Source organism: Rhinolophus sinicus, chromosome 12 (assembly GCF_057876585.1).
Source record: "Rhinolophus sinicus isolate RSI-liver-muscle chromosome 12, RSI-T2T, whole genome shotgun sequence".
Taxonomy (NCBI): domain Eukaryota; kingdom Metazoa; phylum Chordata; class Mammalia; order Chiroptera; family Rhinolophidae; genus Rhinolophus; species Rhinolophus sinicus.
In genome coordinates, this window is record NC_142512.1 from 18,887,003 (window position 1) to 19,006,049 (window position 119,047).

The 119,047-nt window shown below is 49.0% G+C and overlaps 4 protein-coding genes across 10 annotated transcripts; all 4 read left to right on the forward strand.

Moving 5' to 3' along the window:
* The first annotated feature begins 4,702 nt into the window (after positions 1–4,702).
* On the forward strand, positions 4,703–41,226 carry PITPNA (phosphatidylinositol transfer protein alpha). The gene is made up of 12 exons (XM_019755502.3): positions 4,703–4,945; positions 8,667–8,697; positions 13,268–13,413; positions 16,721–16,812; positions 21,165–21,172; positions 22,261–22,335; positions 23,466–23,549; positions 25,540–25,617; positions 25,770–25,880; positions 26,682–26,804; positions 37,146–37,214; positions 38,640–41,226. The coding sequence occupies exons 1-11, from the start codon at positions 4,926–4,928 to the stop codon at positions 37,188–37,190; spliced, it is 813 nt and encodes a 270-aa protein (XP_019611061.1). The 5' UTR covers positions 4,703–4,925; the 3' UTR covers positions 37,191–37,214; positions 38,640–41,226.
* A 967-nt stretch (positions 41,227–42,193) lies between these two features.
* INPP5K (inositol polyphosphate-5-phosphatase K) lies at positions 42,194–60,610 on the forward strand. 3 transcript variants are annotated; one of them, XM_019755512.3, is made up of 12 exons: positions 42,194–42,572; positions 44,424–44,531; positions 44,879–44,987; positions 48,017–48,133; positions 48,483–48,658; positions 49,207–49,318; positions 50,012–50,121; positions 57,270–57,456; positions 58,369–58,503; positions 58,763–58,846; positions 59,015–59,119; positions 59,300–60,610. In XM_019755512.3, the coding sequence occupies exons 1-12, from the start codon at positions 42,541–42,543 to the stop codon at positions 59,357–59,359; spliced, it is 1,335 nt and encodes a 444-aa protein (XP_019611071.3). In that variant the 5' UTR covers positions 42,194–42,540; the 3' UTR covers positions 59,360–60,610. The 3 variants fall into 3 exon arrangements, with proteins under 3 accessions (XP_019611071.3, XP_074176397.2, XP_019611072.3); XM_019755513.3 differs by having other exon boundaries at positions 42,556–42,572; positions 44,886–44,987; XM_074320296.2 differs by lacking the exon at positions 44,879–44,987 and having other exon boundaries at positions 42,425–42,572.
* A 2,230-nt stretch (positions 60,611–62,840) lies between these two features.
* Positions 62,841–84,839, forward strand: MYO1C (myosin IC). 5 transcript variants are annotated; one of them, XM_074320958.2, is made up of 33 exons: positions 68,478–68,589; positions 69,688–69,814; positions 69,948–70,103; positions 70,221–70,336; positions 70,904–71,102; positions 71,180–71,260; positions 72,583–72,762; positions 72,844–72,942; positions 73,150–73,263; positions 73,347–73,418; positions 73,836–73,955; positions 74,088–74,170; positions 74,395–74,500; positions 74,612–74,692; positions 74,983–75,074; positions 76,619–76,713; positions 76,793–76,839; positions 76,953–77,033; positions 79,062–79,167; positions 79,274–79,391; positions 79,997–80,110; positions 80,186–80,262; positions 80,630–80,698; positions 80,787–80,871; positions 80,970–81,129; positions 81,415–81,498; positions 82,189–82,282; positions 82,372–82,427; positions 82,576–82,711; positions 82,790–82,860; positions 82,950–83,047; positions 83,122–83,221; positions 83,611–84,839. In XM_074320958.2, exons 2-33 carry the CDS (start codon positions 69,812–69,814, stop codon positions 83,635–83,637), a joined length of 3,120 nt encoding a protein of 1,039 aa, XP_074177059.1. In that variant the 5' UTR covers positions 68,478–68,589; positions 69,688–69,811; the 3' UTR covers positions 83,638–84,839. The 5 variants fall into 5 exon arrangements, with proteins under 5 accessions (XP_074177057.1, XP_074177060.1, XP_074177056.1 ...); XM_074320956.2 differs by lacking the exons at positions 68,478–68,589; positions 69,688–69,814 and adding an exon at positions 62,841–63,102; XM_074320959.2 differs by lacking the exons at positions 68,478–68,589; positions 69,688–69,814 and adding an exon at positions 63,890–64,042.
* A 5,314-nt stretch (positions 84,840–90,153) lies between these two features.
* Positions 90,154–111,974, forward strand: CRK (CRK proto-oncogene, adaptor protein). The gene is made up of 3 exons (XM_019755494.3): positions 90,154–90,547; positions 99,045–99,577; positions 109,348–111,974. The coding sequence occupies exons 1-3, from the start codon at positions 90,307–90,309 to the stop codon at positions 109,483–109,485; spliced, it is 912 nt and encodes a 303-aa protein (XP_019611053.1). The 5' UTR covers positions 90,154–90,306; the 3' UTR covers positions 109,486–111,974.
* Positions 111,975–119,047: the final 7,073 nt, after the last annotated feature.

The window sequence follows — 119,047 nt, forward strand, 5'->3', positions numbered from 1 at the left end:
TATTTTAAAAATATAATAGCTGCTCAAAGAGCTTTTAACCCTATGTAGGCCAAACATTGTCAAAATTAGGGAGAGAAAAGAGGAGATAAAGTGCCTCCTCACCTCTTTGAGCACCCAAAGCAGACACTGGCTATTTCTTTGGCTCCAGCAGATGTTACATTTTCCTTGCATTAGACTGTGGCTCTACATGGGCTGGAACTTTTTTCTTTTCACCTGTGTCTCCCCCAGCCTGGTGCATAATAAATGTGATTGAGTCTGGCTTCTAGAGTGGTCCACAGTTCCTATTTAGGGACAAGGAATTGTCAGGCAAAGCTCAGGGCAGAGCCAGCTTGCCCTCGTGGGCCAGAGTCCCTGTGCATGGCTTGGCCTGGCCAACACGCTCCTCTGCCCAGTGGGACGAGCCAGGTAGCCAGGGACACATGTTTGTGTGTTCTTTTGTCTGGTATCTGTCTGCCCACTAGAATGAATGCTCCTTGAGAGCTGGCACGTGCGCCACCTTAGTCACTGTGATACCTCTAGTGCCTCAAATGGTTACTGGGATGGAACTGCTGCTCAACAAATATTTGGAGGATGACATTTTTAAAGAGAAAGACAGAAATAAAAAAAAGAGGCTGAAACAGACTGATACAGAAGCTGGGAGAAGAGCATGCTGTCACCAGCCAGGAAGGGACAGAGCAGAAGATGGAAACAGTGAAACACAGTCTCCCTGAGATACCCAGAGATGGGTTACAGGTGTGGCTGTGTGACCAAGGCAGTAACAAGGGCCAGCCAGCCAGGAGAAACAATGCGGGGGCCAGAACTGTGAGATGCACAGACACCAAGATGAAGGAGGGAGGGAGAGAGAGAGGACCGAGAGCAGACAGATAGGGGAAAAGGAGACAGCTTCAAAGAGAAGATGAAAGAAACACAGGCAGAAGGTGCATTACCCAGAGTATGGTGACAGACTGACAACTGGGATGGAGAGAGAGAGGGCCAAAGAAGAGAGACAGAAAAAGGGGGAAAGAGAGGGGGAAATGCAGAGGGACAGAGAGGAGAGATAACAAGAAAGAGATTAAAGACAGTGCGATACAGAGAAAATGAAAGAGAGAGACAGAGAGGCGAGATAAAGAGATAGAAGGGAGAGACAGAAAAACAGAGAGAGAGAGAGAGAGAGAGAGAGAGAGAGCCAGAGAGGGAGCTAGAGAGATGGAGAGAAGATAGGAACCAACAGAGATGGAGAGGGAGAGAGACAAAGGGAGACATGAGCGACAGAAAGATCACTGGAGATTCACTTCTTTCTCTCTTTTAAGCTTGGAGCATGCAGAAGTAGTTTTGAGGGGCGGTAGTGTCCATCCCTCCTTCCTCACAAAGTCCCTGTCCCCCAACAATAATAATATGGAAACGTGCCATATACTACACAAAATTTTTTTACGTACATTTCCTTGAAGCCAGCCCTATCACTGCTTCCCAGCCATCCCACTGGGCAGGCACTATCATTGCCCCATTTTACAAATGAAGATGCTGAGGCACAGAGAGGTTAAGTAACTTGTACAAGGTCACACAGGTAGCAAGTGGTAGGGCTGGGACTACAGGGCATCAGGCACCAGGGGGTCTGTTCCCACAGTGGGGCTCAGTGGGGCACAGTTGGAGAGTGCTGTGGCCTCTGCATGTAAGGGCTCATTCCTATGCACACCTGAAGCAAAGCTTGCTCGAGTAAGATGTAAGAAACAGAACTAAAAATAAAATGTGAAAAAATAAATGCAACCTTGCTCAGATACTAAACTTACCTAAAAGAAACTACAAAATAATATTTTAGATGATTAGGGAAATCTGAATATGAACAGGGCATGAGATAATATCAAGAAATTATGAATTTTGTTAAGAATGATATTAGCATTGTGGATTCGTAAGAAAACATCCATAGTTCTAGAATGCACACTGAAACATGGAGGAGTGAGATGACATATGTCTGAGTATGTATGGTGTCATATGGGTACATTCGACTTACGGGGGGAATCACTTCGTAAGTTATATGACTGTCTAACCACTATGCTGTACACCTGAAACTAATATAATATTGAACGTCAACTGTAATTGAAAAATAAAAATAAATGTTTCAGAAAAGAGATGAAGCAAGAGTAGCAACATCTCAGTAATACTTGAATCTGGGTGATGAGGAATAGGGGTTCCTTAAGGCCCTCAAGGGGCTGCCCCCCGCCCACGGAACAGAGGTACAGTTCTCTAGCTTGGCAATCAGGGCCCCACCCTCGTCCCTCCTGTGTATGTGCACATGCCAGAACCAGAGGCTCTACTCCGGCCTCTCCACGCCCCCAAATTCCATCCCCTAGAATCCTGCCTCTGCACCTTTGCATATGCTAGTTTCCCTCTGAAGATGCTGTTCCCTCTTTCTAGCCAAATCTGGCTCAAATCAACCTTGTCCTGTATGCTCCCTACACCTCTCCAGCTTAGAGGCCTTTCCGCGGATTTTCCCCCAGCGTCGTTCTTTGTGTTACACACGTTCACTTTTAATGCAAGTTATGACGAGTCACTAGAGTTTTCTGCAAGTGCAAGGTCTACTCTCCATGAGTGCTTCCAGAGCAGAGGCTGGTTCTCAGGTATTTTGATTGTGTTTTGCTTTATATTTCCCCAGGACCCAACACCGTTCTCCAAACTCCCTGTCTCAACTCGTGAACTAAGAGCCAGCTTAGCAATTCCTCTGGTCATTCAGGCCTGTGTCTAAACATCACCACCTCTAAAACTCTTCCCTGGCCACGCAGCTAATGCCATCCGCCACTGCCCAAAGTCGCCCTGTTCAGTCTCTTCGTAACAGTTACCATGACTTGAAGTTAATTCTGTATTTGTTTATATTTTGCTTCCCCTCACTGAGGAAGGGAAGGATGTCATTTTTCTTGGTCATCCCTGTATCCTGAGTGCCTAGAAAACGGCACTCAGGACAGGGCCAGGAGCTCAATCAATATTTATTCAGTGAAAGAGGAAGTGTAGTTTTCCCAACTAGACTGCAAGCTCCCAGACGGCAGGATTTGGTTACTTCCTGGAGAAATCCAGCACATGGTCATTGTTAAATAACTATTCATTGATATTATGTGGGAGGGGAAAAAAACCCTACACTGGGTGTTGGGGGGGGAGGGGTCAGGGGACCAGGGTCCAGGCCACTCACCTAATCTTGGACTTTGGGTCATAATATCTCTTCTCTTAACATTCTCTCACAGGGCCTAGGCTTGGATTTCCGGGGCAATCCCTGTTCCCACTCTAGGATTTAATGAATGAGAGGCCAACACATGTAATACTTGGGGCTGTCTGGGAGCACTAGTCATGGCTTGATAGCAATACAGCCACCTGCTCCACCCCCCTTCCCAAGTCCCTATCTTGGGCAGTCCCCTAACCATCACCTGGGTGCTCAAGTCCAACCCTGGCATCGTTATCTTCCGCTGTGCAAATATGCCTTTCTGTGTTCTCCTCAAGGCAGTACTGTCCACCCAGGCTCCTAGGCTAGAAGCCTGGGTGGTTTTCTCCCCTCCTCCTCTTACCCTCTCAGCCAATTAGTTAACAAGTCTTGCTGATTCTACCTCCTGAGTTGCTGCTGAATCCATCCTTTCCCCCGCCCTCCCTTCTCAACACTGTACTAGTCCATCTTCGCCTGGATTTCTGCAAAGGCCTCCTAACTGGCCTCCCTTCCTCTGCTCCGACCTCTTCTGTCCCCTCTCCACCCAGATGTCAGAGTGAGCCTTCAAACACCAACCCTACTTAAAACCCTTAAATGCCCACATGTGCCCTTAGGATGGACTCCAAACATCTTATCACCCACCAGGAATTGCATTATTTGGTCCCAACCCACTCCTTCTACAGCTCCTTAGCTCCCAAATTTCATGCCCCAGTCACTTCTTTCAGTTCCCCAAATGCACCTTTGCATTCACTGTGCCTGGTAAAGCCTTCCCCTCCCAGCCTCCTGCAGATCTCAGCTTAGAACCTCTTCTTCCAGGATGCCTTGGCTGTCTACATCTCCTGGTGTAATCTCAACACACTTGTGTTTCACCTCTCACAGCCCTTTTCATTCTGTCTGGCTCTATCTCTCCCCCCCCCCCCCCACTTGACCCTGAGTTCCTTAAGAGCTAGATGGTCTCTGCCTTGCTTACTTTCTCAACAAAAGCACGGGTTTTGGTATACAGCAGGCACTTAGCAAATACTAATTGGATGAATGACGTTACACTAAAACTGCCTGGTGAAAATAGCGGCTCCATTACATGCTAGCTTTGGACTTGAACAAGTCTCCTAACCTCTGCCTCCTTCTCCTCACCTGTAAACGAGGACAGTAATAGTACCTTTCTGGTAGTGTTGTCCTGAGGAGTCAAGCACTTAGAAGACCACTTGCACGTCAATTTGGCTATTCTTAACATTTTTTGACACAAGCTTTCCCTAGCTCTCACCCCATCCCACCGGGGAGGCCCGAGCATACAGGTGCATTTGCTCCACCTGCAGAACAGTCACACCTAGGACCCTGCCCAACACCTCATCGCCTGCTCCGCCTACTGCCCGGGTCTTGTGCACGCCCAGGGCCCCTTTCGGACGCGGACGCCAACGTTGCTGCCCATTGAGCGACAGGAGGGGACGGGCCCGAGAAGGCTCCGCCTCCGCGCTTAGGTCAGCGCGTACCGCTGCGTGTGACGCTCTGGTTGCCGCAGAGACGCCCCGCCCCCGCGCGGCGCTGCGGAACCGGAGCTCCGGGCGGCGTCGGCAGAGGCGCGGGAGGCAGTGAGGCCGGGACGCAGGAGCCGGCGCGGCGACCGCAGCGAGAGCGGCGGGGACGGAGCAGACCACGACGAAGGCGCACAGGCAGCCGGGCCGGGCCAGGCCACGGGGAGAGCGGCCGCCGGAAAGCGGGCGGGAAGCCGGGCGGGCAGCGGGCAGCCGCCGAGCCGCCAAGCGACATGGTGCTGCTCAAGGAGTAGTGAGTGTCTGGCCGGCCGTGCGGAAGCGACGAGGAAGGCAGGGTCGGGGATGACGACCAGGGAGGCTGATGGCCTGGTGGAGGGGATGCAGCGGCCGGCCGGGGCCCGAGGGGATGGAGAGCGCTGGATGGGCTGAAAGGCGGCCCATCAGGGGCTGAGGGGGCCGTGAGGGCCGGACAGGGCCTGGGGTGGAACCAGTGGGAATAGAGAGGGACAGGCAGCATCTGAGATGGGCCCCAAGGGGCAGTGAGGGCCGAATAGGCCGGAGGAGAGGCCGAGGGGACAATGAGAGCCCGACGGGGCCTGAGAAGGGGTCAAGGGGACAGTGAGAGCCGGACCAGGCGTGAGGAGGGCTTGAAGGGATCCAGAACACGGGATGAGATGTGGGTTGGTTCTTTAGTGGGGGCTGAGGGACGTAGGGACCAGCCAGGACTGCAGGCGTGGCTGAGAGGACCTGCGGAAGAGGGGCTGAAGAACTGTTAGACAAGGGCAGGCGGGGTGGGTGAGTTCGCCCGCGGTGGGGAGGGCGTGGGGGCCGCACCGCACTCAGGCTCAGAAGGTCGGATACGACCGCTTCAGGGATGGAGCTGAGATGATGGGGAGGAGTGCTGAGGGCAACCTGGGGAATAAGTGGCTGCCTTAGGCTTCAGGGGAAGGACTGTAATAAGTGGACACAGGGAAAGGACTAGGGAGTCAAGGCCAGGCTGGGATGACGGGAAGGAGCTAAGGAGATGGCAGAGGGGACTGGTGGCATGACATGGTGCCCAAGTGGCAGGTACAGAAGAGAAGGTGTTGCAAAAAACTGCTGATTTAAGGTGATTGCTTGCAACTCGGAGACACTTGGGTGAGGAGTCCAGAAAATACTGGGGAGCCGGGAAGTGATATGGGGGAGTGATGGTGATGGAAAAAGGCTAGATTGTTAACAGGGTAGAAGACAGTTTGAAAAGAGAATGTTTGTGAATAAAGGTAAGACTTACTGGAGTGGCTGCGAGGAAGGGACCGCCTAGGGAATTCTCAGTCTTGGTGCAAAGAGATGGGGAATTGCTTTGAGGAATTGCGGAGGTTGCCTTATATAAAGCCATTAATTGAGAAAAGACAGTGAAGGATGAGGGAGTTCTTGAGTAGTGACTGGGGAGTGGGCAACTAGTGACAGCCGGTGCAGGGAGATGGGCTTGCTCCTGAGCGCCAGGGGATTGGAGGGATGACAGGGGAGGAAGTTTGGATTGTTAAATCTTTCAAATGTGAGATGACCCATCCCTGTAGCTCATGGTTCCAAAGAAACATCTCGGGACTTTTTATTTTTCTTTCCAAAGAGGAGAGATTGGATTTATGTGTGCAGAATTTATAGTAAAATTGTACTTCCCTGGAGGGGAAGGCAGGTGGGCAGCATTCCAGAAACCCAGGAATTCTGAAAGTGGGAGATGTCCAAGTAGAGAGCAACTGGTGGAACTCACTTGGTCGCCAGGCAGGTGTGTGGAGGGGCAGTTTGCATTTTGTCAGTGAAGGCACTTCGCCCCATCCCATCTGACTTGCTCCTTGGAGGTGTTTCGGACGTTTAGGAGGTAGTGTGGAGTTTAGATAACAAAGGGAGCAGAAACTCGGGTGTCCTCCCAGCTCGGCACCGCGTTTGAAGAGCATTCTTTTGAAGCCCTTCTACCTTTATTTCTTGACATCCAGTCTGAAATCGATTCCGCCAGGCTTGGAGCTTGATGTAGTGAGGAGGGAAAATCTTGGGATGTCAACAGGAGGAGAGCGTGGTGCACTTTGGGTTCTAATCTTGACTGTTCTGATGACAGGCTTTTCCCATTCTCCTGAGCCTTTTGTCTATTCCCAGATAAAGCCTAGAATCTGTAGAAACCTGTAGTTTTGTAACGAAGATCAGGCAGGGAAGGGAAGGGACCTTCAGAAGAGATCTGAGTGAGTTTTGAAGAGAGGTCCTCCCTTCCCATTCTTTGTTCTCCTCCCCTTGAAGCCCGCCAGGGAAAGGCCCAAGGTGCCGGGGATGCAGAGCCTGCCTGTCATCTGCGGTTCCTTCCTGTCTGACTTGTGCTCTGTGTGTGCTCGGGCATGTGTGTGCATCCCTAGGCAGGGGACAGGGAGGGGGGCATCCGAGACATTGGGCTGTGGCTGCAGCGTTGCAGCTCTGGGAAGGGTGCGAGTGAAGGTCACACTGAAGTGAGCAGAGCCCCAGCCAGCCCAGCACTGCCTCTGTGGCCCTATCCTTTGGAATTGCACCCTATTGCTGCTGGAGTGGGTCTGCTTCCAAGGAGCCCGGGAGAAACGTCCTGGTGTGCAGCTGTAATGGAAGCAGCCTCCGAGCATCCTGTCAGGAATTGGCTGACGCTGGTCATCCTTTTGGGGAGGAGAGTTGGTGCCCACCCAGGGTTTAGAGGTTGTCCCTGTTGATTTTTCTGACACTTCCTCTAACAGGATTCTCCTTGATTGGATTTCTGCAAAATCTTGGATGTGATTTTGACTGCTGTTCTTGAAGATAAAAGGCTGATTGTTTTCTAGGAAGTTTCTACTGAGGGTGCTGAAATTGTGGACTCCAAGTTGGAGTGTTTTTCTGCATTGCCGGTTTTCTCTAATGCATTAGTGACAGCATCCCATAACCTGCAGGATTTACGTTATTTGAGTCATTCTGGAAGACGGGTGTTAGGAGGCAGTGAAGACTTTGAGCTCGTTTTGTTTTTCCTGCTACTTTTCTGCCCAGTGCTTTGCCTGTAGTGTGATGTTTTCCTCAGACCCCTCTGTGTCCTCCTTTCTACCTGGGAACCTTTGTGGAACTAGAAAATAGTGAGTGGACTATTTACCAGCCAGGGGCAAGGATCCTGATTGGCGGAACCACTGCACAGGACAGAGAGCATAGCAGCTCATGCTTCACCAAGCACACAAGATACAGGAGGCTCCGGGGGGTTCCAGCTCGGATGTGGAAACTGACCATCCCCACTTGATTTGTATGAATCCAACCCAGCGTTTTTGTCTCAGCCCTCTGACTTCAAAGCTTTGAACTGGGGGTTGGCTGTTGGTTTGCGTTACAAATGCAAGCCACCTGGAGTGTCACTAGTCCTTGCACCTTTGTGGATTTCTGACCAGTATGGTGACTGATCAGTTGTGGGGCCTGTGGACAGCTTCTGGTTAGGACTCAAGTTGGGTGTCCTCTCTTGGTGGCTTTGTGGTAGTAGCTTATATTGTAATATCCTCTCTCAGAGCAGAGATGGTTGGTGCATGTTCTTAGAGTAATTAAGTCTCCAAGGAGCTTGGCCCCTTCCTAGCCTTTCACCTTGAGGGCTATTGTTGGGAGGTTAGGTCCACAGAGATGTAAATCCCCAGGGCCTGATTCTTTGGGTATGACTCCTCCCTCATCTTGGCTTCAGAGTTTGCAGGGGTGGGTCCTCCTGTGTTCACCTCTCTGTTTTACTAGACTCCTTGGTAAGTTTTGTTGAGGAAGATATTAGTGGAAGAGAGGGAGGAGACAGTCCCAAGTGTGAGTCAGAGGCCTGAGGCGTAGCTGGTTAGGGGATAGGTTTGCACCGAATCACAGGGCTCTAAATGGGATGTCAGAAGGTCACAGAGCATCCTAGCCATTCTCTCCGGGTTTCTGACAATGCCTATAGTGTCAGATGCAACAAAATGTTTAATACTATTCTAAGATGCTGCTTAAAGAGCCTTGGGCAGGTTTCAGAGGCTGACGTTGATACTGTTTTCCCTCTCTTACAGTCGCGTCATCCTGCCTGTGTCTGTAGATGAGGTAAGTCCTTCTTCGTTTTTATCCATAGTTGTATATACTTGCTCATGACCATTAGCTAAGTTGGGCTCCAAGTAGCCCACACTCTTTGTATGGTTTTCACGTTTGTTCTAACGTTGAGATAATCAGTACTCGATGTCAATTTTCCTGGTATCACTTTCAGTTGAAGGAAAGCACTTATTTTGTATGTCTGGGCAACCGTGTGCAACAGCTAGTAAGCTGTTGGCATACTAGGTGACTAAATAGAAACTAAACCAGCCCCCTTTACCTGCTGGGACTGTGCCTGTTTGGGGACATGTTATTGAGGGGACTGAGTGTGTGCATTTCTGGGACCTCCGTGACTCGACTGCGAAGTGTGCATGGCTCTGTCCAGTTGTGCAATAAACCAGCAGGGCAGGAAACCTCTGGGGCCCTCCCTAGCTACACTCTAGGTGACTGCTGGGAAGACCAAGGCCCAGAACCCTCCTTTTACGGAGGGCATGCAATACCAAATGGGCTTGGCTTGCCCTCTGTCCTTTTATGGTTCTTGGGCCTGCCGTCCCTGAATGGGGATCTGGCAGGATTTGCCACAGGAGGGTTCAGAGGCCATGCTGACTCAGAGCTGGTCTCTTGGACAGCAGAGAACTTGCACAGAGCCTCCCTTGTCCCACCCTTTCTCTGCACTTCTTCCACTCTCCTCTCCTGGCACAGCTTTCTTCTTTGCTTCCTTCTGAATCCACAGGGCACCCCCCACAGCTTCCACGGAAGCTCAAGTGTGGGTGAAGTTTGTCAGCCGATCTAGTGCCCTCAGTCATTCTCTTTCCTGCAGTGTCAGCATGAAGCTCCGGTCTGCATGATAACTTCCAGTCTGTTCCAAATATGAAATGGACCTTGGAAAAATGAAATCCGGCCAACAGAGCCCGCAGTGTATTTTAGATGAGACAAATATCCAATCTTCTTGACCCCCCAAAAGGGGTGGGCAGGCCTTGGCCCCTTAGAGGGTTATCTCCAGTGGTAGGCTACTCCTCTGATAAGAGCTGTGGACTCCTGGGGGAAGGAGCCAGAGGTGGGCCTCGAACTTGGTCTGGGAATTCTGGGAAAGAAAGCTAAGAGAAGTGAGACTGGGGAAACAAGGACAGGGGGCTGGTGGAAGATTCTGCGATCCCTGGAGGCCCCCGAGATGGACGTGGGGCCCAAATGCTTGGGCTGACAGATGTTGGCTTGGGGGACCGTTAACCCACCTCCTTTGGGGGCCTTGCTATGTTTGTGAAAAATAGTCAGTGATGATTTTCTAAACCAGGAGGCCAAGCAGGAAGGCACAGTGTGTCCCTTGCCCTGAAATTCAGCTCTTGGGGGTCCAGTGACACCCTCTCTGCCGTAAAGCATGATCCCACCCACCCCCAGTCAGGAAGATGTCCCCAGGAACTCTGGAGTACCTCAGTTTGGTGTTTAGGGGTGAAGCCGATCTTTTCACAACGAGTTTTTTGATGGCACGAAGGGTGGGACTGTCTCTGGGAAGTGCGGCAGACCCAGGAGGGCCAGCGCTGTCTAGAGCGCGTCCTGGCTGCTCTGCAGTAAGGCTGGAGGGGCCGGAACACTGATTGCTTATGGCCGAGAATGGAGGGAAAGGGGAACTCACCTTCAGAGTGTCTGTGATGAACGGTTTTTTAGCTTGTGGTGGTTTTTGGTTTTTTTTGCAGCATTGAGGAAGTGGTGGGGTGGGGGGAGCAGAGCCGAAAGTCTAAGCAGGAGCTGGGGAAGTGCTGGTTAGGATTTATCCTGCTGCCTGGTGATGGTCGACCTGTTCTCAGCTGGAAACCGCAGATGAGAAAGCAGTGCATGGCCTAGGGTTGAAGCAGGAGTTGCTCGTTGGATGGCTTGAACCTTAATTCCAGAAGATCAGAAAATCTGGAATGGGAGGCTGACGAAGAAACAAGTAATGACCAACCGTCTCAGAGTTTTTATCATTAACCCCATCCTGACTCATGGTTCCCATGGGAACAACCCATTGTCAGGTGACTGTTGGGTTCACTTCCTACTTAGAGGCCATGATTTGAGGCCCTCAGAGCTTTCTCCGTTAGGGGGAAAAGAGAAGAAAGAGAAGAGTGGGAAGCATGTCTTTATAACGATCCTGATGGCCCAAATCAATATTTTGGAGCCGAATTAGCTTCTGGCTGGCCAGAGCCTTTGGCCACGTTATTCAGGGTTTCTGTGCATTCTGCAGCAGAGCAGGAAAGCCCTGGCTATGCCATGGGTGTGTCCCCTACAGGTTCCTGGTTCAGGTAGGCCCACCCTCTGCTGTGGGCAGGGCTGTTTTACTTCTCATTTCCAGAGATATATGGCCCCATCCCCCTATGGCGACTGGTCTGACAGGCCTATGTGGGTGGGACCAACAGCCCTGCTGGTTTTCTTGACATGTTGTACGTCAGTGTTTCCGGCCCGCCCACTGCATCTTCCTGGACTCCCACTCCCAGATTGCCAAAGTGGTGGAGTCTCTGTTTTCCTTAGCTGAGTATATTATTAGTTCTTTGGGACAAGGGAACAAACCTCAAGGGCAGGGAGCAATGTCCTAGGTCTGAGGTGGCTGGAATCCCAGTCTCCAACTAGGGGCTCTTTGTCTGATGTAATGGTCTCACCCCCACTTCTAGCCCGTCTGAGTCTGGCTGCTTTCTGCTTTCCCAGGGTGTGGAGCCACTACACCAAAGGGAAGCATCCCTCACTTGTAGCTTGTGGAGGCCAGTCTTACTTGCTTACCCCTTTGGATTAACAAAACTGCCTTCACTTGTCCCGTTGGGATTAAAGGATCAGACTATCAAGAGAGATTAAAGGGGGAAGATGCCAGCCCCACAGACTGATCCCCTTAAGCCTGCCCTCTGATTCCTGCAGTGAAGAGGAGCCAGTGAAGTAGATAAGTCTCTGCCTGGAGCCCCTCCCCAAGCAGCGCCACCAGCAGGCAATGCAGCCCAGCCACCAGGCTCTTTCCCCATCCTGCCCTTTAGGATTGCTGAGTCAGTGGTTAGATGTTCTCATGACTTCTTTGAAACAGAATTACTGCTCCTTCTTAGGCTCAGCCAAACCCTGACCCACTTGGTAGGGGTTTTCATGTGTGCCTAAAGGCACAGGGACAGCTTGGGGGTTCCGTGGGGGCCTTGAGGCAACACCGATGTTGCTCTGGATTAGCAAGGTCAAGATACTGGGCTGTCACCCAGATGTCCCTCTTTATGGGATTAGCTGAGCCTTGGTTGCTTGCCTGGGCCTTTCCTGGGCATTTTGTGCTGGGATTTTGCTTTGGATGTTAGGGCTCTTTCAGCTTCGTGCTGAACAGTGAGTTGTCCTGGTCTGCTGCTTCGCCTTCTGGAATTTGCCCAGAAATTTCCCTATGGTGCTTAGGAAGCTGCCTGGTCGAGTAGGCGTCCAAGTCTGAGGTGAAACAGTCCTGGAAGCTGCTTCTGCTCCTTGATCTTGCAGGCAGTGGTTTAAGTGGCAACTGCCCAGAGACTCAGCCTCTCTGTTTTAATCTCAAAGGGAAACAAAATGCTCTCATCTTTCACTCCTGGGAGTACCAGGAGCTTAGAGAGGGGGCGTAGAGGGCAAGGAAAACCTTTATCTTTCCCCACAACATGTTGGGTAATCAAGTACCTTTCTCTCATACTTTGTAAATTGTTGTGCCTGGTTGGCACTGGCAGAGACAGGGAAAATGCATCCTTTGGTGTAGATATAATGTGCTGCATTAACTGTTCCTATTCATTCCCTTTTCACCTTACTTTTCCCTCCGCACAGCTTCCCTCAGAGAGACGGGAGCAGAAGGGACAGGCCAGAGCACTGCCCAGGTTATTGGCCCTAACACTGAGTTGTCCTGAGGGGGTCAGAGGAGGCCAGTGATCTTGACTGGTGACTTGATAGGGTGGCATGTGACCCAAATAAAGGAAAACTAGGCTTTGCCATCTAGTGGGTGCCAACACGGAGGGTGTACCCAGCCAGCACAGACCGTGGGGTAGGAATCTGTGCTATCTAATATGGGAAGCAGGGCATTTGCTTCAGCCCTGCCAGGAATCTGGAAAGCATCAGGAGGCCTGGTGGCCTGCAAGCCTTTTCTGAGCTGCTGGCAGGGTGAGGAGGGGCCCAACATTGGAGAAAAAGCAAGTAGATGAGCCAGTTTCATAGCAGAGGTGGATTTCACAGAGCACTGGGTAACTTTCTTTGACAAGAAGTCGTGTCTTAGGATCTGTTTAAATGACTAGGATAAATAGACTTCAGGCAGTTAACCCAGATCTTGTTTGGGGGTCTTAATAGCAGAAGCAGGTCCAAGGACAAAAGCTACCTTGGACTCTGTACTCTGTTTTCTGGGTGGATGGTGGTATGAAAATGGGAAGGATGAAATGAAACACCTCTGATGGCTAAAGAGCGGCCATGGAGCAGCGTTCTCAGTTGCTTTGGGCAGATTTGGGTAAGGCCCCATTTGAAACTTCAGAATGAGTTCTCAGATGAGGGGACCCAGAGTGATCTAATTGGACAGTTACCGGCAACTGGACTATGTGTAACTCTCAAGAAGATTGCACATTGACAATTAACTCCCATCTCTCTGTTACTGTAGTATCAAGTAGGACAGCTGTACTCTGTGGCTGAAGCCAGCAAAAATGAAACGGGTGGTGGTGAAGGCGTGGAGGTCCTGGTGAACGAACCCTATGAGAAGGACGGTGAGAAAGGCCAGTACACACACAAGATCTACCATTTACAGAGGTACGTGCTGTGGCCCCGAGCCGGAAGGTGTCCTGGTTTTGAAGTGGAGATAATGGATAATGGGGGAGTGTTTCCAGGCTATTAGCTGGTTGCTCAGGTTGCTTCACCTGTGAGAGTGGGTGTAGGTGGTAGTACTTCTTTGTTCATTTAAAGGGTTTTTGTTTTGCTTTTTATTTTTTAAAAGTAACACTTGCCCCACCACGTTCCCAGTCCCCACAGGTGATACACGTGTTTAGTTTCTTGTGGGCCCTTCTCACAGTAATACTCATTGTCATTGTGAGGAGAGATGGAGAGAGAGAAAGAGAGAGAGAGTGTGTGTAAAGGTGTGTTCATTTCTTTTATTGCTATCTCACATAAATGAGATCACACTAATATATACTGTTCTGGACTTTGCCCTTTTTACTCATCATATCATATCTTTCTTTCACTGTCAGCATATTTGGTCTCAACCTTTTGAAGTACACATAGTATTATTTTGTACAGCTGTGCTGTAAGTTGTTTTACCAGTCTTCTCTTACGTATGTTTATAGTCATTTCCAGATGTTTACATACAGTACTCCAGTAAAACTCCTTCTGCGCAAATCTTGTGATGTACTTGTATATGTAGATCTATAGTAAATGTTCCTAAAAGTGGAATTGCTGGGTCAGGTAGTATTTTAAAGTCTGATATTGAAAAATCAGCTACTAGAGAAATTTTGGTACCTCTCTCTGGTTCAAAGACATAAATATTTAAATATTTGAACTGATTTGTGTACCAAAATCCATAGCAAACCACACAGATTTGCTGAATTCCTAACCAAAGCAATAATATTTCAGCAAACTCTGAACGGACCTAAAGGCCATTGAAAGCAATGGTAAACATATACCAGCTAGAATGGAGGTTAAATCACGCTAGTTTTAGAAACTATTCAGAATTGGAGAAAAAAAAAAACCTGAATATTTTTTTAAATTGTGGTAAAATATACATAACATAAAATTCACCATGTTTAAGGGTATAACAGTGGCATTAAGTACATCTCACATTATTGTGCAACTTAAAACCTGAATCTTGTTTTCTTTTTAAACTTTTATTTTTTAAGTGTGTTTTTCCAGAACCCATCAGCTCCAAGTCAAGTAGTTGTTTCAATCGAATTGTAGACAGTGCAGCTCACAGTGGCCCATGCAGGGATCAAACCTGCAACCCTGGTGTTAAGAGCATCGTGCTCTAACCACCTGAGCTAACCGGCCGCCCCAAAACCTGAATCTTAATTTCTAGTCACCAAACTGAACTAAAACCAATTGCATCTTCATTGGGTAAAATCCCTCATTTAATGTAGTCTGCTGCTCTGGGGATGTAAGATGCTAGCCCAGAGCGGGCCAGGATTCTGTGAGTGCTGGAGCGGGGAAGAAGGCATCGCTGTGAAGTGGGGGTTGGGGTGGGGGGCCTCTCACCCTGATTCCATGTCCTAGCCAGTACGCTTTGTCCTTCATGTCTCCTCTTCATCCTCCTCTATTCCTGCCGTGAGTTAACTGCCAACCAATCCTTACCGAGCCACTCACAGTTGATTAAAATAAGGCTCGAGATGTATGCCAACTGAAAAATAAATTTTAAAACATTTAAAAAAATAATAATAAGGCTCGAGATACGCCTTCCCTATAATTGCATTTGTGTTTTTTAAAGAGGATTTTGAAAAGGGATAGTAGAAGGGCCCAGTTGTTTCCTCAGGACTCAGTTGGTCCAACCAGTGTTTCAGAGAAGAGGTCTGAACCTATGGAGGTCTGTAGGACCTGTCTTACCCTCTTCCTTACAAGAGGGTGTAAACTTTGAGCTCCTACCACTACTCTTTCTTTAACTCCAAACACCCAACTGCAAAAAAAAAAAAGGAAAATGTGCTGAATGCAACACCCACCTTCTGCAGGAGGACCAAAGCCTTCCTGTCAGCCATCTAGTTACCCCATTCAGAAACACGGGTTCACCACCACCCTCTTCCTCGTCCCTTATATCAAATCAAGTTCTGTTGACTCCATCTTCTTAGGACCTCCAATCTTCCCATTTCCTTTCATCAGTTACTATGGTAGCTCTTAACTCGTCTTGCTTTCCATCTCTGCACAGCTTTGAGCGTTCCGTCCAGAAGGCAGAGCTGTTGTTCCCCAGCTTACAAGCTATAGATGGCTTCCCTTTGCCCTCCAGATAAGGTCCACACCCTTTGAGGTCACTCACCATATCTTTTATGACCCAGCCTCTGCAGATTCTCTTGTATACCCCACCTCACCCACACCTTACACTAGCTTCTCTGAACTTCTCTCTCTTCTCCCATCTTTTCTCTCCCCACTCCTATCCTTTTGCCAGCTTAGTCCACTTCACTCTCTACTGTGTGTGTTCATTTATTTCTTAACTCTCCTGAGGAGCGTCCCTATGCACCGTGTTCTCGGCTCTGCCTCCCGAGCCCTGTGCTTGTCCATTATGGCACGCGCTTAAGTGTTGTCCTCTGCCTAGCTGGTTATTCTCCCCACTAGAATGTAAGCTCCTTGAAGGCATGAGGCACGTCTGTGGAGTGCTGTTTGTATTGCGGTGCCTGGCACATGGCAATACTGGCCTGAGTGGGTGTGGCAGTGAGTGAGTAAATCTCAGAGGGTGTTAGCTCTGCACTGGGTTAGCGCTTTCTTCTTAAGCCTCAGGCGCTGAAGCGGATGAGCTTGCTGGAGCCTGCTAACGACGACTTAGATTACCAGTGAAAAACTAAGGAAGAGGAATATATGTACCTTTAAAAAGTAACAAGAACAGCTCTTACTGAACATGCTGTTCTGTAACCTGAGATGAGAAGGCTTGAATAGAAGAAAATATTTTGTCCTGGGAGGCAGATGGCCCCCAGGCCCTCCCTGCCATCCCAGAACTGACAGTAGCAGATCAGATCATCGCGAGTCACTCTGGCCCATAAACCTGGACTGGTACATCCTTGGAGGTGTCTCATCATTGCAGTGTAGAATATAATGCCCTGGGCCCGGGAGCTCTGGAGAAAAGTGTAGTGATAATATAATGGCTGATAAGCCATGGCAGGTTAGCTGGGGTGTCACCTGCGGTCCTGTTTCTGGTGGGTGGTGGGGCAGGATGTGGGTGGATGTTAGTAGCTAGCCAAGCTCAGGGGGTCAGGGGGTCAGGCTCTGACAGGTGGCTTCTAACACACCAGAGTAACCTACTGATGGAAGTTGACTTGTCAATGCCCCATTGAAGAAGCTGGAGCTGTGGCCTGAAAAATGTGATGTAAAATCCCATATTCTTCTAATTCTCTCCTCCATTTCTCTTCATAACCCCTTTTTCTCACTATAGCAAAGTACCGACGTTTGTTCGAATGCTGGCCCCAGAGGGAGCCCTGAATATACATGAAAAAGCATGGAATGCCTACCCTTATTGCAGAACTGGTGAGTGCAGACCTGGCTAGAAGCTGGAGTGCGGGCCCCAAGATGGACAGAGGGTGTGGTCAAGCAGACCCAGTGTTGGGGGTGATTTGGGGTTTTGGGTCCCACGCTCATTCTGCAGATTAAGCTAGTGGAAGAATGAGTTTAGGGACTCCTTTCAGGCTGAGGCTGGCGGTGAGTGCCAGTGTCATCTAGTACAATTTGGCAGCCAGCTGCATGGGAACCACCAGATAGTCATGGGCTGAGATGGCACAGAACCATCCCCTCTTATTTGGGGGTGGTATGATAATTTTGATTGTTTTCAGGGATTACAAAAGTGATATTCTCAGTTTAAATTTTGGAAAGTACATATAATTAGAAGAAAATAATGACCCATGCTTCTCCCATCCCTAGGCAGTGACTGTTAACATTGTAGTGTCCTTTTTTCTAGTTCTCCTTTTTAATGCTTACATACACATACATATGTAAAGTCTCCAGACACATTTTCTAGACAAAGTTTGGATCATATCATATTAATTATTAAATCGCTCATTTTACTCAGTAAATGGAGAACCTTAAAGCTGTCATTACGTAGTCTCCTACTTTTTAAAATTTGTAATGGCTGCATAGTATTCCATTGCATGAATGTACTGTGATCTTGTTAAACTACTCCCTTATTGTTAGATATGAAATTTTCCGTTTTAATGTGATATATTTGTGTTTGGCATTGAGGTCAGGGACTCTCGAGAGAGGCAGCAGTCAGAGGAAAGAGCCTGGACACCAAGAAAACATAGCAAAGGGAACTGATGTTACTGGGGAAAAGTACAAATAAGGCCAGTTTTTGATGACAAAGGGTTTAGAAACAGCTATCCCTCAAATACGTTAGGTAATAATACATGCTGTGTGCATGCAGATTTGGATGGGGGTTGGGGGCAAGAAGGAGGAAAGGTACTGTTGAGAGCCCTGAATCAATGGCTTACGCTAAACCAACATGTTCTATAGTTAAAGGTGGGAGTGGAATTATTTTCTTAATCTTGGCCAGTCTCCTATCTGGAGTTTCTGGAAAAGAAAGATTGGAACCTCCACAGAGAACTTTCTATTCCTGACCTGGGATTCCGTTTGAGTAGTGCAGACTCCTAGCTTTCCAAGATTCCTAGGTCTTAAAAGCCACCTCAGAGTAGATCTCTTGGAGGGCTCAAGCTGGTACTGGTCCATCTCCTATGGTGGTCCTTAGAGGTCCCCTAGAACTTGTCTGTGAGGTGTGTGGCCTTTTCCCAGCCAGCCTACATTTGTTTGCACACAGTCTGGCTCTGGGTCCTCCCGCCAGCCTCTGCTTACATGGACCACTCCCGCTGCCTTACTTGCTGGGATCTGGCACTCCCTAGATTGTGTCTGATGAGGATACTCCACCCATGTGGTTGTTATCCTGTGAACTTGGGAATGACTGACGTCTAGGGCACAGGGTCATTGCTCCCTCCAGTCCTCAGGGGCCCTATACAGGTTCAAGAACCTCGTGTCAGGAGATCAACAGTCATTGATGGGCCCTGGGATGTGTGGCACTTCAGAATTTTATTGCTATAACTGAAAATGTGAATGTCACTATTCCCTAAGCATTGGGCAGGAAACTGTTAATATTCCTAGAAAACAGGCTTGCACCTGGGCAGCCGGATGGCTCAGTTGGTGAGAGCGCAGCCTCTCAACAAGGTTGCCGGTTCACTTCCTGCATGGGATGTGGGCTGCGCCCCCTCCAACTAAAGATTGAAAACGGCGACTGGACTTGGAGCTGAGCTGCGCCCTCTACAACTAGATTGAAGGACAGTGACTTGGAGCTAATGGGCCCTGGAGAAACACACTGTTCCCCAATCAAAAAAAAAAAAAATAATGAGGCATGCACCCACTTTCTTAAAAGACCATGTGCACTGTGCCTGGGTATGTCTGGTCTAGGGCCAAAGGGGAATTTTCTTGATGTCTAACAGAGTAGCAAGCATTGAGCATGCATCATAAGAACCTTAGCCAACTTGGCATAAAGGAGGCAAACGGATAGCGTGGACTCCTCCATGCCTGGGGCAGGGTTCTGGGTACACAGCTTGTGCCAACTGAGAGATGCCACTGTCCTCTGAGTAATTCTGGGGAGTGTGCTGCAGCTGACATGGGCATTTTTCTAGACACCAAATGTTCGTTCACATATTATCCTGATCCTTGGCCAAAAGATAAAAAAGAGATAAAGGTAATTTCTAAATACTACATAAAGAGGAGGGGCAGAGAGAGGGGGGAGAGAAGGTTGGTTTCTTCAGCAGGTGCTGACCTATCATGAAATGAATATCTTGAATCTTAGATCTGTTCAATTAGATGCTTACTCTTTTAAAATAAGAGAGATAAACAAGGATGGTTACTTTCCAGTTTCCTCTGGGGGTTGATAGGAAAAAGATGATTAGCTCAAACATCTAAGCTTGGCCTGAGGATGTCAGTTTGAGGTGAGATGAATAAAGAAGCATGGATTAAAGCCCTCGTGCCTTTTAGAAGGCTCTAGCCTTATTCTGAGGGGAATGAAAATGGATTTGGAATACTCATTATCAGCTCTTTCTATCTTATTTCTCCCTGTCTCTTTCCCTTGTTGATAGGTTGGGGCGTGAGTTCGGGGTAAGGTGGGTTTGGCCTGTGAATGAAAGCAGGAAGAGGGAAATACATGTTTCTCTTTTCTACCTCTCCCTCTAGCCTTAACCCTCGGCTGAATACAGTCTCACTGAGCCATGGTTTTAAAGTACCTTATTAGTCTTATTTGGAAATCCCAATTTTATAACTGTATAGTGTTTCCTGGGAGTTTTCCAGTGTGCCCAGGGTTGCAGTTTGAGGAAAAGAGAATGCTATGAATGCAGAGGGGCAGGGAGGGCTAGAGAAGATTAGGGGTGATTGTTTGGTCACCCAAATTGGCAGTAAAAGCCATGGAGGGTCACCACCTTCAGATTAGTTTCAGAAACCCAATTTGTCAGAACCGAGTGAATCTGTTTCTCAGGGTCTCAAAAAGACTAATGTATAAAACCCCCATATGCCAATATATTAAGTTATATTGAAATACAAAATGACTAATGAAACCAGATCTTCCTGTTTCCTGATGAGGGCATTCTTTCCTTGTGGATTCTTCTACATGAGAAACCAAAGTATAATCAGAATGCCAACAGGTAGTGAAAATGGTCACTTGCTTACACGATCAGACATTTGAGTCTGTTGATTGAAAACTAGAGGAGAAGGTTACTTGGAGAACATGGATTCAGAATCAGGTGGTTAGTGGAACCTTAGTGGCCAGTGCCACCAGGCCAGCCCACCACTGCTGTCCTTACTCCCGGGATGGGACTGCTACAAGTGCCACATTCTCAGCCCAGGGCTCCTGTTCCCAGGACAGCGCTGGAAAATTTTTGCCAAATTGGCCTCTTTGGACTTCCCTTCACTGGATATTATCCATATCGTTTCATTTTTGTTAACACGGTTTTCTCCAAGCTGATAACAGGGCAGTTACTTCAGTAGGCCTTTCAATTATAATCTTAATCTGGTGCTTTCTGCCAAGTTTCTTTCACTGGAATCGGGGAAATTACTATAGTCTCTTGGGTTATTTCTATACAAGGTGTATCTTAGCCCTTATATTTCCCCTTGTCCTCATCTCAATCTCACAGGTAACCTTAGTTGCAGTTTTGGACTTACGGGGTCTGACGATTAGCCCCCCAAATGGTCCAAACACGGCAGTGTGGCATCCATCAGAAATTGAGATAACTCCTAAATTCAGAGGGTACAGAATGATCTGGGCTGCTGTCTAGAGGAGAGCTAGTCCATTCCCCAGTGACATTAGAGCTGCAGTCATTTTCTCTGATAAATAATTGAACTGTGCTTTCCGAGGGGGTCTCGTTACAATGAGCAGGAGTGTAGAGGGTGAGAGGTTTGGTTACAGTGAGAGGAGAGGGATGCAGAAGGCAGATAGACCGCGCCTGGCCTAAAGTGCCCTGCTCTGTGCCCTGGGAAGTGGGTGGGGGTGAGAGGACACCAGGTGACGCCCTGCAGCAGAATGTGGGGGTCTCAGTGCTTCAGCTCCTCAGCCCGTCCCCTTTCCTCGCCCAGCCAGAACGAACCTCAGCGAGCTGATAGTGGCATCTCTTTAATTAAATTCCACATCTGGTCTTTTGGGGTTTTTGAATGATTGAAACGTGAGCGTTGGTGCATGTGAGGGACCAAATGCACTCACTGGGGCTGGGAGAGTGATTGCGGAATAAGCCCCAGGGAGCGGAGAACTCTCTGGCTACTGTGGCCTGTGAGGCAGAGGGGCATCCTCATTATTCATCCTCATTAATCGTTTTCTCTCTTCTTTCCATGTCCTTGCCTTGGAGCAGTTATTACAGTAAGTATTTTCAGGGGGGGTTGGAATTGTAGATGATTTAGAAGAAAAGAAATAATTGGAACTGCACCAGAGGGTCCCGGGTAGCCCTCTTTCTCTTGGGTGACTTTTAGAGCTGTTGAAGCTTAACCCTTTCTGTCCTAAGGGGGAACCTGTTCACTGGCACAGTGGCCTCTTGCTTTAAGCTACATTGGCCTGACGCTTTGTAAGGTGCAGCAGTCAGTACCGTGGTGTCCCAGCTCTCCCTTACTGTCCCCAGGTCGTGCCTTTTCAGGGTTGTACAGAAACGTCTGTTCAGCTGACCTGAGTGGGGCTCTTCCTTTGGGCATCTGTTGACCCCAGTGAGCACTGGCCCTTGGCAACATTATGAAGGCAGGAAGGTTTCTCGTCCATGACCGTCCCCTGTGTCGTTGCCCCTTCTCTCCACCCTGTAGCATCCTCATCCAGTGCCTTGTCCCTGCCCGTTAACTTAGGCAGTTGTTGGAAACCTCATTCCTGCTAAGGAGTTAATGGGCTAATGTGTTTCTCCTTTGTGTAGCTCCAATTTTTAAAAAGCCCTAAGGGAGGAAGACAGTAATTAGCACGAAGGGTTAATTTGCTGAAAAGAGAACTTCCAGCCTCAGCAAAAGGCTGGCTGGGGGAATAGGGTGGTGGTGAACATTTCTGGTTGGTTAGGAAGCCTTCTGTGTTCTTCCCACACTGCTAATCAACCGTTAGCACCCTGTGCATAGGTGGTGTGGCAGAGAGGTGACATCCATGGATTTTGAAGTCAGACAAAGCTGACTTTTGAGGCCCAGCTCTGTCATTCTCCCTGCGGCCTTAGACAAGTCACCTCACCCCTTTGAGCTTCACTTTCTTCGTCTGTAAAATAAGGGTGATATTACTGCAGCCCTCACAGGCTGGGATGAGGATTAAATGAGATAATGCGTGGCTAGCATGTTGTGGGCTCCCAGTCAAGTTAGCTGTTATTATAGGGCAGAGGCTAGAGTGTCTCGACTGCCTATGATCCAGTCATGGGAGATGGTTGGTTGCTCTCCAACTTTGAGTCTGGTGACCGTAAGGTTGTGGTTTTTTTTTTCTCTCCCTTCCAGAATGAGTACATGAAAGAAGACTTTTTGATTAAAATAGAAACCTGGCACAAACCAGATCTTGGCACCCAGGAGAATGTGAGTAGCACTTCCCAAGAGCCCCAAGGACTTCAGGCCTTGGAGCAGGGTCCTGAGGCTCTGCCCTGTAGCTTCACCATCCCTATCTTGGGGGCCTCTGTGTGCCCACCTTTTTCCTGGCCAGGAAGGCAACAGCCTCTGCCTAGACCTGTCCTGCTAGCATGGGATTGTTGTGTCACTAATTTGTAAAATACGCTCTCTAAGACAACTTAAGAGGCCTGGTCATAGTACTGGGATTGGTCTAAAGTACAACTCTTTACACAAAAGAGCTATATTTTTAAAACACCAGAATTACAGCCTCTGTAGAGCACAATTTGCCAATAATTCCTCACATTTAAAATACACCTTGACTAGCAATTCCACATAACGGTTATGTGTGCACGTGTGTGAAATAACATACAAGGAGATTCGTTGCAGCATTCTTTGTGTAGCCAAAGATTAAAAACAATACGCGAGCCCATCCGTAGGGCACTGTTAAATAAATTGTGGTGCAGCCATATAGAAGTATATTATGCAGCCATTTAAAAGAACCAATAAGGAACAGTCTTCAATATATATTGTCCAATGAAGAAAGGAAGATGCAATACAGTGTGTATGTGTGCTACCATTTATATTTAAAGAAAAATCTTTGCACGTGGATGTTTGTATGTGCATAGAATCTGGTAGCAGTGGTGTTATTCAGGGTTGGAGTGGGAGAAGAGAATTACTCTTTATCATATCCTTTGGTACATTTTGAATTTGTATCATAATTTCGTATCTTGTACATATGCAACCTGTTTAAATTAATTTTTAAAAGCATCAAAATAAGCAGTATATGGCTAAGCAGGCAACATCTCCCCGAGTGTAAATAGTCTTTACAAAGAGGGAACATATGGAAATAATGTAGGTACGATAGGTAGCCTGGGAGGGTTTTGACCTACTGAAGTGGTAATTAGCCTGAAAAGTCAGAGCATTAGTGCTGAAATGTACGTCCACTTAAAATCCATCTGCCTGTCCCTTTGTATAATTTTGTAGGTGATTCTTTACCAGTAGAAATCTCACCTCTCTGGCTATGGGAATAGTGTTCCTTCTGGGTAAAGAGTGCTTTGTATCTGACAAAAACTACACAGTGGTCCTCCTCGTTCCTGCAGGTGCATAAACTGGAGCCTGAGACCTGGAAACATGTGGAAGCCATATATATAGACATTGCAGATCGAAGCCAAGTACTTAGCAAGGTAGGTGCTCCTGAGAGATGTGGCTGGCCTTTGAGATGCAGAAATGACATCTAAGTGTCAGAGAAACAGGGAACCAGACCCAACTTGGATCAAAGGGAGGTTCTCTCTTGGGTATGGTTTTATTTTTTAAATTAGTATTAAGTTCCCTTGGGATACAGCAGGGAAATAGTGGCCTCGATGTATGTATCCTGTTCAGTCTCTGGAAAATATCACTGGACAGCGCAGGTGCTCTCGGCAGCCCTGAGGGTGACTTACCTGGCTGAAGTGACACTTAGCCTGAAACTAGTTCTCAAAGTTATTGTTCCAACTCAGAAACTAAGAAACATTTTTTGCCTGCCTGTTGTGTTCAGAGTCCTCTGTTCTGGTGGGTTCCAGGTAAGGGATACAGATATATGAAAAGACAAGTCCCCTGCCCTCAAGAAGTTGATAGTGTTTTCTCAGAGTGACAAACATGGCAGCAAGCACCTGGGAAAGGACAGTCCACTGCTGGACCATAAAACTGGAGAGAGTGGGGATCGGGTCTTTCCTGCTCATTACTATGCTCCCAGGAAGTATGTTTGGGGAAGGAGAGGGTAGTTCCCCGTCATTCAATACTCTTCCTATCTGACAGCGGCCTGTTGGGATCCGGGCACAGGAATTTGGCTCTCTGCCCATGAGCAGGAATAAGTGTTTGCTCTCCGTATCCCAGGGCTGTGATGCCTCCTTCCAAGAATCACTCTGTGTGCTTAAGATATTTTGATGTGTGCATTTCCAAAAAGATGAAAACCATCTTGTGCTTCATCTTGTGCTTGTGGGATATCCCCACTCCCACCCTCAAAAGGTTAACGGATTTTTCAAAAGACTTTTTATTGAAGTATAACATATATAGCAAAGTGAATTTTTCGTAAGTGTACATAGCCTGATGGTTTTTCTCAAACTGAACATACCCCAATATTTCTGAAACAGAAATACTAGCAAAGAGTGTGACTCTTCGAGTAGTTTGTCAACTCTAGTTATCTCGTGTTGAATGGAGAGAAGCAGAGGTGGGGAAGATTTACTTTTTTAAAGCATATATAAATGATCTTAGCTTTGGGAAATACTTTATGACTCTGTGTGTGTGTGTGTGTGTGTGTGTGTGTGTGTGTGTGTGTGTGTGAGAGAGAGAGAGAGAGAGAGAGAGAGAGAGAGAGAGAGAAATATTTGTTATCTTTGTTATTTTTGTTAAGTAGATGCTATAATGAGTTTGCTTTTCCTGGGCGCGTATGAGTCAATGCAGAGAAATAGCCAAAGATTAAACTTTTGTTATGGTTAATTAACATACAGCATTGACTGCATTATAAATCAGTGAAGTGCTACTGACAATAATACACAAGATGAAACTATACATTGAACAGTCTATGTTCTATACATTGAACATTTCCAATTATGATTTTATTAAAACAAGCCAGTTTGAAACAAAAAACAAGCCAGAGGGAGATCAGATTAGAATATTTCAGCAGTGACAGCCAATTGTTCTCAGCTCTGGCTGTGTTTTAGACTCACCTTCAGAGGTTAAAAAAAAAAAAAAATCCATGCTGCCCTTACCTGCAGTTATTCAGTTATTCTTATTTATTGGGTTATAGGTGGAGTGGCTCAGAAATCTGTATTTTGAAGAAACCGTCCCTGGTAATTTGAATGCTCACCCCAGGTTAAAAATCCCTGCGTTAATGGAAATACATGCCTGCTCAGACAGTCTGGTGACACTTTCATATGATAAAATTGAAAACAAACCCTGGCAGAGAAAATCACATAGAATGCTCCTCTGAGGCAAATGTAAACAGTTCTATATCTTGTTTGTAATATTTTCCTATATTTTCTGTGTGCCAGCAGCATTAAAACTGGTATAAAGTATAATCTGATGGAAAATCTGATTCTCTCCCTTTCTCTCCCTCCCTGTCCTCCCCTATCTCCCTCTCTCCTATGTCCTCCCTCCCTCCCGCTCTCCTCCATCTCCAATTCTACAACTTCTCAGGATTACAAGGCAGAGGAAGACCCAGCAAAATTTAAATCTATCAAAACAGGCCGAGGACCCTTGGGCCCGAATTGGAAGGTGCAGTTTACACCCTCACCACCAGGGGGCTGGGCACAGTGTGGGTGGGCCTCTCACAGAGGAGGAAGGGAATTGCTGGGACTGGGCTAAGGGAGAGTCAGAGGTCTGCCCTCTTAGTTATCTGCCTGCCTGTGGGTGTGTTTCTAATACAGCAAGAACTTGTAAATCAGAAAGACTGCCCATACATGTGTGCATACAAACTGGTTACTGTCAAGTTCAAGTGGTGGGGCCTGCAGAACAAAGTGGAAAACTTTATACATAAGGTAAGTTACCGGGGTAAGGCCTTCCTAGTGTGTGTATGTTGGTGGGGCTGTTCTGCCCAACAAGAGAAGATCATACAACCCATGTGACTTGTATCCTAAGGTGGCTGACATTCACATATTTCAGTTTGATCGCCTAGACACCCCTCCACTACCCCTTGTACTTAACTGTCTTACGGTTAATGCTCTGTATCCAAGGGCACCATGAGTGATGGAAGGAAACTGAGGCAAGAAAAGGAAACAGGATGGGGCTTGCTATGATTGAAATACAAATAAAACTCAGTCTCTCTTTTCTTGAAACCAAAAAGCAAGAGGTACTGTTAACCAAACTCTCTGGTGCCCTGAATTACTGAACTAGGCAAACATAAGGAGTTTTTATAACCTTTTTTCTGATGTGTTAGAGCCTCACTCTTGGGCCACGTTTCATAGCTGCTGGCCAGTGTTAACCTGCCTTTAGGCTCCAGAGACAAGGAGGAAACTTGGCACAGTTGTTCTGGGGCTTTGGCTTAGCTGCGAGCTCATTGGCTGCTTGTCTTAGTAGCAGTTTGGTGTAGGGCCTAGCTGTGAGGTAGCTACCCATTCTTTCCTGGGGGGCTCGCTCCTACTTGAAGCCCTACCTGTTAGACACGTGAAGGTAAAAGTCACTGACCTATGGGACTGGAGGGCTCATCCAGACAAGTCAGGCATCACTCCAACCCCACCACCCCATTGAAGTATGGGTATTGGCTCAGAGATCATGGGGAGAAGGGCTGCAGCAATAGCCTTCCCCTTCTGGGTCCTAACTGGGTTCCTTTCTTTTTATAGCAAGAGAGGCGTCTGTTTACAAACTTCCACCGGCAGCTGTTCTGTTGGCTCGATAAGTGGGTTGACCTGACAATGGATGACATTCGAAGGATGGAAGAAGAGACAAAGAAACAGCTGGATGAGGTAAGAGATGCCCAGAGGAGACTCAGGGGCCCTCAACTAGGTGAACATGTGAAGGAGACTCTCACGCTGGGACAGTTCACTGAGGGCACAGTTCTGTGGTTATGGGAACGTGTCAGTGTCTCCTTCAGGTACAGTCTCATGCCAGGCAGTCTGCGAACTCGAAGGAAGAAAACAGCCTGTGCCCTTGAATTTGCTATCTAGTTGAGGTCTTGGCATATCCAGAGAGACAAATATGGCAGTGTATGCTGCATGCCAAGTGAGTAATACAGTTGCTGCAGTGGTTCTCCTGCTGGGCTGCAGAGGTGGAGCTGACCCTGGGAGGTGGCAGGTGGGGCTGATCGTGAATATCACACAGAAGACACAACAACACACATAACGAACTACTTCCTGAGGTGTTTTTTGAGCTATTTTTAGAGTTTGGAACCTTTGCTTTGGGGGTGGGGTTGGGGGGGAGCTTGGCATGGCTCCCAGAAGGAGGGCTCTCTGCTCCATGGGAGCCTGAAGACCTAACGCTCCCCCTGCTTTGTTTGGAGACGCTCCCTGCGAGGCTCACTCTGAGGAGATGGTCATAAATAACATTCAGGTACTCACTGTGGGGGAGACTGTTGTGAGGCTTTTACATGCACCGTCTCCTGTGAATGTCACAACACCTGTGAGAGGGCCCCACTGTGATCCCCACACTCAGATGAGGAGGTAGAGGCTCTGAGAGATCAATGCCGTGCCTGGGGTCACTGCCTGCAGGTGATAGGTCAGGGTCAGCGCCATAGCTTTTAAGCACTCGGACTCTGCTCCCTCTAAATGCCATTTGGGGCCCTCCTCCCTGCCTGGGGCTAAAAATAAGGCAGGAAGTTCCGTTCCATAAGAACTGCCATCCATTTCTCCCTCCTTGCCTTGGGTGGGTTGGCACGGAGCCTGGGTGTCTGGCAGACATTGCTTTGCATGGCCTTGCCCAGCTCTCCAGAAGGGCCTCAAGTGAGATTGAGGCCTGGGTGCTGTGGTGCCCCCCCTATACTGCCCAGGAGCCCTTCCTCTGAAGCCCCCCAGCCCACCCTGGGGAGTTGTTTTTACCTCCAGGATAACACTCCCTGAGGTGACTCACTCAAGTTGTGTGCTGAGGTACTTCCTGATGAAGGCAGATGTTTCGGTTTTTCATTCAGTTACATTTGGCAGGGAAGTGGCAGGATTTTGGATACAATTTCTGCTGCTTCTGCTAAGAATCTTAAGGAAGTGGTAGATTTTAACATCCAGGACTCTGGTCATTCTGACTGTATAAGAGAGAGGCCTGAGTCTTTTGGCCACCCTAGTCCTGAGGAAAAGAGAAAAGAACAAAGTTACAAAACAGAGGAACACAGAGATTGGGGGGGGGGGGGGCAGCCTGGAGCTTCAGCCACCTGTTGCCTGACAAAGGCCGGCATAAAGCACACAGGGTCACCGAAGCATTTGCAGACAGCCTTTTGCTCTGGGTAGAATTCGAATTCTTAGAGCTGGGAGAGCTCTCCAGAGGAGCTACTGAACCTGCCTATTCAGATCCAAACTATAAGAGAGGCCTTAGCCTTACTTAGGGAGCTCTTTTTCACTCCCCACCCCATGTCTTCACGTGTTTCTCCATTCTCTGGAGAATTGGGCCATAAGCTTAGGTGACCACTGTCCTCCAGGATGACTGCAAATGTGGGAAATCCTGTTTGGAATTGGAATTTTAAAAGTAGTTTGCAGTGGAAGAGAAAGCAAAACCCAGTCCGTGTTATTGTGTGACATATCTTGACCTCATTAGCGACTGTACAGTATTTTTGGATGCTAAATGTGCCTCTGGCTTACTTGTTTTTTTCCCTGTCTTTTTTTACCCTCTTTTTATCAAAGTTTTATTTTTGTAGTTTTCTTTCTTCTTTTTTTTTTATTAAAAATCCCTACTGCACTGAGGTATGACTGACATACAGAAAGCTGCATATATTTAATGTATATATCTCTGTGAGTTTGCAGATGAGTATACGCCCGTGAAACCATCACCACCACAATGAATGATGGATAAACATATCCATCACCTCCAAAAGTACTTTTCTAATTTAAAGACTCAGTATCCCAGGCTTGTGAAGAAAAAACTGTCCTCTGCCCAGGCCCTGAGGTCCCACCCCCCAGAACAGCTCCTTTCATTCTTATAGTTGCTTCTTTTGTTAATTACCTCCCTATTGCCAAATAATGTACTTGTGCTCTTAATTCTTAGTTTCTCAACTTTTGGTATTAAGCATCAACTTCCTCTGGAAGATTTCGCTCTTTTTCTCCACTCACAACTCACACTCTTCCCCTCTCCATCCTTCAATATGGGGCTCATTGGTTTTTCAGTGTTTATATTATTACAGCTCATTCTTTTTTCCTAACGGAGCCTTTTCGTCTACTCTGGTTTTCATTCCTTTCTTGTACAATTTTTTTGTTTTTTTAAGAACTTACTAATTGCCTCCCTTCTTTCTGCTGCTTAGTTGATGTGTCTGTTTCATTAAGTTTTGTTTTCCAGTCTCTGTGGATGATTGGGTTTTGTTGGAGTGTGACATTCATTGCATAGTAATGTAGTTGGTGCTGATCCATTCTCATTCATTTTGCTCCCACTTGGTTGGTGATACCTTGATCCGAAGATCTCTTCAGTTATGGAAAATGTTTTTGTATTATCTGTTTCACAATTGTCTCCTCTCTCTTTGTTCTCTTTCTGCAGTTTTTATTAGTTGGGCGTTGGACCTCGAATTGACCTTCTCGTTTTCTTATGTTTTTCTCTCCTCTTTTTGTCTGCTTTCTGGGAGCTATTTTCCAATGTTAACTTTTCTCTCTTCTATTGAATTTAAAACATTTTTAAGTTCATTTTTAATTTCTTGTTCTGTGTTCTTTTTTTAAAGTACTTTTTTGTTTTTTCGTACATGCGTTAATCTTTTCTGAAGCTAGAGCTTTTTGGGTTTGTGTTCTGTTTTTGAGGTGTCTCTGCCCTACTGAATATTTTTTGTTTTCCTCTGAGCTCCTTTTTCTTGTAGGACTGTTTGTCTTAGGGGCTTTCCTCAAACAACTGGTGGTCCTTGGCCGGCCATTCACATTTAAAACTGAAAGTCAAGAGCTGATTGTAATTTCTTTGAATCAGTGGGTGGGCTTCATTGCAGGGTAGTCAAGTGGTTACATTGGGGTCCCCTGCTTCAGGATCCTGAGTGTTTTTATTGGGCTGGTCATTTCGTCTAGAGAAGACTCTCTGGTCTCCTGCTTGGGGGGATGGTCAGGCAGCCAGCATTCTGGGAACTGAGCTGGAGAAGGGTCCTGGGGGGCTCACCTTAATCCCCTCTTGTTTTGTATTGTGTCCACTTGGCCCCTAGCAAGCCCCCCCCCCCCCGCCCCCCAGAGAACCCCCTGGCCTTCCTATGGCAGGAAGTGGGGGTGGTTGCTTGACTGTGAGAACTGGGGGAGGGAATGCCAAAGCCAAACTGTTCTTTATTCGGATTTTCAAACAAGTCACCTGTTTTCAACTCCATCTCCACTTCCACCTTCAGAGGTGCCTGGTGCTCCCAGTTCCTGAGTCTTTGGAGAACTTACAGCACAAATTGGTCTGCTCCTTACTGGCTCCCTTCGTTACTGGCACTTAGGTGTCAGCTCAGGCCACTCAGTTGCTGCTCACCCATCCTTTTTTCACCTTCCAGAAAGTTGTTACCATCTCTAAGCTGCTGTTGTCTCTCTCCTCTGTGTTGTGGCTGCTCACTCGCAGGTTGTGAAAGGATTCATGAGGCAGGTAGAAATACAGAAGGAAGATTTATTAAAATAAGAGAAGGGTCGGCTGGGTAGAGTCTGCTGGAGACTACTGCATCGAGTCTTTGTTTCGTCTCAAGTTTTGTATTTTCTAGCCAGGATGTAAATTGCTTCGGCCTGTAATGGAATTTTCTTTTGGGTTCGGCTTTGTCCGTTGGGGTGGGGGAAGGTGCAGTTAAAACTGGTTGTTATTGCTACCTTTGCATATGATGTAGATTTAAGTTGGAGCCAGAAGTGGATCCCATACAGATACAAAACCTCTCCACAGAGTAACAGGACCTGTACTGGGCGGAAGTAAATAGAAACATTGAAACTGGTCTGCATAGTAAATGTATAGCAAGCAGTCATTAAGCTTTGGTGGAAAGGAGGCAAAGAAAAGAAAGCTTTCAAAAAGGTCCTGAGATAAATTACACTTATTAATTCTAATTATACCAGAGATCCCAATCTCAAAATAGAAGATTTAGTGTCACCTTTATAATCCTCCCGTCTCATCACTCTTGTTGTCTTCGTGGCTTTATATCTTTTTTTATATCTTTACTGTCATCATAGTAGGGTTTGGGGGAGAAATAGCAATAAATGCATGCATTCAATCGGCCATGATTCACTTGCAGTAGGAATTGTGACTGTAATTCTTTAAGCCAGTGCATAGTAGTCTATAAAGTGGGTGGGTTATTTTTGTGAGTTATGATGGGTCACTAGAAGGCCAGTCGCCACTGCTATAACTCTCGTCCCTGGGGGGGTTGGGGGAGGACTCACCATTCTTGGACAAGGCTCAAGGATTTGAGAAACAAGGGATCAAGAGATTAGTCCTTTGCCCTAAAAAGAAAAATGTCAGGAGATGTGTGCCTGTAGGAAAGCAGTTTCCCTCTCTCACTCTCTTTTTCCCCTCTCTCTTTCTCCCTTTCCCTCTCACCTTTTCTCCCTCTCCCTTCCCCCCTCCCTCATCCTCCCTCTCACTTGCTGTCTTAAGAGACTCATAATGTCAAAAGTAGAAGAAGGCACCGTAAAGGTCATTTAGTCCCATTATATGTCCAGTGCTTGAGTCCTCTCTGTAGCTTCTCCACCAGCCTGTGCTTGATTGCCTCCTGTAATGAGGAACTCACTATCTGATGAACATGGTGGTGATAAAATTATTTTTATTATTACTAGAAGCTAACATTTATTGAGGTCTTACTGTGTGCCTGTCGTATGTGGTAAGCTTGTGTGGCAACCTGTGCCTTAAATATTATTTTAATTTTGTAGATAGAGAAACTGAGACTCAGAAGTGAAGGATACCTTCTAGTTCACTGAACCAAGTGCCTCCTGGGCCTTTGGCCATTAATTTTGTAGATAATGAGCCTGGGAGAAGAGAACTCATTTAAAAAATTTTAAGAAAACTTATTTCCCTATTTACTGGACCCACTAGAGCACTTGTTAGAAAACAGCAAAGATGCTGTGTGTTAGAGCATGATTAAGATTCTGCAGCATTTTCTTTCCCAGCCTTCCCTGCAGGGTCCTACGTCCCTGTTGGCTCTGTGATTCCTCTGATCCCTCCATAATCCTTCCCTTCTGGACTTGGTGCTCCGTGATGGAGCCGAGAGGCTACATGACACTCTTGCACAGCTGGCCCGCCTGGGGGCTGTCTCTGAGCCCCCTTGTAGCCACTCTTCCCGTCCACATTCTTGCTTGTGAACACACCTGTCCCTTTCTCATTACCTGCATCTTGGTGCAGAGGGCCCTTGTTTATCCTATGGCTTTTTGACTAATATATCACTATCGGTTTTAGATTTTAAGCTTTAAACTTTGGACTGGTTACCCAGAGACTCTGTAAGGGTCCCTGTGTAGTGAAGTGCCTGCCAGGACACTACCTCAAAGTTTCCAGTTTGGGACTGTGATAGATATAAAATCTGAGGGTTAGGCTGATAAAGAGAAAATACTTGGTGCCTAGCTCACCTGCGAGGCCATGGGAGGTTAGAATCTGAGATTCTCATAGCGTCTGCAGAGGGCAGAGCTAGGTCTCCTGAGGCTGAGGGATCCCTGTACATCAGGGGTGTCCAAACTGCGGCCCACGGGCCAACTGTGGCCCGCAATCCATTTTTAATTGGCCTGCAGCAAATTCCAAAAATATGTTTAGTTTACTTAAATAAACCAGGTGAGGCAATATGTACTTCACCTCGAGTGAGTGGCCTGCTGTTTGTGTATTTTACCGCATATGGCCCTTGGTAAAAAAACGTTGAAAAAAGTTTGGGCACCCCTGCTGTACATGGAGGATGACGCTATCCCGTGGGTCAAAATTCCCTCTGACCTGTCCGGCAATGATTGACCCCAGGGCAAACCGCCCAGAACATTGGACAACATCTTAAAACATGGGAGTAGCTTTATTTTATTTTTAAATATAATTTCATTTTTCAATATTAAGGTAATATATAAGCATTAAACATCTTTTGGAAAAGAGTGAAAAAGTAGAAAGAAAAAAATCAACTTGTACTCTTACCATTTAAAGACAACCACTAAAAACATTTTCCTGCATTTTTAAGTCTTTCTACACACTTCTACTTAGTTATGATTGTATTGCATGTGCCAGGTGGTTGATTATCTTACCTTTTTCTCTGAACATTTTAAGGAAGCATTTTCCTACTAAAAAAATGTCTTCGTGTTTCTGACTGCAACATATATGTTGTTCTGTGTGTACTCTGTCATTACCCAATGTTAAATTTTCCTTTCATGTTGTTTCTAAGTTATCACTGTCATAATGCTGTGGTGAAAATTTTTGTGCCCTCGGTGTTTTTTTTTTGGGGGGGGGCGGTTAATAAGGATTATTTTCTTAGAATAAATTCCTACAAATCGAATTAGAGAATTTAAGACTGTTGTTATTTGTTGCCAAATTCCTTTCCCAAATGGCTGAACCTATTTATAGGGTGGCTTTGGTTTCTAAAGAGGTTCTAAAAACAATTCCACAGGTGCCTCATAGCTGTGTTCCTTCAAGAATGCTATTTGGTTTGTGGTAACTTTTCAGTGTCTTAAACTGATATTTTTACTAGCTTTATTTTTTTATTCACCTTTTTATGTTGAGATGATTGTAATAGTCACGTGCAGTTTTAAGAAATAATAAGAGATCTGTTTCTCCCAATGGCCGTACCTTGCAAAACTATAGTACAGTCACAGTGAGGATATTGACATTGATGCTTTCACTAGGTTTTTAAGCCAGAGGAGTGTTTCATATTTAATGGTGAAAGCAATTTGCAAAAGATATAGAATATATTAAAAAATAGAAGTCCATATAAATAAATAAAATAAATAAAAGCCCCTTTCCTCCAACCCCTGGGGTTATTCCTAGAGGAAACCACTGTTTAAAAAAAACAAACTAGAATAGAAGTTTCTATTTTCATGTTCCTTATGTTCCTTAACTCTGTGTGTGTGTGTGTGTGTGTGTGTGTGTGTGTGTGTGTGTGTGTGTGTGTGTCCTGCAATAGCTTGATCCAAGGAACACTGCAAACGTCAGATAAAAATCTCTCATGTCATTTAGGCCCCAGGAAACAGGAAATAAGCATTCTTAGAGCATTCATTACAAGAATGAAATAATGCATTTTTATTTCAGTAGCACCCTGGGGGGGGTCTGAGAGTAGGGGAAGCTGTTGAGCGCCCTGATGGGAAGTTGCATCTCATCTCAAGCAGTAGGAAAACAGGACTTGGCTTTGGATTCGCAGTGAACTCGCAGAGTATACCATGATCTGGTTGAGCCTCAAAGAGTTTTGCTCCCATGACATTAAATTGTCTCTGATTATTGAAAATTTATGTGAATGGTCACTAGTGAGCAGACATTTAATGAGCATGTTTTTGTCTTTTAAGAAAATTGTAAAGAATGTCAAACTTACAGAAAATGGCAAGAATACAATACCCTGTTTACCCAGCGACTCCATTCCTTTAAAGCAAAAGAAACAACCCAGGATCACACACTGCAGCCTTCTAGTCTCTTTCAATCTGGTGATATTCCTGTTTTCCCTGGACTTCATGACCTTGACATTTTTGAGGGTTATAGCTGGTTATTTTGTAGAATGTTTCTCAATTTGGGTTTGTCCAATGATTCTGCATGATTAGATCCAGTTTATGCATTTTAGGCCAGAATGTCACAGATTTGGTGTTCTTTTCATTGTATCTTGTCAGTCTTTCTGTCCAGTTACTGGTGAGGTGCCCCTTGTTCACCTGAAGCACAGCAGTGTCCCAGGCTTGTCTTGTTCCTTCCGTGACTCAGTCCTAGAATCAGCTGTATCTTCAAGGAGCCCTGGTTCCTGTTAGGGTAGGGTGGTGTTGGGGTGCTAGGTGTGTTCATTACTGTTGATGTGTTGCTGCTCCCAGGCTTTCTCATAGGGCAGAGCTAGGGAACTTTCACATTAAATTTATTTCTATTAGGTTGGAGCAAAAGTAATTGCTGTTTTACAGTGTTTAACCTTTTAAATCTCAATTACTTTGGCACCAACCTAATATATCTGCCTTACATATTATGTTCAAATAAAATAGCCCCAATTCCAGTCTTGACACCACAGGATTAAATTTTTACTTTTTTTAAAAGGTGGCAGTACCCTTCGCCTTAACAGATTTGTCATGTTGGAAACTTTCATTTGTTGAACCCTTATGAAGTAACATATTAACAGATATTAATGAATATGGACAACTGAAGTTATAAGAGCAGTAATAATTCAGAGATCATCATTCAGGAAACTGAGTTTTGAGTAAACTCTACCGGAGACAGGTTTTCCAGGTGGAGCTAAGTGCTTGCTCAAAGGTTGGGGACTAGCTTGGTGTCTGCAAACGGACTTTCCTGTTTGGAGCAGAGGATGTTTGCTGCAGACAATGAAAAGTGAGGCTTGTAAGACTGACTGAGTGAGGCTTGTAAGACTGACTTATGGTCCATCTCCTGTAGGTTCTTAGTCAGGTCTGGGGCCCAAGAATCTACAAGTGCCCCAGGCAATTATTTTGATCAAGTTGGAGGAAACTCGGGCCTACACTGGGGAGGACCAGGAGAATTTTTTTTTTATTGTGCCCATGTTCCATGTGGGCTTACTGATTATAATAGTGCGGCGGGGGGTGTGGGTGTGTGTGTGTGGGTGTGTGTGTGGGTGTGTGTAAACAAGAAACGTGGGTTTGCAAGGTGGCAGGAAGTATGTTTTAAGAATGTTTCCCAGTGAAGAACTACTATTACTGAGATAGAATCTCTCTGCAAAGTTGTGCCAGTATTAAATTTTCATGAATAGAACATAACTCTGAGGGCTGTAGTTTAGAAGTCCAGGTTCTTCAGAACTTGTGAAACACACATCCCTTTTGCTATAGGATGGTGTTTGGAACAAAGAAATAACAACATAGATAACATGTACTGAGTGTATGCTCAGTGCCAAGCCCTCTGCTATGCTAAGTAGTCTACATAAATATCTTGATTTAATCTTTACCACTCAACCCCATGACGCATGTGCCATTATCATCTCCACCTTATAATTACAGAAATTGAGGCATAGAGAGCAATGAAGTAACTTGCTTAAGGTTACTCAATTAATAATGATGGAGCCAGAATACAATCCAGGCAGTTTGATTCCAGAGGTCATGCTCTTACGTGCTCAAAATTTGTTGAATGCATAAAGAATGCAAATTGAGGAGAAAACTCCTGGGTAGTGAAGGCAATATCAATGGGAAGTTAAAATACACATATGTTATAGACATGCTACAAATAGAATTTTCAAGTCAGAACGGATTTGAGAGCAATCACCTCCACAGTCTCCCCAACAAGACTTCTGTCTACTTCTGCTTGGAAGGTGCCCGTGACATGGGCCACTCAGGGCTTCCAGAGATGACCCCGTCCTGTTTTCCAGCAGCCTCACGCTTCTTTTAAGCTGAGGTTTGCCCCTAGTACTTTCTACCCGTGTTCTTGTGCTGAACCCTGGTGCCACACTGTGTGCCCTATTGACTAGGCGAAGCTCTAAGCAGAGCTCACGAGAGGGACTTGCCATTCCCTCTGCCTAAACACTGTCCTGTCCCCGTCTGTCCTCCTGCTTCCAGGGAGCCACAGGCTTTTCCTCCCCACTTCCTTCAGGTCTTTACTCAAACATCACTTATCAAAGAGGCCTTCCGTAGCCAGCTTATAAAGTAGCACTTCCCCAGTTGTGCTCCATCCCAGCAGCCCTCAGTCCCGTGTGACACACAGTAGTGGCTTATTCTCCCCCATCTTGCCCTAGGATGTAAGTTCCTTGAGGAGAGACTTGATCTGTTTTGGCTCACTACTGAGGACTCAGGCCTGGAGAATGCCTAGCACAAAAGAGATGTTGCATAAATATCTGTTGAATAATTGAAAGAGAGACAGGAACTTAAGAACTAAACCCCAACCCTGGGACATAGGGGAGAGAAACAGCAATCATGGATGGTGGGACCAGTGACACAGCTGTAAATGGTATGGCTTTGGCTGTATTTATGCAGAATTCCATTCTGATTTGCTTTGTACACACATGCTCCTCCCTATCTATTGGCAGGATTGAGAGGTGGGATGTATTTGTGGTGGAGTCTCATTAGCAGCAAGACCCTTCAACTTTTCTGCTTTTTCTGTTTCAGATGAGACAAAAGGACCCAGTGAAAGGAATGACAGCGGATGACTAAAGCCACCTCTCCCCCTTCTGCACTGTATGTATGTTTCTCACTGTGAATGTCATAGACACTAAAACCAGTCCGGGTCCTCAAGGCTCAGCCGCTCACAGTCGTCAGAAAACCTGCTTTATTCCTCATCCTGCCCTCTAGGAATCATGCTGACTGCCATGCTAAACAGGCTTGTCATGGTCTCAGGCTTCCATTGAGAGCAATTATGACTATTAGGACATTTGAGGGACTTTACAAAGAACTACCCAGACAGACATGGACAGAGTTATGAGACGGGGTGGGATGGGGGCGGTAGATCAGACTTGAAGCTTATCTGCAACTAATTGCTCTTCCTCCTCTAACTTGAGCCATATCAAGTTGAAACTGGCATTCTGGGGCACGCCCTACAGTACCTATGCCAGAGCCAGTTCCTAGCTCCCAGCTGCTGGTGTTCCCTGTGCCTCCCTTGGAAAATCTGCTGGCCGGACAGCTTCCCTAGCATTCATTGCTGTGTCTGGTGCTTCATTTCCCTCCTCTTTGTACCCCCGATCCCATACTAAGTAGCTGTCCTCATCAGAGGCAGCATCTTTCAGATGCTTGGAGAATATTTCTGCCCAGTCATAGGGAGGACCAGGGTGGGATGTTTCTTGTCACACTGTCAATCTTCCCCAGGTCCCTTCCTTTTAATTGCTCCCAGTGCCCTGAATACTTCCAGACGTTGCTGTTATTCTAGCAGCTCAGAGTGGGCTTGGTCATGGAATAAAACACTTGGCCCTGCTCCCCATCAGGCTGAGAGATTCTTTTATCAAATAAAGATTGGTTATCCTTGGGCGGCCAGATGGCTCAGTTAGTTGGAGCACGAGCTCTGAACAACAGGGTTGCCGGTTTGATTCCCACATGGGCCAGTGAGCTGCGCCCTCCACAACTAGATTGAAGAAAACGAGCTGCCGCTGAGCTGCCAGAGGGGTGGCCGGATGGCTCAGTTGGTTAGAGCACAAGCTCTCAACAAGGTTGCTGGTTCAATTCCCACATGGGATGGTGGGCTGTGCCCCCTGCAATTAAGATTGAAAACGATGACTGAACTTGGAGCTGAGCTGCACCCTCCACCAACGACTTGGAGTTGATGGACCCTGGAAAACACACTGCTCCCCAATAATCCCCAATAAATCTTTTAAAAAGAAAAAACTAAAACAAACTGGCTGTGCTGTAGCACTAAGGAGCTAAGGAGGTGTGGCTGGTCCCACCACTAGTGATGCAAACCTGTGCTTTAGGAGAACTGGGAGATAAAAGGATGGGATTAAATGGATTGTTGCAGTGCCAGCTTCTAGTCACTGCTTGGACCTTATTTTCCTCTCTCCCCAGCCCCAACCACACCAGCTGGCATCCTTCCTCCTTTGGAAATTCCCCCATCGATGATTTATAGTACTTCCATTTTCCTCTGTTGCTTCCTTAATAATTGTATTTCTCTTCTAGTTTTGCAAGACAGTGGTCAACAGGAAGGCCCAGCAGCTCCACTCTCCCGAGTGACAGGCCATCTTCGGACGCAGCCTTTCTGTGCACCTTCTTCAGGCAACTTTCGATCCCTTACTGTAGCTAATTCTAGATGCCCTTTAATATTGTGAACAAATAGACTGTCTGGTATTATGAAGCCGTGTGTGCAGGAGCCCGCTGCTCATCTGAGATGTGGCGTGTAGGTTGCTGTATTTACAGCTCCTCCCTTTCCAACCATTGTATTCTCAACCCATTTCTGTGTGCCCTCCCCCTCCCCTTTATTTCCAAGTGACATTTTTAGTCTCTCGAAATAGCTGCCTTTTGTGATGTGGTGATTTAAATGATTTAAGTTTGTTTGTTTTCAACCTTGGGATAAACTGAGGTATTTTGTTTCCTGGCAGATTTTTGCAATTTTGAGTGCTCACCTGGGGAGAGGGGATGAGTTAGAAATACAGTTTTTTCACCCCAGTTCCACAGAACAGCAATGTGGCTTCATAACTCTGACCTCTGCTTCCAATAACCCATTGTTAAGAGTGCTCTAAGCACCAAGGAAATACCCAAGGCCCAGCCAGTCTCTGTCTTGAACATTCAGCAAATACAAATAACCCCTGCCCATGCATTGCATCTTTGGTCACTAGTCTCAGAAACACCTATGGCTTCTCGGCCCTCCTGTTGCCCACTCTGTCTACATCTCTGCAGAACCCGTAACATGCCCAGGTCAGCCCGACACCTGGAGGGACCTAGCCAGTATGGCCCTTAGAATCGAGTCTGCCCCACATACACTAATTAGTCTGCCCCCCAAGGAGCTCTGTATGTCCACGCTCTTCTTCCTGTTTGGGCTGGTGCTGTCACTCAGCAATAATCCTCTTTTCTCTGTGCTTTCTTAGATTCCTGTCCCGTCTTTGAGGCTGGTCAGGACACAAAGTCCTGACCTCTTCATGCTGCATAAAACAAGCATGCAAAAAGCTCCTTCCCAGCAGAATACGTTCTCTCTCGTCTCCAATTGCTAAAAAGGATCTGGGGATCAAGAACTCAGCTCGTCATGCCCCCAAGCTGAGTTCTGTCCTGGACAATCAAAGCAAGTAGTGACTGTAGTACAAAACTCTACCAAAGTAGGCCAGTGAGTGTCCAGGCTCCAGGGGAACAGAAGCTGCGGAGTGCTTCAGTGTTTCCTGTAACCTGGCAGAACCCAAGTATGCCTTCCCAGTGAGAGTCAAAGAGCTGTGGTGTCACCTGACATTTCCCAAACTCTGCGAAGTATGTTGGCTGAGTGTGCAGTGATCCAAGCCCATGCTAGCCTGGGTGCAGCTGCTAATGAGACCAAATCTGTTGAGGGAGCGAGAAGTAGGATGAGATAATGTAGCCTCATGTTTTTGTCAGTTTGTTTCGCCTTACTTCGTTCTAAGTGCAATAAGGGAGTGTCTCACAGGATTGCACCTATGACATCCTGAAGGATGCTTCCCTGTGGCCCTCCTGGGGCCGGGGTGGACAGACTCACACCCCTTGGCATGGTTAGCTCCCACCCTTGAGGCCCCTTTAGGACCAGGATACGTCCTGTTACACCTTCCTTTTAGTCTCACCTTGTGGGGTCTATAGTAGCAATGGATCTGGCGCGGTTCAGTTGGTTATTCACATCCCAACTGCTGGTAGCATTTATTTGACTGGGAAAGTTGAAGCAGCATTCCTACTGGAGAAAAATGTAAATGTTTTCCTGCAAGCTTTGTATTAGCTGTAATTATATTTGTGCTTCAAGCTCTCCTTTCTTCATCAACTAAGTGAAGTCCAGATGTGAGTTATCCTGGGAGAAACAACTGGTGGTATTCTAAACAAGACGGTTGTTTAGGTGGTGCAAGGGGCAGGTGTTAGTCTCCTTCCTTCAGCTCTTCTCTGAGATCCACACATATCACTCCAGCTCCAGTGGGGGCTCACTCTATCTGCCTTTTCTCTGCCTCCCCCCCACCTCCACCTGTTGCCCCAGTTTGAAAGCATCCACATGAGCTGAGCGACAATTCCTGAAGCCAGTTGGATCTGGGGCTCCAACCCACATGAACATAAGGCGGGATGTCCCCGGTCTATTCCATCCCCAAGGATAGTGTTGCTGCTGGGCAACGGTGTTGGCTTCTTTTAAGTATCCCCCTTCTTCCTTCACCTCCCCCAAACCGACTAGCACTCAGAAGGGCTTACATGAAAGGCTCAGCTCCAGGGTAGTACCTGAGGATGTGCCATGCCCCTTCAGACCAGCTGCTTCTATTAGATTTCCAGGGTCTCAGCCCCAGCTGGAAGCAGCAGTGCCTCTGTAGGAGGGGTGCTGGGCTCTGGCCTTCTTACCCAGAGAGGTCAGGGACAGGGTCAGTATTGTGGCACGTGTATATCTTCCCAGTTCTCTTACAGTCCCTGCTGGGACTCCCTGACTTATTTTGATTGGTTCTTAGTGCTACTTCTTTTACAAAATACACTTTGTAGAATTGACTAGATCACCTTATTTAATGTGAGTTTGTGCCTTTTTGTCTCAATCTTCCAATACAGGTATATTGGGGGAAAAAGCAGTCTAATAAAATTCTAGACAGAGTTTTCTGGAGTCGAGCTTATTGGTCATGTCCTTACATCCATTTTCCAATTCAGATACCCTCAGACTCTTGCTGATATCTTCCATTTTAAAACTTTTATAGGAGGATTTCTGTAAATTAAAACATCCCCGTGTCATTTTACTTATGCAAACATCATACATGGGAAAGTAATTTGGCCATTTCCTACTGGCAGTATTTCCTTTTTGCTTTCATCTCCCCTCCTCTTCACATCTCCCTTTTTCGCATCCTACCAAGCAAAACATTTATTTAAAGTAGGAGTTCTTAACCTTGCTTTCAGGTCTATGAACCTTATGAAGATTGTTTGTAAAATTGTGTTTTTCTGGGGAAGGTCACTGCTCTCATCAGATCCTCAAAGGAATCCCATGCACCCTCCTTCCCCTCCGCGCCCCCCCCCCCCCCCCGCCATATATTAAGAACCAGTGATTTGACGGAAATCATAGTTAATCTTTGGCAAAGTAAATAATAATTTCATGTTTGGTCCCAACATAGAGGCACTGACTTATTTTTCATTCGTTGACGGCCCATTTTCTAAGAGTCCAAGAACCCCCCAAAAGTCCAAAGTGTAAAAAGTAACCTAAGTGAAGACCACAGAGAACTAAGTAGAGCCCAATGACCAACATGAGACCGCCTGGAGTTAGGTGGGGGAAAGAGACTGGATTAGAGGCAGGACGATGGCCGGACTGCCCTCTCCCCACGCCGCCCTTTGGGCCTCCGGGGGTTGGAAAGCTGGAAGGAGACAGCGCAGAGGTCAGAAACCTCCGATTCCATATTACAAAAGCCAGCTACAGCTGACGATGGTCGCGCTGGTGTGGCGACGACTTCCGCCGGGAGACGACCCCTCCCAGTCGGCCCCGCGCGGGGCACCCTGGGAACCGCGGGTCTATTGGGCAGTCGCACGCCGGGCGGAGCGAGCAGTGTGACGTCTCCTCCCTGTCGGCCTCGCGCGGGGCTCCCTGGGAGCCGCGAGCCTACTGGGCAGTCGCACGTGGGGCGTGGCAGTGTTTTGTCTGGTTCTGAAGACAGGAGGATACGCCTCTCTCACGTCCACCCGAAGCTCCTTTCCTCAGCCTTTCACCTTTTCGCGCTTGTTGAGAGTCCCGCCTCTACCGCGGGCCGCACCACCCAGAGCACTCCGTGCGCTCAAGCCCCGCCTCTTACGGAAGCCGAGACGGAGGTCCAGAATCCGGAAGAAAAACAACCCTCGGGAGAGGGACCTGCTGCCGGAGGGGTGCTGATCCGGCCAGGATCTCCCGGGGCTGGGAGACGCGAGTCGGCCGGGCCACCGCGTGGGGACAATGGCAGCTGAACCGAGAGGCAGGAAGCTCAGGTGAGAGAGTCACTGGGGGCAGGCTGGCCCGCTCCAGGTGGGATCACTGCCAACCACCCGATTGGGGCTGCGGATCTGGGGCAGAATCAGACTGGGAGAGAAGGGATCGGGCCTACGAGACGGTTTCTAGTTCAGAGGCCCTCACAAATTACCCAAGGCCACTGTCGAGCATTTAGTATTGGGTCCGAGCACCACGCCCCCTCCAAACTCAAGCCGCCAAGCTAATTCCCATTTGGACGCCCCAAGCAGGTGCCCAGTTGGCTTTTGGAGAAGGCAGCAGTGTTGGGCTGTTTGTAGTTAAAGACATAAAGCACGCTCTCCTCGGCTCTAGAGTAGAAATCTGTTCTTACTTTTGATCAGCATTTACATCTTGGGGTGTGCTTGATCCCGTTGTGACCTCTTGAAATTCGAAATCAGATTTAGGTAAGAGCCTTTCGTAAAGTGGTGTCGCCTGGTCCCCTGCTTGTTCTTTAACGAGGAACAACGCTAATCACCAGCTCAGTGCAGGTCACAACGCGAGGATTTGCTGCTAATCGTTGGACGTGAGAATTTGGGCGAGAAATCCCGACTTCTGCTCCCCATTCACTTAGAGCCAGCCCCTGGGAAAACAAGGAGCCTTGGAGAAACATGGCTGTCTTTCTTAATCCACTGTTGGACAGCAGGGGGAGATAGTAAACAAACGAAGCACGGACTCTCTGGCTGAGTGCCTGGGAAGGTGGTTTTTGTGTTGTTTTGTTGATGTTCACAAGGAGGGGCAGGAAATTGCTTGAAGCCAGCCAAGAATTTCTTCCAATTTGTGTGCTGTTTAGAACATGGACCTCTAAGAGCAGGGTCTGGTGGAGAAGGGATGTTTTGGGACATCCTGCCCGTTTCTCCCACGCCCTGTGCCCTCTCCCGTTTTAGATCTTAGGCCGTTGCAGCTCCTCCTCTCCGTGATGTACCTAAGGTTCACCTGAGGCTTGGTGGCTGTTCTTGGGCTCCGCAGGGTTTGTAGCCCCTGTCTGCTCGGTACTCAGCAGTCGGGCTTCCTTCGAGTGTTGCTGTGACTATTCACTTGAGCTCTGGAAATCTCTCCTTCCCTTGAACTTCGGATGGGATCCAGTGTTAATGAGAGCTGCTGTTCTGGTTCTATTGCTTCCCCAAGACTCATTTGAAGACAGGATGGAGGATGTTATCCAACTGATGGCTTTTCCAAAAGAGGGTAGACTCTTGAGAGATGTTGAGAAAACCTATTATTTATTTAGAAGCTTCTTAAGCTCTTTGAAATGTTTGGCAGAATTGGTTGTGTTCTAGGGATCTGCTAGGAAGGAGTGAGGAAGAAATGTGGTCCTATCTCTGTTGTTTTTGAAATTCCCCTAACAATGCTGAAGCCTCTCACAAGATGAAAACTGAACCTCCAGAATCTTTCTGGTGATCCTAGGATCCCTTGGGTTGAGAAGTGGGGAGTGGGAAGTTGCTGACGGAGCCTTGGATGATTGCTAGTGTCAATGGCTGGTGAAATTAATAAATTCCTGACTATCTGCCTCTTCCCTTTCCTGGCCCTGAAACCTTTGGGCCCACTTTGGCAGCTCTCCTAGTGTCAGCAGCACCAGTGCTGCCAGATGTGGGCAGCTGTAGGCTTGCATGGAAGAGCCAATTAAGGGTGGGAATTTCCTGCTTCGGGGGTCAAAGGTGAAGACGAAGGGCTTGTAGTTCAGTGCCACCATCCCCACCACCAGGTGCAGAAATTCATGTTTCTCATTATGATCACAGGGGTGTGGAGGAGCCATTAGCAAGCCTAGACCCCGTCCATTATCTGCAAAAGGTTTTATCCTCCTTCCTCCATGACTTCACTTTGCATTCCTTCCACAGCATACATGTCGTCACATGGAATGTGGCCTCTGCCGCGCCACCTCTAGACCTCGATGATCTGCTTCAGCTGAACAACCAGAACCTGAACCTGGACGTGTATGTCATTGGGTAGGTGTCTGCAGGGCCCCTTCACCCTCCCCTATAGCTGAACTCAGGTAAGCCTGACCCGTCCCAAGTTGTCCCCGTGGGGAACTGCTGTAACCTGCCCTCCCTCACTCTGGAGTCTGAAGGCTGGGAGCTTTCAGCCTGCATCAGGGCCAGAGACACTGCATCAGTGTCTCTTGTCCTGGGTCAACAATGGCAAGGGTTTGGCGATCAACAGCCAGGGGAGGGAGAGCTCATTCATGGTCTTGAGAACCCGAGGCTTACAAGTTCTCTGAGGGCAGCACTAAATGTCTGTGGCAGAGGCAGTGCCCTCTAGGCCAGGGGGAGAGCCTCTGACCTGGGATGGGCAGTTTGCAGGAGATGAACTGTGGGATCATGAGCCTCCTTTCTGACACTGCCTTTGAAGACCCATGGAGCAGTTTCTTCATGGATGTGCTTTCCCCTCTCAGCTTCGTCAAGGTAACTTTCAAGTTCATGGGCAATTGGGAAATGTGTCTTACCTCTTGTCACTAATCCCCAGTCCTTTGGTCTCCCACTCAGGCTTTCATGCTGTTTCCCATTTGGTTAAAGGCCTAAACCTCAGGTACACCTGGCTCCCTGAGGCTCCTGCCTGCCTTGTGCCTTTCCAAGGTAGCTGGAGCTGAGCTGGGATCCCAGGGGTTAGTTTACACCTTGATATTTTCAGGTTGGGAGAATTCCTCGGGGAGGTTCAATGGGTCTTATTAATAGCTCAGTGCCTACCCTGTCCCCAGCCAATCTCTCCTCACATGCCCTGCCTGAAATCTGTGAGTGTAATAATAATTGCTATATTTATCAAATTCATACTTGGTGTTAAACGTTATAAATAAGCTTTTTATATACATAATTTTAAAATCTTAAATCTCTTGAAATACGGATATTTTACGGATAAAACCAAGATTCAGAGGTCATACAGGCTCCCTGGGATTTGAATCCAGATCTTTCAAAGTTCATAATCCATGTTCTTAACTACTATACCTTATTGTTATACTGGTGAGCTCTAAGGCTGACAGGCATCCCATGGCTAACTGCTAGTATCAGAGGGTGTTCTCTGATTGTAGGGACATACACCTCACACTCTCAGGATCCCAGAGCTTAGGGGAGGGGAGATCGGTGTGGAGGAACAGGGTTGTCAGTCTGAAAAGCCAGTATTCTTTGGGGAGTCTTTAGAGCATAGGAGAATCCACAGGAAGGCTCTAGATTGCTGATCTTCGCCTTTCTGCCTTGCATAGCTAAGGGATGAAACACACTCCCATTCAAAGCACCTAGAGCAGTATTTCTTGAAAATACCAGAATCCCCCTATTCCTTTCACTGGGTGACTGCCTTTCTTTTGAATTAATTCTGTTATCCTGGTTTGCCTAAGGATGTTGAGGCAAGAGCTGTGAGTCCTCCTGAGGAGGGCAGAGCCAGGACGAGATACATGATTTGGTCTTGCTGCTGAGGCTAGAAAATTCCAGCCCTGAGCCTTTGCCTCCCTCTAGATCAGACTTAGGCCTCCTGCAGACATGGCTGGAGCTAGATCCTCTGAGAGGGCAAAACCACTTCTCTCTCACCACCCACTCCCTTCCTGAGACTGGAGGCCTCTCTGCACCCTGGCTAACTGGCAAGGAATTGGTACAGTCAAATTGAGCCAAGGAAATTAGCTTAGCTTCTGGCAGGGATGCACCACATTGTACCCGTGCCGCCTCCCAAGGTTGGGAGGCCCGCAGATGACCCTCCTTCTCCCGGCCAAGAATTGAGGTGAAGGGGTGAGCCCTGCTTGCAGCCTGTTTCTGGGGCAGGAGATTACCAGCCATAGGTTGAGAAGCCTGGGACTAACCCCCTTTGCTGGTTCCAGGGCTCCCAGCCACCTCCTTTCTAGGCCCTTCCTTAGCCCCTCCTACTTCATTTCCTCTAACTAGAACTTCCCCTGCAAATCTCCTGCCTTTCCCCACAGCCCCACCCTTTCTCCCTTTCCTGCCTCACTCCCCCATCCCCTCCCCTTCTCTGCTCCTTCACAAAGTAAACTGGTGCCTTTGTGGTGGAGCCCAGTGGCCCAAACCTGCTCTGTGGGTTAGAATTCAACTTGCAACTCTCCTGAATCTTTCTTTATCCCTGAGAGTCAGCCTTTCATAGTCCAGCTCTTCACCCCACTTTCATTATCATTTGTGCACATGAAGGTGAGCGGCCCAGACCGGGGGGTGGGGGGGAGGGGTTGCAGACACAGTTGTCACAGTTGTAGCAGCTACTGCCCAATCCGAGGTGCTCACACCTCCCTCACTCAGTCCTGGGTTCGGGGTTCCCCCTGCTTTGACTCTTCCACTGTGTCAGAGCTCCTGGCTGCGGGATCAAGTTACATAATTCCTGGAAGGCCCCAGTACACGCTCCCCACCCGGGGATTTCCTCCTTGGCCTCTGCACCTCATGCTCCGGAAACAGCTCAAGTGGTGGGTGTAGACGGCCTAACGCTGAGCTAGAGGGCCACTGGCCAGGCCCATTCCCGTGCACAGACGGCAGGGGTTTGGACCATCCCGGTCTTTGGATGTTGTCATCCAGGTCGCCCTCCTGATCCCTTAGCTTCTTTCAGCCTCAGTCCTTCATCTGCTAAACAGGGGCAGTGGTTCCTTATAGGGTTGGTGTAAAGATGAAATGTGATATAAAGCACTTGAGTAGACATCTGCTATGCTCCCCAGCCTGCGAACACACGGCCTCTTGGTGCGCTCATCTCCTCTGCATTGCCTTCGTGGGCATCCAACTGCCTGCCAGCCATAGTTATTTTGGAGGAGCATTTTCTTAAATTTTTCCACTGAGCTACAACATATGCAGAAATTAAGCATACAGTTCGATGGATTTTTATACATACATATATCCACGTTACACCAGGCTAGTCAAGAGTCAGAATATTTCCAGCACCCCAGAAGGCTCTCTCATGTTCTTCCCCTACGTTTGCTTTTAAGAATCTTTAAACTAAAAAATAATGGCTACCAGTTAATCCTTCCAGCATCTGTGAGATAGATTCCTGCTCTATCAATGAGAAAATAGTCTGAGAAACTTGCTAGTATCAAAAACTAAGAACCAGAGCCAGGATTTTAACCCACATCTGGCTAACTTCCATGTCAGTGCCCTTAGCCACTATCATGTATAGCAGCATTCCTGTTTGAGGCCCTTGGCCCCCCGGGATGGGGGGGTGGCCCAAGAGTACCCAGAGGACCTCAAGAAGGCATCATTGAGAGTAGCATCTGGGCATGCGTGGGGCTGGGACTGGAGTCGAAGCCCTCCTGATGCCACGGTACCCTGGCAGCCTGTCTTCTCTGTCCCCCAGGCCCAGGCACCCAAACTTGCATCACTCGCCTAAAGGGAGTGAAACTCTGAGACTTGAACTGAGATTCCAGAGATCCTCGGGCAGGGCACTCGTGTGGCACAGGGCCCAGCAGGGACACACTCAGCCTGTGCAGAGAAATGAATGACCATTGCCCTCCCCTGTCCTGCAGGTCTCCTCTGTCCGCATGCAGGGGCTCCTGTTACTGGTCTTTGCCAAGTACCAGCACTTGCCCTTTATCCAGATCCTCTCTACTAAATCCACCCCCACTGGCCTCTTCGGGTACTGGGTAAGGACTGAGTATTGTTTGAGTCATGAGTTGGGAAGCATTGTGTTACTGAGCTGGGAAGGGCTGGGGGCTTTCTAGTGGGGCAAATGGAAAAAAGGGTGAAACGAATCTTGACATTCTGGCCAGGCCTCTGCCCTGCATACCCACTGTCCTGCCTTAGGGGGCACTAGCTTCCTGAGATGGGGGAGCTGGGCTCCATGGATGCGGAGGTCACTCTGGAAAGCTGAGTGTCTGGCCCTGGGAGATCCTGTGGGAGGTGAGACCATCTCTGCTCAGGCCTACATTGGGAAAAGAGAGGTGTGTCCCACCCAGAGCAGCTTCCTACCCTTCTGCCCGCCTGTCCTACCAGGGGAACAAAGGGGGCGTCAACATCTGCCTGAAGCTTTACGGCTATTATGTCAGCATCATCAACTGCCACCTGCCCCCCCACATGGCCAACAATGTCCAGCGGCTGGAGCATTTTGACCGGATCCTGGAGATGCAGAATATTGAGGGACATAGTATCCCCAACATCCTGGACCACGAGTGAGCGTGCAGTTGCAAACTGCCGCCCCTGCCCTCTCTCGCACACCAGCCCAGGCTGGCATCCTCTGCCTGTCACGGCTACCCAGCCAGAGGCAGTTTGTGCTCCTCTCTCAGCCTCGTCCCTGGTGCCCCATCTGCTCTCCTACCCAGCTTTGCCTGCCTGGGTTCTGGGACCCCTTCCCCTTCCCCGGCCCATCTGTCCTGCTTAGAAACCTGGGCTACTGCTAAACATCCCAGGTTAAGACCGTTGTGGTTCCTGGGTCCCCTAAAGGGCTGGTTCTCAGCCTTGCCTGGTAGCCAATTGAGGGAGAAGGAGGGAGGGCTGGCTCCTGCCTTGTATTTGCCACTTGCCCCTCAGGGCTGGTCTGTTCGCTTACATAGTGGGAGCCATGAGAACAGTCCCGTTAGGTCCATGCCCCGGTCTTCACCTGGTCCTCTCCCAGCATCTGGCTTCTCACCTGCGGCCCCGGGAGTGAACAGAACTCAGCCACCTGTTGCTCCTCCCTCCTCTGGCTTCCTCACAGACCTGCCTTCCTTTCTTCCTGAAGCCTCATTCTCTGGTTTGGAGACATGAACTTTCGGATCGAGGACTTGGGGTTGCACTGCGTTCGAGAAGCCATAAAAAATCGGTGCTACTGTGACCTGTGGCAGAAGGATCAGGTATCGGGAAAGGGGTGGGGTGTCTCGAGGGGTGATCTTAGCCCATGGTGAAGGTCCAACATGAATGGTGTGGAGCGTTGCTCAGGTTCCATAGAGCCTGTTCACCTTTCCTGGTCCATCGTAGCCCCTGCTCCTGGGCAGGGGGGAGTCGAGGGCTTTGCTCCTGGGGTGGGGCAGCCAATCCTGTCAGGGCCTGGGCTTTTCTGGAGGAAGCAGGGTACAGCTGCTGGGTGTTAACACAGGGTGTGAGAAGGGCTTTGGCCTGCTGTGCACCACCCTTCTTGTATCCCTGTCGTCTTTCCCAGGCGTGCTTGCCTCCTAGAGGATGAGATACCTCCCATTTTGGGGGCCCTGGCTACCCCAGCCTCCCCTCTGACACAGGTCTGCTAGTGGCTCCCAGACAGATGGAATTGAACATCTGGTCCCTGTAGTCCAAGGACTAGGCAGTGGCAGGCAGCTGCCTTCTCTAGGACTGGGGTAATGTTTGCAAAAGGATTCTGCTGCTCTCCTGGGGCTGGGGTGGGTTGGGGTGGGGATGGGGTGCTGAGGCTGCCACTGGTGCTGTGAGGAAGTGAAGTGGTATCGGTGACTCTTGTCCCACCTTGGTAGCATGTGCTGATCCCTTAATTGGAGCGGGGTGCTGGGCCATAGGGTTGGGACCATTGGGAGATGGGACTGTGTCTTTCTCTATAGCTCAGCATTGCCAAGAGACGCGACCCACTGCTCCGGGAATTCCAGGAAGGCCCCCTGCTATTCCCACCGACCTACAAGTTTGATAAGAACTCCGACAACTATGACACCAGGTGAGGGGCTCCACCAGTAAGATCAGCCTGCCATGGAGCTGGAATTAGCCTGTGAGGAGGAAATGGGGGGCCAGGAGGCCTGGGAAGTCATACCATGCTGGCCCTAGTGGGAGCTGCCTCAGAGTAGAAAAGTTAGGGAAGCAGGAATAGATCTCGCCAGCACCTCTCAGGAATGACACCCCCAATCCCACCCCACTCATGAGGCGCTGGCTTTGGGGGTTGTCACAGATTGTCCTCAGAGCAGGAGGTAGAGCCGGTGCTGGCAAGGATAGGGGGGTGGGGGCTGTGGGGCAGGTAAAGCCAGAAGAAAGGAGGAGGCAGCTGATTCCTGATGTAGGAGGGGCTGTATTTCAGCATTCTGGGGACCCTGCCCCGACTCCCTATGGATTTCTGATCGTCCTCAGATGAGGGCTTGACTCAGCCAGTTACCGGTATTAAGCACCCCCGCCACAGCTGTGAGTGGGTCATGTACTATTTAGGAAGGTGAAATAGGAGTCATCAGTGGAGGACTTTCTGGGGAACAACATAGAGACTGTGCCTCCAGTCGTTAGAAGTGCAGCTCTGCATCAGCGCCATGGCCTTGGACAAGGTATTTAAGCCTCGATTTTGTCATCCATAAAATGGGGATGATAACAGTACCCACCTCGTGGGTTAAGAATTGAATGAGACCTTGCATGTGTATAACCCAATGCCTGACACCCAGTAAGCACTGTGATAACTGCCATTATTATTTTTAGATTCATACCTTTGGGTAGTAGTTTTACTGGAAACCTTTCTAAGAAGCTGACAAGGGGCCAGGTAATTACCAAAACCTTAGGCTTAGGGAGAGGGGCAAAAGCAGCTCTGGCAAGAGGTTCCTGGCCCAACTTAGTGCAAGGACCCTCATCTCTTTGTAGAAAAAGAAGAATCCCTTACATGTTATGGAGCTTTTTGTTTCACTTGAAGCAACTCCTTCATTTATTCCTCCTGTCAGGACTGTCTTATGAAGGAGGTAGGAGGTCCTCCAGGGCGGCCCAGGCCTGAGATTTAGGGGGTGAATAGGTGTCTCCACAGCCAGGCCAGGGCAAGAGGTAGAGCTGCTGGCCCAGTGCTGGCAATGGTATGGCAGAGCCATTGTCCCCGCCAAGGAAGAGGGAAAGGGTAAACCATTTCAGGAGTGTGGGGAGAAGGTGAACCATTTCAAGAGTATGGAGCAAGACAGAGTGGGGTCATGGCCAGGGCAGTGCACACCAGAAGAGGCCATGAACACTGGCAGCAGGGTCCAGCCTGGGCAACAGAGCAGGCCAGAAAGGAGGTAAGAGGGCAGGCTCCGGCTGGCCCAGATCCACGGCTTAAAGAGACTGCCAGTCTCCTCAGCCATCCACTGGAAATGAGAGTCATGGAAATTGTAAGCCCTTGGTGGAACAGGCTGGGGCTTTGAGGGCTGAGACCCTCCACCAACTGACTTTAAAACCTCACTTGCCTGCAGAAAGAGAGCTGCTGACAGGCCATGTAGCCGGGTGTCCCTTTTCCCCTACCGTCAGGTATGGTAGGGAAACCACGAGGAGACTGGAAATACTTGCTAGTAGCTGGATCTAAGCTGCAGTTGGCAAGGACTGAGATTGGGTAGAGAGTCTCAGAGACATTCAAGGACATCCCCAGGTGGCTCAGCAAATGATGGCAGAGTTGGGGCTCAGACTTGATTCTCTGGATTCTGTGGCTCTGGATGCTTTTCTCTAGCCCATAGTACCTGTGAATTCACACCTAGTATTGCCAGCAACAGCAAAAAGCAGGGCAGGATCAGGACAGCAAAGGCTTGCTAAGGAAGAGGCAGATAATTTGTTTCCCCATAATAGACACAGTCCACATTGTGGTTGACATTATTGAGCACCTTTTATTGCCAGGCATTGTGCAAAGGGCTTTGCCTGCATCACTTCACTTAGTTCGTACCATATCCCCATCAGGTAGACACTGTTTTTATTGACTTTTTGCAAATAAGGAAACTGCGTCTTGGAATATCTATGTAAGATAGTAACAGAGTAAGTGATTGAGCAAGAATTTGAACTTGTGTCTGTGTGACTCCAGACCCACGCACTTCCCTTTGCCTGGAGCCCAGGAAATCAAGGAATGTCTGAACAGGAGCAAGGGACATTACAGGGGGACATCATAACTGATATATTGCTGGTTGGGCCCAGGATCCAGAGGCAGCTGAGAGTTCCTGCGGTGTCCGGGGCCTGAGCCCTACATAGGGAGCAGAAACATTCCTGTCTAATCAGACCAGCGTCATCCTTGAAAACCAGTTCAGGCATCACCTCTACTAGAAAGCCTTTCCTGACCCACCCTTCTATCTCACTGAGAGTTCTCTCCCGCCCATCTGCTACTACATGCCTTGTACACACCATGCTATTAAGGTTGCTGTTTAAGACACAGTGTACCTTTCCTGCTGTACTGTGAATGCCAGAGTGCAAAGACTGGGTCTGATTTATGCCCATTCTTGGGATGTAGCATAGTGCCAGGCAAATGTTTGAATTGGGAGCCTAAGAGGACAGAAAGGAAAGCTATGGTATTTCAGGAGCAGCCGGTCTAGTAGAGGGACCCACCCATAGCAAGAAATCCAAATAAACACGATCAAGTCCAGGAGTTGGCCCATAGGAGCTTCTAGAACTTTGTGCAAGTGCCAAAGGAGGTTGAAGTGAATGGTAAGGAGGCGGGCAGCTGAAGCCAGGAGTCCATCACAGTTGTCAAGGAGGCAGCAGAGTTTGGCAGAAAGAAGGGCAGGCATTGTGAGCAGTCAGCAGCCCTGTCGAGAAGCACCTTGAGCGAGTCTGACCCAGCTGTACAAAGTGACTGAGTGAGTTGTGTGCAGGGCATGGGATGCAGCTTTGCCTAGCCATGGCAATGTCCCTGAGCCAAGATGTAATGAGAACCGAGGTCAGCTCCATTACAGGGAAGGGTGAAAGGGCTGAGGGCCGGAAATCCTGTTCAAGTCAGGGATTGTAATAGGGTTTTGTTACATGAACCCGGTCAACCTCCCTGCTAGGCCTGAACACAGGATATTAGGATCAGTCTAGTCGAGACCCGGGTCCAGAGTTCAATGGGACACTTAGAAGCCTTCTATAGGGAACTGAAGGGAAAAGTACTTTCAGACCCAGAAATGGAACACATCACTGCTTTTGAATCAGTAAATGGGTTCAGTTTTCTAGGCTCTTAAACCAAGAGAACCTTGCAGAGCTACTTGGTTTTAATTTTTCTAAAGTAAAGACATAATTAATCTCTAGAAACAATTCTTGTATTCAGTCATGACCTTTTAGCCAAAAAGCCCTGTTCTGGTAACACACACTGTAAGACGGTTCTGGCTGCTCTGACTTGGCCACAGTGGGGCAAGCTGGTGGAAACAGTGGAGTGCAGTGAAGGGAGCGGGGACTGCACAGTCAGCAGACGTGGGCAAGCATCTAGAATCCACCTGGACAGGGTGACCTCTCTGAACTTCAGTGTCCTGTGGGAGAAAAACGTGACATTCTTCCAGTGTTGGAAGGATTAGAACAGTCTGTGAGACACCTGTCACAGTGCCTAATACCCAGAAGGACTTATGTTTAGCTATATTATTAGGTTGGTGCAAAAGTAATTGCAGTTTTTGCAATTAACCTTTTAAACCGCAGTTACTTTTGCACCAACCTAATAGAAATGGAGAACTGGGGGAATATACAAAATCTGAATATTAAGTTTGCGAACTCACCCTGGAAAAAGTGCTATATACCTCATTGCTGAATATCACTACGGTCACCTTCGAAGTGCTCCCCTTGGGAAGCTATGCACCGATGCGAGTGCCTAGTCCACCCTTCAAAGCAATTTTGGAACACTTTTTCTGGAATGGCCATCAGAGCTGTCATATTACCCTTGATGTCCTGAATGTCATCCAGATGTCTTCCTTTCAGTATTTGCTTTATCTTCGGGTAAAGAAAGAAGTCATTGGGGGCCAGATCAGGTGAGTAGGGTGGGTGTTCCAATGCAGTTCTTTGATTGCTGGCTAAAAACTCCCTCACAGACAGTGCTGTGTGAGCTGGTGCATTGTCGTGATGCAAGAGCCATGAATTGTTGGCGAAAAGTTCAGGTCGTCTAACTTTTTCAAGCAGCCTTTCAGCACTTCCAAATAGTAAACTTGGTTAACTGTTTGTCCAGTTGGTACAAATTCATAATGAATAATCTCTCTGATATCAAAAAAAGTTAGCAACATTGTTGCAACAAGTTCATGAACTTGTCAGACATTAAATATTACATTAAATGTATGTAATTTTCACACATTTATTTTGCTTATTTGTTTCTTGTCTTTTGTCAAGTTCCTCAATGACCTTGTCAATTTCATTTCTTGGCTCCCTACTTGGCCTGGTGTATATAAGGGCTCAGTAAACGTCGTTGACAGTACTGCAGGTACCCCATGATGAGCTTGGGCCAGGCTGTGGAAAAGGAGAAAAGGGAGACAGGCTGAGAGGTACTGAGGAGGAAGGAGAGACAGGCTGTGGTCAGGACTTGGGGAAGATCCTGACGTGACAGCAAGTGTGGGTTCTTAACTATAAGAGGGAAGTTGGGGAGTGGGGATGCTTTGAAAGGGAGAGTGGTGCGTTCCTGTGGTTTATTACCAAGTTGTAAGCATCGTTCTGCACTGAATGTCCAAGGTCAATTCAGAGATTCAGCGTCTGTAGTCTCTGGGATAGAAATACCCCTTTCCAATGTCCTCTGAACAGTGAGCTGTTGAAACAGTCCAGGAGGCCCACACACGTGGCTTAGCCAGTTCCATTTCCTGACCGCTCCCGTGACGCGCGTTAATTTACTTAATGCTCACAGTGGTTCTTTGATGTAAGTACTGTTATCACCCCATCTTAGAGCTGAAGAAACTGAGGCTTGGAGTGATGTCACTTGCCCAAGGGCACATAGCTTTTTTATTTTATTTTTTTAACTATATTACTGGCTTATTGTAAAAGAGTATAACTGAGGAACAGGCAGGTGGAAGAGATGCGTGGGAGAAGGTACGGGGAAAGGGTGAGGAGCTGCCAGCCTCTGTAGGCCCACTACTCCCCAATCTCCACATGTTCACCAACCTAGAAACATGGCTCTTGCTTAACAGGGCAGAACTTTCCCCCAACTGGTCTCTGATTCTAGAGTCGGAGTTTACCACCGAGATGCCATTGTGCCTCTATTGCTAGAAAACTATTGCTGTTGAAGTAACAACAGTATGTCAAAAATGTTTATTTAAAATAGTAATTGAGGGCCAGCCCGGTGGCTCAGGCGTGGAGCTCCATGCTCTTAACGCCAAAGGCTGCCAGTTCGATTCCCACATGGGCCAGTGGGCTCTCAACCACAAGGTTGCCAGTTCAGTTCCTCGAGTCCCGCAAGGGATGGTGGGCTCTGCCCCCTGCAACTAACAACTGGCAACTAGACCTGGAGCTGAGCTGCGCCCTCCACAACTAAGACTGAAAGGACAACAACTTGGAAAATAGTCCTGGAAGTACACACTGTTCCCCAATAAAATTCTGTTCCCCTTCCCCAAAAAAAGTCATAAAAAATAAAATAGTAATTGTACAAAAAATAGCATTCCTAACTGATTGTAAGTACATGAAGCTGTATAGATTAAGATTAGATGGGTGTTTTTGAGGAGAGAGATTGAGCTGAGGGTTGTTTTAGTGTGAGTTCATAGGCAGTTGTTGAGTACCTACTATGTGCCAGGTCTGTCCTAATGCTCACGATACACAGGAGACTCCCTCTGAGGTCACACACTAACTGATACGCCGACTGGGAAACAAAACTACAATATAATGTAATTGTAGAAGTCCTGGTGTAAAATGCTTTGAAAGGAGGAAGGAGAGGTCAGGGACAGCTTTATGACAAAGACAACATTGGAATTGGGCCTCTCCCTGTGAAGAAGGGTGTTCCAGGCAGCAGAAACTTCTAGAGTAAAGGTCCTGAAGCTTGAGAGAGTCGCCAGGGTGGGGTGGGTCTGGGGTTAGCGGTGAGAGATGACGAGAGGGATGTCAGATCCAGAGCACCTTGAAAGCCTTCTTTGGGGACTTGAGATTTATTCTGGAGACAATAAAGACTTCTTAAAGGTTTTAAAGTAGCAATCATCTGACTCCTTTGACCAGGCTTTCCTACTCCATGGGTTCATTCAAAATCAAGGGGGAAGAACCCAGAAACAGCAACTGTTCCCCTGCCCCATTCCAGAACTCAGGGTCTCCATTTGGAGGCTGGGGCCTGAGTGCCCCGCCCGTCCTAGAGAATGCCCAGTAGCTGCTTGTGCAGGGCTGGGTTAGGAGTCAGACTCTTGCCTGTCTTGGGGCAACTACAGTTATCTAGGGGAGGAAAGCGCTCTCGTCTCTGGGGTTGTAGGTCTTCTCTCCTGCTCCTCAAGGAAGATCAGGTGGGAGGTCTCCTGAGAACAAAGAACCATAATAGGCAGTGTCTACCGAGAGCTGCTTTTGTACCAACCACTGTGCCAAACGTTTTTTATGCTTTATCTCAATCATCTCAGGAACTCGATGAGGTAACTACTGTTATTATCTCCATCTTACAGATGAGAAGCTGAGGCTTAAGAGGGGTTGGCCAGGTGATTTAGAGCACATGCTCTGTGGTCACGCTGCCTGGCCTTGAATTGTGGCTCTAGCATTCAGTAGCTATGTGACTTTAGGAAAGTCACTTCCCCTCTAAGACTCAATCTCTCCACCTGTAAAGTGAAGTAAACTACTGACCACAGCCATGCCGTGAGCATCCCCTAAATGCTTCTTTCCTGTCCTAAGATCATACCTTTAGTAAGTAGAGGCCAAATTCCAGGCCAGGGTCTGCCTTAACTCCCAAATGCAAACCCCACTTCTTTGATCTACTGTTGCTTTTGTTCAAGAAATAGGAAAAGCTTTGAAATGGAATGTTTCTGAGTCACAATTTGATTCATAAAAATGGAGACTAGACTGAGTGTCCTTGGTTGAGTCTGCCAAAGGCCAGCATACTTTTGATTCTGTTGGGCACCCTCCTGTCTGCTGCCAGGCTGTGCTCCAGCTCTGGCCCAGGGGGCTCATGGCCCCTGAGACCCCGGTGTTAGGGCCTCCAGCAAGCTCATGGGGTACCTACTGCTATCCCACCAACCCTCTCTTCTTTCCGCATTCTTCCTCTTCCACCCGCAGTGAGAAAAAGCGCAAGCCTGCATGGACCGACCGCATCCTGTGGAGGTTGAAGCGGCAGCCCCCCGCTGGCTCCCACACCCGCAGGCTGCCGGCCTCCGACTTCTGCCTGTCTCTGAAGAGCTACATCAGCCATATGATGTACACCATCAGTGACCATAAGCCTGTCACCGGCACCTTTGACATGGAGGTGAACTTGTGGGCTGCCTGGCCCTTGGCAGAGGAGCAGCCATGCTGGGCCACATCCCCAAACCTTCCAGCCCTGGATTCTAATGTCAGCAGATCCCCCAGGGGAGACCTGGGAGGGTGACATGACACCAGGTCAGCTGTCCCAGCTCTTCTTAGGAGCTGTTGATGGCTCTGTCTGTCAAAAGCGTGTTCAAACCCTTTGTGAATAGGTTTCCATTTCCTCTTGGTGCTGTCCCTTAGGGCTGAGTTCCATTATGTTTATTACCTACGAGGTGAAGGAGGACTTCCTTTGATTTGTCCTGAACCTATCTGGATCAGGTTGCAAAGGGAGGTCCCTCCATCCTTGTATTTTGCCATCTAATGACCAAGGCAGTGTTAACCTTTGAGCTGCTGGCTGCCCTCAGCCTTCACCTTTTCGTACTGGTTTGTCTCCCGTTATACCATTTGTTCCCTAGCTCCCATTTGTACCATTCTTTGGTGAGAATGCCTAGAGTCGTTCTCACCACAGGTACCCTCCCCCTGCCAAACTGAATTTGGGGCTTTGGGTCAGGAACCCAGGAGGCCTAAGAGCAGCTACCTGGCTTCTTTCTTAAACCTGTCAGCAACCCCCCCACCCCATTCTCTCCCCACCTCACCCCTCAGCACTGGGCTCTCCGCTTGGTTACCCGCCTAGCCCTCATCCCTGTCCTCACTGACCGGGCAGCCATCCCAGACAAGTTTTGCCCTTTCTCTTTCCAGCTGGCCAGCCGATCTGCTGCTTTCTCAGAGCAGCCTATCAGCGCTGTGCCCACTGCCCTGGTGCCCTCCTCCCTGCTCTGACCCTGGCTTGTTAGAAGGGCACTGTAAGGCCATTTGTCTCAGAGAAGGGAAGGATGCTGTGTATCTTTATCCCCCTTCTCACCCCTGTGTGTAGCTGAAGCCGTTGGTATGTGTCCCGCTGATTACCCTGGTGCCCGAGGGCCTGTGGACCACAGAGGACATGCTAATCAGCTACTTCTTGACCCCAGACTTCATCAGCAGCTCCTGGGACTGGATTGGACTGTACAAGGTGATGTGACGGGCAAGACGGAGTCCCTCAGCCACAGCCTCTGGTTTATCCATCCTGAGGGCTCACAGGAGCTGGGCACAAACTGAAGAGCTCACCCTTACTCATCCCAGGGTTCTTGCCCACCTAGGGGCTGGCAGTGAAAGGGAGGGGGCATACAGCATGATGGCGCCACCTAGAAATGAGACTGTCCTCTCCTTAGGATGTGCCGTAGGTCCTGGGTGCTCCCAGACCACTGACCACCCGCTCCCCCCTCCCACAGGTGGGGTTTCGCCACATTAATGACTACGTGTGCTATGTCTGGGTCAAGGACAACGAGGTCTCCTTCAGCGACGAGCTGAACCAGGTACCTGCCCCCCTTCCTAACCTAGGTATTCCACAACTCCAGCAGCTGGGCTTGCTTGAGCGCCTCTCTGTCTTCTGGAGCACACAGAAGGCTGGATAACTTGTTGTTGAGAACTGCGTGGGACCCAGGCTTAGAACTGACCCCATTCCTGTCCATCCTCCCCTCCAGGTGTACATCAACATTAGTGATATCCCTGAGACTGGGGACAAGTTCCTCCTGTGTTATTATAGCAACAATCTACGTTCTGTGGTGGGGATAAGCAATCCCTTCGAGGTAAGGCATGCTGGTGGGGTAAGGAGAAGGGTACACAGAACCCCTCATCCGTTCCCCGAGGCCAAGGGCCTAGGAGTCAACCCGTACCTGGAGCCGCAGCAGTTGGGGAATGGGAGTGATGAACAGTGGAGGAAAATGTGCTCTTTCCCCTTCCACTCACTGCCTGTTTTATCCCTGCAGATCCAGCCTCACGCCTTCTTGGAGAAGGACCCACTGGGTGAAGCCCAACCACAGATCTGAGCTGGGATGAGAGGGAATCCAGGGCGGAGGCCAAAGCTGGCAGCCAGCTCTGCTCACCACTGTCAGGAGCACTAGGGACCCAGCCCAGCCCCTTGAGGAGGCAGCAAGTATCCTTCACCTCCCAGGGGGAGCTGTGGCCACACTCCTGTGCTCTCTCCAGTCCAGATCTCTGGAATTGGCCACTTAAATACAGGTTTTGTTGCTGAGACGTAAGTGAAACCAGCTAGTTTGTCAACAGTGAAGACCTGGGGACAGTCCACCGGATGTGGGAAGGATCCTGCAGCCTGCATTTCATTTCTTGGTTTTCCCCACACACACTTCCAGCCCTGCCCAAGCAGGCCTGCCAGGCACATGCCCCATCTGGCACAGGCCTGCATTCTTATCACGCCATCCTGGGCCTCAGGCTGCCTGGGAGGCGGGGATACTCACACTTGTACAGGCTCCGTAGACTGGTTGGTGCAAACAGCACTGGCCTCCAGGAGTCTCGGCAGCTCATTGCCTAGCCCCCTAAGGGATGGGCAGAGGGTATGGGATCCTTGATTTGAGCAGAAGCAGTATGACCAAGTGGGCAGGATGGAGGGGCCCCTCTACCCAGAATCGTAGGTAGGGGTTGTGGGCAGGTTGATGACTATCCTTCTGTCTGCACCCTCCTGCCCCCCTGGATCTGACCCAGGAAATTCCTGGGCCTGAGCAGAGCATTGGACCCAGGTTCACTTCTGCTGGTGGGTCAGGCTCCATGCCCCCAACCTGCCCTTTTGTGAAGGGTTGGCAGGTGGTAGAAGAGCTATGGCCACAGACTTTTCCAGGGTGGTCTTTGCTCAGTGAACCTCATCTGGCTCTATCCTTTCCTGTAGTCACTGGCCAGAAACCTGCCCTCCCTCTAGATGACTCCAGGACCTAGAAGTGGGGGCAGGTAGAGAAGAGAGCTGGAATCAAGACGTTTTGGAGAATCTGGTCCTGGGGGTCTTTAGAGAGCATTCTCCAGGTGCTTTGTGGATGTGGCTGTCCCTGCTCCTACCACTTGCCTGCAGCCACTAGTGGCTCCGTGGCCCTTTTCCCAGAAGACACCTCAGAGAGCCTACTCTGTGACTCATGCCAAGCCTACAATCCAAGACTAAAGAACACTCCAGTTCTAAGTGCCACACTCCACCCTGGGAGCCGTGTGTACCAAGAACTGTCCCCTGGCTTCTGGTGGTCCATGGGTGTGTTCTGTATATTAACAGTGGGGGACAATTAGAAACTTGGCTTTTACCCTTGTGTGTGACTCCTTCTTGATGGTGGTGGGAGGGGCACATGGTGACGGGCCCTTGCTGGACTCCAGGACGAGGGCCCTGTAGATCAGGTTAGACTTCCTGTGTCTGAGTGGCAGGTGTTACCTGGATAGGAATGGGATGAGGGTATGGGATGGTGGGCCGCTGGGTTCCTGGCCCATATGAGGTGTGCCACTGTTTCCCTGAAAATAAGACCTAGCCGTCCATCAGCTCTAATGCATCTTTTGGAGCAAAAATTCATGTAAGATCTGGTCTTCTTTTACTATAAGACCGAATCTTTACAATATAACATAATATAATACAATACAATATAATACTGGGTCTTATATTAATTTTTGCTCCAAAAAACGCATCAGAGCTGATGGTTGGGCTAGGTCTTATTTTCGGGGAAACGGTACCTATTTAACTAGACACTTAATTTACTCTGCTGCTAAATAGAATAGGTTGCTTAGAACTACAGCTCTCGGAAAAGGTGCTTACTCTGCTCTCACTGGCCCATCCCTCCTCAGCTGCCACCTCCTCATACCTGAGTCTTGAGCATAGGTCCTGGGTTAAGCTATCCAAAAATGTCATCATTTTCCTCTACCCCCCACCCCCTCTACCCCAAAGTTCCCATGGTAACCTCTATCCCTACTCTCAACACATACCCATCTGAGGAACCCTCAACCCTTGCACTTGTCCACTTCATTCCTTCTCACATACATAACCATCATGGGTGCTGCCACATAGCACCCTTCATTTGACAGACAGGGAAACCACAGCTCAGAAATGGCATGATCCTTTTGAAGTTACACAGGCAGCAGTGGTGTCATGCAGGACCAGAAACATGCAGGACTTGACCCACAGAATTGGGTCAAGACCTGGTTTGGAATCTCCATCTCTACCAACATAGGAGTCTCAGTTGTCTGTAAAATAATGTGCCTACTCACAGGATTATTGTGAGAGAACAATTGTAAAAAAACACACAAAAAAACCCAGAGCAACACTATTATACCTACCTGGGGCTGGGTCTCAGGGCTCCTGTCTCCAGGGGTCCCCTGTTTCTCCTGCGTGTGGAGTGTGCTTGTCTACATGTCCACCTCTCCCCTCTTAAGTTTTCCCTCATTCCTACTCTTGCCTCCGGTTGCAGAGCCCCTCCCAGCCTGGCAGGGGTGAGTGCAGCAGTGATTGAGAGGCGGGAAGGGGAAGGGGGAGTGCTTTCCCTCATCTTGGCTCCTGTCAGGATATGGCCGCTCTGAGCCCAGCCCTGACCCGCTGGGTGGAAACAGGAAATGTGTGAGACTTGGTGTGTGCTGGGTCTCTGTGCCTGGCTCCAGGGCTGATAAGGGCCATTGTGTGGCTGCCGGGGATGAGTCTGCCCTGGATAGATGTGCTTCCCGGAGGAAGGAAGGAAGCTTTGCTGGTCTTTCCGGGGCGGGGGAAGCTGAGGAGGGAAGAGAAGGGTGCCGGGGGAAGGTGCCTGCGTAAGGGGTTGTCAAGGCCAGCGCAGGCCACTGGACTCCACCCCTCCCATGCCAGCATTTCCCTTTGGAAAGGTTCCTTTCTCCCATCCACTTCCCCCTTCTCACTTCCTATAAGGAATGGCTGGAGACCCAAGGGCTCAGTCCCAGGCCAAGAAAGTGTCAGCTGTGATGTAGCAACTATAATAAAGATAGAAAAATAGGAACATTCAGGGTGGGGGGCACCTGAGGGTGCTCATGGAAAAGTAAGGATTGAACAAGGCTAAGGCTGCCCACAGCCAAGGAACCCGGGGACCAACCTCCCAAGCCAAGAGTTTGAGGCTCCAGAGGGGGCTGGGATGGGGCTCCTTACAGCGCCCTCTTGCCTTTCCAGTTAACCCCCTCTGCCCAACAAGGCCAGCGCCCAGCAGCCCTGACCTTTCAAACTCAAGGCGCTCACCTGATGCTGTGGAAGGCAGGCAGACTCAGAGGGGCTTGCAGGAGGGGCAAGGCATACTGATGGATCCTCTTGGTTTAGGGCAGGATAGGCATTCTGGTTTGGGGAGTGATCACCCTGCTCTCCAGCTGACACCAGTCGGTAGGCAGAGGGAGAGGCCTCCTATCCTTTGACCTGGAGCCCAGGGTCCCCCACTGGTGGCTGCATCAGAGGCTCTGGTTACCTGGGACAACAGGCATTTCCTCCATCCCTCAGCCCCTCCTCTTCCTGCCTCAACCGGCTGGGCCAAGAGGCCTCCCAATCAGACCTGGGTTGCTCCAGCTGTGTCCTGAGGAGCTGGACCAGCCACATCCCCTGGGGCTAGAATTGAAGCTGAACCAAGTGACCATCCCAGCGTGAGACTAAATTCCTGGTTCCAGGAGCAGCCAGAGCCAGTGGGCAGGCAGGCAGGCTTTTGCTCAGAGGCCCGGGCGCTCAGCACGCTGGCTGTCCACAGGCGGAATGGCACTGCAAGTGGAGCTGATCCCCACCGGGGAGATCATCCGTGTGGTTCATCCCCACAGGCCCTGCAAGCTTGTAAGCTGGGATGTTCTGGGCTGGGAGGAAGGGTGGCAGTGTGTGCCCAGGGCCCAGCAGCCCTCTCAAGCAAACCCCTTGGGAAAGAGGTGAGCAGTGGGGAGGGCTTCGGATCCTCGGTGGAACAGGAACAGACTGGACAAAACGGGTAAATGGGAGGGAGGGGTAAGGTTTTAAGCGCCACTATTATGCACCACTAGAAGCAGGGTTTTTCAAAGTGGGGAATCTGGGTTTGAACCCCTTCTTCTTCTGCTCCCTGATCCTCAGTAGGCTGGGCTATGAACTGGGCATAACAACATCTAGGTGATTGGGCTGCTCTGAGGTCAAAGGACTTGTGCAGGTAAAGCTCCAGGCGCCTAATACAGGCTTGGTTAATGCCTCCTCATTCCCGAAGAACTGGGACTGGCCAGCTCAAAGCAGTAGTGTGGACTGGACGGAGATGAAGTGCGAGAGGTAGTCACAAACGCGGAACAACCGACCTGGCCCAGCACGCAGGGTAGGGGCGGGTTTGCTCTGGGATGCTAAGGGGCCCTAGGATGAGGAGGAACCTTATCAGACGCACTCACCCACCCACCCAGCGCTGCAGCGAGTGGGCTGGGTCTTCCCTGGAAGCCAGTATGTGTGTGTTTGTGTGACAGAGAGAGACAGAGACTGTGACGCGCCTTTTCCCGGGAGCTGGTTGCCGAGTGTAGTACCAAGTGTCCGGGGACGCGGACGCCGACGGGGGCCAGGGCCAGGGCCAGGACCCGCCGGCGCGGGGTGGGGCGGGGCGGTAGGGTGCGCGCGCGCGCCCGGGTCTGGGCCCGGCCTGGGATGACGACAGGCAGCGGCCCGGCCCCGGGCGGGCCCTGGGCGGGGAGAGCGTGCCCGGGCCGCGGACTCCAGAGCCGGCCACGCCGCCCAGCCTGGCCCCCGCCCGCGCACCCAAAGAGCCGAGCCGGTGGGTACGCTGGTTGCGGGCGCGGGGCGGGCAGCAGACGCGTGGCCCCGGGAGGCCTCTGTTGGAGCGCAGGATGGGGGAAAGGGCAGGCGGCTGGGCGCCGAGCCAGGCCCAGAGCTACCGTGCGGGAGGCGGGGGTCGTGGGCCTGGGGATCGCTGGGGCTGAGGGTCGGCTTGGCCCGGGCGGTGCCGGGTCCCAGGACCCGATGACGCCAGGGCTCGGCCTGGTGGAGACTTGGATTACTTGCGGGTAACGTGAGGACGGCAAGAAGAGGCTGGGGTTCCGGGACCCAGGCACCCAGCGCGCCCTTTGGCCGGGCTCGGACTCTGCCTCTGGGTTCCGGAGTAGCCTCCCGAGCCCCGCCCCTTCCCGTTCCCCGCCCTCCGGACCCCCGCACGCCTGGGCGCGTATGACTGTGGCGGATGGGGGGCTTTGAGATGAATGAGAGAATGAATGGCTGGCCCACGGCCTTATTCATCTGCCGGCATGCTCTGGCCTCCTGCTCTCCCTGCTGGCTCAGTGATTCATTCATTAACGCAGGCGTCCACGAGGGGTTATTGAGACCCCACTGTGTCAAGCTGGGTGTATGTCCCAGGCAGAAGCAGTCTTCTGGAAGAGACTGACCAGGAAACCAGCGATTAGAGCGTAATGCGATAAAGAGGGGCCAGAGTGTTGGGGGTAGTCAGGAAGGGGTTCTGGAGGAGGTGATACCTGAGCTGAGTCTTCAAGGATGACTAAGTCAGTCATTTGGGGAGGGGAAGTGTGCACAGGGGGAAGGAAGCTGCAGGTGCAGAAGCAAGAAGCATAGCCACATGTGGCTAGTGGCAGGGGCTGGAGCAGCTCATCCTGGCTGTGTGTAGTGGTGAGGCAGACATAGGGAGAGAAGGACTGGAAAGGGGCACCCCTGTGGTCACACAGGAATGTAGGAGCAGTGGGGTAAACTGAAGACAGAGGGGGGCGCTGGAGTCCCTATGCCAGGGCCTGGCAAGAAGCATTGGGTGTGAAATACAGGCTTGGCACATGGACTGGTGCCCTATAAACCTTCACTCTATTAACATGAAATGTTAATTGATCGGACTGTATTTGTAAATACCACAGGCTGCTGTGGGAAAATGGATTAAAAGGAGGAAGGCAGGGAGGCCAATTTAGAGGTTGCTGCCTGGTCCAGGAGCAGAACAGTGATGGAGGAGCACAGGGGAGGTTTTAGCAGGTAGTGACTCGTTGATGTGAGGAGTGGAGGGAGGAGGGCCTTTTGATACCAGGTGGTAATGACTAGCTGGAGGTGTCTCCCTTCCCTCTAGGTTAGGGGGCAAGGTGCTCTGTTTACTTCTGCTGGACCACCAGGCAGAGGTGTCTGGCAGGCCAAATACACATGGTTCTGGACCTAGATTGTACAGCCCTTGAATGGAGCCCTGTGAGCAATTAGATAGAGCCCCATTCCCCCTCACAGCAGTTCCCTTGGGTCTGGAACAGTCCTTGGAGGGGCAGCCTGGGCCCAGACCTAAGATATGTTTGATAAATATAAATTGAGCACCTGTTCTGTTCCCAGCACTGAGGGTGAGAAAGGCTATGGTTTTTTCCACTGCCCTAACAGGCCATGTGGCTGTCTCAGTAAAGATCAATTTATAGCAGTGATCTGGGGGTCCTTAGAACACCCTTTCCAGATTCATGAGGCCCTGGGCTGAGGGAACATTTGAGGCTGCCCATTGTCCTCTCCACTCCTCCAGCGGTCAGACTTGGGGGCACCTGGCCCACACTAAGTAAATGGATGACTCAGGTTTGCTGGGACTGCCCCATCCCCAACTAAGGGGCCATGGCTACACAACCAGACAGCCCCTAGGTTCAGGGCCATGCTGGGGACCCAAAGGCCGTGGCCCACACTCCTGAGCTGCTACTCCTAAGGCCAACTTGTCAATAGTCACACAACACCCATAGGGTATACGGGGCATTGCAGTCACGGGGTCACTGAGGAAGGTCACAGACTGGCAGGATAGCTGTTAACCCTTTCAGAGAAGCTTGGAAATCCACCAGCCCTAGGTCGGCATCGCTCCCTCAGGACAGCCCCGAAGGAGTATTGAGTGCTCGAGTTCTTGGTTCCAGTCCCACCCCCTCCTTTTACTAGTCCTGAGATCTTAAACAAGGCATTCACCTGCCCAGCCTCAGTTTTCCCGTGTGTATAATGGAGGTACAATACAAACTCATGGCTTGCCTGGAAGCGTTAAAAGGAGTTCGGCAAGACAGCGCTCAGAACGCAGGAAGCGCCTGGCGCTGCAGCCTTCGTTGCGCTGTCTCTCACCCTCGGTTCCCCGCCTCCCTATCCCCTTTCCCGGGCTGGCGCTTCGGTCCAGGGAGGCGGGGCGGTGGGGGGCTGCCCGAGGCTAGAGCCGGAGCCCGAGCCCGGGCCGAGCTGGGGCTGGGGCGGGCCCTGAGGCCCGCCCCACAGCATAGACGCCCCCTCCTTCCGCTGCCGGGCGGCGGCTGCGGGGGCGCCGGAGGGCATCCAGGGAATGCGGCGGCGCGGCTCGCGGTGGCGTGGGGGGTGGGGGGGTGGCCGGCGGACCCCTCCGCAAGCGGATTCCCCTCATTCCAGCCTCCTGACGCGGCAGCTGGCGGGACGGGCACTGCAGCCACAAGGCTCCGCCCGCTCTCCGGCTCCTCCCCTCAGGTCCCGGAGCCCAGTACCCGCTTACCGCAGGGAGCTGCGCTTCTTGTGAGGCTCACTCAACCCCCCCTCCCCCCAGTCCTCTAAGGCACTGCCCACCCCTTCGCTCTCCCGCTCCCTCTGGAGTTTAAACCTGGGGGCACGGCGGAGGGCGCCCCCTCCCGCCCCGAGCTCGCCTATGCTGATGGTGTGCCCTCTGCTCCCAACCATCTCCCAGCTGTGCGCGGTGGCACCCAGTCCCCTCGCCCCCTCCAGAGGGCCCCATACCTCCCAGCTGGCGCCCGCCCCGCGGGGTCCCCCGGGTCGCGGTTCCGGCCGAGCTGTTCTCGAGGTAATGAGCCTTTCCCACGAGGCTGCAGACCGCACCTGCCACAGCCTCAACCCCTCCCGAGGGATCCCGGAACCGAGGGTGGAGTGTGCTGGGGCTTTGGATCCCAGGTCTGCCTTCTTCCCCCTAGGACAAGTCAGTGTCCCCCGTACTGCGCCCCAGGTTCCTTATCTGTCAAATGGGTGGCAGGTGAAGCTCTTGAGAGCTCTTTGTAACTGGCATGCGCGCCGGAGGACCTTTTCCCACTGGATAAGAAGTCTGGCCTAGGGCCTGGCTCTTAGTAGGTCTGCCCCAGGCGCGAATGTCTGACCGAGAGAAGGAAGTGGTGTTTACTAAGGGCGTGGGAGATGCCTTAGCGCTGTATCTTAGTTCTCTCAATAACCCTTCTTGACAGGTATTAGCTTCATTTTAAAAATAAACAAGAGGGTCCTGAGAAGTTAAGTGACTTGATCACAGTCATACAGCTTGTTAAGAAATACCCCAACCTTTCGCAAGCATTAGCCATCACCACTCCACCAGCGGTGGGATGGGAGCTAGAGTTCACCCCTCAGGCTGGTGGCTTCCCAGAGCCCAGCGAGGATGGGGCTGCTGGGGGCTGGTTTGGGAGAGGCAGGGTGTCCTGGGCAGAAGGTTTGGAGGGATCCAGAGGGACCAGAGAGGGAGGCCCCCTCCAGAGGAGGGAGAGCAGTGAGGAAACCCTAGGGCACAGAAGTTCTAGTCCTAGTTCTGGGGTGTCCAGGACAGCGGAGAAGGGTATGGTCCCAGATGCTGGAAGTCAGACGTGTTTCCCACATGGGAAACAGACCTCCACAGGGGTCTGGCACACACGGTGCCCAGTAAGGTCGCCCTGTGGCTGTCACTGTGCCTGGGGCGCGCCCTCTGTGCTGATTCAGGAACCTAATGAGATTTTCTTGGGGCTTGAAGACGCGGGGCCCACCCCCAGATAGGGTATGGGGGTGGACAGTGTCCCGCACTAAGGCTCCGCCTGCCTGGGCGCGCCGGCCGTATTTGGACATTTCGTTCTATTTTTAACTTTGCCGGGACTCGAAGTTGGGAGCAGGGGGAGGGAAATCCTGCTTCCTCCGCAATCCAAGGGCCTCAGCCCCTGTTCTACGCCTAGCTTGGTGCGTAGTGTAGACACAAGCCCGGAAGTGAGTTCCGGATCGGTGTAGACCCGGCGGCCGCGCGAGTTCCGGGCCCCACCCTGGAACCAACGACGTTTCTCCTGGAAAACCTGACTCAGGCGGAGCCCCTACCCGGCGGGGAGCCCCGCCCCCACCCCATTCACGCCCCCGCCCCGAGATCACGCTTAGTTACTACCCCACCCCCCCCAACTGGAGAGGGACCCGGGCCCTAAGGGAGACAGGAGTCCGAGCCCTAAGGGAGACAGGGGTGGCGGGGGGAGTCCTGCGCTTCGGAGGCTCGCAGAGGGGGCGGTGCGGGGGGCGGGCCGGCCCCTCCCTCGCTGACGCCGCGGCCGCGGAGCCACGGGCGGAGAGCACCGGCAGCGGAGCGGGGCGCCAGGCCGGCCCGGCAGGATGCGCTACCGGGCGTCGGTGAGCGGGGTGGGGGCAGGGCGGGGGGGGTCCCGGGAGTCCCTCCCTGCCTCTCTGAGCCGCCTCGGCCCCGCCAGGAAGCGGGCGCGGCCCAGGAATTTCGGGTGGATAAACGTCCCAGAAAGTTGCAGCGGGAGGAGGCCGAGGCAGAGAGGGCCGCGCGGGGCTCCAGGACCTGGGGCCCGTCAAGTAGCTCGCGGGGGAGGCTAAGAGCTCCGAGACCTATCACCCAGTGGGCTTAGGGGGCGGGAGCTTTGGCCAGATTTGCCAGCAGCTTCAGGGCAGGTCGGGGGGCGGGGTGGGTAGTAAGGCAGAGGCAGGCCCCTGGTCAGAGAGGGGTGCCCCGAGCCGGAGATCTGGGTGGTCTGTGGAGAAGATCTGGTGGCCGCTTTGGGAAACTACATCTCCCTTCTACCACCTCCAGTTTGCTCTTCTCTGACCATGAACACTCTTGGCATCAATTTCCTAGAGCCCCCAGACCCTTTTTGAAGAGTATGGGGTGGGGTGAGGGCCTTGTTAAGACTGTCCTTCTCTCCCACACCCTCTGGTGAGCCCCAGAGGTAGCTGGGCTTTCCGTGGTAAAACCCCCACCCCCTTGAGGCCTCTCAGGACTCTCAGTGGAGGAGGGTGTCTGGGGAAGCTGGCAGCTGATGGGGAGGGCGTGGCCCAGCTGTAGGAGGGAGGCCCCCTTTCTGGGGTGGGTGTTGAGTCCAGCTGCTGGATGGGAGGCCCTCTGGGAGATCCCTCTGCTATGGCCTGGGGGTAGCCTCTTGCTTGGTCCCTAGACAGCTTTCCCTGGAGATTTTGGTGGGTGGGGGTGGGAGAGATGGCCCCACCCTGCCCGCAGAATTCACTCTGAGCCATTTGTCCTCCAAAACACCTGTCACACGTGGCTCAGAGCTAAGAGACCTGAAGTCACCTGGTCTAACTCAACTCCTCCTCCTTGAGGCGGAAGCAACCCTGAGAGAGGAGGGGATTTTTCCAAGGTCAACAGAGCTAGCTTTCTATTATTTCAGGAGTTCCTTCTTATGACCCCCCTTTCTCTACACAGAACTAGCGCCTCCCTGGATTCAGTGGCCTTGCTCCTATGTCCTCTAGGTCCTCTGTGCTCCAGTGTCCGTGTCCAGATCCCATGTGCCTAGCGTGGGCTGGGTTCTGTGTGCCCAGTGTGCTCAGTGTTCCATGTGCCAGCTCCCTGTGACTCAGGCCCAGTGTACCCAGCATGGTCTGTTTCCGGGATGTTTTCTGTGTCCTGTGTCCACCTGCCCTCTCAGTCCCGCAGGCTGTGGTGGAGGGGGAGAAGTGGCCCTACTTTAACCTGCTGGCCCTGATCCACTCCTGTGGCCCATTCCCAACAGGCCCTGGGCAGTGACGGGGTGCGGGTGACCATGGAGAGTGCACTGACTGCCCGTGACCGAGTAGGGGTACAGGATTTCGTGCTGCTGGAGAACTTCACCAGTGAGGCAGCCTTCATTGAAAACCTGCGGCGACGGTTCCGGGAGAACCTCATTTACGTGAGGCCCAAGTGGGAAGCCAGTGGGGGTGCTGGGGAGCACAGAGGCAGGGCTGAGGAAAAAGAGGGGTCAGGGGTCTCTGGGAGAAAATTCTGATGCTCCTCATCTGATCCCCAGACCTACATTGGCCCGGTCCTGGTCTCTGTCAACCCCTACCGGGACCTCCAGATCTATAGCCGGCAGCACATGGAGCGTTACCGTGGCATCAGCTTCTATGAGGTGCCACCACACCTGTGAGTGACACCCCCATCTCTATCTGAGATGACCTCACTCTAAAATGACCCCTGACCTCCCGCTTTAGATGAACCACTGTTCACAAAATCTGTGAGGAATCCCATGATTTCTCACTCTGGAGTGACCCCACTCCATCCGAGATGAATCGCTCAGCTCCATCTGCGTGGGACTTCCCCAGTCCCCACTCCAGCTCTCACTCATGTCTTATTCCCCCAACTCTACCTGGCCTGGCCCCCGATCTCTGACCCTTAGCTCTGAGGGACCTCCTAGCCCTACCTATGAGCGACCCCAACCTCTACCTGAGTGACCTGCAACAGCCCCACTCGTGAGTGATCCTCTCCATCCTCCATCTGAAAGTGACCGTGTCCTCAACTGTGGAAAATCTCCCTTCACCCACATCCTTGAGGGTCCCCCAGTCCATGTCCTTGAGGGTCCATGCAGCTCCCACCCACAAGAGAACTCCAGCCAGATATGGGAGTGACCCCCCAGCCCTACCTGTGGGATTCCCACCACCTGCGGCCGCTCGGCCCCCCACCCTCTGAGCTCCTAACAAGCCTCTGCTCCAGGTTCGCGGTCGCTGACACTGTGTACCGGGCCCTACGCACGGAGCGTCGGGACCAGGCGGTGATGATCTCTGGAGAGAGCGGGGCAGGCAAGACGGAGGCCACCAAGAGGCTGCTGCAGTTCTATGCGGAGACCTGCCCAGCCCCCGAGCGGGGGGGTGCTGTGCGTGACCGGCTGCTGCAGAGCAACCCTGTGCTGGAGGTGAGGGACCAGCAACATCTGAGGAGAAAGGGGCAGGGAGAGAAGGCCTGCACGCCTCATACCCCATTCGCTCCTAGGCCTTCGGAAATGCCAAGACCCTCCGGAACGATAACTCCAGCAGGTTTGGGAAGTACATGGACGTGCAGTTTGACTTCAAGGTACCTGTGGGGGTGTCAGGGCAGGGGTGGGATTCCCATTCCGTAGGTGTCCACCAGCCAGGTCCTTCATACCAGCAAATGTTTCTTGAGCACCTGCTGTATGCCAGGTACTATTCCAGGTGCTGGTGCTATAGCAGTGAAACAAAAGAGACAAAAATCCTGCCTTCAAGGGAGGTAGACAATAAACAGAAAAATGTAATGTAGGTGACAAGTGCCATGGCAAAAAATAAAACGAGATAAGGGGTGGGGGCAGTTGCTATTTCTTTTTTTTTTTTTTTTTTAAGGAGGGCACAGCTCACAGTGGCCCATGCGGGGATCAAACTGGCAACCTTGGAGCTACCAGCACCACGCTCTAACCAACTGAGCTAACCGGCCACCCAATAGTTGCTATTTTAAATAAGGCAAATAGGGTAGGCCTCTGAGGTGGCATTTTGGCAAAGGCCTGATGGAGACAGGAGAGTGAGCCGTGCAGATACCTGGGGGAGAGAGTCCAGGCGGAGGGAATAGCCAGTGCAAAGTACAAAGACCCTGAGGTGGGAGGGTATTTGGTGTGTCCAAGCAAGAAGGCCAGAGTGGCTGGAGAAGAGAGCAAGGGACCGAAGAACAGGAGAGGAGGCCGAATAGTGCAGACCCCTGAGGGTCTTTGTAAGAACTTTTTGGTTGTTTTTTTTTAACTCTGCATGGAAGGGGGGGTCATCGGAGGATTTGGAACAGAAGTGTGTCATGATCTGACTTTCCTTTTAAAAAGATTCTTCTGGCTGCTTTGTTAAGAATAGATGGTCAGAGAACCAGGCCAAGCAGGGGAACCAGTTCGGAAGGTGATGTAATAATCTATGTGACAGATGACAGTGGTTGGGACCAGTGGGGTGGCAGTGGAAGGGGTGAGCAGTGGTTGGATTCTGGAGGTTTTCAAGGTTAAGGCAGCAGGATTGGCTATCTGATTGGACGTGAGGTGTGGGAGAAAAAGAGGCTTCCAGGAGGACTGCAAACTTCTTGGCCTGAACAGCTAGAAGAATGAAGTAATTGTTGACCACGATGGAGACACTCAGAGGAGCTAGTTTGAGGAGGGGGAGATTAGGAGTTCAGTGTTAGGCTTGTCGAGTTTGAGATGCTTGTTGGACATCCAAGTGGAGCTGCCAAGTAGATAGGGTTGAATTTCCTCATTTTTTAGACGAAGCTGAGGCAGAGGGGGGTGACTTGCCTGAGCCCATGAAGCTAGTGGCAGAGCTGGAATTAGAGCCTAGGAGTGCAAGGAAGAGAAGGGTAGAGGGGCCCATTCCCCAGGCCCCCTGAGCAGTCACCACAACCTGCCTTGCCTACAGGGTGCCCCTGTGGGTGGCCACATCCTCAGTTACCTCCTGGAGAAGTCCCGCGTGGTCCACCAGAATCACGGGGAGAGGAACTTCCACATCTTCTACCAGCTCCTGGAGGGGGGCGAGGAGGAGACACTGCGCAGGCTGGGCTTGGAACGTAACCCCCAGAGCTACCTGTACCTGGTGAAGGTGAATAGCTGGCGGGCAGGGCAGGTTCCACCCCCAGAGCACAGCAGCAGGGCTGGTAACCCAACTTTGCCCCTCCTCCAGGGCCAGTGTGCCAAAGTCTCCTCCATCAATGACAAGAGTGACTGGAAGGTTGTCAGGAAGGCTCTAATGGTCATCGACTTCACTGAGGATGAAGTAGAGGTGAGGCCTCAGCTGGGGACCCTCTCTTGCCTCCTGTCGCACCCCAAAAATCTCCATCCACTTTTACAGCCTATTTCCGCTTCAGTCTCCCTTCTCCTCTTAGACACTACCTGCCGGTCCCTGCTCCATTGGACCATGCCCCGGTTGCCCCCCCAGTTGAGCTCTCAGCCTCTCCTGTGACCCCCTCTGCCCCTGCCTGTCCCCCAGGACCTGCTGAGCGTCGTGGCCAGTGTCCTGCACTTGGGCAACACCCACTTCGCTGCTGATGAGGAGAGCAATGCCCAGGTCACCACCGAGAACCAGCTCAAGTACCTGACCAGGGTGAGCAGGGTGAGCAGAGGGCGAAGGCAGAGCCGCCGGGCGAGGGGAGGAGCGCCCTCACCATGCCTCCCCTCGCTCGACAGCTCCTTGGTGTGGACGGTTCAACACTGCGGGAAGCCCTGACACACAGGAAGATCATCGCCAAGGGAGAGGAGGTGAGGCCAAGCCTTGGCCTGGAGGTGCAGGGAGGGGTACAGGTGTTCCAAGGCAGCTCCCACTCCCTTTATTACCCCTTCCCCTGGTTTGCTCAGCTGGTCTTCTCAGCAGTGCTGGCAACATGCAGACAGGCGGCACACAGAGGTACAGGGAGCTGGTCAAGGTCACACAGGAAGAGGGTGATGGCGTCAGGCTGGAACCAAGATTCCCACTTGTAGGAATGAAGCCTCTTGTCCCTAACTCACCTTCTCTCTGGTGTGGCCACTGTATCTTCCCCGGTATGCGCCCCCCCACACACACCCCAGCGAGGAGGACAGAATAGGCATAGTTTTCCTGGTGTTCAGCCTGAGCACAAGGGGATGGGGCTGGGAAAGGGTTTTCGGTGTTCATCTCCCTGTCTCGTGTCACATTTGCAGCTGCTGAGCCCACTGAACCTGGAACAGGCTGCGTACGCACGAGATGCGCTTGCCAAGGCCGTGTACAGTCGCACTTTTACCTGGCTGGTTGGGAAGATCAACAGGTCTCTGGCCTCCAAGGTAAGGGCATAGCCCAGGCTGCTCCCCGGGCAGCAGGGAGGGCAGCTCCTGGAGCTAGGAGCTGGGGGCTGGCAGATAGGAGGACCTGGCAGGCACGGGGACCCATGCTCTCTGTTGAATGACTGGCCCTAGGATGCTGAGAGTCCCAGCTGGCGGAGCACCACGGTCCTTGGGCTCCTGGACATTTATGGCTTCGAAGTGTTTCAGCACAACAGGTCAGTGACCTCTGTTCCCCCTGCCTGTCTCTCCTCCCATTACCCTGTCCTGGTCCCTCTCCTTTGTCCCCTTGCCTCTCTCCTTCCTGCCAATGACTCCCCCAACCACCATGGGTCCTGCTTGGTGTTTCTTCCCTTAGCTGCTCAGGGGCCTCGCCCGTTTCTCTCCTCCTGGTCCCGTGTCCCTCTTTGAATTACTGTGGCCTTTTCTGCTTCCCTCACAGCTTTGAGCAGTTCTGCATCAATTACTGCAACGAGAAGCTGCAGCAGCTCTTCATTGAGCTCACCCTCAAGTCGGAACAGGAAGAGTATGAGGCAGAGGGCATTGCGGTGAGTGCAGGCCTGCAGGTGTCCCCGTGTACCACCGGAAGCCCAGGCATCAGTCCCCCAGGATAGGTGCCAGGAGCCTACAATGATGCCTTCCTTCCTTTTTCCCTTCAGTGGGAGCCCGTCCAGTATTTCAACAACAAGATCATTTGCGATCTGGTAGAGGAGAAGTTTAAGGGCATAATTTCCATTTTGGTGAGTCCTGTGTTCCTCTAAAGCCTCGTGTGGGGGCTGGGTGGGAGGCTGTCACTCCTTCCCCTTTCTCTTCTGGCCTGTCCACAGAGGGCCGGAGTTTGGGGCTGAGCAGGGACAGAGCAGGGCTGTGCATGCAGGGTGAGGTGAAGTGCTGGGTCTGGAAGCTATCTGTAGGAGGTCCCTATGATTTGTCCCTTTCCCATGAGTCTGTGCCTCTCAGCCTGGTGCCCCGAAATCTTGAATGCTCTCCAGCCCCCCCCAATACTCCATTACTGTGCCACACCCCCCAGGATGAGGAATGTCTGCGCCCTGGAGAGGCCACGGATCTGACGTTCCTGGAGAAGTTGGAGGACACAGTCAAGCACCATCCACATTTCCTGACGTGAGTGGGGCTGCAGGGCTCACTTGGGGGCAGGAACTCTCTCGGGGCAGAGGCTGTGGATACCTGGGATCGCCCTACAGTCGTAAAACACCAGCCACAAGGAGGTGACGTGGGGAGGTACTAAGTTAAGGACAAGCACCAGAGCTGCCGCTCACGGTACATCCACAAAGGAAGAAGCTAGGAATATGGCTTCCTCCTCATTCTTTTTTTCCCCCCCTTCTTCTGCCACTCCCCCCTCCCTCCAACTCCGGTTCCAGCCGTTGTTTCTCAGTCTAGTTGTGTTATTCTTTTTTGAGAAGGAAACTTGCTAAGACTTTTTTAGCTTCCTTATTTGGAAATTGCTCTTTATTTAAGGCATCCCCTAAAGTGGGGCGAGGGAGAAAAGAAACAAGCCCCTCTGCCCCAGCTCTGTCCTGCATATTCTGTGCCCATCATCCCCTCTAACCTGCAGCAGCCCCTGGAGGAGGTCTTCGTGGTTCTGTCTCCATTTTACTGAGGCTCAAACAGAAGTCATTTGTCCAAGGTTATCACACATCTAGTAAGTTGCAGAGCTGGGAGTCAGTCTCAGGGCTGCGAATGCGAAAGCCCTGAGCATTTTTGCTTACTAGTATATTAAAACCCTTTTCCTGATTATAGAAATAATGTTGCTCATTAGAGAAAAGCTGGAATGTGTGCAAAAGCCACTTGTAGTCCTGTCACCCAGAGGTCATCGCTGTTAACAATTTGAGGCATTTCCTTCCTGCTTTTCTCTATATGTTTTTTTTTTTTCATAGTTGAGAACTTACTGTGTATAGCAGGTCCTCACATAATGTCATTTCTTTCAACATCGTATCCTTGTACGTTGATGAAATGCTGGAGGAACTTAACTCTTGTTTATATCAATTAGCCTATGGTAAAATTGGTGTCGTCATACGTTGTTTCGCTTAGAATCACAGAACCTATCAACAGTGTCAAGTGAGAACTTACTGTATAAGGCTCAGGATGATTTATATCCTGAATATTTTCTTGTATTATCAAACAGAAAAATTTCCTCACAGATACTCCACTGCTCTCACCCAGCCTCTGGGTTTTCTGCTGGATAGTAAGGCTGCCACAATCACCTTTGTGTCTCTTAAATCTCTGCCTGTATCTCTGGTTAGTTGCTTGGACTAGTTCATGAAAGTAGAAAATGGGCTAAAGAGTATAAACATGCGTAAGACTTCAGTAATCTCATGGGGCAGATTCCATTCTTAAAATGTAGTGGGCAGCGCTCAACCGGCAGAGCAGTCATGCAGTAGCCAGAGGCACTGAAAGTAGCCCTACACCCAGCGAGCCCTGGCAGTGCAGAGGCTCAGGTCCCGGTCCTGGCACGGTGTGACCCTGGGCAAGGCCATCTACCTCCCTAAGCCTCAGAGGCCACCTCTGAGTGGCACAGTGGGCTGTGGGGTGGCCCTGGGCATGCCTGCTATTTACTGGATGCCTGTTGCCTCTCTCGAAGGCTCTTCAGCAGGCAGGGAGCATGGCTTAGGCCAGCAATCTATAGGTTCCCCTCCTTCTCACCCCAGGCACAAACTGGCTGACCAGCGGACCAGGAAATCTCTGGGCCGCGGGGAGTTCCGCCTTCTGCACTACGCGGGGGAAGTGACCTACAGTGTGACTGGTGAGGACCCTGGGTTTGGGGCTCCACAGTGGGCAGGGAGAGGGGCTCTCCCTCACCTCACATCTGCTCTACCCCCTAGGATTTCTGGATAAAAACAATGACCTTCTCTTCCGGAACCTGAAGGAGGTGAGGCGGACTAGGGGTAGGACCCCAGCTTTGGCCTCGAATGATCTTTGCCCCAGGCATCTGTCCTGCCTTCCCCTGTGCTCCCACCTTGACCCCCTGCTCTGCCCTCACAGACCATGTGCAGCTCGGAGAATCCTATTATGAACCAGTGCTTTGACCGGGGCGAGCTCAGTGACAAGAAGCGGCCAGAGACGGTGTGGAGGCTGTGGGACCCAAGGGGGTGTGGGTGTGCCTGCATGTGCCTGGGGCTGGCCTTGTGCGTGTGAGCCTGTGTGCACGTGCGTGTGTCTGGGAGGCTGCCTGTTGGTGCAGCTGTGCCTACTACTTTGTGTGCCTGTGTGTACACCTATGTCTGTGTGGGCACTTACATACATTCATCCTCTCAGCAAACATTTGTAGCGGATATTGGCAGGCATTTAGGGTACAGAAATGTATAGGTGCTCTCAGAGAAATGTGTACAGGGTGCTTTTGGCAATTAGAGTAGGGAGCAGCAACCTGCCTGAGGGAGTGAAAGGGATGAGGGTCAGGGAAGGCTTCCTGGAGGAGGAAGCATCTGCGAGAACATGGAAATGAGTAGGTGCTTGTCACATGGACCTATGGAAGGACCCCGTAGGAGTGGGAGAGCACTGTAGTCCAGGTGAGGGCCCACCATACGCACGCAGTCCAGAAAAGACCAAAAGGTCAACAGGAGCGTGACATCATCGAGGAGAGAGGCTGGGATAGGCAGGTGTGGCCAGTGGTGACCGATGTGGGGAGAACTCCAGTGAGCTGAGGGCAGAAGTGTGGCTGTTGGGCTTGGCAAGAGGAGGGCCAGCGCGGCCCCAGGAAGAGCAAGGGCGATAGGGAGGGAGAGGCAAGAGTGCTGCGGCTGAGGCGTGTGGCAGGAAGGGCATGGAGGCAGTGTGTGGCCCAGGATATGACTCCCTGGGACCCCGTCCTCTGCTCTCTCCCTGCCCCAGCACTCTCATCCGCAGGCCTCAGTATCCCTCCATGAGGACACCTGCGAATCCACTACTGCCCAGGCCACTCTGAGGCACTCCGGACCCCACTGGTCTATAAGGGTCCCCCAGGCCTGCTGCTTCTTGTCCCTCACACAGGGCAGGGATCACCCTCCACCCAGGTCCACTGGCCAGAAACCTAGGCAGCGTCCCTGACTCGTTAGTCTCCCCCCATCCCTCATCCAAACAACCACTGGCCCTTACCTGTTTCTGCTGCCTGAATATTTCTCCGCTCCTTCCTCTCAGCCGCTTCCCCGTAACCACTGCTCCAGTACAATCCTTAGCATCTGTCTTCTGAGTCAGCCAGCCTCCTTCCTGGTCTCCTGGCTCCCCGTCTGCCCTCACCAACCATTCTCCACCTCCTTGCTGTAAAGATATTCTAAAATGCAAATCTGTTCCTGTCATTCCCTCTAAATTCCTCTATGACTCCCTATTGCCCTCAGGACAGAACTCAGTCTCCCTAATGTGACAGTGGAGTCCCGCCATGATGCTGCGTCTGCTGCCTCTCTCACCCTCTTTCTACTCTCCCCCTGTATCTGTGCACTGCTTGTAGCTCCCTGTTACATCAAGCCTTTGCTCAGGCCATCCCTCTGCCTGGAATGCCTTTCTCTCCTCTCTTCCTTCTGACTCTCTCCCACATATCATTCCTTCCTTCCTTCATTCATTCGTTTTCTCTCCTACATACCCTTTCAATCTCAGCTGAAGGGTCATGTCCAGAAGGCCTTTCCTGATGCCCCTACCCCTACAGACTGGATTAGTTGCCCCTTCTAGTGCTCCCAGAACGCTCAGGCATGTACCCCTGTCATTAATGGAACCATAATGAATTGCGAGTCTTTGCTGAGGCGTCTGCTTCTCCCACAGGCCTGAGATCCCTGAAGGTCCTGCAGAGGCGTGTACAGGGATAATAGTTGAACACATAGGTGTAGGAAGGTGGCCCTGGAATTCTAGAAAGAGAAACAGTGGTTGCCAAAGGGAGATGTAGGATTGAGGTTGTGTGGGGACCTGAGCAGGATTTTTAGACCCCAGTGAGGTTCCTAAACTGAGGTCTCTAGTCCAGCCAGAGGGACATACAGGTGGGTGTGGTCTGGCCTCTTCCTTTGTGAAGGAGGGTGGTGGGAGGACGTAGGGGAGGTAGTTGTAGGAATCGGTGCTGCTTTGCCCCAGGGAGGGGTCAGCAGCCTCAGCCCAGCCCCAGTCAGCCTTCCGTTCACCTTGGCTCACCAGGTCGCCACCCAGTTTAAGATGAGCCTCCTGCAGCTGGTGGAGATCCTGCAGTCTAAGGAGCCCGCATACATCCGCTGCATCAAGCCCAATGATGCCAAACAGCCCGGTAGGCCCCTCCTGCCCACGGGCCTGTGGTGCTGGGCCTGCTTGGCAAGAGCAACGGGCCATCCGTCAATGTGAGCCCACTAACCACCCTGTTACCCCTCCCCTAGGTCGCTTTGATGAGGTGCTGATCCGGCACCAGGTGAAGTACCTGGGGCTGATGGAGAACCTTCGAGTGCGAAGGGCCGGCTTTGCATATCGCCGCAAATATGAAGCTTTCCTGCAGAGGTGGGGGCAGGGCCTGGCTCAGTGCCAGGGAAAGGGGGCAGGGGGGCAGGAGCCTCCTAGATCCTGGGAGGGAGGGCAGGGAGTTTTGGCCCCATTTCAGAGACAGGATGTTGAGGCTCCAAGCTGCTGTGAAACCCATGCCAGGGGCCCCTACGTGCTGCAGGTCTAATGTCAAGCTTGGTAGAGAGAACACCAGCCCCCCCAGGCCCAGCCCTCATGGAGCACCTGGGGAGAGGTCCATGAGGCCGGCATCCACATACCTGTCACCAGGGGAGATGGTAAAAGCCTATAAGGAAGACAGACTCAGATCAGCTCAGAAAGGACAGAGCAGCTTTGTGGTTAGATTCTGAGTTAGGGGTCTGGGGAGTCAATCAGGTATGAATTTCATCTCTGCTGCTTTCCAGCCCCAGGGATCTTGGGCAGATGAAAATACCTCAGTTGCCTCATCTTTAAAATGGGCATAACAGAGTGACCTCCCAGGCTTTCTGTGAGCTGCCATGCAGTTGGAGCACCCAGCAGATGCCCCGGGAAGCTGGTTTGGGCCCCCAGGGAAGAGCACTGGCTAGGCTGGGAGTTAGGTGCATTTCTGCTCCTCCCGTCCCCAGGTACAAGTCGCTGTGCCCAGACACATGGCCCACGTGGGCAGGACGGCCCCAGGAGGGGGTGGCTGTGCTGGTCAGGCATCTCGGCTACAAGCCTGAAGAGTACAAGATGGGCAGGTGAGTGGTGCCCATGTCTCAGGTCTGGGGGTCACAGAGGTGGCAGCCAGAGACTGATCACCGCTGCCCTCCCAGGACCAAGATCTTCATCCGCTTCCCCAAGACCCTGTTTGCCACAGAGGACGCCCTGGAGGTCCGGCGGCAGAGCCTGGGTGAGAGGCCTCACCCTTCCTGTGCCAGTGGGGTCTGTTCTGGGGGACAGGAAATACATCACTGCATTTGGGCCCCTCTCCGGGAAGTCCACGTCACCCATGTTCAGCCACCCTCCTTACCACCTCCTTGCCAGCTCCAGCCCCAGCATCTGCCATCTATCCTGCCTCTGAGTACAAACTCAGCAGGTTCCACATTCCTTTGTTCCCGCCTACTCACTTTCATGTACTCCCCCTTCGCTTATTTGTCCTTTCATTCAATAGCTCATTCAACCACTCCCTCCTCCATGCCTCTCAGTGAGCTCTGACAGCCAGGCCCCCATCTAGTTCCCCTGAGCCCTGGCCAACTGACTTTCTTTCCCAACCACAGCCACGAAGATCCAGGCCGCCTGGAAGGGTTTTCATTGGCGGCAGAAATTCCTCCGTGTGAAGCGATCAGGTTCGGGGCGCGCCCAGGGGTCTTCAGGAGAGGCAGGGTGGACCACCATGGTGGGGAGATAGAGGTCAGCTGTCTGTGGTCTCTGCAGCCATCTGCATCCAGTCATGGTGGCGGGGAACACTGGGCCGGAGGAAGGCCGCCAAGAGGAAGTGGGCGGCACAGACCATTCGGCGGTGAGCAGTGGGGCGCATGAGGGGGTGCAGAGCAGGGCATGTGTAGGAGTCTGTTGTGAGACTTCTCACCCCCATCTCTGTTGGGCTCCCAACCCCAGGCTCATCCGAGGCTTCATTCTGCGCCATGCACCCCGCTGCCCCGAGAATGCCTTCTTCCTGGACCATGTGCGCACCTCTTTTTTGCTGAACCTGCGGCGGCAGCTGCCTCGGAATGTCCTGGACACTTCCTGGCCCACGCCCCCACCTGCCCTGCGTGAGGTCTGTGGACACCCCCCCCCCCCATTGACTTAGGGACCTTCACAGCACTCTGTGGAGGGGTCCAATAATCATGTGGAGCCATCAGGAGGGCTCCCCAAGGGAGAGGATCTGGGGTGGGCCGTGGAGGATGAGTTCTTTTGAGAGAAACGATTTGGGAGTGGAAGGGTTGTTCCAGTTGAAGCGGTGTCTGTCGGTTAGGCCAAAGCCCCGTGGTGGGCACATGCCTAGTGCCCTCCAAGACAAGGGAGCCGGGTCTAGGTGCCCTGACCTTGCTTGCGCCCACAGGCCTCGGAGCTTCTGCGGGAGTTATGCATGAAGAACATGGTGTGGAAGTACTGCCGGAGTATCAGTCCTGAGTGGAAGCAGCAGGTATGGAGAGCGAGGAGGCAGGCAGTGACGAGGCAGTGGGACCAGGGGAGCACTTTATCCCTGATTCACCATGTGACTTCAAATGCATCCCAGCTCCTCTTGGCCTCATGTATGAAGTGGAGGCTGCAGTAGATTGTAGGGGGGAAATAGGGTTCATCTTCTGAGCCAACTCCACTGGACCGGGTGAGACTGCCCAGAGCTCTGGGTTGAAAAGGCTGTAGCTTCAGTCTGACTGATTGGTAGTGTCTGCCATGGTTCAGGAGACAGACATTGGTAGCCGATGTGCCTTGTATTTGCCAACTCAGTATTGGGTGATGCTAAAGGACCCATCCAGCTCAGATAACCTGGAGTCGTTTTGAGTATTAGAAATCAGCCAGTTTCAGGATCCCATGTTGAAGCTGAACCTTGGGGACTGTAGGGCTTGATATGAGGGGAACTGTCCCTAAAATTGAGCCTAGACCCTAAGAATGCTGTCATGACCCTTCCAGGGAACCCTCTGCCTTGATTGGTGGAGCCAGGGGCAAGGTAGAGGAGGCGCTGATGGGAGTATTGGTGGCAGGGCTCAGCCTCCTGGTGTTGGGAGCAGACAGAGGGTGAAGGAGGCTGGCTCAGCTTCTGAAGCGGGCATGCCCATCGCCCACCATGATGGGCCCCACCCTCTGACGCTCCTCCCCTCCCTTGGCTCCTCAGCTGCATCAGAAAGCCGTGGCTAGTGAGATCTTCAAGGGCAAGAAGGACAATTATCCCCAGAGTGTCCCTAGGCTCTTCATCAACACACGGCTTGGTGAGACCCTGACTTTCCATTGCTCAAAGCCCCTCTCACCATCCTAGTCCCCTCTCTCCTCCTCTGAGGTCTCTCCCTCTGGGTTGCAGGTGCAGACGAGATCAGCCCCAAAGTGCTGCAGGTGCTAGGTACTGAGCCCATCCAGGTGAGACCCTGCCTGCAGCCCTCAGTCCAGCGCAGTTCTGCTGGCCGAAGGCTGGATGGGGGCATCAGGGCCTGGACAGAGGGTGGGGGGTGATCCTTGGAGCGCCCTCAGCTGCTCCCGTGAACCACACGCCATCCTCTGTCCCCAGTACGCAGTGCCTGTAGTGAAATACGACCGCAAAGGCTACAAGCCCCGCTCCCGGCAGCTGCTGCTGACGCCCAGCGCCGTGGTCATCGTGGAGGATGCCAAAATCAAGCAGAGGATCGATTACACCAACCTGACCGGTGAGCCAGAGCCCAGGGCTCCACAGGGAGGGCTGCTGCTCTGACGCTTCATCCCTGACCTCTGCCCTTCCCCCTCAGGAATCTCTGTCAGCAGCCTGAGCGACAGCCTCTTCGTGCTCCACGTGCAGCGTGAGGACAATAAGCAGAAGGTACCCATTGGGGGACCGGGAGGCAGGGTGGGGCTGGGTCCTCTAGCTCGGGGCAGAGCCTGACCCCTTCCCTTGCCTGGGTCTCCCAGGGGGATGTGGTGCTGCAGAGTGACCACGTGATTGAAACACTGACCAAGACTGCCCTCAGCGCCGACCGTGTGAATAATATAAACATCAACCAGGGCAGGTGAGGCACGTAGGGGGAGTGAGGGGCCGTGTGCACACAGGGGGGCCCGTCCTCACACACCCCCTGCCTTCCAGCATCACGTTTGCAGGCGGCCCCGGCAGGGACGGCATTATCGACTTTACACCTGGCTCAGAACTGCTCATCACCAAGGCCAAGAACGGGCACTTGGCTGTGGTAAGTGGGGACCTGGCTTCCCTGCGGATGGCCCTAGGCGGGGGTGGAGCCTCTGCTGACCAAGACTTCCTTAGCATTGCGTGGGTACCATATCACTCCCTTCATCCCATTGCCCATTGAGGCTCTGGGGAGAGGAGCCATTGGAGCCCCCACAATGCAGAGGGTCATAAAGATGGCAGCATGGCGAGGTGGGGAAGACCTAGAGGGGTTGGGGTGTGCTGGGTGGGAGGAGAGGCCCACTCTGGCTAGGGCAAGGAGTCCTGTGGGAGTAGGGCCAGAGTCTTCAGGACCGGCTGCTACTGCGTGTGTCTAACCCGTGAAGACAAGCGCCCGACGCAGCTCGGTCAGCTTCCTACTCACCACTTGGGCTTCTCCCTTTGCCCCCACAGGTGGCCCCACGGCTGAACTCTCGGTGATGAAGGCGCCCACTGGACTCTCGCACCTCCCACTGCTTTGCTTATCCTCTCTTCCCCTTCTCAGTTACCAAAGACTCGAGCTTCCAGATAGGGACCCAGGGATACCTCGAAGCCCACCGGCAAACTCCTGCCTCCTGTTTATCCCCTTCTTGAGGGAGTTGTGGGGACAGGGAGCTGCCACAGGAGCGGGCCAGGCCGGGCCACAGCAATAGGAAAGCCGGGGCCAGAGGCAGCTCTGCCAGCCCCACTGCCGATGCCAAATATTTGAGAGAAGGGAACTTTTGCTGAGGTTTTCTCTGAGATTTTTTTGATGGTTTATAGGAAACTATTTTTTAAAAAAGCCATTTCCCATCCTGAGACACACTGGATGTGTTTTCCCTGACTCCAACAGGACAGGGAATGTAGCTCAGAGGTTGGGTGGTCTGGGCCCTGGTGCCCTCTTCCCCGCCCAGGCCACCTGTCCTCCTTGTTCCCTTGCCACCTTGTCCGCCTGCCCACCTGTACCCTTTGCAGCCCACTCCGACATCCCCCTGGGGGCTGAGACCACCCTTGCCTGCCCCCTTCTTCCTGCCTTAAGAATGCCCTTTCAATATCGTCAGCCCAGCCCGACAGCTTCCTGGAGTGGGGGAAGGAGTCTCAGACATAGAATTTGGAAGACTGAGAGGTCATCTAGTCCTGCTTGCTGGTGGGACAGTGCAGGAGACAGCGGTCCAAAGAGGGGAAGGGACTTGCCCTTCATCCAGAAGGTTGGGGCAAAACCGGGACTGCAGCCCAATCCTCAGCACAGCTCACTGCCTCTTCCAGGGGCAGGGGACCCCACGAAACAGGCTCATGTCTTAAGGGTGCATGTGGCTCCCTGACCAGCAATCACCCTTGGGGGCCACCAGGTGGGAGGAGCACTTCTGCCTGAGTCCATGCCTTACGATGACAAACATTCTGCCCATATACCTATGACTCCAATTCGAGGATGTGGGGTCTTTCCTGCGCCCTGACCCCCTCCCTGTCCTGGGAAGCTGGGGAAAGGGCTGGCCTTGGGAGGAGCTGCAGGGGCATCACCTCTTTCTGCTGCTTCCCCCTACCCCACACCTCCCCAGAGGGCCTGGGGGCTGCCTAGCTGCCTCTGCCCTCCCAGGGGTCTTGGCCCACTGCTGACACTTCTGCAATCCAGAGAAACACTAAATAAAGCAATACGTGTTTGCCAACATTGGTCTCCTTGTGATTGTTAGGAAGGGGAGAGGACCCCTAGAAGGCAGCCAGGGGTCTTGTATTATAATTTTGCCTTGGCCCCCGCAGAAAGGAGGCAGGGCCAGGGAAAGAGCAGGTGTGACCAGTAGCTGCAACATTAGCTTACGCTCATTGACTGTCTCTCCTGAAGAGCTGCTCAGCCTGGCGCAGTGCTATGGACTGGGGGACGGGACACAGTTCCTGCCCTGTTGGCCTCAGCCCAGCAGGCAGGGCTGGCACACACAAACGCAGCTCAGTATGGGAAGTGCAGGCGCCAAGGGGCAGACCCACAAGCTACTGACAGTGTGTGTGTTGGGGGTTGGCGGGGGGTGTAGGGTTGCAAACACTTCACAGAGAAGATGACATTTGAGGTGGGTCTCAAAGGATAGTCTCCAAATTCTGTTGCCACTGCCAAACCCAATCAGAATGGTTTGGGCAGAAAAGGACATTTTTTAGCATTCGGGGACCTAACAGCCCCAGGGTTGGGCTGATTCCAGGAACTCAGGCAACATTGTCACAAATGTGTGGAATCATTTCTTTCAGCCTTCCTCTGTGGTAGCTTCATTCTGTCAGATTCTCCCCTTGTGATATCGTGGCAGCAATAGCGACCAGCAGCATCGGAGGCAGAATGCAAATGTGCCTCTTTCTGAGTAATTCAACAGTCTCAGAGCTGATGCTCAGTGGACCACCTTGAATAAGGTGCTTTCCCCTGACCCAATCTCTATAGTAAGGAAGGGTATATTTGGATGCGTGCCTGCCAGGCCTGGGTCACGTGAATCACACCTGACCGCAGAGACCAAGAATGGCAGCAGATGACTTCTCAAAAGAAAATCGGTGTTGTCTCCAGAAGAAAGGGCATAAGTGGCGCAAGCTGCCACCATAGGACTCATCAGCAGATGGCTAAGAGTTTTCCCAAGCAGGAGGGGCGTTGCAAGCAGAAGGAATGGCAGGGCTTAATGGCAAGAAAATGTTTCATTTGGGGTCAGGTTACCTGCTGAGTCTAGATTCATCACCTAGGGCAGAAGTTCTCAATGAATGAGATACCACAGCTTGGGCTTAACAAAGTCCTGTGAGCACACCTCGATTTTGACGCCTCCCCCAAATCAATTTACAGAAAAGTGAAAGCACCACAATATGCCCACTCTATCAGTAGTAAGGGTGGCTCCAAGAAGCCAACAGATAAGATAAATACCGAGTTAGGTGCAATTACCAGCTTTACAACTGGAACATTCCTTTCGCTAGCCAGTTGGTATGCATGGGGGAGTGATGTCACAGACAAACCCAGATGCAGCTGAGGACCCTGTCGTTTTGAGAGGTTAACCAAGAATGGCTGGCACCCCCAGCTCACATACTGCAGGAAGTACACTGCCCTCCAAGAGAGAGCTGCCAAATGTAGGAAGCTAATTTTGGCTCTAGACAAGAGCCTCCACCCGACTCTCCATTTATTCATTCATTCCCTCACTCAACCAACATTTACTTAATGTGCCGGGCTCTCTGAGATAGCCTTGATACGTGGGATATTGCAAGAACAAAAAAGAACAAAATCTCTGCTTTTATGGAGCTTATATTCTAGAAGGGAAGAGAGGACAATACATAAAACAAATACGTAAAACAATCAATGCGTTAGAACGAGATAAGTGCTAGGAAAATAAATGAAGCAGAGAAGGGGGAGAGGGAGAGTTGTGTGTGCAGTTTGCAGTTTCAAATGGACTGGAGACGGAAGGCCTCCCTGAGGGGGCAACCCTGGAACAGGGACCTGAAGCCGGTGGATTTCCAGCAGAGGGAACAGCAAGTGCAAAGCATGGCGGTTTGTTAAAGAAAGAGGAAGAAGGTGCGAGGGGCCTGGAGAGGAATGAGCAGGGTGAGGAGACAGGGAGAGAACTTAGGTGCATTTACATCTCACCTCTTTCAGATGTTCTTGATTTTCTCAGTTCCTTGAGGACTGAGTCAAGGAACTTGGCACCTGCTCCTGGATTCCTCCCTGCAAAAGGCTTCTGTGTGAGCAGCTCTCCTGAAGGATGGGGGCAAGGAGGGGGGTTTACGTTGCAGCCAAGCAGACAACTCATTCTCAGTGTCCTACAGGATGTTGCCATTGGGAACATCTCACTGACCTTTCCGGGAAGGTCTGGCCTCCTGCCTTGGTTCCCAGCACATTCTCCTCCTCTAGACTCTCCTCGGAGTCCTCTCACATTTCTCCCCAGAGCTTTCCCCTGGTGTCTGCCTCCAGATCTTATCTTCGCACATGTTAAGACTGGTTCTCGTCTTTGCACAACTAAGGGCTACCCACTGGGGGTGGGGCATCCTTCTTTTTCGTAGTCTACAAACTCCAGCAGAGACTTGGAAATGTCTCTGTCTCCTTTGTCTCTTCCCCCCCGCCCCCGGCCCATATGTAAATGAGAACAGGGCAGAAGTGTATTTTCCCACTAACACAAACTTTGTCCACACACACTAACCCACTTTTCTCTCTTTTTCACATGCACTTTGGAAAGGGATACTGTCAGTTTTTCCCTCTGAATAATAATTTTTGTTATCTTGATACAAATAATCTTTCTGCTTGCCTTTTTTAAAAGAAAAAGTGGGTATGAATAGCCCAGTTCCAGACGGTCCCATTTACGTAGCACCCTGGAGTTGGGCAGTGCACAACCTGCACAGCTGAATGAGGCAGCTCTGGTCACTTTCGGTAACACAGAGCAGGCAGACAAGCAGGTTGTTGATTTCCTGCTCCTCCATTGCTGAAATAGGGAATGCCTTTCTTTGGTTAGGATCGGGAATGGAGGATTATGGTGCGTTTTTCTCTTGAACAGGGCAGCCTTCCCTTTTCCCCCCTTTTCACCTCTGTTTCTCCTTCGGATACTTTCCCCATCCTCCCACACCCCCCAACACCTGGAGCCTTTCCTAAGCAGGAAGATCACATTCTTTGTAGGGCAGGTCTCAGGCTTATGGGGGGGGGGGGGGAAACAAAACGTGCCATTATTGCTGGAAATCCTGATGTATGAAGGGGAGAGGAGGAGAAGAGAAAGGAGGGAGGAGCAGCATGGGCTTGCCTTTTTCTTGTCCCAAGGCCACTCTTGCTCCTACCTTATTGACCTCTGAATTAGTAGATTCTCTGTGCTCCCAGGAAGAATACACTGAGTAGCTGCTTGGGGCTGCCGCTCCCCTCCTTGTCAATCTCATTTCTTATTTTCCAGCTCAGTTATGATTTGTCCTTCCTTTCTTCCTTCTTTCATTCCTTCCTCTTTCTTTCTGCTTCTCTCTCCCTTTTTCTTCTTTGTATTTTTTTTTTAAGGCGGCACAGCTCACGGTGGTCCATGTGGGATCAAACCAGCAACCTTGGTGTCGTTAGCACCACGCTCTAACCAACTGAGCTAACCGGCCACCCCTCTTTTGTTTTTTTAAAGTATTTTCCCCCATCATACCCATGTATCCTAGGGAAGGGGCTTAGAGGCATGGCTTCGGAACCTCACAGGTAGTCTCTGGGTAAGGTCCTGCCTCAAAGCCTGGCCATCCTGGGGAAATGAAGAGCAGGCACTTCTCTTTCCCAGAGGGCCAGAATTCACACTGGGTTGCTTCTGCTGCTGGTTTCTAGTGACCTGCTGTGACTAAGCCAGGGTCATGATGAGTCATCCACGGCAGGGAAGGTGCCCTTGCTCTCCTCCCCTTCCCAGGGCAGGACCAGGGGTGTATGACGTGTGTCCAGAAGAAGTGCGTTATTCATGTAAGACCATAAACCAGGGCTGACTAATTTTTTTTTTAATGTCTATTTCCACCATCCTCTTCCTTCCTGCCACCCCCACCGTTCCTATCTCAGACATCTGAGGATATAGCAAAGTGACCATAGCTCTCTTCCAGGATTTGAATCTCAGTTCCCCATTCAGCAGCTGTGTGTCTTTGGACAAGTTACTTAACCTCTCTGAGCTTCATCTGTAAAATGAGGATAGTTGTAAAATACCAACCCATAAGGTTGTTGAGAGGATTAAATGATACGATCCTCATAAAGGCAGCACTATGTCTGGCAGGTAGTATTCCCTGAATAAATGTTAGCCATTATTATGTAACATTTATGGGGATGCTTGGCCTTCAAAGAACTCTAGCATGGAACACAGACAGACCTGTAAATGAAAGATTACAGTACACTGGGTAAGAACTGTAATGGAGATAATATAATAGAAACATAGTGCTGCCATGCAGAGAGGGAGTGACGTGGTGGTCAGGAAAGGGGGAGCATTTGAGTTTGAGATCCCAAAAGGAGTGGAAGATCAATCCAGAAAGAAGTAACACAAGGTTCATAGAAGAGCAATTGAGACTGTGGCCCAATTTTATGCTGTGAGCTAAACTGGGAGTTTTAACACCTGGAGAGTGTTAAAAGTTTTACATAGGGTAGCAACAGACTCAGAGTTGTGATTTAGGAAGAGAACACTGGCAGCTGTGAGCACCAATGAGCAAGCTGTTCACAAGAATATAGATATAGATATGGATGTAGAGACAGAGATGGTCATGATGGCAGGGAGAGTAAAGGACACTCATGGCCCAAATTAGTGTTTAGAAGAATCTGATCAGATGACTTGAGAGCCTCAATGGAGAGGACAACTTCATACTTCTACCTGGCTTGGCATACTCTGTTCCCTTTGTCTTGAATGCCCTTCCCCCTTGTCATTCAATATTCAGGTCATGCCACCTCCTCTGGGAAGCCCTCTTGGATCTCTCTACAGATTGGATTAGGGGGCCCTGCTCTGTGTTCCTAGAACTTCCGTCTGTTCCGGTTCATAGCATTTGGCATTCCTTTGTCATTGACTGTTTCCTGGTTCCTCACTGGTGAATTTGGTGAGGATAGGACTCAGCCTTGATCACCTTTGTACCCACAGGGCAAATGTGTCAATAACCGTTTACTGAATGACTCAATGAAAACAAGAGCTTTAGGTAGCCTGGGGAGGGAGAAGCTGGAGGAACCGTCAGAAGAAGACCGTCTCAGGTAGCTGAGGCCGTGGGTCCATATCTTTTCTATTCCAATTCTGTCTCGGAGTTGCTGCCTTGAAGTCTTGGGCATTCCAGTAACTTGAAGCCTGGTGGAGCCAAGAATCGAGTAGCCAACAGCAGATACAAACTTCTGTGGATGGCTGGTTGAGGCCCAACCCCATTGGCCTGGACTCCGCCTCTCCATCCTCTGCAGTCCCGGTCCCCGCCAGGGGGCGACGCCCATGAGACCGCATGCGCAATACGCGCGCGAGCCGTCCCTTGCCCTTCTCCCAATGGCGGGCGGAGGTCCCTTTCCCGGCATCCTCCCGAGGGCAGGGAGCACGTCATTTCCGGTGGGGAAGGCCCGCGGCCGCCGCCGCCATTTCGGGCGCTGCTGTGAAGCTGAGACCTGAGCCGGTCCGCTGGGCGGCGGGCGCCGGGGCTGGAGGGGCGCGCGCGGCGGCGGCCCAGCGTGTAGGCACGGAGGCAGCCATGGCGGGCAACTTCGACTCGGAGGAGCGGAGTAGCTGGTACTGGGGGCGGTTGAGCCGGCAGGAGGCAGTGGCGCTGTTGCAGGGCCAGCGGCACGGGGTGTTCCTGGTGCGGGACTCGAGCACCAGCCCCGGGGACTATGTGCTCAGCGTCTCCGAGAACTCGCGCGTCTCCCACTACATCATCAACAGCAGCGGCCCGCGCCCTTCGGTGCCACCGTCGCCCGCCCAGCCTCCGCCCGGTGAGGGACGGACAGGACGGGAGGCCCCGGGCGGGGGTGAGGGCCGTGGAACTCCCCAGCCTGGCCGGCTGCTCCTCGCGAGCTGATCCCCACGAAGGACGTGGACAGAGCGCTGGTGTGATCGTGGCAGGGGGCGGCTTGCTGCTGGGGCTGGTTCCCACAGACCAGCGGGAGTGTGGGGGAGGAGGAGCCGCTGACCCAGGCCTCTGGGTGTGACTTGGAAGGACAGCCCAGGGGAAGGGGAACTGCTTCGGCCCCAGGGTGGGGCTAGTGCCTGGGCCAGGCACAAGGGCAGGGCCAGGCATCGTGGGGACAAAGAGCTGAGGGGAATGTTGGCACTGCGGGGGCATCACTTGGCAGCGGTGCCCAGAATGAATCCGATAATCCTACAAGTGGCTTTTTAGGCTTGAAACATTTCCTGCCATGCTGGGAAGCCGGGTTTGGCTATACTCCCCTGGTGGCCTTTGGTAGGAAGTCACCACATACTGGCCTGGAGGGATGGAGACACCCTTCAGGAAACCGCTCAGCTTTTTCCTTTCTTGGGCATTTTTCCAAAAGATTTTTACCGTCCTCTTCTCTCGCGGAGGACGAAGGTGGTGAGCTCAGTGCTTTGGTGATAGATGGCCCTGTATGGCCAGCCCAGAATAAGTGGATGCCTGGCTGACTGTACCCAAGAGATCTTAGTGTCCAGAACACTGCCCTCCGCAATTAGGGGGCTCCATTTCTCAGTGTTTAGTGGAGGAAATATTTTTTTTTCCCATGAAATAAACCAGAAATAAGCCAATGGAAACAACCCCTTCTCTGGTAGTGAATGGAACTTCATTTTTCCTGGGACTTAAACATTGTCAGTCTTGTACTTGAGGGCCTCTTCTTGCCCAGTAAGTTGGGGCTGTGATCTGAGTCTTTCTAGATATCGGGAACAGATCTTGCTGGGCAGATGCTCTGAGAATTTAAATGATCAGCACTGAGTCTTCCTTGCCAAGGATCGATGAGATATGACTGTCTTACCCCTGCCATTGGAGTTGTTGGGGGAATATTAGGGAAATTTATGCACTTAGTACTTGCGCTTTGGGAGGGATAGAGTAATTCTGAGGTGACCATTATCTGTGTTAACAGCACCAAGAAGAGTCCTTGTGCCTTCTCACTGTTCCCAAATTGAAGCACTTTCCTCTTGACCAGCTGAGCTCCAAGCCAGTCTCAAGTAAATTAGGAGGCTCCTGAGCCCGGCTTTGCAGACGTACCCTTTTAGGATCGTCTTAATTTAGATTTATTCACTTTGGCCAGAAATGGGGAGACAGGATAGTCAGTCTGTTAGTTCTTAACACATACCAAGTTTAAAAAGAGCGTGGGATCTTTAAGTACACAAATTATCCTAGGTCTTTCTCAGTCTGGTGGGTTTAATAGCATTATAACATGAGATGGAAATATTGATGTAACATATTTGCCCTATACCAGCTATATTCTACTTTTTACCACATGCATGGTATCTAGGGGTTTTTTGTTACGGTGCGGTGATATGATGGCAAATTGTCACTGAAACTCAATTTTCAACCTTGTTTGTATATGTGTTTTATTGGTTGCAAAATTTGGAAATGGCGGCAGGCGAGTTTCTTAGTTTGAGCTCTCTCCACACCTTGGCATTATGATTTTATATCTCAGTGCTTGATATTGCGCTCCACCTTTTCATAACATAGAGGAGTTCAGATCCTTGGCCCAAGAGAGAAGGTAAAGATTGCCAAAGTTTGTCGATGGGGTGTGGAAAGTTCATGGGCATTGTGGTAATTCTTTCTTCCATGTACCCTATTTTACATGTAGGGCAGTTGGTTCGGTTGCTCTCTTTATAAAGGCTACTTAATCTTTTTTCTCACCCTCCCCCATCAAGCTCTTTTTCCTTTGAAACCACACAGAGGAATTTCTTGAATTTCAGAAAGGCATATACAATATTAATAGCTAACATTTATTGACTGGCTGTTCTATGCTGCATACTTGGCCGAGCACTTTATGTGCCTTACTTCATTTACTATCTGTAACAATCTAGTGAGGAATGTCCTGTGATCTCCATTTATTAAAATATTTCTGCTTTATAGATGAGGAAACTGAGAATCAGTCAATTGCTTGGTCACACAACTTGTAAATATTGAGCCAGAATTCGAACCTGGGAATTCTGACTTGAGAGCTGACACTATTACACTGTATTCCTTTCTGTCAAAGCCAGTTTACTTTTGAGATCCCTGCAGTGTTGTACATAGAGGACTCAACATATTTGTCTCTGTATTGGGGTCCCAGGTTCTGCCTGAAGACCAAAAGAAAAGGATGGCAAGAAGAAACTGGCTTTGGTGTTCAGACAGTACGCATCTGTCTAAAATCAAGGATGAAGAGGCTTTTAAACTCCTTATTTGGGAAAGTAAATATGGGAAATGGGAGCTTTTTGCTCCGGGTATATAATGTATTTTGTGGGCATAATACCTAGGTAGAATGTGTATGGAATGGCATAGATACGATTTTTAGAGGCTTAGGGATGAAATTGACCAGGAATTCTCAACTCTTTTTTTTTTTTTTAATAATTTTTTTTTTTAAAGATTTTATTGGGGAAGGGGAACAGGACTTCATTGGGGAACAGTGTGTACTTCCAGGACTTTTTTCCAAGTCAAGTTGTTGTCCTTTCAATCTTAGTTGTGGAGGGCACAGCTCAGCTCCAGGTCCAGTTGCCGTTGCTAGTTGCAGGGGGCGCAGCCCACCATCCCTTGCGGGAGTCGACCTGGCAACCTTGTGAGAGGACGTGCTCCAACCAACTGAGCCATCCGGGAGCTCAACGGCAGCTCAGCTCAAGGTGCCGTGTTCAAGCTTAGTTGCAGGGGGCACAGCCCACCATCCCTTGCGGGACTTGAGGAATTGAACTGGCAACCTTGTGGTTGAGAGCCCACTGGCCCATATGGGAATCGAACCGGCAGCCTTCGGCGTTAGGAGCATGGAGCTCTAACCGCCTGAGCCACCGGACTGGCTCCCAATTCTCAACTTTTGTAGTGAACCTATTTTTAATTTTTCTTAGGTGTTCAACTACGGATGCTCCCATAGCCTGGCAGTGCCCTGGCTGTGCCCCAGAGCCATAGGGCAGGGCTTGGTCAGGTCCACTAGTTTTACTCGGTCAGGTTGGAATTCCAGGTGGTGTACCTCTTGTGAAGGCTTTACAATCATTGATCCACTAGTTTCTTTCGGAACAATGAAGTGTTACTAGACTTTAACCAGTAAATAATCAACAAAACTGAATGTGAGTTGGGCGAATAGTTACAAGCTTGATCTCTGGAACTTGGGTTTGAGTCTTACTGACCTGACAGTTAATGTAACTTTGGGCTGGTTCTTTAATCTCTCTGCCTCAGTTCCTCATCTGCGAGAGAGGGAAGATAGTAATACTGACCTCATAGGGTTTTGGGGAGGATTAAATGAGTTTTAGTGTATTAAATGCTTAGGAATGGGGCTGGCATGTAGTAAGTACTCAGTAAGTAACAGATATATTAATCTTACGAACATAGCTGTGAGGTTGGGAGGGAGTTGAAACAAAATGGAAACCTGTTCTCAGCGTTGAGAGGGTCACATGGTGTGGGGTGGTGAGCACTGGTAAAACAGCACGTCTTAGGGAGTAAGTGTGGGGGTGGAGGGGGGTCGGGTGCATCAAGAAGTGGAAAGGACCTTGGGGCCAGTCCATGGAAATAGGATGGAGCCTGCTCGTACCCCCTCAACGCAGAGCCTCCTTCAACATCTGTGTTTCATTTATTTAGCTCATCTTTGCAGTTCTTAAACCTGGTCTTCATGTTTTACTCAATATCAGAGTATCCCTCTATTCCATGATTCTTGGGAAGTTCTTCAGTGAGTAACTTGTAGTTTTTACACCAAAAAAAGGATTCCAATGTAAAAGGATGTAGGTTCATTTGTTGCAGAACTTCTCTAAGCCTTTGCTATGACCCTCCAAGAGAGGCAGGTATTGAACTAGGTTTTTCAAACTTATTTGACCACAGAACTTTTTGAGAAGCATCTTGAGATTCTGTGGAATCTTTTCTGGGAAATAGTGCGGCGGACATTGGATTTGGGGATAAACTGAAAATTTCTAAAAGAATTCAGAGGTTGGGGTCGTATTAAGCTAAATTTCCCCCTTTTTGAGCACCTGTAATATACTGGCTACTTGTAGGAACTTTGTAAGTATTTGGCCCTATGAGATGGTAAATAACAGCTCATACTGCTAGTAAACGGCAGAGCCAGAATTCATCAAACAGCCTGCCTGAATCTGCAAAGTATGTGCTGACATCAACCCTTTGTAGAAAGTTCTGTTTGCTTAGGAGACCTTACATCTTGATGCCTCTTTAGGAAACCTTCACAAATGGAAGTCAGTGGCCTTTTTAGCCCTTTGTAATGGACAGGTAGTGGGGAGTGTTTACCTAAGCAACCTCTGTAAAATACTGTAGGCCAAGGAGAGGGAGTGGGAAGTAAGGAAAGAGGAAGGGGAAAAGGAGGTGCTGTGAGATCAAGGGAAGGCTGATGGTGGCACCTCTGTGACGGTACTCATGCCAGAAGTGACCCAGCCTGTTTCAGCCCACAGAGCTCTTGGGTGTTCTTCATAAAACTTGCAGGGAGCGGTGTAAAAACTGATGTATTATAGTAACCCGAGGGCTAAAATGCTTAAAAGGAGTAAGTCGAGCACATACAGAAACCAAAACAGTAACTGCTAGTGTTGATTTTGATTTCTGAATGTGTTTAGTTCATAACTGCATGTCCAGAATCCAGTACACATTTGCTGTACAGCAAGTCGGTGAGGTTTTCCAAGTCCCAGCAATGAGAACCCTGTCGGTTCTGTCCTCTAGACTGCCTGACTGTGTCGCCTTCCTTTCCCGCCCTTCTATTTCCTGCCTTTGGCTGTTTGTGGTTGGAAGGAGATGAACTAGGGAAAAGGAGCCGGAATACATAGTTGTGGTGAAGTTTAGGCTTATCTGTGACTTAGGTATGTTCTGTTTCCCTCCCTTCCCTTATTCTGGAGTTTGGATCAACAAAGTTTGACTGCCCCATACATCTAACTGCTCCAGCAGTACACAAAAACGGGTGTTCCACTGTGGAGTTATTATGGTGTCATTAGAATAGAAAAAAAATTTATAGGTAATGTCAGCGATTTCCCTTGGTGTTTAGCTTGTATTTCTGTGACTGCCAAGCGGGGGGTAAAATGTCATAGTGGGCCCATTTCACACCATGCATCATTTGAACAAGAACTGAATTGAACCAACAGCTTCCTACCTTTTTTGTTTTGTTTCGTTTTGTTTTGTTTTGTTTTGTTTTGTTTTAATTGTGGAAGGGGAACAGGGCTTTATTGGGGAACAGTGTTACTTCCAGGACTTTTTTTTTCCCCCCCAAGTCAAGTTGTTGTCCTTTCAATCTTAGTTGTGGAGGGTGCCGTTCAGCTTCACATTGTTGTCCTTTCAGTCTTAGCTGTGGAGGGCACAGCCCAGCCCCAGGTCCAGCCGCCATTGCTAGTTGCAGGGGGCGCAGTCCACCATCCCTTGCGGGAGTCGAACCAGCAACCTTGTGGTTGAGAGGACACGCTCCAACCAACTGAGCCATCCAGGAGCTCAGCGGCAGCTCAGCTCAGGGTGCCGTGTTCAGTTTTAGTTGCAGGGGGCAGAGCCCACCATCCCTTGCGGGACTCGAGGAGTTGAACTGGCAGCCTTGTGGTTGAGAGCCCACTGGCCCATGTGGGAATCGAACCAGCAGCCTTCGGAGTTAGGAGCATGGAGCTCTAACCGCCTGAGCCACCGGGCCGGCCTAGCTTCCTATTTTTATGGCAGATGAGCTGCCAGTTTTGAGAACTTTCACACTGATCTTTGTAGGGGACTTGGCTTAGTGGTCTTATTTGTTCTTCTAAACCCTACCTCCTCTCCCCCTCAAAAAAGAAAAACAAATAAAAAATACATTTCACTTGGGCTAGTACAGTAATGGAGGAACTGTAAAAATGGATGACAGAGTGGTTGCCTTCCATCTTAAGAGTGAAAGGTACCTTGCAAATGTTTAGGGATGGTGAGAGCTGCTCTTCATTGTGATTTCATTGTATCTGAGAGCAGGGTTTGTTGTTGCTGGTTTGTAAGAACACATCCAGTTGAAAGTGAAAGCCACTGGGGGAAATGATGTCTTAAGACTTGCTGTTTTGCTTCTTGCTCATCAACCATTCTGTATCCCAGCTATGCTGTGAGCTTCTCAAAGCTGGGAACAGATTTTCATTCAACTTTTTTCCCTTGTTTCAGTTATATTCATTAAGAATAATATCTAACATTTATTGAGCACTTACTGTCTGCAAGGCACTGTCCCAAAGGGTAACTGGTGAAACCATTTGGCTGTTGGCTATCGGCATGTTGTTGGGTAAACTCTAGGAAGGGAGCTTTTCTCCCCAGGTGTTATCAGGACCATTTACTAAGCCACGGGCATTCCACTGGTGAGGGCACCCCCTACCACTCTGCCCAAGAGACTATCTCGACCGTGTTTCCCCGAAAATAAGACCTGGCCGGACCATCAGCTCTAATGCATCTTTTGGAGCAAAAATTAGTATAAGACCTGGTATTATATTATGTTATATTATGTTGTATTATACCCGGTCTTATGTTAAAATAAGACCGGGTCTTGTATTAATTTTTGCTCCAAAAGCATTAGAGCTGATGGTCTGGCTAGGTCTTATTTTCGGGGAAACACAGTAGTTACCCTTGGAGCTGACAACTGACCCCGTCCTTAGCGTAGTTCAGCTGGCCTGAAGGATCGCTGAATGAGCCTAGTGGAAATAGGTGAAGTAGCCATGCATCCATCACCTCCTTGCCTACCAGACTTGAATAGGAATAAGTTCTCATCTGTGATCTGCTTTAGTGAAGAGAAACCAGAGTATGGCACCAGCATGCTCAGGTATGGTCATAACCAAAATCATCTCTCTAGTCCTGCCCTTGAAACTATTGGGGTTACATTTACATTCTGCTGGTGCCTGATGATTGTTTGTCATAGATGGACAGTCCTGGGTCTAGGCATCTGTTTCAGCTTCTTGAGTTGGAGAGACAGCCAGCATTACTGAGTGTGGCTGTGAACTGGTTTTAGCTTACAGCTAAATGAATGCCACAGGTGGACTTGAGTGATATAAGAAATGTGTGACTCTCCTTTAAGTTGTGTCTTGCTCATCATTCATTTGGATGAAAAGAGAAGGCCCTCATCAGTACTCATTCTGTAGTGAGGACTTTTGGTTAACTTCCAAAGTTTATCTTTTCACCAGTAGTGAATTTTAAATGTACTTTTTCTGGTTATTCTGGAAGAAATGTTTTCTAACATTGAACAAAATAATTGTGTCTCATTTTTTTAAAGTGGAAAATTAGACATCTGGGCTGGCGCAGTGTTTCTGTTTCTCAGCATTAATTGCTATGGCTTTTAGATGGGTGGGCCAGAGTTAATACAAGTGGAAAGGGTACATTGACCATTTTCCCCTAACAAAGGACTTGAACAAGTAACCTTCACAAAGAAGTACAAATAGTCAATAATCAAGCAATCAAAAAAAACATCAAGCAATCAAAGATATTTCAAAAGAGATAACCTTTCTCCTTTTAAATTGGCAATGATTTTTAAAATGCCGTTTTGACTAGGATGTGGGGGAAATGGGAACTCAAACCACAGGTAAGAGTATAAAATGATACAAACTTCTTGGAGGGCAATTTGGCAGCGTAAACCTTAATGTTCTTAACATTTGATCCAGCATTTCGAGGAGTTTATCCTAAGGAAGTAACAAAATATTAATAGATAACAAAAACACTCATAATGGCATCATTTGCACTACTGGAAAGTTGGGAATACTTTATAGCCCTTAAAAGTCATGTTCTTGAAGATAATATAAAACCTGGTATTATTATATTATATTATATTATATTAGACCCAGTCTTATAGTAAAATAAGACTAGGTCTTATATTAATTTTTGCTCCAAAAGACGCATTAGAGCTGATTGTCCGGCTAGGTCTTATTTTAGGGGAAACATGGCAGATACCAAATTCTCCCCACCTCTTTCTGTAATAGTTGCAGGGACCTATAAAAAAGGAGAGCTTGCTACATACAGATGCTGAGGTTGAAAAGAAGATTGCAACAAAACCTTGAACCTTATGTTACTATGTAAATCAGATAGCAAAAGAACATTTTGGGAGAATGAATAAAAGGTCTCCATGATGCTCTCTCTGTCTTTGATCCAGGATGAGAGCCTGTCCTGAGAGGCGGCCTGGTGGCCTTCTGTTCCTTCTCTGCTGCAGTGGTGATAGGTATCTTTCTTCCTAGGGAATGTTTCAGCTACATAATATTTCAGTTTACTATAAGAAGGGATTATTTTTTTTCTAGACAGTTTTTGTTCCTGATTAAATATTGACTAAACGTATGTGGGAAGTGCTTAAAATCTGCCTTTTATCTCCAGTGTAACACATATTTAAATAATACTCTGCTCTTTTCTTCCAGGGGTGAGCTCCAGACTCCGAATAGGAGATCAAGAGTTTGATTCATTGCCTGCTTTACTGGAATTCTACAAAATACACTACTTGGACACTACAACGTTGATAGAACCAGTTTCCCGATCCAGGCAGGGTAGTGGAGTGATTCTCAGGCAGGAGGAGACAGAATATGTGCGAGCCCTCTTTGACTTTAATGGGAATGATGAGGAAGATCTTCCCTTTAAGAAAGGAGACATCCTGAAAATCCGGGATAAGCCTGAAGAGCAGTGGTGGAATGCAGAGGACAGCGAGGGCAAGAGGGGGATGATTCCCGTCCCTTACGTGGAGAAGTATAGACCTGCCTCCGCCTCAGTATCGGCTGTGATTGGAGGTAACCAGGAGGGTTCCCACCCACAGCCACTGGGTGGGCCGGAGCCTGGGCCCTATGCCCAACCCAGCGTCAACACTCCGCTCCCTAACCTCCAGAATGGGCCCATTTATGCCAGGGTAATCCAGAAGCGAGTCCCTAATGCCTACGACAAGACAGCCTTGGCTTTGGAGGTACATAATGTGCAAACTGTAGAAAGAAGAGATGTGCTACAGGGTCTCCCTCTCAGCCCTCTTAGAGCTTTGTAGGAATGCTGAACACAATCACCAGCATTGTGATCATGTTGTAGATGTTGAATCATTAAGTACTGATTTTGGCTTTTAATGTTGGGTTTTCTCTTTTGTACAGAAAACCTATTTTGAAATGAGTAAGCTTACAATTGTATAACTGAATGTTCTGATTGATCTACTAAACACACCTTGACTACTTTAATAACATCACGGAAATTAACCTGAAATATTTGTTCTTATCTCCCTTCTAATCTGTTTCTTTCTTTCTGTTTATCATTGTCTAAAATAAGGTGGGCTCACACAGATTTGAATATAATAAGTGGTCTCTTATCAAAGCGCTTAAATGGAATTTTCCCACAAAAATAGAATGTTTTTGGTTGAGGGTGGGGTTCCTTACCATTGGTTGATTGTGTTCATCAAGTAAGAATTGGAGAGGAACGGTAAAGCATAGGACAGGTGTGAAGAGGTACATGCCCAAAAGTGTGAATTCCAAGGAGCAGTAGGTTTACTTGGTCTTTGTTGCTTACTGCGTTTTGCAGGCGAGAAGCCAGTTCCTCCTGAGGAATAGTTATTGCCTTTTATTGGTAAACTGTTATCCTTGGTAGCCCATCCCCTCTGGCCAACGATTGCATTGTGTTTATTCCTTTGTTCCTCTCTTTAGCACTCACAGCTGTGTCTCTTACCTACTCCCTCTCTCCCTTTCTCCCTGAGTTACGCAGAACTAGTGGTTCAGCATAAAAGCTGTACTGAAGTGGCAGGCTACCCCGTCTTTCAGAGCCTACTGATAGGATAACTGGAATGTAAGCAAGTAGCTTTCATAGTACAGGCTGAAATTTTGTGAGCACAGATTAGCAGAGAAGGGGCAAAAGTGTTTTCTTGTAAACTGAAATCTCCACATGTCATTTCCTTTGGTCATGTTCATACACCGAGGGAGTCAGAGCTGCCCTCTAAGTGGGACTGTTAGCCCACAGAATCAGCTAGAATTTATTGGAATCAGTCTCTGATATTACTGGATTGGAAATTTTTCTTTTACATTCTGGATAGTGGATACAAAGGAGGGTTAGTTGAGTTTTACAGGTTTGACTGGAAAATGTGTTTTTAAGGTGTGTATTTTTTGAGATTAGGTTGTGACTTGAACGTATCGTGTCCATGCTTTGATGAGAAATGAAATGTACGTTGTCTACATTTTTTCCCCACTTAGAGTTTGGAGGATAAGGAAGGCAAGTTTCTAGCCTCATGTTTTCATTTGAGTTCAGATGATGGCAACATCCAACATGGTGCTGTGTGTCTGACAGATGTGACTCTTGTAATTTGTTGCAGACCTTGTTAGCACTCGGCTGGAGTGTGACGATAGCATTCAGGGAACAAGCCAGCTAACGCCCGGTACAGAATAGTTACACATTAATTTTGCTTTCATTTGCATTTCCTTTCTCGGAGAGAATGGTTTTTAATGATGCCTGCCTTGATTAGAGGCTTTAGTGCTCAAATGGTTGAGCTGCTCTCCCTGCTGTGAAACAAATTTTGTGAAATAAAGATTTAAGTAGAAAAGTAATTTATGATTTTAGTAGGTTTCCTTTTTTTGTTTGGATATTGGTTTTGAGCCACATATGTTGATTGTTAAAGATGGCCTCTTCAAGTTAGAACAAATACCCCAAATAACAGCTTTAAAAAACACCTTATGTGATTAAAAACATGGTGTTAGTTTAGCGTCATAGAGGTCTATAGCTGGAAAGGACCTTAGATAACCTCTCCATTATATGAAAAAAATTGATGTTTAGACAGATTGAATGGATTGTTGAAGCTGGTCGGAGGTGGAGATATGATGAACTTTTACTGTCCACCTTGATGCCTTTTCTACCAGCCCCATATTCAGTTGTGATTCTTTTTGTTTTATAACCGTGCTGCTGCGCTCAACACAGGTTTTAGGTGGTTTCACTGACAGCATATGCTCAGTGGTACTGTCTGTGCAGAGAGGTACAGTTCTCCTTTCCCGTTTCTGGTTTTTCATAGGAGTTGATGCCTAGTCCCTGTTGAGATGAGGCTGGAAGAACAGATTAGGAGACTCGGGCTTTCTGACCTCTGCATTCTGGTTTAAAAAGGAAAAAAAAAATCTTGGCTATATTGACCCACTATAAATCCAGATCTGTAGATAAGCTAGGTACATTTTAGTGGAGTTTTACGCTTGAAATTGATTAATTAGAATCATAGCATGTTATGTATGCGTGTGTGTGTGTGTATGTATGTATTTTTTTCTGGAGGGTTCCTTTTTTTCTTAAATTATAGTTGACATACAATAGAACCATTGTATTTTAGAATTGGGCAGGACCTAAGAGATAATATATTAGAGCAGCAGTCTTTAGACCGCTGCTTACTGTCCCAAGAGTTCCCAAGAGGTGCCAGGGGAGAGAGGGAAACTGAGGATACAAGGCTCTTGGTTCCCTCTCTTGCTTAATCAAAGCAACTCTATTTTAACTGTATTATATATTGGGGTCTCTCAAAGATTATTTTTTTTAAAGAAAGGGTTTCTGTACTGTAAAAAATAAATTTAAAAAACAGTGCTCAAGGACCACCTGCCCTCTCCTTACAGGTGGATATTTTCATGCATGGTATACTTGCTGTGACCAGAGTCCCCAACTAGAATAGAACTTACTAGATATTCACTCTTTTTCCACCCACCACATTTCTCTAGCAGGGATAAAGGCTGTGGAAAGAAGGGATTAATTCTAGTGAACAACCAAAGTAGGGATATCCTTCCGTGTACCTGTAGTTCTGGGGGTCAGTCAGTCACTCATATTCTGGGGACTCTAACTGAACCAGCCAGACACTATCTGTTCCATCCTGGAGCTCTGGGTGAAGGCAGATTTTAAGCAAATACAGATACGCTGAGTGTTTTGAAGGAGAAATACTGGAGATAACACTAGAATAGTGCAGAGGCACTTTTCATTATTTTCATCTTAGATTTGAGCTAAGATTTTGATCTTAGATTTTTGTCTCGTGGTTCCGGAAGCTAGAATAGTGATGAATCTTATCTTGTAAATTGCAGGTGTTAAAGTTTATTTTATGCCTCTGTAGACTGTCCAGAACAGTCATATTATCTTTGAATGTACTAATCATGTAACTTGCATTCATTCTCTGATTCATCCGGGCTTTTTGCCCTTGATAAATGATAAGACATCAGAGTAACCAAGGAGCATTTCCTGTGTTCTTAGGTTTGGACCTTCAGGGCACAGATAAGGAAGGTGTAAAGTGCTTTGGGTTCCTGATTATATGTGGCACTGATTACATCAACTCCACATCTCCCCATGTGAACTTAAATTGTTAAGACCTTTTGGCCTGTGTATGGAAAAATAAGACTAAAGACCCCAATTTCCTCTTAGTTAACAGAGTAAAAATGAGATTGGAAGGTATAAAAACATGAGTGGCATGTCCTTAGTGTGTCCAGTTTGTCTTTTTCAGAAATTGCAGGTCTAGATTTCTGTATTGTTCATGGAGACAAGTGTCTATGCTCCCTTCCATCCTATTTGCACATATTCATTTTATAACATAGAATCTCAATGGGAAGAGGCTTTGAAAAGAACTAATCCAGCCTCTCAGACATTGAAGGCAGGCCCTCTGGTATCTTCACAGGTGATTTTTTTTCCCACACATTTATTATCTCACAGTTTCTTTCCTTTTTAAAAAAAATTATTATTGGGGAACAGTGTGTTTTTCCAGGACCCATCAGTCCTTCAATCTAGTTGTAGAGGCACAGCTCAGCTCCAAGTCCAGTCACCGTTTTCAGTCTTAGTTGCAGGGGGCGCAGCCCACCATCCCTTGCAGGGATTGAACTGACAACCTTGTTAAGAGCTTGCGCTCTAACCAACTGAGCCATCCAGCCACCCCTTCACAGGTGATTTTTAAATACCTGTTTGCATATCTGTACTTTGGGGGAACTCAGTATCACCCACAGCAGTGTAGTCCAGAAGTTCCAAACTTTCTTGGTTCATAGCACCCGTATGTCTCAGGACTATTTCACAGTGCCTCCAGCCAAAAGAAATATTTATTAAGCAGGTAGGGTCAAACAACTTAAATCTTTATATCCTAATAACTTAGTACCCCTTTGAAAAAACAATAAACATAATTGAAAGGAATCTATTTTAATTTTAATCTTAAGTAACTGCAGTTATGTAACTAATGAGATGTTAGACACTGAAGAGTTTCTCAAACCTTGGGGTCATATTGAACACTGCCGCCCTCATTTCCTGTTCCACACTTACCTTCCTGAGGTACTTACTTGTTTTTTATCATTGCACTTGCCAAAACCAAAGCTTTGCAAGGATATGACATCCTTGAAAAGAATGTAGTGTGAGCTAATGTCAAAATTGTTAACTCCCTGGAGCTAGTGGTTCACATGGCATAACAGATGTCAAGTTTGCTGTGTTTCCATCAACAATTTAAAATATTTTGTGGCACCCCTGTGAGTTTGCCACAGTGTCTCTGATGCTGCACAATTTGGGAACCTCAGGTCTAGTTTATGGAGTTAGTTTTTAGAAAACTCTTTATGTTTCGTTAAAATACCGACTGTATATAGTCACTTCCCCACTTGTCACCAAGGGGCTAGGGAACGTGGTTTTAGGCATTGTCAGCTGTTGAGCTAGCAAAGAACTTTTCTGACTCGGACTAGAACCAGGGTGAGATCTATCTGTCTTTCAGGATTTGGTGGGTGGCTGCTGCTTTTTACCTGGAAGCCTAACAGTTAAATCTCAAAGATGTGCACGTTTTCTCTAGTACAACCTATGCCCATTTTAGTCCATCTCTGAGGCAAGTGAATCTTAAGGCTGAATTGTCTTCAGTTTCCATTGATGTGAAAGACTGTAGACGGGTTCTAAATACTAGAATAAATACCCATTCCTTAGATCAGGAATCTGCAAACTTTCCAGTAAAGGGCCTTAGGGTCTCTGTCACAATCACTCAACTCTGCCATTGTAGCAAGAAAGCAGCCATAGACAAAACAACAAATGAGCCTGCTGTGTTCCAATAAAACTATTTACAAAAACAGGCAGCAAGCCGAATTTGCTCATGGGCCTTAGTTTGCTAACCCCTTTTTTTCTCCTTCAGCTAAATCTTGAAATATTTACCAAATGTGTACTTGGTGTGCTTGAAAATGTGTGAAGACAAGGCCCGTCCCTGTATTCCATCTCTGTACATGTTTTCCCCTGGCTTTATTTATATGAATGTCCTGCTCACTAGAATCCTGCAGCAAGCCTGGATCAAGGAAATGCTGGCAGTGGTTAATGCTTTTCCTGTTACATAGAGACAGAAAGGAGAAAAGCAGTCACCTGGGGTTAACACCAGCAAAAGCGGTCACGCAGTTCCCTGATGTGTCCTGCTTAGTGAAGACCACAAAATCTGCCATTTGGGTTCCATTTTCTTCCTCGTTACCACTGGAACTCACTGGTGAAGATCAGCGGGGTAACCTTTTGCTCTGGACCATTTCTAGATTTGGCTACACCTGTACCAGATCGTGCTTTACCTTGGGCACTACCCAGAGCTAGGGAAGCAGCCAGTGTTCATCGGGTTCCCGGGGAGTGAAGTGAAGTAACCACATTCGGTCCTCTTTACAGATGGCACAGGAGTTCCTTACAGACTTGCTCCTAAGGCTGTGGTCTAGGATTGGGAGGCTGAGGAACTGGACGCGAGAGCAGTACCTCAGTGGTGAAAGACTCCGCACTGTCTCTTTTGCAAGGTCTGCATCCCAGAAAAGTTACCTGCTGTGTAGTGCTTCCTGTCTTTTGTAAGGTCTTTCTTCTTCGTTGGTATGCAGATGAGGATTTTTTCGTTTCCATCTACACCCTGAATTTTGAAATCAGTAGTGTTGGAATTAAGGTTATCACTGCACTTACTGATGAGTATGTACAGTACTTTCCATCTTAAGATTGTAACATTTCTGGGGCAAGTATTCAGTTCTGCTTTCTTTGTCTTTGAAATTGTACACCAAGCTTCAAACCCATGTGTCCCCCGGATCCTCCCTGGTCTGGCCTTGGCGAACTCTGCTGTAGTGAGTTGTTGCCGAACAGGAGGAGGAGCCCGCGTTCAGAAACGTGTCGTGTTTCTGACTGAGGGAAAGAACCGTGCTTAGTGTAGCCCCCTTTTCTTAGACTGCCCCATCCCTTCCTGTGCGGCCCCCACCCCAACCCCCAGGCTTGCCAGCCACCCTTTCTTAAAAACTGTTGAAGCGCTAGGCCTTCGGAAGAGCCATGTTGCCTTGGGGACTTGTCTGTTTTTGACCCCAGGAGTCCCCATGTGCTTTCAGTATTTCAGGAGAAACTCCGTAGGGTACAAAGGGTTATTTAATGTATTTATAAAGTCTTCCTTGAATAATTTGTACTTCAAGGCCACTTTGGGCAGGTTATGTAGCCCAGTTAACTGCTTACAACGTTTTTCTTTTATCCATTTAAAAATTAGAATCGTTTCAGAGTCAGGGCATAGCCTCTTTTTCACCCCCTGATGTTTGGACCTTGCTGCCAAGAACCTAATCAACTGTAAAAAAAAAAAACAGAAAAGATTTTGGATTCCAGAATGTGGTGTGTTTCTCCCGAGCCCTCCCCTATGGAGTAAAACCAAGAGAGTGTGTATGTTAGAGACGGCTCTGATGTTGTCCCCAAAGATCTAATTTAATTTGTACAGAATTCCTCTCCTTAGTCACATCTTACCTGATATGAACCCCTACGATTACGCCCCTCGAACTCTGAAAGAAGAAAGGTCTGAGGGCAGATCTGCAGGTTTTGTCCTGCTTGTGGAGAAGCTGGCGTGGTGGTTCTGTGCTACTGATAACAGCAAGGGGTTGGGCTGGTCTACATTTCAGCCTGCCTTGCAATTCTTAGAGCTCCATGGGATGCGAGTGAGATGGCACTTTGAATTCTTAAGAATAAAGACAGTATAACATTGCGAGACAAGAGGTGCTTAAACTGAGATTTTGATATCAAGCAGAATGGTGGGCTTCAGGATGTATCTTGTGGAACCATCTACAAAACACCTAGAAAAGCTAAATAAAATATAGCAAACGTCCTTTCTTGACACCTTTTTATTTAGATTTGAAACCATTTGGTGAAAGGTACTCAAGTGTACAGCTCAGAGTTTACATGCATGCACACCCATGCGGTAACCACGTAGATGGAAGCATAGAATAGTTCCAGCACTCCAGAATGTTCCCTCATATCTTTTGTGTTTTTAATATAAAGAAAATTATGGATTCTGACATGACAGCTGTTAGGGATGTTAGCTGGGATATGGTCACACCAGCTGCTTAAAAGAAATTGGCCCCTCGGTCCCCATCTGAAGGGGAGCTTAACATGAGTGGCAGTTTAGATTTTTGACGTGAGCATACACATCCCCTCAAACATTTTTATTTTTCTTAAGGGGGGGGGCTTATGTTATTCTGGGTCCAGCTACCAGAATAGCATTTAGTACGACATGAGTGTTTTAACAGACAGTACAAATACTAAAAATAGGCGAAAGAAGTGCTGCACTTGAAATAATTGACCTTATGTAGCAAGGGGCTAGCAGCAAGGGGCATTAATTCTAGTAACGTGAGAGAAGGGTGAGGAGTCAAGGGTAGCTAACAGGTCAGACACAAGGAAAATTCGCTAAAGAATATTCGAATGTTATAGAGCTGATGCTATGAAGTTAGCTTCTTGCAACACTGCAGTTTTAAAAAGGAGGGAACAGATGAGATAAAGCCTGAGAACTAGAATTGGGGATATAGGAGGAAATCTTTCAGACTGATTGTGCTGGCAGGAAATTTTCGCTTGATATCCTGGTCTTCCTCTCCCCCAAGACTGTATGAAAATCTTAACCTGTCATAATTGGCCCGCTCAGTTGTCAGGAACTGTGAGTTGGAATATTGCAGGAAATAAACAGAACCCTGGTACTGGCAGCCTGTAGGGATGGGATCTGTGTGCAAGGAAGGGCAGTATCATCCTTCCCTTTCCTCTCCTTGCATCGTCAGCCTTAGTCGTTACAGTATTGGCAGACTGCTGCTTCTCACCCTTATATCGTATCCCTTCTCTCCAATATCCCTGGCTTCTGTTTCCTTTTCTCAGCACCCTATCACCCCCGCTGTAGGCCTGTGTGGTTTCCAGATAGTTCTTTAGGAAGTTACAGGCCAGTAGGCAAGCTGTTTCCTCTGAGTGAGATCAAGGTGCTTTTAGAGAAGGCCCCGGGCCTAGATTTGAGTTGGCTTTGGCCAGTAGTTGGCCTACAGACATTCTTAGGACCCTGGGAGAATAATTTGAAAGTTCCTGTATAGTAAAAAGAGCATAAATTGGCTTTGGAGCCGGATACTTCTGGGCCCAAATCCCAGCCCTGCCACTGCCTGTGTGACCTCAGGTCTATCTAAATGCTCTGAATCTTAGTTTTCTCTTCTGTAAAATGGAAACAATTCCTGTCCTACCAGGGTTATTATGATGATTAGAAAATAATTTAAAGTACCCTCTACAGTGCTTTATGAAAGTTAAATAAATAGTAATTAATAAAAATCAAATGAACAGTTATGTTTAGAAACCACTTGTCTGCTCAGAATCAGATGTTGATAATTAAAGGATAGTCATAAGTTCCTTAATCCAGTGACATGTGAGGCCTTATCTCCAAACAAATATTACACAAAATATTGTTTAATATTTTGCCACAGGGTGAATCCATTCACCAGACTGACCTTGTCTTAAGTTTCATAGCAGAATAGAGGTATATCATAGATTGTTGAAACTTTATATTTGATGTTGCAACAGGAAGCTTTTTATAAGAGAAGCGAAAACATGATTTCTCCTATTATTTTTTTTAAAACTTTTATTTAAGTGTATTTTTCCAGGCCCCATCAGCTCCAAGTCAAGTAGTTGTTTCAATCTAGTTGTGGGGGGCGCAGCTCACAGTGGGTCCATGTGGGGATCGAACCGGCAACCTTGTTAAGAGCACCGCGCTCTAACCAACTGAGCTAACTGGCCGCCCCTGATTTCTCCTATTATTAATGAATGGGTGGTAGTGGCACTCAGGGAGCAACAAAGCCTGTCAGTACGTGGTGGGGTGGGGGTCGAGGGGCAGGCAGGCAGGGTCCTGCCAAGTAGAAGTTGCTGAAGGAGGTGGGCTTTGCATGGAGCCAGTGGAATTTGGAGTTTTGACCTATACCTGCCCAAGTGGGAAAAGCCTTGCGTTGGTAGGAAGGTGATGAGAACACTTCATTTTCTGGGATCAAATGGAGTATGCTTCCTATGATTTCCTTCTGCTCTATAAGCAGTAGCAGGCCAGGAAATATGTGTGAGAGTGGACGGGGGGCTTGTGCTGCTGCTGTGTGCCGTTTTGGGGGAGTCAGGGGGACTCCTTCCCCTTGGCCAGGGCCTGGGGGGTAGGCAGGAAGCTAAGGGTAGTGGGTACAAAGAAAAAGAATAGTAGCTTACTCTAGCTGGGATTGCTTACGAAAAGACACTTAGGATTTCCAAAAAGTATCATTTTCTAGGATCCTTTTATTTTCTGTACTGTGTGTGTTTCTGCGCTGCTAAAATCACTTCTTCCTTCTGCCTGCATTAACAAGTGGCTGGGGCTTGGGAGGCAACAAATAGCCATTTCTGTAATGTCAGCCCTAAAGCAATCACGTGGGTAGGGCATGCCTAACCGTAGAATGGAGTTTTTCAGCTTGCATTCATAACTGGAAATAAAGTGCTCTCCTTATTCTCCTCCTGCAGGTCGGTGAGCTGGTAAAGGTTACGAAGATTAATATCAGTGGTCAGTGGGAAGGGGAGTGTAATGGCAAACGAGGTCACTTCCCATTCACACATATCCGTCTGCTGGATCAACAGAATCCCGATGAGGACTTCAGCTGAGTATAGCTCAACAAACAGTATTGCTGACAGATGGGAACAATCTTTTTTTTTTTTTTCCAATTGCCATCTATACAGTTTTCTTACAGATGTCGAAACAGTCTAGTTGAAGCGTTCTGTTACCTGTGATCTTTTTTAGACTGAACTACTGCATCCCTAGTCTCATTCATCACGTTCAGGGTACGAAACTGGAGGGCTTGTGTGTTAACTTCTGAATTGGCAATTTTAGGTGGTAGCCACCACGCCTGGGTGTCCCAGAAGGGACAGTTATCATGCCTTCTTCCTCTCAGGCAGTGCACGTCAACCTGTGGAATGCTGACGGACAGGAGAGGAGTGCTGAACGCTGCTTACCCTGATTTAGTCGATGGTTTTGTTTTCACTCTGAAACCATCCTATCAAATGGCAATAGACTGTTCCCTTCCACCCCCATGAAGTAATCATGTACCGTGTGAATAGTACCCAATGGGATTGCTTTTTCATTTATAGAACATGACCAGTGTATGACTCATTCTGACAGTTCAAATCCTGAGATTTCTGAGGACACTACTAGAAGCATTTGTCTTCCTTCCTAGTCGATGCTTCATACTTTTTCTTAGGATTCTTTGAACCCTTGTCATTCTTTTCCCCCAAACCTACAAATAGGTTAATTCTCCAGAAAAGTGTTTATTTTCATTCCAGATGACAAGCAGGATATGCAGAGCACTTTATTCAGTGCATAGCTTTAAGCCAGTATTGGTTTCACTGAGTGAACAGCCAAACTCCCAACTCTCTGCCTTCCCTCAAGGGGTCATGGTAGGCTCACGCTGCTCTAGACTCCCGACTAATGGGATTTAGCAGGGCCATTTCTCCTGAGTGCCAGTATCCTATTAGGGGACTCTTTGGAATTCTTAGCTTCTACTTGGAGTGGAAGGACCAATCACTTAGAATATTCCATAGAAGGTTGTGGGGCCAAATTCTGCCCTTTGCTTTATGTGCAACTTGTATAATAGTCAAGTTAAAATTACGTGAGTTTGGGGGCAGGGTTCGTGCTTTGAAAAATGTTTGAACCAATCATGAGTTACTTACGTATTATTCATTTCACATGGCCATCATAGTGCTTGAAGTACATTACATTATAAATCGCCTTCGTTTTTGGCTCTTTCTATGTTCAAGTTTAGTTTGCAAATCCTGTTAAGTATGGAATGGTTTATATGGGGTCAGGTGCTCCAAAGAATAGACTTCTGAGACCAAAAATGATCTAGGCTATTTAGACTACAACATGAAGCTTTCAAAGTTAGTTCCCAATCTAGGAAGGCACTAATTGGTTTATGGTGTGGTATGACCAATAGAAACACCTTGTATTTTGCTTTGGGCCTCATTTTAGAAAAGTAACGTATCTTTCTAATTGTTTTGCATAGGTAATGATTAATTTGTATTATTTGACATACACCAAAATCATGGTATCCCAGTGAGTAGCGCAAGGTCTGGCACCGTCGGTGTGCAGATGTTTGTGTGAGGGCACGAGAGGCATGCAGAAGCTCAGATGGAACGGGGAAGCCAGCTGGCACAGGATCACATACGTTACCACAGGCAAACTAATAAGTTGACGCTAATTTAATATATTTTTACCTCACACTAAGGTATGCTTGATAAAGACTTTAATACTCGACGTTTTCAATGTTAGCACAGTGCTGTGCACATAGTGGGTGCTCAGTAATGTTGAATGAACAAAATCTCAACGCTAGACTTACTTCCATCTGACTACTCTGCTCAATTTTCAGTTAGCGCATAGATACTGTAAAACCTGAATACACGTTAAATCTTGTTTTCCTGAAAGTATGACATCTAAAGTATTTGTAGAAAAACCTTGTCACAACTGATTTGAATGTTTGTATTTTCTTTTGCCTTTGACTTTGATAATGGCTTGTAATGCCTCTTTTCATCATGTGTAATATTATTGGAACATGCAACTCTACCCGAATCATAAGAACCTCTCTATGATGGGTTGTCCGAAGCCATTATATGAACTCTTGGGTTGGATTTGGCAGGGTGTGGCAGTTGTTGAACCTTAAGAAATCAAAGGACTTTTTCAAAGTATCTTCCAAAAGCAAATGCTAGAATTCTATTCAACTGCATATGTACATTGTCACAGAGCAGATTGGCTGCTATATTTTATATAATCATTTCTGCAAAAGCCCATTTTTTGGATACTAATATTTGACATGGTTAATTCTTATTAATTTGTTGGAATTGTTTATTGTTAATAATGCAAATAGATAATTTTTAATTATCCTTAAGTAACATTTCACTATTAATGGTTTGAAATGAGTGATAAGCAAACCAATTTGAAATAAAATATGAACATGTGCCATTGTATTATAACACTATACACTTTCTTGACAGTTAAATTTTTTTAAAAAATGTTTTTTTGTAGCATGTATTGTATATGTTTATAGTATATGTAGTAAATAAAAATATGGCCAAATGTTTGGCTTGGTGATCTTTTGAAGAAAGTAATCTTTGAATATTTTTCACAAAAGAGCTAAATCTTTCATGCTTAGGGAATTAGAGGTGTGTGCATGATAAACACTCTGTGGGTACTCATTCAAGCTGGGATTGATCATTGGTGATGCTTAAAAGGTCTCCAGAAGTCACAAAATACTGATTTGAAGGGAATATAAGAAGAATGATTATAGAATGATCAGAAATCTGGAATGCAGGGACAGAGAACATCATACTTGTCCAGAAATGGTTTCTTGTGGGTGTAAAGCAAACAAGGATGTGGCAGAGGGCTTTGTCGGGCAAATGAGAAGTTTGCGTGTTACACAGTAGATTTCCAGAATGTTCGTGGAGATAGTCAGATAGCTCGTTTTTTATTTAAGTAGCACATTTTCAGGGTAGGTAATTATAGACACAGAACACTGTGTGAATATATATATTTAAAATTGACTGTATGCTATAGTTTTGTGTTGTGTGGATGCTGAAGTTTTAAAATGTCAAGAATAGTCTTTGCCAGTTACGTGTACTGTATTCTGCCTTGGGCCCAAAATACATCTAGTTTTTGCTATATGGACATAGCAGTAACAACTCAGAGTTAAATAAAGGAACCTACTGCAAAAGGAGCCAGCTTTGGCATACACAAGCTTAACCTCAAGGTGATTTAAATAATGTTTCAACTTTTTGGTCAAAGAATAAACTGCCCAAATCTTGTTTTAATATGAACATTTTGAGTTGGGGGGTTCCTTTACATAGCCTGGAGTACTTATACCAGCTCTTACATTTTGTGACCCCAATCTTTGGATTAAGTTCTATTCCTCCTACAGATAATGAAGAGAGAAGAGGCTCCCTCTGTAGAAGAAAACATGAAAATAGTTCTAAGTTTAACAGGAGGAGGGTAAGAATTTGGAACTCTGCCGCCACACATATCCTGCGGAAAAAGAAATGGGGAGATAAGGTGGGGAGCAAAAAAGAACTAGCCATCAAGAAATGAGGTTCAAAAAGAGCAGTGTTTGAGGATCCTCTAGGGATACAGGACGAAAGCCAGCAGAAATAAATGAACGGCCAGACTGGCTTTTGTCAAGGGGCTGCTTCCAATATTTCTGTGGTTGGCCTGATATTCTTAGATTTTAGACCTGCTTTGAATCCCAGAAAGGGTGCACTCAAATATTGACTAAAAGTTCAAAGGTAAACTGACGTGGACAGAATTTTTCTGTCTTTTCACTTCAAATGGGGGAAATTTTGGACATTTTAGCTTTCTGGGAAAGAATAGTTGTGTATTAGACATGTGGAGGTTGAGTTTTTCAAAGCCTCCCTCTATTCCCTTTGGGAGAAACTTCATGGAGTTTCTAGCCTATGTCAAGTTGTCGGGGTACGTGGGCTGCAGGGTGCTGAGTACCAGCAAGGAAACTAGGAGCCCTGAAGTGAGGAGCCAGCCGGGTTCCTCCTTTCTCCTTGATGCTGGGAAGGTCTATTCTGAGAGTGCAAATGAATTTGCTACTATCTGAGGGTATAGGAACTGCTTGTTAACTACTTCTGGGCTACCCAGCATTTTGTGGAATGCAGGACAGATCTTCCCGTAGTTGCTCTTCCATTTGTTTAGGTTCCTGTGCTGACTGCTGCCTCTCTCCTAGGCTTCCAGCCTGACTGCGGGTTCCCCTGAGCCCTTCGTAGCTGGAGACTCTAACACAGTCTTGGCTGCCTTGGCTGGTGTTGCCACAGTGCCCAGAAATAGCCACAGTGGGGTGACGGGGTGACAGCAACCTTAACCTCACTCAGCGTTTTGTAATTATTTATTTTGAGAGCACCACATGAACCCAAAGATATTTACTACCACAGAAAGGAGCTACTCTTTTCATCCATTATCACCAAAGGAGGGTTTGACTCCATATTTTATTGGCTATGTGGGTGCTTCAATGGCTAGAAATTTCGATCAGATTACAGCAGTTCTAAGTGTGGTAACTCCCGTGGAATAGACTCCGCCATTGTGAATCATACATTATAGGAGTAACAGGACAGGAACCACATCTGTAACTCCCGCAGGGGCCCCTGGTGGCTTTCTAAAAGCAGGTGTTCGTGGCAAAGTCACCAGACAAAGAGCTTCGTGAGCAGATAGCACCTTTTTGTGAGGAACCAGTAGACAAAGGCACCCTTCCTCTGGACACAGCCTTGTGCCAGGCTCATGGCTTGAAAAGTGCAGGTAAGAGTGTGGTTTGGATTATAGCCCCTCTGGCCACCTCAACCGAGTGTCCCTGTTCGGTGCACAACTACACGTGGCGCTCAGTAAACAGTAGCTTTGATTATTCCACTTAATGTTCTAGGTGGCAGCCTGTTTATAGACGTCCGTCTCCCCCCACAGCCAGTTCATCACCAAGTCCTGTGAGTCCCACCTCCAAAATCCTAGTGCACATTTGTAGGACCCCGACCCCCCAGCAGCCATCATGTCTACTGTGGACCAGAGCAACACCCTTCCTGGTTATTCCCTTTCCCCGGTCTGTTCACTGCAGAGCAGCCAGGATGATTTTCCCACAAGACAAACTTGACCATGGAACTCCCTTGCTTAAAAAACTTTAATGGCTTCCTCTTGATCATAAAACACAATCTGTATTCCATACGATGGCCTACAAGGCAGTGATGACCTTTTTCTTCGGTCTAGTTCTCTGTGCTCCTGGCAGGCTTTCCTTTCAGGTCCTCAGATGGGCAAGCCCTTCCCCATTCTAGGAACCCTCCCTTGCCCACCTCCCTCCCCGCAACTCGTTCTCTTGGTTCCAGCTTAAATGTCCCTCAGAGATGCCTTCCCTGAACTCGCACATCCCACTTACAATCATCTCATCGTTCACCCTCACAGCACTCCTCTCCGATCATAATGATATTTTTGTGATGATTTCATCCCATCTCCTCAGTTAGACTATAAATCAGCTCCAGCAGGACAGGAGCAACATCTGATTTGCTCATTTCATCTCCGGAGCCCAGCACAGAACCTGGCTCACAGCGGACAATATATATTTGTTGAATGAATGATGCTTTGCTCAGCAGGTTGAGTGCTGGGGACTAGGGCCTTCAGCTGCCCTCCACCACTACCACCACCTGCCCCCACATCCCTGGTCCTATGAGTGCTAGGTAGGCATACAAAGGCTAGGTTCATTGTAACATAGTTCAGAGTAAACCCATTTAGGAAGGTCCTTCTGTTGCAGAAACATGAAATGCTTTTCACAGCCTAGTCTCACGGGTTTGGGTGCTTCCATGTGGCCATGTCCCTTTTCCTTTTCTATTGAAGGGAGGTGACTGGGTCACTTAGAGGGGAGCGATATTCAGACAATGAAGATTATTCATGGTTGTATCATTTTTAATTTCTAGCTTTAGCCGTTCTTTCAAAAAAGCTGAATCCCATTACCTAAAATGTCAATTGTCGTGAAAGTGCTTAATATGTGTATCCTAAACTATTCAAAGTAATTACTCCTTATCCTCTTACCATTTAGGTCTTTAAACAACATAGACCTCAGAGGCAGCACCTCCAAAAGGCAATGAACAGGAGCAGGGGCCTTGTGAATTCTCGCTATGCATTATGGTAAAGGGCATGACCCCAACCTAACGTCAGGGTAGGTTGGAAGTAGAATTGGCCTGAGTCTTGGGCCCAAAGCCTTTTAGGAGTCTTGTGATACAACAGAAAAAAGGAGAAAGCCAGATCCCAACTTCAAAGAAGAATGTAACAAGAGGAAGTGGTTTATTTAAATTCTTTGGCCACATTTTTTCTCCCACTAGCATCAAGTTCTTCCTCTACTTTCACTTTTTCTTTTGAATAAAAAATTGCCCCCGTTTCTCATTTCCCTTGTTAAGCATGCCTGTGGGGTTAGGTTTAGGTCGGAAACAGCTAGTTGCTTCTTGTTCCTTAACGAGCTCTGCCATATGATCAAGGGCAGTCTTTTTGTTGTCATGGCAACCAACATTCACATAAGCAAGAACTGGGGGGTAACATTTGTTGTTTTGGAATGATTTCTGGTAAATTTCACCATAATGGAAAGATAAAACACCAACTTGATGGGCTAGCAGCTAGAATTTGAAGCAACAGAAGGGACTTTTCCTTTTAATGAGATCTGTTTGATAGGGGGCACTTTTGGCTATCAAAAAAAACCCTGTGATACCTGGAAAAAAAAGAATGAATGTGATGATCTCTAATTCTGTCCTTGATCACATTTTATGTAGCGATTAGGATGTGGGGTGTGTGTGCACCTGTTTTTCTAAAGCAAAAGTTACTGATCCAGAATCTTTTGACCCCTTGAGGATCCACAGCTAGACCTCATGTGGGGTGTGGTGGCGATTGCTCACTCAAAGCCCTGTTCTCTTCTTGCGCACACTGCTTGACTACATTTCCAAGGCTCCCTTGCGATTATGTGCAACCATGTGACTGAGTTCGGCCAATGGACTGTGTGCAGAAGTGTCCGCACCCCTTTCAGGCCTGGCCTATAGAAACCTCCCACAGGAGCTCCTCCATGCTCTTTCTTTCCATCAGACTGGAATGGAGATGGCACCCCGGGCAGAGCCTTCATCCATCTGAGCCCTAAATGACTGCTTGGAGAAGGGCCTCTTCAGCTTAGTGACTGGCTTAGTTAGCAAGAAAGAAACTTCTGTTCAACCATTCTGTTTTAATGTCTAATAGTTAACAAATAGTTAACAGCAATTAGCCTACTCTGACTATACAAGAGAGGTGAATTGGATAGAATTGCATAGGTGAGAGATTGTCCAACTGGCTGGTGGTTATGACCGCATGATGCCATAGCTTTGTAGAAATCAGTAAGATGCTTCAGTCACCTCAGAAAACCAACAATTTCTTATTTTTAAATTGGGGAACAGTGTGTTTTTCCAGGATTTCAAGTCATTTTTCAATCTAGTCGTGGGGGGGCGGGGTGCAGCTCACTGGCCCATGTGGGACTCCAACTGGCGACCTTGGTGTTATGAGCACCTTGCTCTAACCACTGACCCAACCGGTCACCCACCAGTGGCTCAGCTCCAAGCTCAAGCCGTTGTTTCTCACTGGCCCATGCGGGAATCGAACCGGCAACCTTGTTGTTAAGAGCTCACTCTCTAATCAACTGAGCCATCCAGCTGCTCCAACAATTTTTTTTTTTTTTTTTTTTTTTGGCATAAGCATGTCCCATGTAATATCTGAAATTGAAATTTAACTGGGTATTCTGTATTTTCATTTGCTAAATGTGGCACCTTTATCCATGGCCTGCCATTTTGAGAAACCCAGCTGCAGGGCTGCTGCTCTTTCCTGCAGGGGAATTGAATCCCTTCTGAAGCATCAATAATCTATATCGGGACAGCTGGGGCCAACCAGCTCATTCCATAGCTCACATTCCTGCATTTTTGTTAATTGCCCCATTTGCAAACCTAGTTACCTCTCATTTTGTTACTGGTCATCTTCAAGCTGTTCTGAATCTTCTCTGATCATATACAAACACCCATGTTTTAACTTTACTCCATCTTTGAAGCACATGCCATCCATCCTGGCATGTTTCCTTCCTCATTTTTTTTTTTTAATTGGGGAATATTGGGGAACAGTGTGTTTCTTCAGGGTTCATCAGCTCCAAGTCGTTGTCCTTCAATCTAGTTGTTGGAGGGCTCAGCTTAGCTCCAAGTCCCATCACTGTTTTCAATCTTAGTTGCAGGGGCCACAGCCCACCATCCCATGGAGGGAATTGAACTGGGAACCTTGTGGAGAGCTCCCACCCTAACCAACTGAGCATCCGGCCGCTCCTCTGGAAACTCAGCAGCAGCTCGTTGTCTTCAATCTACCCTATTTTCCCCAAAAATAAGACTTAGCCGAACAATCAGCTCTAATGCATCTTTTGGAGCAAAAATTAATATAAGGACTTAGTCTTATATTATGTTTAGATAAGACCTGGTCATACATTATAGTAAAATAAGACTTGGTCTTATATATGTTAGATAAGACCCGGTCTTATATTATAGTAAAATAAGACTGGGTCTCATGTTAATTTTTGCTCCAAAAGACGCATTAGAGCACATTGTCCAGCTAGGTCTTATTTTCGGGGAAACACGGTAGGTGTGGAGGGCGCAGCTCACTGGCCCATGTGGGAACAGAACCGGCAACCCTGTTGTTCAGAGCTCACGCTCTAACCAACTGAGCCATCCGGCCGCCCCTCCCTGTCCTCTTTACTGTCATCAATCAACCTTTTATTTATTAAAGATAAATCAATCAGTCAACCTCTCTCATTTATTAAAGATTCAGTTTTTCTTCCCCCGAAGGCATGCTATCATCTGGGATGACCCATCCATCAGCTTGGCCTCATTTTTTTGACCATCGCAAATCCATTGTCTAGTACTGGTATCTCTCTGGAATCTTAAACTTCTTGCTCCCTGACCACTACCTTCTAGTCTTCCAGTTCTCCACTGTTTTCCCAAAGGTTTTGTTCTTCCATCTCCACGAGCCTTCTAGTTCCTGAACTCCTCAACTATCAGCCACCTCCTATCTGTCCTTTTTTTCAAATTGATATAAAATATTGTCAGGTCTTAGATGTATCCAACACCTACTAGACATCTCCATTTGGACATCCTGAAGGCACCTCAAACTCAACATATTCCAAACTGACTTCATCATCCCTCCCCCATCTGCTCCTCATCCCGAGATTCCCTATCTCAATGTCCATCGCCATTGTGCTAAGCCAATAACCTGGGGACCATTGTTCATTTCTTCCTCTCATTCATCATCCCATTTCTAGTCACTTCCCAAGTCCTAACTCCTGAGCATATAAAATCAGTCCACTTATCTGCATCCCCACTGCTGCTCCCTTAGTTCAAACTGCCAACATCTGTCATCTGGATGATCTCAACGGCCCCTAACTGGTCTCCTGCCTCTAGTTTTGGCCTCTCCAATTCTTCTGTAATATTGCAGCCCTGGTGAGCTTTCTATAATGTAGATTAGATTCTCCTTCAGCAGATACCTAAACTCCCTGCAAAGGGATGCAGAGCTCTTTAGGTTGTAGTTCCTGCTTCTCTCTCCAGCCTCACCTTTCCTCACTTTCCCTCCTATACTCTGGGATTTAGCCATACTGAATTTCTCTTCTTT

Bases quoted from the DNA above. Each gene is read 5' to 3' on its own strand.
- PITPNA (XM_019755502.3), top strand. From the start codon at position 4,926: ATGGTGCTGCTCAAGGAGTA. The intron at 4,946-8,666 runs GTGAGTGTCTGG...CCTCTCTTACAG, and splicing joins ATGGTGCTGCTCAAGGAGTA to TCGCGTCATCCTGCCTGTGT. The intron at 8,698-13,267 runs GTAAGTCCTTCT...CTGTTACTGTAG, and splicing joins TGCCTGTGTCTGTAGATGAG to TATCAAGTAGGACAGCTGTA.
- INPP5K (XM_019755512.3), top strand. From the start codon at position 42,541: ATGGCAGCTGAACCGAGAGGCAGGAAGCTCAG. The intron at 49,319-50,011 runs GTATCGGGAAAG...CTTTCTCTATAG, and splicing joins ACCTGTGGCAGAAGGATCAG to CTCAGCATTGCCAAGAGACG. The intron at 58,847-59,014 runs GTACCTGCCCCC...CCTCCCCTCCAG, and splicing joins TCAGCGACGAGCTGAACCAG to GTGTACATCAACATTAGTGA.
- CRK (XM_019755494.3), top strand. From the start codon at position 90,307: ATGGCGGGCAACTTCGACTCGGAGGAGCGGAGTAGCTGGTACTGGGGG. The intron at 90,548-99,044 runs GTGAGGGACGGA...CTTTTCTTCCAG, and splicing joins GCCCGCCCAGCCTCCGCCCG to GGGTGAGCTCCAGACTCCGA. The intron at 99,578-109,347 runs GTACATAATGTG...CTCCTCCTGCAG, and splicing joins AGACAGCCTTGGCTTTGGAG to GTCGGTGAGCTGGTAAAGGT.
- MYO1C (XM_074320955.2), top strand. From the start codon at position 66,884: ATGCTGATGGTGTGCCCTCTGCTCCCAACCATCTCCCAGCTGTGCGCG. The intron at 67,037-69,947 runs GTAATGAGCCTT...CATTCCCAACAG, and splicing joins CCGGCCGAGCTGTTCTCGAG to GCCCTGGGCAGTGACGGGGT. The intron at 76,840-76,952 runs GTGAGGCGGACT...CTGCCCTCACAG, and splicing joins TCTTCCGGAACCTGAAGGAG to ACCATGTGCAGCTCGGAGAA.